This window comes from Mesoplodon bidens (genome assembly GCF_964165515.1).
Source record: "Mesoplodon bidens genome assembly, chromosome: 8".
NCBI classification, from domain to species: domain Eukaryota; kingdom Metazoa; phylum Chordata; class Mammalia; order Artiodactyla; family Ziphiidae; genus Mesoplodon; species Mesoplodon bidens.
This window is the reverse complement of record NC_138165.1, coordinates 59,644,469-59,788,647: the sequence shown is the minus strand read 5'-3', so window position 1 is coordinate 59,788,647 and position 144,179 is coordinate 59,644,469.

Here is a 144,179-nt window from a genome sequence, read left to right as displayed (position 1 = left end):
TGTCTCTGCCGGAAGACTCATGCCAAGTTATTTTCCAAAATGATTTGTGCTAAAAGTTCAGTTCAACCAAAGTTGCATGGGCATGCTCGTTAAATACACGTTCATTAATAACCTTTTATTGTGTAAAACCTCCAGACACCATGGGGATGTTGACATAGAAGACAGGTGAGGCAGTTTTGTACACAGGAAGCAGCTGGAGTCAGGGATTAACCGAGATGCTGCGCTGTGAGGGTCAGCTTCTGCACGGTGTGGAAAGGATTGGTGAAAGTTGGAGCACGCATGCATTTCCCTGGAGGAGGTGACTTCAGGTGGAGGTTGCAGGATGATGTTGCTTATCTGCTCTTGAGCATCCCTGCCGATAGGGCCAAAGGTCAAAAAGGAAGCCTTCACTCGACCCTCAACGTCATTCCAGCTAACTCTTTAGCTTTTTCCTAAATCTTTCCACTGCCAACCAGTAGCCAAATGGTAGGGTTTTGAAATGTACTTCGTTTTCCGGATCTTTGGTGGAATATTGAGTCGGTGTAAAGAGATCAAAGGGGCGGCAGGAAAGGAGAACTTAGACATGCCAGAGGAACTCAAGGTTATTTACATTTTCAGAGAATGCGGGTCTTTCAGCTACTCAGAGTGTGTGCTTCTCCCAAGCCACACAACAACCGTTGAGGACAGTGAGGTCCACTCTAAAGATCTATCCATGGGTCCAGTTACTAAATATACTTAACCGGACAGTCTTCCCTCTGGGTCATTTTCCTTTACATTCCATGAGTTGGAGAAGGGAAGGGACTAGTGTAGTAGTTGGATGAATGGCTGGAATGAAATGAGGGTTAATGGCTCTATGCGCAGCTGAGATTCTGACTGTAAAAAAACTTGGTCAAAATTGTGAAGAAGATTTTCATTTTTGTCTCACCTCTCCTAGGATTTCCATCTTCATTTTCATTTCCATCTTCCATTCTCCACCAGTATTGTCATGGTCATCCACATCATGTCCTCTACAAAATGGGTCCTATTAGGCAGTCTCTCATGTTCTTTATTTTCCTCTTCTCATTTTCTTACCCCTACTGATATGTGTTCTACTGTCTTATTCTATATTTTCTGGAGCCTAAGTCTGCCTTCTCTCCATCCCTCCATCTCTCCTTCTATCCGTTTATACTTTTATCCACTCATCTCTCCCATCCTCCAACCAACCACCATCCAACCAACCAACTGACCATTCGGGCAAGTTAATTTAAACTACAGTGCTAATGGCTTTAAAAGTCTTAACATTAAGCCTTCCCCTGTTGAAGGGATTTCTGGCATGATAACAGGAGAATGGGGTAAATATTTGGGGAGGAACATATGGTGAATTTAGCTGTCCTATTCTCTGCTTAATCATAGAGCTAGTTAGCTTAAATCTGTCCTGTCAGGATTTTGCTTAGTCCAAAGTCATCTCTGCCTAATTGCTGTCATTATAGAATGTGAAATCACCTTGTAGCCGAGGCCACAAAGGCCTTACTGCTGGGAAGGCCCAGGTTTGTAGCAGGTGAGGAGGCCTCTGCAAGCACCTGCCCTGGGTCCTGCTGCTGACCTCCTTGGAGGGTTTCAGTGGTGAGGCTCTTTCTGTGGTCAGGGTACTCAGATTGTGGGTATGATCTGTCCTGTCAGCACTTTCATTCTGATTAGCTTCACTCGCAAGAACTTCTGACAGCTTTTCACAAACACAGGTCAGCGTGGGAAAACCAGTTCCACTGTATGGGACTGATTTAATCTCTCTGTATAGAGGCTGATCTTGGGAAAGAAATGCACTCCTTCTCACGTCAAACACATATGACAGACATGTCAGCCCACAGCTTCTCCAGAGGCATCTTGGGACAGCCAGCTAAGAGGTGTTTGGCTGCCTTGGGCCCTGATGCATCAGTCACCACTGGGCTTAGTGCCACTTGGCTCTGGGTGTAATCAAACAGCCTGTAGATTAGTGGAACATCCTGCTTGCTTTGGGTGACTCAGCTCCCCAGCAGCTGGTTGAAGTTTTGTTTATAACAGTGCCGCCTGCTCACTCCATACCCCCAAGTTCCTATAAGCCACTCCACAGGTGGCCCGACTTTTGGGGCAAATAAAAGTTTGTCAACTGTTGCTTTCTTTCTCGTGTGTGTGTGTGTGTGTGTGTGTGTGTGTGCGCGCGCGTGCACTTAAACTTATCTAAAAAGAATGAAGCTGTGAGGAGTCCATTAATAAAAGGTTTCTATTACAAAATTATTGGCACTCTGCAAGGCACTTTGGAGGGAAGCAGGAAGATCGATAGTACCTAGAATAAAATAGCAGGGCAGACATTACTCAGGGGAAAAGGCTCTTAAGTATGAGAAGGAATATAGGTTACCACCCGTGCAGTCAATGTTTGAATATGATGAAACAGCGTGTTAGAATCCAAGATCTGGCAATTATTTGAAAAGTCTTGGGGAGACTCTAAATGTGCTTTAAAAAAAAAAAGAAAAACAACCCACTCCCCCCAAAATACCCTCACCTAAAGCTTCTCAGAAATAAAGAGCAGTTATTTCCACAGAAGACTGGAAACCCAGAGGCAGAGCCTTTGATGAATTTGTAGAGCTATCAAAGGCCACAGAAGTGGGGAGCCCACTGGATTTGCTTGAGGATGGGGGAGGGGACAGGGGGCCCAGGCCATCTTCTAGAACAGGGAGGCTAATGAGAAACCATTCCTCATCTTTAAAACCTGTGCCTTCACCTGTCTCTTGGAAGCTTTTTGAAAACAGGTGGGGAGCACAGTGGATTGTTACCCAGAGAGGATCAATTTAATGGGGTGCAGTTTACTCTCCATCTCTGTCATGTGAGCCAATTAACCTGGGGGCTGGTGAAATGGAGCTGGCAGCTAATAGGGCCATTGTTGGAGCAGTGCCCACCCTTGGTACCATTTCCAAATTGCTGAGATAGTGATCTCTGGATGGCTCCGGGGATGAGGGGAAGCTGGGTCAGCTACAGCTATGGTGGGACATCAACTCAGGCCCAAGGAATGGCTGTGCATTGTCAGGGAAGGTGGGCAAGGAAAAGAGGGAAATGAAAGGGAACTCCCAGTTTAAAAAAGGGGAAGGAGGGTAAGGAAGGAGAGAGGAAAGGAGGGAATGAGAGAGAGAAGGAGGGAGGGAGAGAATGAGGAAAGGGAAGGAGGGAGGGAGAGACTACAGCTTTTCCTCAGTATGGGGGTGGGGGACTGGTTCCAGGACCCGCTCAGATACCAAAATCCTTGGATGCTCAAGTCCCTTATATAAAATGGCACAGTATTTGCATATAACCTACACACATCCTCCCATATAACTTAAATCATCTTATAATACCAAAAACAATGTGAAGCTATGTCAATAGTTGCCTGCATTCAAGTTTTTCATTTTTGGAACTTTGGAATTTTGTTTTTTAAAAAAATATTTTCCATCTGTGGTTGGTTGAATCTAGGGATGCGAAACCTGCAGATACGGAGGGCTGACTGTGTAATACTTGTGTGTGCTGCCTTTAATCTTAAACAAAAAATAGTTGGAGGGATCATGCACCCAGGCCAGCTTTCCCCAAAGTGTATTCAGAGGAGGACTCATGTCCCATATGGTATTAATTGGTGTTTTATGTGGCATTTTTTTTTAATGGACGAGAGATGTACTATGGCCTCACCCATTTGAGAAATGTTTGGTTCAACAGGTTTCTTTAGCATGTTCCATCTTAGAGCTTTCAACAAGTGCATTATAGGGCTCCATTACCAGCCCATGGTGTGTAGCCCCTCCTCAAATTATTTCATTGGGGAATTATTTATTCAAGGATGATATCCTGGGACAAGCATTCTGAGAAATGGGGTTTTGGAGATAATGATCCAGGCCTTTGCTCTGCTTGCAGCCAACACTGAGCCACTTTCATGCTGGTTCTGTCTTTAAGCTGGACAACCCCCCGTCATCATCCTGTGGTTGGAGCCCAAAAGCTTCCTGCCGGGGCATGTTCCAGCGTTGTCCCTATGACACCAGCCCTCCGTTCATTTACTCATTGATGTGCTCATTCATTCAAACTCCATCCTTGTTTGCTCTTGTGCTACTGGTTCTGAATGAGCAGTTACTCTGTCTTCAGACTTAGACCCCCAGGCCCAGCTTGCATCCCTCCAGAGATGGAAACACCCCGATCCTTCTGGCATTTTGACATCCAGTAGTGCCGTGTAGTCTTGGATATGTTCTTTGGCTTTGCCTTCTCCTCTGAGTTTATTGTCTCTAATTGTCTTCAAGGTCAAGACCATGGGCCAGGGCAGCCCCTGGCCTTGTATAACCCTCTTGCTCAGTTTTCTCAGCCAGGAGAAGCTGAAACTCTCCTCTCCTCCTCTTGAGAGCATGGATTTGAGTACCATTCATCCTCTGAGCCTTGCCCGGTTTTTCCTGTAGTGACATAAATGTTTCTTGCAATTGATGAGTGAGTTACTTCCTCTTGTTTTTCCACAAGAGCAGTGGAGAATGAAGGGACATCAACATTGGCATGTTAGTGCTAAGGGCTTGCCAACTCTGCTTTCCTGTTCCTGGAAAGGAACAGCTCCCACCCCAGTGCAGCCCCTCAGAAGCCCTCAGAGGACCTCCACTGGGGCTGGAAAGGAGCCAGCAAAATCCTTTCTGGCCCTATCCTCACCTCCCCCCGCCCATGGTGTCATTTAAATGTTGACAACCCTCAGAACCCCCATCCCAGAGAGAGCTCCTGTTAGAGACATGACATCACAGGCATGTGACCAGTAGAGACAGTCCTACTGTGCAGGTCTGTGAGATGCGGTCCCAAATGTCTTACTTTTGTGTTGACTCATTTCTTCCTTTAGAGGCTCACAGGGTCCAGCTCTCCCTGGTGAAGGTATTTACACCACCTGTTTTTTAATAACATGGCAGGAAAATTATTCCTACCCAGAAGCTCAGGGTAAACAAATAAAGGAACTGAAGAACTCGAGATTTCCTCATACCCCATCCGTGAAGTCTGGGAGGGATTAGACAGAGTCATTAACCACTATTAGCTGCTGCTTAGATCCATTTTCTTTCAATTTCTGCAAATGACATTCTTTACCCTACCAACCAGTGGGACCAATCAGGAGCATGCGGTGTGGGGAACACATGCATCTTTCTGTCTCCAAAATTAATAGGAAAATAGGCAGTGGGGAAGGGAAGAAATTATGTTTTTAGACAGTTAATTTACCCAAAGTGCAATTGCTATCTGTTTATTACAGACATTTTGGAACACACAGAAAAGTAGAAAAAAGGAAACTTGTCTGTAAAGATAAATGGCAAAGATAAATGGCTGCCCCCAGTGTCAGCAACCAAAATGGTTGTATGTTTTTTGAGCGACTGCCTGGTTTTACCCACAAACTTAGTAGATCTCATACCTAATCATATCTCTAAACTTTGCACCAGTTTATAGAAAACTCTGCCCTGTTCATTCATGGAATAGCAAATTAGTCATTGAACACTGTTTATGAAATGCCTGTCATGTGCCAGGAACTCTGCTAGGCCTTGAGGATACGTAAGTGAACAAACCAGATGTGGGGCTGCCCGTACACACACACCATTCCTAGGCAGTGTGGTCTGATGGATGTCGACAGGTATTAATGTGACTCACTGAGTGTGTAGCTAGCTCTGTGTTAGCAGTTTGCATATGTGTCAGGAAAATTTAATTCTTTTGATATTGTACGTGTATTCTCAGAATTTTCCTTCTCCCCACTCCAAGGGTGCTGGCCCACACTGATGTTCTCTTGCCTGAGGGTGAGGTTCATGTTGCCTGGGAACACCTCTCCTCATCTTTCGTGGAGGCCTCTAGGCATAATCTCAGAGGAGATCTGGCTGGGGTCCAAGGGGAGGAGGGGATGGAGCAGTGTGGTTGGAGGAGACAGAGGTGGGAACTAAGAAAGCCAACAGCTTCTGCAGAACTGGAAAGGGGACTGACAGGGCTGGCTGAGGGCAGTGGAGATCTGCATTCTTTTCCCTGGGGGTGTCGGAGGGAAAGGCTTGCAGCACATCCAGGAGGAGGAGGACTCCAGGTACCTGTGCTTGAAGCAACAGACAAGGTCATCAAACCTACTTGTGCAACAGAGCACTGAACCACCTGTCTCAGGGGCCCATGAGCACCTTGAGAGTGGCACCTGCTTGCTGACCCGTGTGGAGGGATGATTGTAGGGTCCCTGATGTTTCAGGATCCATGTGGTCTTTAGAGCCTTTGTAGAGCTGATCTAAGCTACTTTGATCACACACCAGTCTTAAATTCTTTTTGCAACATAACAGTTGTTAGCATAAACTCACTACTAGATTAGAAGCAAATCAAATTCAGGTCAAATGTTGCCACACAGCCATCATTGAACTAGCATTTATTATTATTATTATTTTTTAACACCTTTATTGGAGTATAATTGCTTTACAATGGTGTGTTAGTTTCTGCTTTACAACAAAGTGAATCAGTTATACATATGTCCCCATATCTCTTCCCTCTTGCTTTATTATTATTGTTAATCATTATTTTTAACTTTTGGAAGAAAGTGTTATTAATTTAAGCACTGAAAAATAGAATCTTATAACTTTGGAAGGGATATAAGGATCCCTTATCTTTAGGAAAGTGATACTTTAATCGGCCAGAAAGAAAAAGTGTGCTGTTTTAAAAGACTTCCACCAAAGGAGTTTCCACAACATCCTTGATGTATCATTAAGGAATTCTTTCTTACATCTCACTTAAAATCCACTTGCTGTGACAAACTGTTTATATTCCTTACCATTAAGAAGTACTTACATAGCCTGCTTGCTTGTACACGAAACACTGGAGGACCAAGTCTTTATGTTTAGCATATGGTCCAACATATTAAGGGTTGGTCTGCAATACTCAGAAGATAAATGTTAAAGAAACACAGGTAGTAAGAATAAGTGAATTTCAGAGATGTGGAGTGTAGAGTAGCTTGAACTAGCGTTTAGCAGTGAGCAGTCAACACACTCTTCCTACCACATGCTCTTGTACACTTGGTGAAGCCCCGGTTCTCTGTCCTATTAGGTTCTTTGAACACTTCCTTATGTGCACTAGTCACTTGATACAAATGTAATAGTACACCAGAGGCAAGGTTCTAGTCCCTTTGTAGTTGACATCAGGCATCCAGACCAATAGCTCAACATGGGATTGTTTGTAGATTAAGTCTGTGCATCATCCCTACACGTCCAGGCTACAGGCCTTGATGGGTTCTTATGCTAGTTCATGTAGAGATGGGGAGTATCTCTCAACTATTTTTTTTTTTACGTATACATAAGTATTCTTTTTCAGATTCTGTGCCATTATAGGTTATTACAAGATAATGAATATAGTTCCCTGTGCGATACAGTAGGTCCTTGTTGTTTACCTATTTTATATATAGTAGCGTATATGTGTTAATCCCAAACTCCTAATTTATCTCCCCACCCCCCCATCCCCTTTGGTAACCATAAGATTGTCATCTACATCTGTGAGTCTGTTTCTGGTTTGTAAATGTTCATTTGTATCATTTTTTTAGATTCCACAGATAAGTGATATCATATGATATTTGTTTTTGCCCGATTTACTTCACTTAGTATGATAATCTCTAGGTCCATCCATGTTCCTACAAATGGTATTATTTCACTCTTTTTTTATGGATGAGTAACACTCCATTGTATATATACCACATCTTCTTTAGCCATTCAACTGTTGATGGATACTTAGGTTGCTTTGATGTCTTGGTTATTGTAAATAGTGTTTCAATGAACATTGGGTTGGGTGTATCTTTCTGAATTAGAGTTTTCTTCAGATATACGACCAGGAGTGGGATTGTAGGACCATTTTTAAGGAACCTCCATACTGTTTTCCATAGTGGCTGCACAAATTTACATTCCCATCAACAGGGTAGGAGGGTTTCCTTTTCTCCACATCCTCTCCAGCATTTATTATTTGTAGTCTTTTTGGTTATGGCCACTTGGACTGGTGTGATGTGATACCTCATTGTAGTTTTGACTTGCATTTCTCTAATAATTAGTGATGTTGAGCATCTTTTCATGTGCCTGTTGGCTGTCTGTATGTCTTCTTTGGAGAAATGTCTATTTAGGTCTTCTGCCCATTTTTTGATTGGGTTGTTTGTTTTCTTGATATTAAGCTGTATGAGCTGTTTGTATATTTTGGAAATTAATCCCTTGTTGGTAGCATCGTGTCTCTCAACTATTTTAGTCAGTCCTCATAGTTGACCAATGAGAGCCTCTTTCTAGCATCTTTATGTAGTTTAGCACACTATTAGTGTTATCAATGTATTAGTTTACTGTGAAAGCTGTAAGAAATTACCACAAATGTGGTTTCCTAAAACAACAGAAGTTTATCCTCATATGTTTCTGGAGGCCAGAAGTGTGAAATCAAGGTGTGTCAGGACTGCACTCCCTCTGGAGGCTTTAGGGGACCATCTGTTCCTTGCCTCTTCCAGCTTCTTGTGGTTGCTGGCATTCCTTGGCTTGTGGTCACATCACTCCAATATTTGCCTCTATCTTGACACTGACTCCTTCGCTTCTGTCTGTATAATCTCCCTCTGTAAGGACACTTGGCATTGGATTTAGGGTCCAACTGAATAATCTAAAATAATCTCCTTATCTTAAGATCTCTAACTTAATTATATCTGCAAAGACCATTTTTCCAAATAAACTCACTTTCACAGGTTCTGATGATTCAGACATGGACATATTTTTGCAGTCACAATTCAACCCACTGCGCAATGAAACCCCTTTCTGCTATTTAGGATGCTATATAGTAAGTCTGCTAATGATCACAATGTAGATAACAGATGAAAGAGCAGTAGCTACCTCTGGAGGGTAGCCTTCCTGATATATACTAGTTGACCACCTGTAGAGTGGGACTTTAGGAAAGAGCATGTGACAGTCCCTGGAGCACAGCTTAGAGAAACTAATGAACACATATTTATATCACACCATGAAACAGGAGAGAACTCTAATAATGCTTGTGATGGAATTTGCTACTAACTTTTAGGATGGGGATTCAGAGTTAGATTTACTTTTATCTTTAGTAAATATTTCTTGCATCCAAGGTTGTGCTGGAAAATTCCTGCCTTATACACATTAGCATGGTTAATTCCCACAGCAATGCCAAGGTAAAAATGATTATATACATTTTGTAGGTAAGGAAACTGAAGCTAAGAAATACTAAAATGATCACACTGATAGGGTGGGGCTAAGACTTGACCACGTTTCTGCCTGACTCTAAAGTTAGATTGCCTTACTATAGAGCTAGACTGCCTTCTCTAAGGGGGTCTAACCCACCTAGAAATATCTGCCCCTGCCCAGTTTCTGGTGGTACTTGCAGTTCTACCTGCTTTGGATAAATACCTCATGAGAGAGGTAACATTAATGAAGAGGAAGACAGAGGCAGAGGAGTGTAAAGATAAGAAAGAGGGCAGGAGAGAGGTGGGGCTTCAGAAGAAATCCTTTTCTGTTTCAGTTTTTAAAGAAGAAAGTTGAGGGCACGGACTGATGTCTTAGTCAGTTTGGGCTGCTATAACAAAGTATCCATACCATAGACTGTGCGGGTGGTTTACAAACGAAAGAAATTTATTTCTCACAGTTCTGGAGGCTGGAAGTCTGAGATTAGGATGCTAGCACAGGGTTCTGGTGAGAGCCCTGTTCTGTGTTGCAGACGGCTCGTTGTATTCTCATGTGGCAGACAGCAGAGGGAGGATGAAAACTCTCCCATGACTCTTATAAAGGCACTAATCCTCTTCCTGTGGGTTCCACCCCATAACCTCATCTGATTTCAATGACCACCTAAAGGCTCCATCTCCTAATACCATCACATTGGGGGATAGGGTTTCAACATATGGATTTTGGGGGAATATAAACATTCAGTACATAGTGAGTGACAGAATTTTTCCAGAGCCTCCACCAGCCACCAGGATGGCAGACCATACAGGCCATCAGAAGAGTCAGGCCAGGCAGAACGGGTGTGTCCTGACTACCCCTAACCCTGGGGTGATGTTACCCCATTGGTCCCATGATTCTTCCCTGGCTCTCTATCACCTTGTGTCCTACTTGAGTTGTTGCAAACTCTTGATGCCTATGCTGGTTGGCCTATCATCTATGTGGTAGATTGCATTATTGGCCTCAGTTCTTCACTCTTCACCCATTGCTATGTGAGTTTGCAGTTTCCCTCCCTTGCAGGAGTTTGCAGAATATCTCATCCCGCTGATACTGGGCTTGGCCATGTGACTTGCTTTGGCCAATGGAATGTTATCAGATGTGATGTGAGCCAAGGCCTGAAATGTACCTTGAAATAGAGTTTATGTTCCTGTACTTCTACCATTAGCACAAGAAGAACATAATCTAGCTGCTCCATTGCTCCAAGGTGGGTTAGAGAGACATGGAGATTATACCTTGAAGCAGTTTGAAACCCAGCAGAGCTGAACCCAACCTAGGTCAGCCAATCCCTAGCTAACCAATAGGTGCTTAAGTAAGAATAACTGATTACTGTTTTAAGCTACTTTATTTGGGGATGGCTTGTCATACAGCATTACTGTGGCAAGGGCTGACTGATACATTCTGTCTCTGTAATTGTCATACCCACCCCTTCCCACCACTATCTCTACCATCACTGCCTCATTACTGTTTTGGGGTGCCAGCAATACTGGCAGGAGTATAGCCCCAGGTACTAAGGCAGATTCTCACCATAGAGCTAGACCCCTGAGGGGGCACCATGCAGAGCCACGCCCTTCATAGCACATCCAGACGCTGGAAGGGAAGGTGTTGGGTCCTTTTCCTACCTTGCACAACACTGTAACCACTCCCTTCTTCAATCTCTACAGGGGGGTCCCAGCCTCTGCCTGAAGCCAGGTTTTCGAAGGTGCCCTTGCACATCTAGAAAGCCCCCTCACTCCATCTGTAGATTCAGCATCTGCCCAGCTTGTTACAGACATGGGTGTTTGCATCTTGAATTGAACCAGCCATTTTAAGTTGACCTCCATCCTTTCTACCTTTCTGATTACCCACATCCAAGCCTTTGCTTCCAGCTTTCTTGAGGGGAATGGCATCATGGCAGAGAAGCTTTTTGGAGACAGAAAAGAGGACCATTAATCCAAATCCCTACAACTTCAATAATGAGTGGCCAGCCAGGCTGGATACCAATGGTTTTCTCTGATGATGGGGCTATGGAGGTTTTTTAAAAACCTACTCATTCTCCTCTGTGTTTTCGAAATCTTCCAAATGGGGTATTTTTTGAATCTGAAAAACAATAGCCTCTAATAAAAGAAACAACGAAACAAGCCCCACCACTTTGAGTGAAACCCTGTGGGTGGGGTGAGGTGGGTGGGCACAGTGGCTATGACAGCAGCTACGACAGTAGCCAGGGGTCAGTGCCCAGTGCTTTCGGCAGCAGCAGCCCTGGATTGTGGAGTTCAGTCCAGCCTGTCACTTGGCGCTGGCTCCCACTGGGGGTCGGGGCTTCTAACCTTAACTGGGCAGCTTGCAAAGAACGCTGGTTAAGGAGGTGTGGGGGGACCCTAGGACCTGGTGAGGGACTATGGCTGGCTCAGCCGAAATCTTCGGGTTTTCAAAAAATTGAAGTTCTAAATTCCAAAACCATTTTACATGTGCTAGGGGAGTTTCCTGAATAAAAAGCTCCTATTGTGAAGCCCTGGGTAAAGTGAATAATCCTTCTCCATTTTATCATTGGCATAAATCTGGATTTTCACTTAGGGTGTTTTGGGTTTCCATGAGAAAACAGATGACAGGTGCTCTGGAAAAGCATATCCTGGCACTTCTACTGAGGGTTAATGGGCGGTGGCATGGTCTCTAATTGGAAGGACAGCCTGGCCCTGGTTTAAGTCCTAGTACTGGTGCTAATGTGTCCTTTGCAGGCCCTGCTACTCCTGCCTGGAACACTCTCCCTCTAAAAGTGCAAATGGCTCCCTCATTCCTGTCCTTTGAGTTTGTGCTCAAATGCCACTCATCTTCTTAGAGAGGCCTTCCTCATCATCCTACTTAAAATCTCTCCTTTACCTGCTTGATTTTTCTCCACGGTACTTATCACCACTTGTTATACTGTATATTTTCCTGATTTTGTTTACTGTCTGTGTCTCTCACTGGATGTCAACCCTACAGAACCAGAACTGTGGGTTGTTGTGTTCACTGCTGTGTCCTTGGTGCCTGGAATAGTACCTGGCACAGAGTCCGTGCCTCGATAAATATTTTTTGAATTAGTTGAATTAATGACATTGGGCATGTTACTTAAATTTTCTGCAAGTCTAAAACTTAAATGAGTGAAGTGGTAACTGCCTGTTGGCCTGAGAATTGGGGAGACAGTAGTGGTTGGTGGGGCCTGGGGCAAACTTCCCTGAGCAGCTCTTCTTCATCTGAGGGGCAGCCACTCCGCAGCTCCAACTCTTGTCACAGGGGTGCTGGCTCAGTATTGCCAGACTTTCAAGTTTTTCTTTTAAGAAAGGCCAGAAAGTGAAATTTTTATTAAAAAAAAGTGAAATCACTTGATTTTTAAATGTTGGTAATGAAGTCTTATTTTTACAAAAACCTTATTTTACAAAAATCTTATTTTACAAAAAATAGGTTTTTGTAAAACATATCCATGAGTCAGGTCTGAGAGGTGAGCACCAGGATGGGATGTCTGGACTAGACACTCTCCCTCTAAAATTCTATTTTATTCTATCCTATTCTATTCTAAAATTCTATACTTCTATTAAATTGTTTTTATCTTTCCCACTGCAGTGGGAACATACAGACTAATTAAACTCAAACCAAATTATTTGACTGAAATGGGAAAGATTAGGCCACCATATTTGTCTTCCCAACCTGACAGGGGAAAGTTTGTTCTGTAGAGAACCAATGGCTGCCTCTCGAATGACACAGAGAAAATCAACACACAACATGGCAAGACTGGTTCAAGTAGCAAGGCAACGGGACTCCCATCACATTATTTTTCAGATTTATAGGATGTGGAGGATTTCCTCCATGCAAGATAGTCACCCCACGGGGCCTTAGCTACGGGTCACTTGGAGGGAAAAAATATCACCCCTTTTCCACTCTGTCACTCCAAAATTGCATTTTATGCAATGCATTTTATTCTCACATAATGATTTCTGCTCCTTGGCTGCTATTAACCATCCTTAATGCATGTATTTGATAACTTGTGAAATGTCCCAGTGAGTCCACCAGGATCTGTAAAGGAGTGTGATGAAGGCACGGCTGAAGCAAACAGGAAAATGTCCAACAAATGGAATTGCTCTGATGACCTCCAATCCCACGACCATTGTGATGAATGACTCTCTTTTGCCAATTATATGGGTGGTAATTGGACCCCTTCCTGCCTCAGAACAAGTTATTTTATGACTGTGATATGCTGTATGATATGGGAATATGAGTCTTGGGACTAATAGGTGTAAGTTGCTGGACAGGATCAGACAATATGAGATGAGAGAGAGAAGGCAGGAAATGTTAGAATGTGCTAATGGAGAGGTAAAATGGGTGTTGGGGGGAAGAGGAGGTGAAAGGGATTGGAGGCAAGAAAAAGCAGTCATCATGGTGGACAAGAATGGCCATGGAGGAGCACAAAGAGCCTGGTTTCAGACCCACAAAGACCTGGGTTTGAGTATCAGCTCCGTCTCTGACCAGCTATTTGTGCCTATGGGCAAGTTACTCAACCTCTTTGAGCCTCAGTTCCATCATCTATAAAATGGGGCTAGTAAAGCCTTCCTCCCAGGGTTGAAATGAAAACCAAATGAAATAATAGGCGTGCTAGAAAGTGCAGCATAAGGGCTCAATACCATGAATGCCAGCCAAGATTCTAGGCCACAGAATCTTCAATTATAAATTGGCAGCTGGTATTGAACTAGACCAAGGGTGCAAACTCAAATGCTTACAGAGTTGAGACAGATAATGTAAATGAGTGATAGCAGACAGGTATAAAAACTGCTGCAGACTGAAAAATGGGGCACTGGCTGAGTAGAGCCTATTAGCTCCACTGTGTCTTCTCAGATCTTTAGCATTTTCAAGAGAAGCCCCACTCTGGTCTTAAGGTGAAACCTCCTGATTCATAAATGTGGGCACCTAACTCCTCTCCTGTCTTTTTAGAATGTATTGTTTGGCCACCAGTATGTATACAGGTCAAATAAAACTTGGGTCATTTCTAGCCTGTGGGCCACCATTTTGCAGCCTCTAAATGAAGGATTTAGAAGAATTGTAAAAGGATTGTTTATCAGAGCCCGAGTAAATAATTCTGGGGTCAGAGGACCACAGAGAGTACTTTTGACTTGGAACCCAAGCTGTGCCTTGAACTCAACAGAAAAGTCAGAAAACTTTGATGCTCTAAGGTCTGGCATGGAGAGAGGGTATATCCTCTGTGGATTAGGGGCAGAACTAAAAAAGCTGGACATACACCAAATAAATGATTTTCCAACCTCAAACAGTTGCATCAGAATCTCCAGGGACTGAGCCTTCTCTGGGAGATACAATAATGCAGCCAGGTTGAGAACCACTGTAACAAAGTTTTCCAAAGGTAATCTGTGATTAAATAGAATAATAATTCTAATCTATCTAGAAACATAAATTTTGTGAAAAAACAAGCAAATTTGTTTTCTAAGAACTTTTTATTTTTATTTATTTTTATTTTTTTGCTGTACGTGGGCCTCTCACTGTTGTGGCCTCTCCCGTTGCGGAGCACAGGCTCTGGACACACAGGCTCAGCAGCCATGGCTCACGGGCCCAGCCACTCGGCGGCATGTGGGATCTTCCCGGACCGGGGCACGAACCCATGTCCCCTGCATCGGCAGGTGGACTCTCAACCACTGCGCCACCAGGGAAGCCCTCTAAGAACTTTTTATTTCATTTTGTAGTCTTACCTCTCAGATTGGAAAATAATAAATCTACCTGCCCTCCATTCCTACCTAATTTTTTGGTCAACATCTTTACCTGAATAAACACAGTAACATATATGTAGCTCTGAGACCAATGTGCACAACTAAAAAACATTTGTGTTGTTGTTAGAGAATTGCTTTTACATTTCTGATAATTTTAAACTATGGGGACTGCAAGTACTCTGGGTGATAGGTTAAACTTGGCCAGAAATTAATGAAAGCTCCTTTCATCAGGAGGTGGAGCTTATTCCACACTTCCTGAAACTGGACTTGTCTTGTGACTTGCTCTGACTGATAGAATGCTGGAAACTTATGGGTGACTTCCATGCTCAGGCCTCAGGGGCTTGGAGAACTTCTATTCTTACCCTTTTGGACCCAGCTGCCGTGTGCAGAAGCTGAGCTGCCTGCTTGAGAGCCATGGAGGAGAAATGAGTTATTCTCACTGACAGGTCAACTGTCAGACATGTAAGCAAGACCATCCCAGACCAGCCAGCCTCCAGCTGACCTGCCAATGTTTCCCTCAAGACTTCAAGACATAGATATTTCATAGCTATTTGCCTTTTTATGAAGTGCTTATTCTGAAATTACTCTCGCTGTAGCACAGAAACATTTGCTGATGTGGTAAATGGCATTAAGAGTTTGAAGAACTGGATCAGGAAACTTACACAAGCCTCTTAGATAGCCTCATTCACCAGAGGGCAGACAGCAGAAGCAGGAAGAACTACAAGCATGAAGCCTGTGGAACAAAAATCACATTCACAGAAAGCGAGACAAGATGAAAAGGCAGAGGACTATGTACCAGCTGAAGGAACAAGATAAAACCCCAGAAAAACAACTAAATGAAGTGGAAATAGGCAACCTTCCAGAAAAAGAATTCAGGATACTGATAGTGAAGATGATCCAGGACCTCGGAAAAGGAATGGAGGCAAAGATCGAGAAGATGCAAGAAATGTTTAACAAAGATCTAGAAGAATTAAGGAACAAACAAACAGAGATGAACAACATAATAACTGAAATGAAAACTACACTAGAAGGAATCAATAGCAGAATAACTGAGGCAGAAGAACGGATAAGTGACCTGGAAGACAGAATGGTGGAATTCACTGGTGCGGAACAGAATAAAGAAGAAAGAATGAAAAGAAATGAAGACAGCCTAAGAGACCTCTGGGAAAACATTAAACACAACAACATTCGCATTATAGGGGTACCAGAAGGAGAAGAGAGAGAGTAAGGACCTGAGAAAATATTTGAAGAGATTATAGTCGAAAACTTCCCTAACATGGGAAAGGAAATAGAAACCCAAGTTCAGGAAGCGCAGTGAGTCCCATACAGGATAAACCCAAGGAGAAACACTCCGAGACACATAGTAATCAAATTGGCAAAAATTAAAGACAAAGAAACATTATTGAAAGCAGCAAGGGAAAAACGACAAATAACGTACAAGGGAACTCCCATAAGGTTAACAGCTGATTTCTCAGCAGAAACTCTACAAGCCAGAAGGGAGTGGCATGATATATTTAAAGTGATGAAAGGGAAGAACCTACAACCAAGATTACTCTACCCGGCAAGGATCTCATTCAGATTTGATGGAGAAATCAAAAGCTTTACAGACAAGCAAAAGCTAAGAGAATTCAGCACCACCAAACCAGCTCTACAACAAATGCTAAAGGAACTTCTCTAAGTGGGAAACACTAGAGAAGAAAAGGACCTACAAAAACAAACCACAAACAATTAAGAAAATGATTATAGGAACATACATACTGATAATTACCTTAAATGTGAATGGATTAAATGCTCCAACCAAAAGACACAGGCTTGCTGAATGGATACAAAAACAAGACCCATATATATGCTGTCTACAAGAGACCCACTTCAGACCTAGGGACACATTCAGACTGAAAGTGAGGGGATGGAAAAAGTTATTCCATGCAAATGGAAATCAAAAGAAAGCTGGAGTAGCAATACTCATATCAGACAAAATAGACTTTCAAATAAAGAATGTTACAAGAGACAAGGAAGGACACTACGTAATGATCAAGGGATCAATCCAAGAAGAAGATATAACAATTATAAATATATAGGCACCCAACATAGGAGCACCTCAATACATAAGGCAACTGCTACCAGCTATAAAAGAGGAAATCGACAGTAACACAATGATAGTGGGGAGCTTTAACTCCTCACTTACACCAATGGACAGATCATCCAGACAGAAAATTAATAAGGAAACACAAGCTTTAAATGACACAATAGACCAGATAGATTAAATAGATATTTATAGGACATTCCATGCAAAAACAGCAGATTACACTTCCTTCTCAAGTGCACATGGAACATTCTCCAGGATAGATCACATCTTGGGTCACAAATCAAGTCTCAGTAAGTTTAAGAAAATTGAAATCATATCAAGCATCTTTTCTGACCACAACACTATGAGATTAGAAATCAATTACGGGGGAGAAATATGTAAAAAACAGAAACACATGGAGGCTAAACAATACGTTACTAAATAACCAAGAGATCACTGAAGAAATCAAAGAGGAAATCAAAAAATACCTAGAGACAAATGACAATGAAAACACGACAATCCAGCAACTATTGGATGCAGCAAAAGCAGTTCTAAGAGGGAAGTTTATAGCTATACAAGCTAACCTCAAGAAACAAGAAAAATCTCAAACAATCTAACCTTACACCTTAAAGGAACTAGAGAAAGAAGAACAAAAAACCCCAAAGTTAGCAGAAGGAAAGAAATCATAAAGATCAGAGCAGAAATAAATGAAATAGAAACAACAGAAACAATAGCAAAGATCAATAAAACTAAAGGCTGGTTCTTTGAGAACATAAACAAAATTGATAAACCATTAGCCAGACTCATCAAGAAAAAGAGGGAGAGGACTCAAATAATAAAATTAGAAATGCAAAAGGAGACGTTACAACCGACACCGCAGAAATAAAAAGCATCCTAAGAGACTACTACAAGCAACTCTATGCCAATAAAATGGACAACCTGGAAGAAATGGACAAATTCTTAGAAAGGTATAACCTTCCAAGACTGAACCAGGAAGAAATAGAAAATATGAACAGACCAATCACAAGTAATGAAATTGATAATGTGATTAAAAGACTTCCAACAAACAAAAGTCCAGGACCAGATGGCTTCACAGGTGAATTCTGTCAAACATTTAGAGAAGAGCTAACACCCATCCTACTCAAACTCTTCCAAAAAATTGCAGAGGAAGGAACACTCCCAACCTCACTCTATGAGGCCACCATCACCCTGATAACAAAACCAGACAAAGATACTACAAAAAAAAAAAAAGAAAATTACAGACCAATATCACTGATGAATATAGATGCAAAAATCCTCAACAAAATACTAGCAGACAGAATCCAACAACACATTAAAAGGGTCATACACCATAATCAAGTGGGATTTATCCCAGGGATGCAAAGATTCTTCAGTATATGCAAATCAATCAATGTGATACACCATATTAACAAATTGAAGGAGAAAAACCATATGATCATCTCAATAGATGCAGAACGAGGTTTTGACAAAATTCAACACACTTTTATGATAAAAACTCTCCAGAAAGTGGGCATAGAGGGAACCTACCTCAACATAATAAAGGCCATATATGACAAACCCACAGCAAACGTCATTCTCAATGGTGAAAAACTGAAAACATTTCCTCTAAGACCAGGAACAAGACAAGGATGTCCACTCTTGACACTCTTATTCAACATAGTTTTGGAAGTCCTAGCCATGGCAATCAGAGAAGAAAAAGAAATAAAAGGAATACAAATTGGAAAAGAAGAAGTAAAACTGCCACTGTTTGCAGATGACATGATACTATACAAAGAGAATCCTAAAGATGCTACCAGAAAACTACTAGAGCTAATCAATGAATTTGGTAAAGTTGCAGGATACAAAATTAATGCACAGAAATCTTTTGCATTCCTATACAGTAATGATGAAAAATCTGAAAGTGAAATTGAGGAAACACTCCCATTTCCCATTGCAGCAAAAAGAATAAGATACTTAGGAATAAACCTACCTAAGGAGACAAAAGACCTGTAAGCAGAAAACTATAAGACACTGTTGAAAGAAGTTAAGGATGACACCAACAGATGGAGAGATATGCCATGTTCTTGGATTGGAAGAATCAACATTGTGAAAATGACTATACTACCCAAAGCAATCTACAGATTCAATGCAATCCATATCAAATTACCAATAGCATTTTTTACAGAAGTAGAACAAAAAAATCTTAAAATTTGTACGGAGACACAAAAGACCCTGAATAGCCAAAGCAGTCTTGAGGGAAAAAAATGGAGCTGGGGGAATCAGACTCCCTGACTTCAGACTATACTGCAAAGCTACAGTAATCAAGACAATATGGTACTGGCACAAAAACAGAAATACAGATAAATGGAACAGGATAGAAATCCCAGAGATAAACCCACACACCTATGGTCAACTAATCTATGACAAAGGAGGCAAGGATATACAATGGAGAAAAGACATTCTCTTCAATAAGTGGTGCTGGGAAAACTGGACAGGGACATGTAAAAGTATGAGATTAGAACACTCCCTAACACCATACACAAAAATAAACTCAAAATGGATTCGAGACCTAAATGTAAGACCGGACACTATAAAACTCTTATAGGAAAACTTAGGAAGAACATTCTTTTACATAAATTACGGCAAGATCTTTTTTGATTCACCTCCTTGAGTAATGGAAATAAAAACAAAAATAAACAAATGGGACCTAATGAAACTTAAAAACTTTTGCAAAGCAAAGGAAGCTACAAACAAGACAAAAAGACAACCCTCAGAATGGGAGCAAATATTTGCAAACGAATCAACGGAGAAAGGATTAATCTCCAAAATATATAAACAGCTCATGCAGCTCAATATTAAAAAAACAAACAAGTCAATCCAAAAAGGGGCAGAAGACCTAAATAGACATTTCTCCAAAGCAGACCTACAGATGGCCAAGAAGCACATGGAAAACTGCTCAAGATCACTAATTATTAGAGAAACGCAAATCAAAACTACAATGAGGTATCACCTCACAGCAGTTAGAATGGGCATCATCAAACAATCTACAAACAACAAATGCTGGAGAGGGTTTAGAGGAAAGGGAACCCTCTTGCACTGTTGGTGGGAATGTAAATTGGTACAGCCACTGTGGAGAACAGTATGGAGGTTCCTTAAAAAACTAAAAATAGAATTACCATATGACCCAGCAATCCTAATACTGGATATATACCTAGAGAAAACCATAACTCAAAAAGACACATGCACCCCAATGTTCATTGCAGCACTATTTATGATATCCTGGTCATGGAAGCAACCTAAATGCCCATTGACAGACGAATGGATAAAGAAGATGTGGTACATATACACAATGGAATATTACTCAGCCATAAAAAAGGAACGAAATTGGGTCATTTGTAGAGACGTGGATGGATCTAGAGACTGTCATACAGAGTGAAGTAAGTCAGAAAGAGCAAAACAAATATCGCGAATTAACGCATACATGTGGAACCTAGAAAAATGGTACAGATCAACTGGTTTTCAGGGCAGAAATTGAGACACAGATATAGAGAACAAACGTATGGACACCAAGGCAGGAAAGCAGTGGCGGGTGGGGGTGGTGGTGTGATGAATTGGGAGATTGGGATTGACATGTATACACTGATGTGTATAAAATGGATGACTGATAAGAACCTGCTGTATAAAAAATAAATAAAATTAAATTTAAAAAAAAGAGTTTGAAGAACTGGCTGACCACATTAGCAGACTGTGGAGTCATGTCACAGCCTGAAGTATAGACTTCCTCTTAATCCTTTGTGTCTTTGTAACAGAGGCAGTCAGAGGTGAGCCTTCTATGTGAGATACTTTGGGAGGTTGTGTCAAAACCAAGATGGTGTCTTCAGCGATCTCTAGACCTTGAACTATGTTAGAGAGGAAGGTAATTTTCCACATCTTTTGAAACAACCTCCTGCTTCAGGTTGCCTGGTGATGGAGTTGAGATTGGGTTTGGACCCTGAGGGAGACATATAATTGTTGCCTTCCTCATTTCTGTCAAACCAGCTTTAGGCCACCAGGGTGGCAGTGCTCCTTCCAGACTGGCTTGAGACCTGACCTCTTCAAACCAAGACCTTTTACTTGCATCAGACTAATTTTCTTGTTATTTTTAAAAGCAAGTTGGCAAAGTTTCACAAATCACCTGTTAAATTTGACCAGTTACATTTCACACCTTTGGCACTTTGTTTACTTTTTTCTTCCCTCTTACTTTTTAATCCCTTCAGTTTACAGAATTTTCTCTGTGGATTCTTTCTCCACAGCTTTGTACATGACAGAATACCTGGAATCATCATAATGGCCTCCTCAGACAGTGTGCAGTTAAGGATCGGAAAATTCAGTCCTGGGGGATATTAACAGCTAACTGAGATCTGCCTGGGAACAGTAAATGTAACCAGCTTGGACATTCTATGGCCAACCCAGTAGTCTGCCTTAAAAGAGTTCTTTCTTCTTCTTAAAATTTAAGGGATATGGACTAGTCAGAAAATAAAATAAAAATAATTTATAATTGTAGTTCTCAGAGATAACTGTCCTTTCTATTTTGGACAGATAGAAAGGACAGATAACTGTCCTTTCTATTTTGATGACTATCCTTTCAATCTTTTCGGGGGGAGAATATTTCATATATATTTACAAAATTGGAATCACAACAGACATAACTGTTCCATACGTTTTTTAAAATAATCTCTCATGAACATATTCCAATTTTTTCTTTTTTTTAACATCTTTATTGGAGTATAATTGCTTTACAGTGGTGTGTTAGTTTCTGCTTTATCACAAAGTGAATCAGCTATACATATACATATATCCCCATATCTCCTCCCTGTTGCGTCTCCCTCCTGCCCTCCCTATCCCACCCCTCCAGGTGGTCACAAAGCATTGAGCTGATCTCCCTGTGCTATGCGGCTGCTCATGAACATTTTTCTCATGAACATTTAACTATTCTTTAACCAGATTTTTACAATGATCATGCCATAATATATTTAATTAATCTTTTATTTTGAGACATTTCCATTGTTTCCATTTTTTTTCCTATTATAAGCAATGTTATTCTGAATAGCATGTAGGGCTAAATATTTGATCACTAAACATTGGTGGTCATATTTTTAGATTAAATTCCCAGCAATGAAGTTAGTGGTTCTCCAACAAACTGCTGCCTGGTACTGGCTTAGAAGTGCAGTGAAGCAGTGGGTGGAATGTGGCCAAGGGCTTATCGTGAGGGGCATTAGGTGTGGAGGATACATAGGGGGTACTGGGCATGAGAAGGCTGCCTGGAATCCTCCAGTGAGGTCAGTTTGAAATAGTCAAAACTCAGTGAACAGGGACTATGAATGTTTTTAAAGTAAATTCTGCTAGATTAGTTTCTGTTTAGTGACAAATACTTGCTTGGTCTTGGCTTTGTACTGTGCTGAATAGCAGAACAAAAGTCATATTGTGGAGTCAAATATAGATTTTTTTTGCCTGATAGCCTCATGCATATGGTTGGAAAGAAGAAAAAGAAAGAAGAAAGAGGAAGCAGGGGAAGCCATCTGTTCTAGGAGCAAGAGTGGGAAGATTTAATGCTTGGAAGCATTCGATGACTTGGTCAAATTTTTGACCACAAGTCTAGCCTCTGTTGTGCGATTTTAGGTTCCTAATCTAGGGCCCATGAATCTAAAACGTCAGTAATTTAATCAAATAAAATAGAAGCTCAGCCAAAGTGGTGGTGAATTCTGCTCCTAATTGTTTACCTTGTTGAAATACTTTTCTTTGGCATTTTCCCCACTGGAACCACTGTTTGCATTTCTATGCCCTTTTTTGCTCTGCTATGTGTTGTAATGTAATATATAATTTAGTAAGAGATTTGCTGGTCTGCGCCTTGGGAATTTAATAGAAATGGATAAATTAACAATTAGTCTAGGTCTCTGACTGGGAGCTTTTAAACCTACAGAGGGATGAGTGTGGGAGTTAATGGTAACTTTTAAATTTCTCTTCATACCTTTCAAAGCATATAAATATGTATTTTTTTGGAGTGAACTTTCTCCTCTCCCTCTCAGTTTTTTGAGCTCCCAGGAGGATGTGAGGGGCGTGGTGTAATGTCAGGCACAGGTAATGTGCAGCCACACATGCCCAGCTGTGCATCCTGCTTTGCCCTCTCCTGGCTGTGGAGACCTTGGGGCATTTACTTCCTTTCAGCCTCAGCTTCTAACCTGTAAAATAAATGTTTCATTAACTTTGTGTTGTAATAAATGAAACCCACTCTGATTAACTTAATCCAGAAAAAGATCTACAGGTAGGCTATTAGGTAGCTCATGAAACGGGAGAAAGAGCTAAACCACCAAGTCTTGGGAAACGCTGGCTAGGGATTCAGCCTGGGGAAAGCAGGTGGCACCTGCCCTTGGCCCTAACCTCTCTTCGCTCAAGTCAGGCTCCCAGGAGGAGGAACCTGATTGGCTGGGATTGAGTCACATGTTCTCCTCTGACTCCATCTCTCCACGTGGGTGGTACTGGGCCGTTTGATTGGCAGTTCCACCTGAGTCACATGAAATGGGGGAAGGGCACTCTCAACAAAGGAAGGGATGCTGGGTGCACATGTGCGAACCCAGAATACCACCCCCCTGCTCTTAGGAAGACTCCACTTTCCCTAAGGTCCTGGAATATGGTATGTGCTCAATAAACAATAACTGTTGTGGTTATTCTTGATGTCAGAGGGCCAAGATTACTCATTGTTTTAGTAGAAGAGCAAAAATAAGATATGAGGGTTTTTTTTTTCTGTTGAGTCCAATGCATTCTCTTTACACCACATGTGATTAAATGCAGATTTCCTGAGTCCCTTCTCAGACTGACTGGATCAGAATCCCGAGGCGGGGTGTGTGTGGGGTTCCCTGACCTCCTCCTCTTTAACAAGCATCCCAGATGTCTCTTGTACACACTAAATCTTGAGATCCAAAGCCCTTAGTGATTAGGTGGGAGGATTTGATGCTGCTGAGGACGGGTTTTGGAAGGAGAGATTTTCCTCTACCACTGCAACTGTGGAAGAAGTCTGTTTTGCTAAAAGTGTAAAGCAACCTAGTCAGCCAATTTGGTAAGGAAGCTGTGCCTCTTAACCCTGACCGTACACTGGGATCACCTGAGGAGTACTGACAGCATGCAGGACCCATGCCGAGAGCTCAGGCGGGATGCTTCCCACCAGCAACCAGATGCTTTCCATGTACACCCAGGCTGGGACTAGAGAGACATCCTTGGACCTCCACTCCGGAAGCCCAGTGGCCTCACCCTTCTGGAAGACGGCTAAGGGTGTGTAGAACTTCGGGGTTTCAGAGCATGTTCTCCTTAATTACCACGTTTGATCCTATGGCAACTCAGATCCTAAAGCAGATGGGAATGGGTCATAATCTGCTCCTGATTTTGGAGATGAAGGAACCAACCACTCGGAAAGATTCATTGACCGGTGATTCCACCAAAGTTGCCCAGTCAGAAAAGGCAGAGCCAGAACTCAGGTTTGTCCCTCTGGCTCCAGGCTCATGGCTCCATCCACGTCCCTCTCGGAGACCGGCACACTCAGATCTTCCAAGCTTTCTTTCTGTTACAGTTCCAAGGAAACCTAAAGGTGAGCTCAGAGTCCTTTCCAAGAGAGCTTTTGGCTTTCAGCCACTTTCTGGGAGGTCTTTTAAGTCCTTTCTGTCCCTCGTGCTTTGATTTTAGCTACCAGTTCTGAGTATTGTGCCTTCTGGGGGTTTGAGGAGTGAGGGCTGTGATTACAATGGCAGCGCCCCTGCCGGCAACCTGTGGGGTGGGCTCATCTTCTGAGGAATATTCTCAAATGAGCTGTCAACTCGGCTGCAGCAGGAGCCTGCCTTAGATTGTTTTTCCCCTCCACGCAGCACCGAGCAGAGAACTAAACCCAGTAAATGCTTGATTAGACAGCGACACAGAATGGATTTTCTCACGCTTCTGACTTCCCCAGCATCTGCTGCCTCTTGACTACCTTTTTAAGCTTACGTTTTCATTCTAAAACTAATGTATGGTCACCGAAGGACATAAAGAATGACAAAGGTGGAGAAGGGAAAACACCACTTGTAAGAGTAGTAAGTGTTTGTTATAAACACTGGGTATCTAATAAACTTTGTTTTATTTAATCTGCACGACAGTCCATCTACACATGAGGACTTTCAGAACCTGAACACTTACCCACCATCCACCTGCCCGTGCTCAACTGCCAGGAAAACACACAGCCCTCCTGAATGCTGCGGCATTTTCGTCCGCTCTGTCCTTTGTTTCCACCTATGAGAATATTTGCCACCCCCTGAAGGAGACAAGTGTTTAATATCTCTGGGTCTTTGCTCTGCTGGGCTTGACATCAAGAATAGTTGCCTGTTCTGCCCATCTGGCTGTTTTTGGCTCTGCTATTGTGGCACAGCCAAAGGCAGCCTCTCTGTTATGGGCTGAATTGTGTCTCCCCCAAATCCCTATGTTGAAGCTCTAAACACCATTACCTTAGAATGTCACTGTATTTGGAGATAAGATCTTTAAAGAGGTGATTAATTTAAAATGAGGTCTTAGGGTGGGCCCTAACCCAATCTGACTGGTGTCCTTGTAAGTAGAGAAAATTTGGGTGTACATAGAGATACCAGGGATGCGTACACGCAAGGAAGGACCACTTGCAGGGCAGGGAGAGAAGCCTTAGGAGAAACCAACATTGCTGACACCTTGATCTTGGGCTTCTAGCCTCCAGAATGGTAAGGAAATACATTTGTGGTGTTTAAGACCCACATTCTGTGCTATTTTGTTATGGCAGCCCTAGCAAACCAGTACACTCCCTAAAGCCATCCCTGACACCCAGCCCCACCCCCAGGAAGAACTAACACTCTTTCCTTGGTGCTCTCACCAGGTCGCCTTTATTGAGCTGTTTTCCTGTTTGTGATGACCCCTGGGCCACACGTTCCTGAGGGCCACACCTGGCTCATGCCTGCGTTTCTGGCATCTAGCACAGTGCTGGCCGCATCCTGAACTTGGGAAAAGGTAGGTGAATGAATGAATGAATGAGTGAATGAACAAGGGGTCTGATAACTGCTTGTGGGTAGTTTGACTCTTCGTGGAAGTTCTGGAAGGATTGAGGGATCCAGAGATGGAGAGGGATCAGGGAGAGGGGCAGGACCCAGGAGTGGTGGTCACCTAGATCCGCACCCACTGCACCGCCTCCTGCTGGTTCACAGGCCTTGGAACTGTCTTGTGCTTTGCAGCCTCCTGGCTTGGCCTTTGGCTCTCAGCCCTCCCTTCAGCCTGTCGGCCACTTCATCACACGCAGAAGATGTAAATTCCCCAAGGCCCCCTTTGTGTGGTCCTCTCCTCAAAATTCTGTCTCCCCACCCCAATTTCTGGAAGTCCCTTTAAAGGGTCTGACAGCCAGTCTCCCTTTCTCACCCATCCAGCTGGACAGGCTCAGGGAGCAGAAGGAGTTTTCTGGAAACAGACTGGGGAGGAGAGGCCAGGAAAATTGACAAAGGCACAAGTTTGAGCTTCCTGTGTCCTGTGCCCGCTGCCCACGCAGGGTTCTGAGCTGCCTCCAGAACAGCCCGCTGGTAACAGGGGAAGCAAAAGAGATTTGCTAACAGCGGAGCATTTACTCGTAAGCTGGCCCACCCTGGGATTCAGCCCTGATGGTGGACAGCCTCTCTGCATAAGGAAACCCTCTGGAGGGAGCTGTTTTAAGTGAGAAACAGACCAGGCAGACAAGCCTGGCCTAGGATCAAAGCTCTGGGCCTCTCAGGGTGGGCTGAGTCAAGGATGAGCTGGATCTAATTTCTGGGTCAGTGCCATGAGCAGGGCAGCGGGGAGCAGGGCAGGCATGGCATGACATGGTGGGAGGGCAGCACCCCTCCCCCTCCTTGTTCACTCTCAGGCCCTGGCCCTTTGGGCACCTGCAGAGGAGGTGTGTGGTGGCTACAGGGTTGGTGGTGCTCCAGGGGGTGGGAGACGGCCTGGGAGGCGGGGCCCGTTTCTCCTGCAGGCTCAGTGCCTGGGGCCCAGGACACTTGTTGGAGACACGATAATGTTTTGCTTTCTTTCAAAATCAGAAGGAGGGAATTCCCTGGCGGTCCAGTGGTTAAGACTTCTCACCTGGCTGAGGGCCAGGGTTTGATCCCTGGTTGGGAAACTAAGATCCCACAAGCTGTGTGGCCAAAAGTAATAATGATAATAATAGTAAAATGGATACCAGAGGGAAAAAAAATGAACCTTTAAGACATGAAGGGTCACATGTTGCATGATTCCATTTATATGAAGTGTCCAGAGGAGGCAGATCCTAAGAGACAGAAAGTAGATTAGAGGTTGCCAGGGTCTGGGGAGAAGCGGGGAGTGAGGGGTGACTGCTGATAGATTTAGGGGTGGCTTGTTGGGGTGATTAAAAATGTCCTGAAATTAGATAGTGGTGAAGGTTGTACAACCTGGGGAATATACTAAAAATCACTGAATTGTACATGTTAAAATGGTTTATTTTATGGCATGTGGATTATATCTCAGTAAAGCGGTTATTATTTTTTTTAAGGCAAGGGAGTCAGGGACAGAAGAAAAAAAAGAAGAAAATCAAGAACATGAGTATAGTATGTAATCTTTAGCCAAATAAACAAGAAACGTGTTAAAACAAAAAAAATGACATGAGGTTAGACAAAACTAAAATTGGAAAAGTTTCATCTGGTCTGTTGAATCTGTTGTGGCTTTTTGGAATGGTGAGCTAAAGAGAATTTTAAGGTTGCATTTAGACTCAAAAAGAGTGAGCACTGTGATCAATTAATGATGTCTACTCTGGGCACAGGAGGCGACGAAGGAGGTGCAGGGGGCAAGTATTTGCCATCCCCAACTGCAACTTATCTCTGTGGCCCCTCCCAGCTTTCACACTCCCTGACCTGAGACACTCAGTGTGGAATGGGGAGGGGAAATGTGGGCTGCAGGGATCTGGGTTAGAAGAAGAGGGAGGTGGGATCAAGGCAGTTGAGCATCCAGTGTAGACCCTGCTGCATCCACGTCTGCCAGGCTTGCTGCATCTTCCCCACACCAGCTTCATTCCTGTGATAGCGGCCTCCCCTGAGAACATGCTGCCCCCCCCCAATAAGTAGCAGTTCTCAAGGACAGCTCTTAACCAGCTCTGTGCAGCTCAGCAGACACAACCACCTCTTTTCTAATCGCCCTCCTGCTCCCCATTTTCTCCACAAGACAGAGAACTCTCCTTGGAGAACAGGCAGTTGAGCAAAGGGTTTAGATCGACCCTTCCTGGCAGTGCAGACCCTCTCATTAAAATATGTGCGTTGTTAGCACTCTTCTCTTTTTCCAGTGGGGCTTAGCTATTAACATCCCCCCCTTGCGAGTGTGTCAAGAGACGTGTTCTCTGGGCAGCAAAGAAAAATACATTTGTCATCGGAATGACAGCCACAGCCTTCAAAGCCATTTTTATCTGGTGGCGGTGGAGCTGGCCTTATCCCTTCTGGGAAAAATAATGAATATTAGAGGTTCTGTTTACAAATATGCACCTTTCGCTGATTTCTCTCACCACCCAGCAATTTTTCAACAGGACAGCTTTCTTGGAAACTGTCCCCGGCCAAAAGATGATAAAATGCGGTATCCAGAGAGACGCCTGGGGCTCTGTTTGTTTAACTGGGTAATTGGGCATAGATTCTGAAAGGCCATCTTCCTGTATCCAAGTCGCCCCAGGCGCTGGTCTGGAAGGAGTCTCCCTGATTAAATAATCCGGTCTAAAAGCGCTCCTCCCCCATTTCACCTGTTTCCCAAAGGACCACCCTCTAGGTCGGGCTTACAAACCTGCTACTGACCTTTATGCAAGCATATCTTGAACTCAACTGATTCGCATGAACCTTTCTGGAAAGTCAAGTGTGTGAGGCTTGTTTCCCCCATCCCTCTGCTATTTGGAGGGAAACCCACCTTCCCCCACCCCCCGACTCACTAATACACTTAAGCCCTGGAACTGCTAATGAGATCAGAAAGTGATTAGCTGTCAGTCTACAAGTGAAATTGATCTGTGGTGGTTTCAGGTTGAGGAAGGAAAATGCCCCCAGTGACAGTCCACAGATTTTTCTGATCCTGTTTGTGCTCCTGTTTATCATCTCCGATGTTTTTTTTTTTTTTTTTTTGCGGTACACGGGCCTCTCACTGTTGTGGCCTCTCCCGTTGCGGAGCACAGGCTCCAGACGCGCAGGCTCAGCAGCTATGGCTCACGGGCCCAGCCACTCCGCGGCACGTGGGATCCTCCCGGACCGGGGCACGAACCCATGATCCCTGCATTGGCAGGCGGACTCTGAACCACTGCGCCACCAGGGAAGCCCATCTCCGACTGTTTTTATGGCCTACTGTCTCTACAAGATTGCCTACAGAGCCTCATGGCAGGTCCTGCCCCCACGTAAGTGCATGCACGCTTTAGAAAGCCCACGGTGACTATTATCAGAAACTGAGCTCCGGGTGAAGGCACAAGCTTCAGGGTTTGCTACAGCTGAGATGCTTTTGTGTAAGAACCAAATACCCCTTTGCAGGAGGCCACATGTTACGATGGGAAAAGCCAGACACACAAACTCCGGTGTGATTCCTCGGCTCTTCCACACTGTGTGACTTTGGTAAACCACTTAGCTTCTCTAAGCAGCCTCGCTTCCCACATCTGTAAAATAGGGAGCCCTCCTTTGTAGGCAGAATATCTAGCAGTGTCCAGATGAATAAAGAAAAGAGGCCAGGGCTTCCCTGGTGGTGCAGTGGTTGAGAGTCCGCCTGCCGATGCAGGGGACACGGGTTCGTGCCCCGGTCCGGGAGGATCCCACATGCCGTGGAGTGGCTGGGCCCGTGAGCCATGGCCGCTGAGCCTGCGTGTCCAGAGCCTGTGCTCCACAACGGGAGAGGCCACAGCAGTGAGAGGCCTGCGTACCGCAAAAAAAAAAAAAAGAAAGGAGGCTGAATACAAAATTAGTCATTATTACTGATTTCGTTTCTAAATGCCACCCCAGCCTGATGTTAAAATAAGGGCACTTTGGATTCAATAACTCACATTTCTAAAGCCTGTGATGCTGATGGGTCTGCCCCAAGGGACGAACTCCCAGTAGGACAGTCTGCCTCCACCCCCAGCAGGGCTTCAGAAGGCTTTTGTGGGCCTCCCTTTCCATTAAAAAATATATACTAAAAATGATACTTTATGACTCTGTTGGTAAAGATTAATATAATCTAGGCTGGGTTAAAAAAAAGCACTTTCTTCAACTCTAATTTTTTTTAATTGAGGTGAATTCACATGACTTAAAATTAACCATTTTAAAGAGTATAATTTAGTGCATTTAGTATATCCACAAAATTGTGTAACCACCATCTCTCTCTAATTACAAAGCATTTTCATCACTCCCAAAGGAGACCTGGTACCCATGAAAGAGTCCCCATTCCTTCTTTCACTTCCCGTAATGTCTTCAAGATTCATCCGTGTTGTAGCATGTATCAGTATCTCGTTCCTTTTTATGGCTGGGTAATATTACATCATATGGATATACCACATTTCGTTTATCCATTCATTGGTTGATTGATTGGTTGTTTCCACTTTTTGGCTCTTACGAATAATGCCGTTATGAACATTCATGTACAAGTTTTTGTCTGAAGTATGTTTTCATTTCTCTTGGGTTTATACCTGGGAGTGAAATTGCTCAGTCTTATGGTGACTCTCAGTTCAATTTTTTGAGGAACCGCCAAAGTGGTTTTTTTCCAAAGCACTGCACCATTTGACATTCCCACCAGCAGTGTACGAGGGTTTTGATTTCTCCATATCCTCGCCAACACATGTTATCATCTGTCTTTTTATTATGGCATCATAGTGGGTGTGAAGTGGCATCCATCTCATTTTAAGGATGAATAAGCTGAGGACCAGAGAGGAGATATGACCTGTACAGCCTCATATGTTGCAGAGTTAGGCTCTGGACAGCAAATCTCTTTAATGCCCCACTTGATGCTTATTCCCATCAGACCAAATGTCCTTTGTCTTCGACATTAAGAGAAAAGCAGAGTCAGACTGGTAGAGTGATGCTAAAATAGAGCCAGGCACCCCTCACTACCTGTTATAATTAACTCCAGTGGCTCGCAAGGAGTGGAGAATAGCAGCCGTGGGCTTCAGGGGGGAAGGGAGGTCTTCCCACCCAGCCAGCAGTCTAGCTGGTATTTGCTAGGCCCTTGCAGGACTAACTTTACTTTCTGGACTTTCCTTTGATGGGAGAGAGCTTTAGCAATGACATACGTCTGCTTCACCTACACATTTATTGAGAACCTATTAGATGCTAGTCATGTTTTTACACGTTGGAGGTACAAAGATAAATGAGATGCAGCTTGAACCTAACATATTCACATATTACCCTCTTATGATTCTGTTGCATATTAACGATACAGGTAGATACAAGACATGAGGGGAGTGCAGGTAAGGGCCACCAACTGATCTGGAAAAGGGGATCAAGAGCTGGGTGTCAGAAGGCTCAGAGTGGTGGTGGGAAGCTCGCCAGGCCTGCCGTGCACACAGAGGTAGGTGAAGTGTGCAAGCAACTTCTCTGGATGGGTGAGAACAGCTTGAAAGCCACATAGAACATTCAGAAAGGTTGAAGCCTCTTGGAGCATTTTGACAGAGCTACGCACAGGTGAGAAACCATTCTCGAGGGCAGGCCAATCAGGTTCTTGGGCAACGCGGCCTGTATAATCCAAGCTGAGGATTTTTGCCACGTGGTCAGAGGTGCAGTGAGAAAGGCAACTATCGACTAGTTGAGCAATAATGTTCACAGTCACAGATCAAGTTCTGACCTGGAGTGTGTACAGTACACAAAGTGCTGGGGCAGCAGGCTGGCTGTGTGGGTCACACCTCCCACACACACAGTGTGAGTACTGTTCTCATTAGGTCCCCAAACAACCATACAAATAAAGAAAAAAACCCTGCAATGATTCATCTTTTCCATCTTGGTTTGTATAAAGTACTTCTTTTTTACATTAGGCTTTGGCTGTGTGGTTTCTGCCCAGGCGGGCCTCTGCAAAGTTGTGTAACAGATGAGGTTTCTTCCTTAGGCCCATCTGAAGCCACTGCAAATTCCCCTGCTAATGGTCTAGACTGGACAGTGATGCATGACATGCAGTGTGCCACAGGCACTGTTGACTATAAAGTTGAATGCATTCTTGATTTTAAATCTTGGTTTGGAAATTCTTCACTCTTCAATGCTGTGTTTCCACTGCTTTGGGCTGGTTGAAATATCTGCCATGTTTGAGGTTTTTTGTTTGTTTGCTTGTTTATGAAAAGCTCAAAGGTCGGGGGGCCAGTTGTAATGGCAAATAAATGTGAATATAGTTTGAAGCAAATGTCAGCTGATATTTATAATTAGTGATCCCTATGGTAAGAATCCTGGCAAGCTCTAGACTTTACACCTAGGAGCATGTAGAAACAGTAGTCTTACTGAGCAGTAAGAGGGTGGGAGAGTAGGGACCCGTTTGAAGCTTAAAAAAAAAACTTAGGGCTTCCCTGGTGGTGCAGTGGTTGAGAGTCCACCTGCCGATGCAGGGGACACGGGTTTGTGCCCCAGTCCGGGAGGATCCTGCATGCCACGGAGCAGCTTGGCCCGTGAGCCATGGCCACTGAGCCTGCGCGTCCGGAGCCTGTGCTCCGCAACGGGAGAGGCCACAGCAGTGAGAGGCCTGCATACCGCCAAAAAAAAAAAAAAAAAAGAACTTAGATTATATAATACTGATCAATGAAGAAATGACCTTTTTCCTAAAAGACAGTCACATTTTAAATAAAAACAACGAGATGGCAATTGTCCATGTCACAGAACGTTATCATTAAAAAAAACTGGGATTTCTAGGTGGGTGCCAGAGGCCTTTAAAAAAGCATCACTGTCATAGAAGAAGAAATACTCTCTTTTCTTCAGAGAACAAGTGTGACCTTCTGTTTGGAAGGAGGGTTAGTCTCCAGTGCATTAGAATAGAGACACACCTGTATGAACCTGGTCTCCCTCTCTTTTCCTCCAGAGGAAAGGAATTTTCCTTTCCAGAGTGGAAGGGCTCTGGAAGGGCACCAACATCTTAGTTTCTTTCTCTCAGCAGTGCTGGGTTATGGCCAGAAGTAGGTGGAAGACTAGAGGGAGCGGGGCGGGGAGGAGACTGCAGGAATGTGGTCCATCAGGGAGGAGATGGGCAGGGCTGTGTCTCGGGGGCTTCTGAAGTGGGAATGGGGCTGAGGGGGGCTCCTGGGGTGAACATCAGAGTGAGGTTGAGTAGTAGTCCTGGAAGTAAGCTGAGAAGTGAGGGTGAGGGATGAGGAAGGTCTGGAGTTTGGTGTTTTTCCCTCCCTCCCTCTCTCCATCCATTCCTTCCCTGAACGGTTTTTACTGAGCACCTACTACGCGTCAGAGACTTGTAACGTACTGGTGTGTGAGAGAGATGTGTGAGCCAGGGCTTCCGTACTGTGCAGCAGGTCAAGCCGGGGATGTCCCAGAGGGGTGTCTGGTCTGGGGAGAGGGTATGTAGAGTGCAAGTCTTACCTATTGCTTTTGGGCCACGTGGGGCAGCTTATAGGGGATTGTGTTCGCAAGAGCCCCGCATTGGCTCACACCTCTCTTTTCCTGGAATTTAGTTTGCTCCACAAATACCTGCCGGTTTTCCCCAAATCAGCTGGCACATCACTTCACGGGGAATATTTCCTGCCAGTAGACATAGATCACAGCACTCATAATTCCCTGTTTCTGTCACTGCCTCCTGCGTCTAGATGGTGAAGTCCCGCAGTCCGAGACCATGCCTTGCAGATTCATCTGGTGTACCTGCTGTCCAGTGCAAAGATGGCACTCAGCTGTTGTTCTCAAGTGAATGAGTGAATAAACCTCAGGTCTTGGAATCTGCTTCTCAAGCACCAGTTGTTAAGGTCATTTTTTCCCTGGTCTGCAGCTTCCTTGAGTCACCACCCAGCCATCTAGTTTAGCCAGGGTCACCCAAGGAGAGGACTTGAAAACCTTCTGGCTATACAAGTATTTGTCCTATTAGTTTTCCATTGCTGTGGTTACCACAGACTTAAAATGGGCACCCCAAGCTGTAACGGACTGTCAGAGACTATGAAATCCCAGGAGAGTTTTTGGTGACATGCTCAGAGCCAGGGTGATGGACTATACAGTTAAGGAAAGACATAAGAAGAAAAAAAAAAGTGAAATGGAATCAGAGGCTGGAAAAAAAAAGTTACCATAACTTAGCGGCTTAAATCAACACAGATTTATTATCTGGCAATTTTGGAGGTCAAAGGTCTGATACAGGTCTCAGTGGGCTCAAATCCAGGTGTCAGCAGGGCTGTCTTCCTTTGGAGACTCCGGGGAGAGTGCGTTTCCTCACTTTGGAAGCTTCTTGAGGCCACCCACGTTGCTCACTTGCGGCTGCTGCTTCTTGCAGTAGCTTCTTCCAGCATCAGTTGGTCCAGCCCTTCTCACGATACCATCTCCCAGGTTTTCTCTCTTCTGCCTCCCTCTTCCACTTACAAAGACCCTTGTGATGACATTGGGCCCACCCCAAATACGGGATCATCTCCCCATGTCAAGGTCAGCTGGTTCGCAGACTTAATGCCATCTGCAACCTTAATTCCTCTCCACCAGGTAACCTATCATACTCACAGGTTCTGGGGAGTAGGATGTGGGTAGCGTCGGGGGCTCATTATTCTGCCTCCCACAGCCTGTGATACATTTCAAATCCTCAATAGGGAATCTTTTGGTTACTTACCTGTCTTAGTCCATTTGGGCTGCTGTAACAAAATACTGTAGCCTGGGTGGCTTATAAACAGCAGAAATTCATTTCTCAAAGTTCTGGAGGCTGGAAGTCCAAGGTCAAGGCACCAGCAGATGTGGTGTCTGGTGAGGACCCTCTTCCTGGTTCACAGATGGCATCTTCTTGCTGTGTCCTTCCATGCAGGAAGGGGTGAGGGAGCTCTCTGGGGTCTTTTTTATAAGGGCACTAATCCTGTTCATGAGGGCTCTGCCCTCATGATCCAGTTACCTCCCAAAGACCCCCACCTCCTAATACCGTCATATTGAGGATTAGTTTTTAGCATATGTATTTTGGGGGGACATAAACATTCAGTCTATAGCACTACCACCAGCTCTTTTCCATCCCTTTGAGTAACTGAGAGTTAACTGTTGAAGGACTTGCCATCCAAGCCAAAGCCCAATATTTGATCCAGAAAGAACCAGGTAAGGTGCTGTGTGTGGGTCATCACCTTCCTCCACAAATGCAGGCGTGGCTGAGACATGCCAGGCTCTGGCTTCTCTCTGGTTCTCAGTCACCACCACAGGATGCACTTGACCACAGATGAGCCATTCCTGGGGTCCAGATGACTGTTGATAATGATAGCCATGCTCTTTTGCGTATATCATCTCAATTACTGCCATCACTGAGGAGTAGGTGTTACTGTCTCCAAGTTCAAATGAGAAAAAATAGGGGTTGGGTCAAACTGCATAACTTGCCCCAGGTCATATGGTAAGTGGCAGAGCTGGCTTTAGAACCCTGGGCTTATCTGATTTCACTCCATTTATGGTCAGCCCCGAGGAAGCCATTTCTCTCAGAAGTCCTCCCAAATTATTGCTTTTAGTCCTTAACGGAGAGGCTACACATTAGAATTGCCTGGTGGGCTATTAAATAATACCAATGGCCTGCTTCAAACCAATTGCCTGCTTCAAAGCAATTGCATCAGAATTGCTGGGAGCGGCACTTGGTCATCTGTGTTTTATTTTTTTTTAATTTAAATTAAATTAAAGTTTTATTTTACTTTTATTTTATTTTTTGGTTCCCTGGTTATTATAATGTGTGATTAGGGTTAAGAATCATTGCCTTGGGCATGTTGTGTGTGCTCCCAGAACCCAGCTTTGCATCACTCTATGCCCTTAACCTGTGCCTAGAGCTGCCCCCCTCACGTTCTGTTGCTAAAGAGGAAGAGTTGGGCAGGTGGGCTTTCTCTAGTTCCCTTGGGGCTGTGTGGCCCCTCCTTGCTGTTGGCAGCCTCCTTGCTGAAGGTCCCTGTTTTAGTGGGAGCTTCTCTAAGTGAACCTTTGCCCTGTCTTGACTTGGCAGCCGCTGGTGGATGCCTTTGCCTGGGTATCTGTGATCACGCAGCTGAGCAGGGAAGTAGGGACAGCCCCACAGAGCACAGGAGTAATACTCTGCACTTCAGAGGAGTAAAGGTACTTATTTTCACTCCCTTACTCTCCTTTCCCTCATTGATTTTATGGTGGAATAAGTCCTCAGGACTAGCAGCAAATAGTGATTTGCAAAGGCAGTGATTTAAGTTTCTCCCCTGATCTCTTGTTGGTGTAGTAAATCCACATAACACTTTAGAGTGGAAAGAACTTGAACGCTTGTCCAGCATGGCAGACACATGCTGTTCCAGAAAGAGCAGGCAACTGCAGTGGAGTGTAGCTGGGTTTCAGCGCCGTTTCTGTCACAAGTTTGCTCTCTAACTTTGAGAAGGTGATTAACATTCTGTTTTCACCACAGAAGTGCTGACCCTGGGAAGGTAGGAGGATGCATTTGGGGATCCCTCAACTTTCTAAGCAAGATGGTATGTTAATATGTAATAAAACTTTTCTTATTTGTGAAACACTTCAAAAAAATACAGAAGGGCTTCCCTGGTGGCGCAGTGGTTGAGAGTCCGCCTGCCGATGCAGGGGACACGGGTTCGTGCCCCGGTCCGGGAAGATCCCACATGCCACGGAGTGGCTGGGCCCGTGACCATGGCCGCTGAGCCTGCGCGTCCGGAGCCTGTGCTCCGCAACAGGAGAGGGCACAACAGTGAGAGGCCCACGTACCGCAAAAAAAAAAAAAAAAAAACCCCAAAAAACAGAAGACTAGAGGAAATAATATGATATTCCCTTATGTATCCATCACAAAATTTAAATGATGGTTATTATTTTGCCACCTTTGCTTTAGAGTTCTTAAAGAAGAGGAAGATAAGTTAATACCCACACAGCTATTGCCCACCAGTATTGTCTTTTTCTCCTTTCTCCCTCCGTCCCCAGAGGTAACTATTCGCTTGAACTTGATGTACGGTATTCTCATGAACGTCTTTCTATTTTAACTACAGGGTGTGTATTCACAAATGATCATATTATGATTGCTTTGTGTTTTTAAATTGACTGTATATTTCTTTTTCCTTTGTTTTTTTCTTTTTTGTGACTTGTGAAATCCTTTCCTATCCCAAATTCATTAAAGGTATTTTCCTATGTTTATTTTACAGGTTTTACAGTTTTGCTTTTTCGTATTTGTATCTTTAATCTGTTTAGAATTTCTTTTGGGGGAATTATGAAGGAGGAACCTAATTTTATTTTTTTCATCATTTCTTCAAGAGTTCATCCTTTCCCTATATAATGTCACCTGTGTCATACGCCTGGCTTGTGTGTATGTAGATCCCTTTTATGCTCTGTATTCAGTTCTATTGGTCAAGATGTCTACTTCTATACTAAAACCACATTATTTTAATTGCTATAACCCCATAAATTATTATTATATTTATTGAGATATATGTACCGTAAAATTTGCCTTATTAAATATAAAATTTGGTATATTCACAAAGTTGTGCAACTACTATCACTATCTAATTCCGGAACACATTTATCGCCACAAAAAGAAACTGTATTCACATTAGTAGTCTCTTCCCTTTAAACCCTAGCTCCTGGCAACCACTGATTTACTTTCTATCTCTATAGATTTGCCCATTCTGGGCATTTCATATAAATGGAATTATACAATATGTGATCTTTTGTCTTTGGCTTCTTTCACTTAGCATTTTTCAAGTTTCATCCATGTTGTTCCATGTATCAGTCCTTCATTCTTTCTGTGGCTGAATAATATTCTGTTGCAAGGATATGTCACATTTTGTTTATCCATTCTTTAGCTGATGAACATTTGGGTTGTTTCCACTTTTCTTGGCTATGATAAATAATGCCACTTTGAACATTCATGTGCATGTTTTTGTGGGGACATGTTTTCATTTCTCTTGGATAGAAACGTAGGAGTGGTATTGCTGGCTCAAATGACAACTCTATGTTTGGCATTTTGAGGAACCACCAAAGTGGCTGTACCATTTTACTTTCTCACTAGTAACATATGAGGGCTCCAATTTCTCTCCATCCTCATCAACACTTGTTGTTGTCTCTGTTTTTGATTATAGTCATCCTCATAGGTATAAAGTCACAATCTCCTTGTGGTTTTGATTTGCATTTTCCTAATGTCAAGTGATGCTGAGCTTACTTTCATGTGCTTTTTGGCCATTTGCATATGTTCTTTGGAGAAATGTTTGTTCAAATCCTTTGTCTCATCATGTGTTTTGATATACAGTAAATGGTACTGTCCTTTTACTTCTTCAAAATTGTGTTGCTATTCCTGGCCCTTCACTCTTTTATATGAATTTTATGATGAGCTTATCCTATATAAAAATTCATTGGGATTTATAATGGAACTTGAATTTATAGGTTAATGTGGGAAAATTGATTTCTGCAAATATCTATAAATATGGCAAATAACATTAGTTGCCCCAGTTTCCATACCAGCTCTGGAATGCCTACCTCCAAATTATTACAGAGAGAAAGAGAAAGAGGCTAATAGTTTAAACCATTATTATTTCAAAATCTCTGTTATACCCAGTCAAATCCATGTCCCAAATAACAAAATGGTGTATCTCTCCATTTATTTAGTTTCTCTAAATGTACTCTTAAATTTTTAAAGCATATTTTGTTCATAAATGTTTTCACATCATTTGTTAGATGTATTTCTATGTTCTTCATAGCTTTTGTTGCTGTTGTTACATACAACTTTTTCAAAATCACATCTTCTATTTGTTGCAAGTGTGTGAGAACATTATTGACTTTGTATATTGTTTGTGTGCCAGCATCTTTACTGAATGTTCTTATTAGTTCTGTGAGTTTGTCTATAGATGTTGTTGACTTTTTCTGTGTTGATCAACATTATCTGGGAATTGTGACTCTTTTTTCGAATTCTTACATTTTAAAACTTCATTTTCTTACCTTACTGCACTGATTAACATTGACAGTACAAGTTTGCACAGAAGCAGTAATAGCTGACATCTTTATATTTTTCCTCGTTTTAAAGGGGAAGCTCTAATTTTTCACTATTGCTTTGTTGATGATTTGTTTTTGATAGATTTTCTTTTTCTAAAAGAAATCACTTTTATTTCTACTAAGAATTTTCCCCCCAGAATGGGAATTTAATTTTATCATATGCTTTTTTATGTTTTTATAACATTTCTTTTTCTTATTTACTTTTTATTGGGTGGATTATACAAATAGATTTCCTAACATTAAACCTTCCTGAGATGAAACCTACCATCAAGATTTTTTTGTTACATCTCTGAATTTAGTTTGATAATAGTTTATAAAAATTTTCTGCATGCTCACGTTTGTGAGATTGACCTATGGTTTTCGATTCTCACACTGCCCTGTCTGGTTTGGTATCAAGGATATGCCTCTCTCATAAAATGAGTGGGGGGCATTTCCTCTTTTTCTGCTTTGTGAAACAATTTGAATAAGATTGAAAATATCTGTTGCTTCAGTGTTTGGTAGAACTTACTCATGGAATCGTTTGAGGTTGGGATTTTTGTGGGTATATTTAAGCATGTATGTGCCTGTGTGCATGTGTGCTTATGTGTGAATAAATTTTAAACTATTGATTCATTTTCTTTACTGATTATAGATCGATTCGAATTTTATACATATCACTGAACAGTTTTTGGTGAATTATATTTTTCTAAAATATTGTATCTTGAATCTAAATATTCTAATGTTGTTCATAGTTTTGTTGTTCATAGTATTTTCTTGTGATTTCTGACAATCTCCACTGTATGTGTAACTAGCTTCCTATTTTTTTTTTATTGGTAGCATATGTGTATGGGTGTAATTTTTAACTCAATCACTGTTTTCTTAATCAGTCTTGTCAGAGGTTTGTTTATTTTACTTAGTCATTTTTCAAATAAAAACTTTCAGTTTTATTGATTTTTCTATTGTTTCTCTTTTTTATTAATTTCCCTACTGATCTTTAGAATTTCCTTTATTATCCAGTTTTTGATGGGAGGTTACTCTGTTACTCTTTTCCCAGCTTTTTGAGTTGGATGCTTAGCTCAGTAATTCTAAGTCTTTATTAAGTCCTATTATATGCATTATAAAAAATATCCTTTAAGTACTACATAGCTGCAATCCCCACATCTTGATATATAGTATTTTCATTTACTTTCAGTGCAAAATATTTTCTGATATTTATTAAAATACTTTCATTGATCCATGAATTATTTCCAAACAATAATTTGTTTGGAAATAATTTTGAAGTTTGAAGGTTTACCATTATTAGGTATAGATTTGGACCTAAAAATGTTTATTAGCTCACGCTTACTTTCACACTCTTTAGAACTTCTACAGGTTGCCTGTTATTCAACTTTTCTAAAGGTTTCTTTTTTTTAAACTTAGATATTTAATTAAATAATATTTAATTATTTTAAATACTACATGGTGTTTTTAAAAATTCTTTTTCAGACTTTAATTCCATTACTTCAAGTTCTTGAGAGTCTAGTCTTGTATTTATTGCAGGTGCTGCCTTTTCTGTATGGTAGATTTCTCCCCGTAGATTTTGAAATTTTTAATTGATTAGCCTATTTTTCTTCCCTGAATTTCTTGTGGCATTAATGATTTTGCTTTTCATGACCCTGAGAGTTATCACAGGTATATGATCAATTTTTATGCTAATTTCTCAACTGAGGAGTTCCTAGAAAATGTGGGCAAATTTGAGCCCCAGTTCTGTCTAAGATTTCTAATTCCCCAAGGAGACATTTTTTCTCATCTAGAATTCAAAGACAGACAAGACTTCTTGTTTATCTGTGCTGATAGATTTTGCTCTAGTCTATCTTTTCAGAGGATATCACTTTTCCAGTGTTCCAGTTTGAGGGTTCTCAATTCCAACTCTCCAATCTTGCATTGGGTCCAGCATCTTATCTCTTACAGTTTTAAAACTCAAGCCATTGTATTATTTACCCTGTGGTAACCACAGCATTACTAGCTTCTAAGCTGCTACTCTGGTTTCATGCTCCTTTTTGGCACCTGAAAATTTCCACTTATTTTTTTCTTGGGAGTCTAACAATATAGTTTAAAAATATTTTAAAAATTATATTTTATCAGCAATTCTTGGTTTTTGAAGCAAGTGGTTTTGTTGTGGTTATTGATTGTTATTTTAATCTCCCATATTTCCAGAACTGGAATCATCCTTAGAATCTGGTTGTTGTGAAAGATGGCAGTTTTAGGACTCCACAAGACAAGTGTCTATTCGTTTTCTATTGAATTTAACATTCCAACAATATTTAGATGGGCCCTTCATTGCTGTCGGCGTGAAGGAGCCAGCATCACTGTTGGTGTTGTCCATGTGGAAAATCTTGATGGGGGCCAGCAGCCTATAGTGGGACCACTGGAGGGAATCTCTAGATAGTGGTTCTCACAGATGGAGGAGATGTTTTATCTTTTTCTTAAAACACCTCTCCTTGGGCTGATGGTGAAATTTACTTGAACTGCTTTCCTGGTGAAGTTCCCTTTGATTTCTGCCCACGGGGAGACACTCTTATAAGATTTTTCTTTACTTATTCTAGAAAGAAAGGACTCTCCCTGATTAAAAGTGATTTCCAAATGAAGGGTCTTCAGGAGAGAATTTTCCTGTTACTCATTCTCTCTATTCAAATACACAGATATCTTATGGGGAAATGTACAGAGGCCTTTATAGGCATTCCTTGCTTAAGAAAAATGATCACATTGATTAAAAATCTCTTTTCCTGTAAATAGGAATAATTATTACACAGCAGATGCCAGGAAGCTCAAGGGCTCTCCCATAACAACCAGAAATAATAATGTAACCATAAGAACTATAATTTCAGTGTCTCATAAGTGCTAAGCATTGTCTTGATGCTAGGAATACAGAATGGCAGAAGGTGGCCTTTGCCCTCAAGGAATTCACTGACTAGAAGAGTTGAATAGACAATTACTAGAGAATTAAATAATAAAATCAATTTTTTAAAAAATTGATGAATTAGTGTTCATCACCAAAATTAAAAAGTTTTGGTCTTCAAAAGACAACATTAAGAGAATAAAAATACAAACCACAGATTGGGAGAAACTATTTGTAAATCATATATTTGATAAAGGATAAGATATATGGATGGCAAAAAAAGCACATGAAAAGATACTCAACATCACTAGTCATTAGGGAAATGCAAGTTAAAACCACAGTAAAATACCGTGACAGACCTATTAGAATGGCTAAAATGAAAAAGACTGACCATGTCAAGTGTTGCCTACGATGTGGAGAAACTGGAACTCTCATACAGTGCTGGTGGGAATGTAAAATGGTACAACCACTTTGCTAAACATTTTGGCAGTTTCTAAAAAAATTCTACTTACACTTACTGTATATCTGTTTCATTCCCAGGTATTACCCAAGAGAAAAGGAAATAATGTCTATAAAAAGATTTGTACACAGTGTTCATATAAACTTTATTTGTAATAGCCCCGAACTGGAAACAACCCAAATATCTACCAACAGGTGAATGGATATGCCAACTGCAGTATATCCATACAATGCAATACTCCTCAGCAATAAAAAGGAATGAGCTATTGACATACATGAGATGGATGAATCTCAAAATAATTATGCTGAGTATGAGAGAGGACAGGCAAAAAAGAGTATATGAGTCCATTAAATAACACTCTAGAAAATGCAAACTAGTCTATCTATAGTGATAAAAAACAGATCAGAGTTGGCCTGTGGATGGAGTTGGAGGAGGTAAGGGAGAGAAATTATAAAGGATGATACAGAAACTTTTAGCGGTGGTGGATTTGTTTATTATCCTGACTGTTGTGATACTTTCATGGGTGTATACCTATGTCAAAATGTATCAAGTTGTTCACTTTATTTTAATTTACTTTTATTTTTTTAGTTCCCCGTGCTATACAGTAGGTCCTTGTTGGTTATATGTTTTATACTTAGTAGTGTGTGTATGTTAATCCCAAACTCCTAATTTATCCCCCCTGCTTCCCCTTTGGTAACCATAAGTTTGTTTTCTTTGTCTGTGATTCCATTTCTGTTCTGTAAATAAGTTCATTTGTGTCATTTTTTAAAGATATCATATGATATTGCTTATATGTGGAATTTAAATTATTCGCTTTAAATATGTGCAGTATACTGTAGATCAATTATACCTCAATAAGATTCCTTAAAAATAGAGTGAATGCCTTGGAAGAGGCGAGTTCAGAATTGTATCAGTAGACAGTACATGGGAGAGTCCCTTAACTGAAACTACCTAGCGGTCAAGTGGTCAACGAAGAGGGGATACCTGATCTGAGATTTGGAATTTGAGTGTCTGTTATTCAGGGGTAGGGGGTGAAGATGGGCAGGAGGGGTGGGGAGCTCTCCACGTGGAGGCTACACCAAATGCAAAAGTTCCAAAGCACATAAGCATGTGGTGTATTAAGAGATCTGCATGTGGGTTGGCACAACTAAAACATAGGATGCTCATGGAGATGAGGCGATATGAGAGGAGAGCCAGGCAATGGCTCTCGGATTCCTTTCCAGCTCGAGGGAGATTAGAAATTCTTATGAAATTCTCACTATAATATGTCACTCACCCACATGACCAGCTTGTCCAGGCATCCCCATCCCTGACACAAAATGGGGTCACCCCTCCATTAATGTGCAAATTACAGTGGTACCACTTTCGAAACCCCTGCCTGGGGGATAAAGTATCCCCCAGTTATCTGGGGGAGTCTCCAGATGGGCTTTCATATATATGCTCTCAGAACAGTCTGCTGTGTTCTTCCTTTCCTTCCCCAGACACTTTTGACATCTACTGCCCAGCAAGCTGACCTGAAAAGCTGCATCCATTTTTCTGTTCTTGTTTTGGAGTTTTGCCCACTGGAAGAACTCCAGAGTTCACGCCAAACTTACTGAAACGCTGGGTATGCCCAAAGCTACCAGTCTCAGTGCCAGAGCAGGGAGAAAATCTTGTTGTGCATTTGCATTCTGTCACCTTAGCTCAGCAAGAGTGACCTTTCACAGAATCCCCCTTTCTTTATAGGATCAAGTTAGCACTGCTCACAGGAGATATTTTGCCTGAGATTTAGAAGGCAGGAGGGAAGCAGCAGTCATTTTTTCCCCCTTGGATGGTCAGCTTGAGCACCGTGGCAGCTCCCCGCCATGCATCACTGATCAGCTCTCTGGCTGGGGCAGCTCCCTCCAGATCCTTCGCTTCTGAGCATCCCTCGCCAAGGTGCATCAGCTGCTTGGGAGCGAAGGTGGCCGGCGTATCCTGTACATCACTCAGGGCATGGAGGCTGCAGGTGGTGGGAGATGGATGCAAGTCCCAGTTAGTTCTCACAGGTTCCAGTTTGTCCTTGCTCTTGTCCACATCCAGCTTTCCTTCTTGACTGACAGTCTAGCTGATGTATAGTAACTTCAAGTTTAGCACCAGACACAGAAGCAACATCCTGCGTAAAACAACCTGCTGCCTCCCATAGTTGGGTGAAGTCTGACCCCTGTAATAAATGCCTTATTCCATATCACTCACAGTGACTGCTTCTCTGACTGGACCCTGACTCAGACAGGTCTCCCACACAACTTGGGGTTACCTGGGCCCAGGAGCAGTTCTGCTTCGCTAAAACCGTTATAAAAGCCTCTCGTGAAAGCGGTGTCCAATGTCTGACCATCACCTTCACAGCCAGAGACTCAAACAGCAGGGCTGATGGCAGGAGAGGTGCCAAGACAAACTGTTCATTTTCCTCTCTTCTCCCAGTCTCCCCCCGCAGCCGAATGCCTTCCTCCCCCGCCTCCCCCCCTCCCCGCCCCAAGTTAATCGCAGCGAAAGCTCCCTGCACATTCATGGGCGTGAACAGATGTTCTGTGTGGGCGTGAGTGCCGGTAGAGGGCTGCTCTGCTCTCCGCACCAGCTGCCCCCAGCGTCCTCCCAGCCGCGAGCAGCTCCTCCCCGAGGCTTTGATTCTCCTGTTCAAAGAGCCCCAGCAACTGGACCCTTTTCTCATATGTCTTTATTTGCACTCATTTCCTTTCCATGCTGCTGTGCCAGAATTCTGGGATGGATTACAAGGCCTCCAGGAAGATGGAGCGGAGTGGAGGAGTGCACTAATTTCCTGGCTTTGGAAAGCCATGCAACGGTGTGTCTGGTAAACTTGAGTCTATGGCACCCACGGCAAATGAGAAAATCCTAAGGATAGAGGTGGATGGACTAGAAATGGATAATTAGAGGACCTGTAGACGTACATTATTTCCTTCCCACTGGCCCCGTAGGACACTGTGAATATGACAGAGAACGTGCTCTGAGGCCTGAAAAGCTGTGTTACCTGGTGCAGCCGTTTCTAAACCTGACTGGTCATTGCGCCCGCTTAGTTGGGTAGCTGTTCCTACATATGTGTTAGAAACCAACACAGCTTTCTGGCTCTCCCTCCTTCTTCCCAAGATTTTAACTCAGCAGGCTGGACTGGGACATTGAATCTGTACCTGAAAAACAAAACCAAGGAACAAAACTCTGCAGGTTATTCTGAGGATAAGCCAAGTTTGGAAACAACTGATCCAGTGAACTAATCCAGTGAAGGCAAGGGTCTTACAAAGTTTGGGGGTTCTGTCGCCAAGGTGAAAGAAAATGGAAGCAACTGTCCAGATAATTCCAGCACAAAAACACATTTTTATTAGAATTATGTGAACATCAAGTAACTCTTTTTGAGACATTTGGGTGGAAAGTGTACTGGCGAAGCAAAAACCTCACCTATTTCAGCTCAGACCAGGCCTCTGGAAAAGGTGACAGTGGTGGGAGGTTGAGCAGAGAAGGAAGAATTACATTTTCTGAGCAGTTTTGCTCTCAGTGTGGCTGCCATACATTCTGGATGTTCTGGAAGTTTCTTCCTTTCATATGTGCTTTTGTTAAAAAAGCACATATCTCACCACGAATCCCCATTTTTGACATGCAGAATGATGCCTGTTACTTAGAATACACCATGATTTGGCTAACCACGAGAGAATAGATTTGGGGACACCTTTCCATTTGCGTAGGATGTACAAATCTTAATGCATCTTTCATTGTGCAAATTCACCATCAGTTGCCTTGTAACTAAGATGGCTACGGGTCCCAGATGCTTTGGGGGGTCCACTGGCCCCATGTTTCCTAATTTGAGTGTGGGAAATTGTGGCTCTGTCTTTAGAGACTGAAAAGAATGCAGCTCTGCTTTGGGTCTCTGTTCCAGGCTTTGCATTTGCTGGGTGGGGAATGTCTTCAATGCCAGGTTTCCTGGGAGGAAAAGCTGTAGCCTATTTTGGTTCCATCACATATATTAGTCGGTGGCTTATTGTCCTGCTCTGGGTAGTCAGCCCCCCAGAGGAAGGTGGGTCTGTGGATCCAACATGACATTTCCTGACCGAGCCCTGCCATCACGTGCCTGGGGCTGGGCAAGCTCTAAAGGCTACTGGAGACTTTAGAGCAACCTTCCAAAAAGGAACCAGACGTTCAGCATGCATGTTCTCTACCTGCTCAGCAGTAAAAACTGACCGTGAAATCCTACAACTGTCCATCTCTGCTTTTCCATTTCCTGAATGAAGAAAGCAACTGTTGTATTGTTAAGGTCTCACCTGTGCTTTTAAAGAGAAAGGAATTCATTCTTGTTTGGGTTTTGGTTATTTTGGGGATCAGGCCATATTTTGAGCCAAGGTTTCAAAAGTTTAGGGGGAAGGCCTTAAAAATAAGTCTCGTAGCCAAGACCTGAAAGAGAGGCTGGAAGTGGAGACAGGTGAGTCCTACCTCTGGGGCAGAGGTTCTCAAAGTGTGGTCCCCACACCAGCACCGCAGCAGCGTCTGTATCGGGAAACTTGTTATCATGTATACTCTGGGCCCCCAGCCCAGACCTGCTGAATCAGAAACTCTGGGGTGAAGCCTAGAAATCTGCATTTTCAGATGATTTGGAAGCAGGTCAAGTTAGAGCATCACTGTGTTGGGGAATAGAAGCCATCATTGGACAGAGGTGAAGGAGATGACATTCAGCATCCGTGTGGTTTTCCATTATACTCATCCCTCTCCCGGTGCTGTTGAATCAATGAGCAACACATATTTATTGAGTGGCTACCAATGGGTGATGTGGATACAGGGTTGATCTGAACAAAGGCCCGAGAATTTGCCTTTGTAACGTTTTCCCAGGTGATGGAGATGCTGCTGGTCTGGGGATCACATTTGGGGAGCCCTGGTTTAGAGAAAAGAGCAGCAGACCCAGAAGCCTTTGTAGTTTTCAGCCGGAGGGTGCACTTCAGCCCTTTCGGGATCCCTGTGGCAGGCGGGGAGACCTGCTTCTTGACCCTTCCTGCCTCCTGGCACGGGCACTCAGGAGACGTGTTTATCTGAACTGAACTCCAGTCCATTATAAAGAGATTAAAATAACATGCTGTGATTTCATCACCCAAAGTTTAGGCAACTCAAAAACCAAAGCACACAGGCAATTATTGAAAGGCCTTAGAGGAAATTGTCAAGAGTCGCAGAAATATTGGCGGTGCGTTAAAAGACAGGCTTCCTGCTCTGTGTTGTCTCAGCCTGATCGATAGCGCATGCGTGTAGCACATCATCTTGTTTAATTTGCCTTTTTTTGAGGTACGCGGGCCTCTCACTGCTGTGGCCTCTCCTGTTGCGGAGCACAGGCTCCGGACGCGCAGGCTCAGTGGCCATGGCTCACGGGCCCAGCCGCTCCGCGGCATGTGGGATCTTCGCGGACCGGGGCACGAACCTGTGTCCCCTGCATCGGCAGGCAGACTCTTAACCATTGCGCCACCAGGGAAGCCCTAATTTGCCATTTTTAAGTTTGGTCGGTCCAACGAATCTACCCAATCCTAATACAAAGACTAAATAAGAGGAGCAGCAATTATACAGTAAGAAATCTCAGAGCTGGGAGCAGAACTCATTGCAGATTAGAATGCAAACGTCTGCTTGTGTGTCATATGCAGTCTCTACTATATGCCGACTGTAAACAGCACTCCTGATTGATCTTCTTGCTGGCATTGTCTGGGAAGGTAAGAGTTGGGTTTTGCTTTGCAAAAGCTTGTGTTATAGAGAGAGTGGTTGGGGCAGCTTAGCATGGTGGCCAATACTCCAAGCCTTGAGGTCAGGCAAAGCTGGCTTCCAAATCCTTTGTACCTTGTGGGAAGTTATTTGATCTCTCTAGATCTCATTTTCTTCACCTGTAAATTTGGAACATTATGGCCTACTTATGGAGTAGTTTTAAGGGTTAAATGGAAAAAGGTAGGCAGATACATAGCAGGGACTCAGTATATAGGAGCTATTCCTACGCTCTCGGTTTCAGAGGGCTGGACAGGAAGAGGCAAGGAAGAAAGCAACTACACTCACAGCCTTTGTGCTCTGGCCTTCCTCTCCCTCTTAAGGTTGCTGTGTGTTAAAAGGTGAGTACAGGAGCCCCGGGTGGAGGGCACCCCCAGGGCTGTAAGAGCTCTGTTACTCCCAGGACTGCAGAAATGCTGGCTTCCAGCAGCAGCATCAGATGGTCACACTGGAGACCCAAACACAAGACTTTACTACAAAACTGACAGAATTGGCCCCTGTAGATTTGGCTGAAATAAGATGCACTTGGATTGTAAAGAGATGCCCCATAGGTGTGGTAGGCATGTGCTAGTAACAGGAGCTGGGTTGTTGGAGACATTGCTTCTGGAAAACTCGCTAAGGTCAAGTGTGGTGGTGAAGCAACTGGAAGGGAAGAGGGAAGGCATGGGTGAAGGCCTCTGTGGAGGCATCAAGGGTCCAAGCTTTGATGTGGATGGGAGAACAAGAAACAAGTCGTGTCTGGAAAAATGGTGGAGACTGGATGTGGAAGTTTTCTGAAGAAAGACTCCGCTGGGTGAATCCTACTGTCAAACACTTTTCATGAATCATGGTCACTTTTCCTACAGTGTAGCCCCATTGCTTAGGGAGTTTATAACTGAATGAGTGAGAAGCTGGGGGAGGGAAAAATCATCTCGGTAGCTGTGTGATGAATATGTCAGGGAAAGAGTTTAGGCCATGGGGTCAGATGTGGTCCTGAGTTAGAATCCAGATCTTCAAGCTGAGTGACTTTGGGCTGGTGACGTAACTAATCTGTGACTCTAGTCTTACTGTAAAGCGGGATTAATAATAGACCTATCTCACAGGGCGGTTGTGAGGATTCACAGGGATAAAGCAAGGAAGCATTTAGCAGATTGCCTAGTTGATGGTGAGCACTGCATTGTAACTCGTGTTATGATGCTGAGCTTTTCTCTTTCAGTCTCCTTGTATGGGTTTTTAGCTATGTGACCTTCAAGAGGTCACCTATGCTTTCTGAGACTGAGTTGCTTCAGCTCTTTTAAAAACAGAAATAGCCCCAGGGATGTGCAGGTGGAGGTACAGGTCAGACGACTGTACTGTATGGTTCTGGGTGTGTGCAGACAAAGCCATTCATGACCAGGCTGGGTTGGAGGCGGGATGCTTGAATTGGGGCATCTGGGGAGGGCTGGGAGGGGGTCTAATGCTCATCAGGAGAAGTTTGTTTGGAAACTTCCCTGTGTCTTCTGTTTTGACCAAGGGGAAATGGGGAGGGGATGCGGTGTAGCAGCCAGAGGCAGGGGCTGCTGATGAAATTCCGAGGTTGTGTTTCTCAAACTGCCGGCACAGGTCCAGATTTGCAGGCCAGGCTGCATTTGCACCTGTCACTACTGTCCTCACTTGACTTGGGGATAAGCTGCTGAGGCAGCCACAGCAACTGGGGCCTGGAAAGTAGCCTTGCCATTTACATAGGGACCCACTTTCCAAATTTTGCTGATTTTCATTTATTAATTGCACATTTATTAAACAATATATTTTCGGTTTTGAGGGGATTCAGCAGTGAACAAACAGGTGCAAGTCTTGCTCTCAAAGACCTTTCAGTCTGGTAGGGGATAAAGGCAACAGACAAATAATAGCCTACATGGATGTATAATTAAGCGTTATTTTCCATGAAGTAAAAGTTCAGAATGGTATGAGACTGTACTGTAGGGTAAAACCTAACTTAGATTTGGGGTTTAGCAGCAAAAAGAAATGAAATGGGAGTGAGTTCAGATGAGAGAGAGACATTGAACTGAAATGGAGACAGTTTGTTTTTTGTTTTTGTTTTTTAAACACAAACCCTGTTTCATGGACAGGGAAGGACCATGGGAAAGGCAGTTCCCCTGTTTCCTGGTAGTTTTGTACTCTGAATACACACACTCTGTGCTTCCGTCTCGATTCGTTTACCTCCCTTCTCAGTTACTCCTGACTCACATGTTAGTCTCGCTTGTGTACAACCTTCTGCACTCTTCTGCTCCCTGAGCTCTCTTGTCCTCTAGACATTTCTCAAGGTGCCTGGACTGCTCTTTCCACCCTGATTCCACTTAGTGATATGGCATGTTGTCTTGTTAATCCCGTGTGACACGTGTGTCTGTTCATCTGTGTGCAGTACACCTATGCAAATGTATATGTAGCATCTGCTCAGCAAGAATATCGATGGGCTGTAGAATAAGCCGGCTCCATCTAAATGAGCCATTATAGATCTTATCCTCCAAACTGCTCATTCTGAATAAGTTAAAGCTGAAACCCACAGAAGTTTAAGGACCCCACTAGTCCCTGGATGGGAATCTAGGACTTTGATCATGCCTTATTATTAAATCTTTTGTATTTATCAGGATGCTTCTTCTAAAGTCAGAATCCAGCACATATTTTCTCATTGATTACTTATTCCTCTAGTTGGACCATATGTGTGCTATCCCTCATCCTTCCTTTACTCATTTCAAGCAGTGGATATGGCATGTGGTGCACTTGGCCACTCTGGGTGACTTGGTTACCTTATTTGTCAAATGGGTGTTTTATTTCAAATGAACGTTTGTTCAATACTGACTGTATGTCGAGAACTTTGCAAAGCTTTGAAGATAGAAAGCTGTAAGATAAATCTAGTCCCTGCCTTAGGGGAGCACTTAGTGGTAGAACTTGGTAAAGGAGCAGTTACAACACAGCAAAAATATCTATCGTAAAGGGGTATACAACATATGGGAATACAGAACAAACCAACTGATTTTGCTTGGGAGAATTGGAAAAGTTCATGAATACCCTCTCGACGCACCTCAACTTTGTATTATGAGATGTCAGTGTGATAATGCACTGAAAATATGTTGAAAAAGAGAAAGGATTATGTATGAGCACACTGCCCAATGGTTGATATTGTGATTTGGGAGGCTTCAGAGAGAAGTCAGAGAGGAAAACGATGGCTGAGAAAAGAAGGGGAACAGTCACCCATTCTAATGGACCGGTAAACTTTGCATAGAGGAGATTCAGGTCCACGGCCATAGAGCATTGGAGCTACAGCCACCCAGCTTGTAAACCGAGATCTTTGTCACAGGAATGACCAAACCTATTCATTCTCTTAACGCAGCTGAAAGCTCTCTGTGACCCAGGGTGTTAGCCATCATTATCTTCCCATTGGAAGAAGATGGCTGGGAAGACCCGTAATAGAAGAGCAGATAGAGTATTGATGGGGATCAGACCTTTGGGATGGAAAACCCATAGCAGTGACTGTCATGTCAGAGCCATGAGCCCTGATTTGGCTGGTGAGAGGGTCACTTCTCTTTTCCCAGCATCCTGGAGTCATGGAGATTTGAATAGTGTGTTGTTTTGAAATAAGTGGTTTGCAAACATAAGCAGCTGTCGTAATGAAAGCACGATGTTCAGAGAATTATTCCTCAGTTAGGGTACACAATAGCGTGGGTCAAAGGACATTGCCAAAAGCAAAATATTTATGTATGGTGAGAGTCTGACATCATCCCAAGAGGCAGTCTTAAGAAAACAAAACCCAGAAAACCCTAAATATTAATTTGTGTGATGCACTTGACACTTGGCTCTGTCCAAACTCAGGAGGGACGCCAACCTAGAGCTGAGGAAGAGGAAAATCTGACCACAGGGTACCCTCTGGTGGTCAGGCTGACCCACTGCAGTTCATGGCTGGAGTCTGTGCCCCGGGAAGGAAACCTGTGCATCTCAGGTTTTTAGTGTCCCAGATGTGGAGGGAAATCTTCTGTCGGGAGAGTGTTCCATGGGTCTTCTTGCTGGGCTGTGTGGCAATAAAACAGGCAAGCACCGTGGACTCTTCCATAAATGATTCATTATTGGAGTGAAAATGATGCAGGAACAGCCCCACTGTAAATCACTGTGGCAAATTACTAAAACAGAACTAGGGGCCCTCTGCCTTATACAGGTGTCTCTCCTTCCTTCTTTGCTTCCTCCACTTTGCCGACATGAACCAGCAAGGGGTACTCTTTCGTTGAAGCTGAATCTGAATTATAGTGCTGTGGAAACAGCAGTAATTGTGGTACCCCGCCCCTCCCCAAACCATTATGGTTCTCCTCTTGGTGGCTCTGTGAGCCTTCAGGAAGTACAGATGGAAAGAGAAAGGCTGGAAAGGGGATAATTCAAATGATCCCTTGTCCTCTCACCCTGGGAGGGATGCCTTTGATACTGATCGATACACAGATGTTACATCACTGTTGGCATAAGTCCCTTGAGTGACAAAGGGCCTGTGATCTCTGGGATCATGACTGGAGTCGTCCTCAGCTCAATATCACGGTGGTGCTGCATGTTACCTTAACGGCAGCGCCTTAAAAATAAGGAGACATCATATAAACAATGGTGCCTCAGTGCTACCAGATTTTATCTGACTTTGGCTAAAGCCGATTGAGATACCCAAGGCCAGCTGGAGACGACCACATTTGCAGCTCAACAGGACCGATTTTCTCAGCCTGTGCTCAGATGTCCTTGGTTAGCTGTACCATCCTTTCAGGCTGATCATCTGTGGGTCGGGACACAACAGCAAAACCAGGTCAGAAAGCATAGTATCTGGCAACATCCACTTTGTGTAACTGGGGCAGACCTGCTCTCATAGCAGCAGAAGTTTGAGACAACAAGTACTGGGTGGGAGGCGGCATGGCTCTGTGACGGGAGGTTTGACCTGCCTGTGCTTTCTTTTTCACCTAGTGAGTCCCTCAAAATCATTCTTTGGGGATGGCAAAGAAAGCACAGTGGCCGCTGGTGGATTTATCCTCACGCCAGCTTTGTGGCCACCACCCCTTGATCTTCCAAACAGCCCTGGGTGAGGCAGGGAGGAGGACAGGGAGGGAAAGGATGGAACTCTTCCTGATGATGGGGTGTCCTGCAGCAGACACGTGTCCAGGCAGACCCTGGGCCCCAGAGGACTCCGTGGCTGGTTCCACCTCTCTCGAAACATAGCATACGATGTACGTCTCTTCACATACAGCCTGCAAGGCTTGACACCTGAAGAGCATCTCTTCTTGAAAGCCCATTTTGCTCAGGGCCAGTGACTCTTTTTGGAAACTGGTGCTGGGGTGGGTCTTATGGACAGATGGCGATCCCCAGTTGGGAGGATACCCCAGAGGGAATCAATTAAACCAGAATTTTTCACTCTTACTTTCTTTTCTTTTCATTCTTTTCTTTCTCTCTTTCTATCTTTCCTCCTCTCTTTCTTCCCCTCTCCCTCCCTCCTTTCCTTCCTTCCTTCCTTCCTTCCTTCCTTCCTTCCTTCCTTCTTTTTCTTTCAACTGATCCAATCCAAATACTCTAAACATTTAAGTAATTTGCACAGTGTACACTTTTAACTAAAACATGCAAACCCAATGTCAGTAGTTACCACATGATTGCAAAAACATTTTGATAACCAATTAAACTAGAAATTTCTAATATTTTAATATTCAGGCAGCTCCTGCCCAGTATATACTGTAAATCACTACATCATAACACTTTTTTCTAACTTAAAACCTTCTTGGAATCATCAAGGGAAACTTAAGAAAATGACCTGCCAGGAATGTTCTGGTCCTTAAGGGGATTTTCCCACTGTGTGTTTGAAGAAAATTACATCACCATCAAAAATTCTTTCCCTGGAAATCCTCAGGAAAGTCACTTATTGTGAAAGTTCCTTGATCAATGCCCGTGGCTGGGTGGGGGACTTGGGCAGAGTAGTTGAGTGCGCTGGCCTGTGCTGTAATCTGTTGTAGACATTTGATTATCTCTAGGCATCAGACCATCAGGTCAAATGGCTAGACAGCTCCAGATAACTATTTCCTTTGACTCTCCTGAGCAGATCCCACTGTGGGTACATTACTCATGTTGATGGCTCTGAATGCCGCTGTTCAGGCGGGCACCTGGTGCACACCCAGAGCAAGTATGGGACTTACTCTGTGGGATACGGTGAAACTCTGGGACTTGATCAGCAAGAAGAGATGCTCTTCAGGTGTCAAAATTTCAAGTTGACAGGTGTTCCAAAATGCTGTTCAAGGCTTGTAAGAGGCTAGGCCCAGACTGAGAGTCCAGGGATGATCACATAGGCAGTCCCACACGTTTCCACCTAAGATAGTCCAGGGTTTCAACTTTGAGGGGTGAAGCACAGGTTTCATACTTAACTGGTTGCTCATGACATGATTGCTCTTACTGGGGACAGTTCATTGATTCATTCAACAAATAATTATTAAACACCTACTAAGTGTGAGTGAGTGGGGATGTGAGAGTGAATAATAGTTTAAATTTATTTTCTCAGATTTTTTTGTTTTAAATGTTTACCATAGTACAGAAGAGTTTGTAGTGGCAAGCAGCAGCCTTTTGCCTGGTCATTACCTGTCCCCAGCCCCTGCTATGATCTATTTATGATTTAATTCTTCTGGTGGTTATTGCCTTATAATATGCTATACCTCTATTTCTTGAATTATGAGTGTTAGATAATATTTTAAAATTCCCACCATGAAAAATGAGGATTTATCTTATATATCCCATGCCCACCTATTCTCATCTCTCCTCCTTCCTCTCAATAGTTGATAATTATTATTATCATCAACTTATTATTAACAATAATAATTCTTATTATTATCTGTTTCCTTCTCACCTCAAGTCAAGGGAGAAGTGTCTTTAACATGACCACTCAGAAAAAGTGGGAGTCTCTGCCGGTGAAAGAGACTGGGAAATGTTTTCTCGTTTAGGTACCCCACTTCTCTGAGTGTCCTTTGTATGACAGTTGCTTGTGGCAACTCTCTGAGGTCTTGGATTCTAGATTTCTGGCTCCCAGTTGACCTTTCTTTTGGAAACTGATGACTGGTTTAAACTCCTTGCCTGAGGGTCTGCACATTGATTTAAGTTCTTGCCAATAATATGGAACCACAGCTTCCCCTGACTTGTATCACATCTACTGAAAACTATTTTTTTCCCCTTTTCTTCATAAGTTTAGGTAGGTTGCACCAGGTTTTTTGGGATGGGGGGCACAGGACTTCTCCTCAACTCCAAGAACTCAAGCTCTCAAACTCTTTACCAAACAAAAGGGTTTCCTCTTCACCTCTTTACTCCCTCACCCTTGCTGAGTCATGTTCTCTAGTTCCTCAGTTGTTGACTCTTCTCCCAGTCCAAGCATGGCCAAGAGATTTGTATCTCTGGTGCCAATTTGATCAGTAGCTAGTCGTGGGTGCCGTGATACTATGGAGAATTAGATTTCCATAGTGGATATGATGATTGATTCCCCAATATCCATTCCAATGCAGATGGATAAGTCTAAGGCAGATAAGATTGTCTTCTCTGGGCCAGTAAATGATTTCGAAAGGACAAGCAACCCAACTCTGAATACGGACTTGTGAGAAAAAGCTTGCTTGTGGTTTCTGGGACAGGTGACTTTTCTCCTGCAAGTAGGGCATGATGATCTCTCTGTATCCTCTGGGCCTTGTTCTCCTGGATATGATTTCTGCTGCAGCCATCTTGCAGCCAGGATGACTATAAAGCCAACTTTGAGGATGGCAGAAGAGACAGATGGTGAGAAACTAAGTCCTTGGCAACTTCACTGAGCCACCAAATCAACCAACCCTCAAGCCCACCCCCACTCTGGCCCCCTAGACTTCCTGTTACGTGAGGTAATACATTTCCATATTGTTGAAGCCAGTTTGAATCACAGTTTCTGAAGTCAAACTAACTGATATGATTTTTGAAGTCATTTCTGGACTCAGCCTGAAAGGGAGCTGGGGTCGATTAGCTATGTCTATCACATGGAGGTGTGAATATCTGCCAGCCCATGCCCCTTAGCTCCTCTCTAGCATCTTGTATAGGGTTCCTCTGTTGTGTCTGTTTTGCTTTCACTACTTCCCAGAATTGTACTTTGAAGATGCACATGGTAATTATCGCTTAAAACGAGTCCCCTGCTTTTATGTCTCATTCTGTGCTTTACTTCCTGAACTGCCTAACCCAATCTACACCTCCCTTCTTCTGCTCCTTTTAACTCTCCTGGGTACTGACCTTTTGCTTATTCCATTCTTATGACTTTCTCTCTTCACCAATGTTGGGATTTAAAAATCCACCCAGGAGATTGGACTGGGATGCAGAACACTGCAGCCTATCGGAAGCACCAGATGGGTGGTGCTAACAAGATCACACATGAGGTCCATTTGGCTGCTGCCTGTGTGACTCCATCAATGGCTAGGGCTAAGCTGGCTGATCCAAGAGGCTAGGCTGGTGACCCTTCCTCCACAGTGATTTGTGGGCAGCCCTCTGGGGGCTGTATGCTTGGTCAAAAAGGATGCCATTCCCAGAGAGGAAGAGCTGTCCTTTGGTCAAGGGTACACAGACACTGTCCTGATGACCCAAAGAAACACAGCTTTTGGGCTCCTCTACTGACATTGTACTATGAGCCTTTCTTAATTTCTGGAGTCCTCAATGCATTTTCTAGGTCTATAGACAAAAGAGGAGAGGTGGAGTGGAAACAACAGGGCTGCCATTTTTCAGCTCTCTTATTTTTTTGTTTTTAATTTTATTGACATATAGTTGATTTATAAGGTTGTGTTAATTTCTTCTGTACCGCAAAGTGACTCAGTTATTCTTTTTCATATTCTTTTCCATTATGGTTTGTCACAGGGTATTGAATATAGTTCCCTGTGCTGTACAGTAGGACCTTGTTGTTTATCCATTCTCTATATAATAGTTTGCATCTGCTAATCCCAAACTCAATCCATCTTTCCCCTACCCACCCTCCCCCTTGGCAACTACAATTCTGTTCTCTATATCTGTGTCAGCTCTCTTATTTTTGATTTAACTTGGAAACAAGTTGCACGGGTTCAAACTGTGTTGCTTGTAAACTCAACTGAGAATCAACATGGACCATGCACATAGGTGTGGCTGGTGGGAGAGTTCATGGTGCTCCTCAGCAGTAGACTCGCACTTTCCCCCCATTTGCTAATTGATTAAAAAATATGTATGTATTGCAAAGTTTATTTATTGATCGAGAGGAGAGTGAAAAGGATATAGCTTCTCTAATTAAAACCGATTGGAGCTGTGAAAGTTTAATTAACTGGATGCATGTCACTTCATTTCCATCTTAGGTTGTGCACAGTGCTCTGTTTTCATAATTAACGTGTTGTGTCAGTGTGGCGGGTGTCTCTCTAATTAACAGTCTGAGGGAAAAATGATGTATGGGCCAGCGGAGCAGGCAGAGTGGATGGAAAGAGAAATCTCAGCCAGAATCCACAGTTTCTGTTCCCTGTTGTCTGTTTCTGGCCATTTTGTCATCCTTTGTTCAGTTAATGAGGTTGTGGTGGATCTTCCCGGAGACTGCTTTTTGTTTGATTATTTCCCAGGTGTTTTTCCATCAGAGGACAGGGAGACTGGATGACACTTCCAGAGATGGCAGGTGGGGGAGAGTCCCTCTGTCCCCTCTCTGCCCTCTGAACTCCCCCAACAATCATTGCATTTGTTCCTCGCAGGGTAACCAATACTTGCCCACTGAGCCAAGACAAACTTTTACTGACTGTCCGCTCTGTGCAATGGCTGGTGATGGGTGGGTGGCTTTGAATCCAGACTGTAGCTTCTTACTAGACCCGTGACCTTGGGGAAATTCCCTAACTTCTCTGTGCCTCAGTTTATAAAATGGGAATGCCTAGTAAAGGGGTTGTGAGGATTAAATGAAATCGTGTAAGTGGCATCCTTAGCGCACAGTAGTATCAGCCTAGATTTATTGAACAATCTTCTCCTTTTCCTAGATGGCATCTTTTAAAAATATTTTTATTTGAATGGTCCTATTGTATTGATAGATTATAACTCCTGACTGACTTCACTCATCCGTCTTCCTCCTCAAATCCATAGTCTGCTTTGGCAACAGAATTCTTTTTTCTAAAATGGAAAGTTGATTTGATGCTTTGCTAAGACCCTTAAAGGCACCCTCTTGCCCAAATGATGTTTCAACTCTGAAGTATAAGAATTCTAACCCCTATACAAGCCAGCCCTCCCAGAACTGCATGCCCACTCCAGCCCCAAATCTCCCTCACACCTGACCACAACATGCTCTTTGCTCTTCTGCCCAGAAGGTTCCTTTTCTTGGAAAAGTAAATATCCTACCAGTTTTTTCACATTCAGCTCAAATGCTTTTTTTTTCTGATGACTTTTTTTTTTGGAGTCTCTCTTCCCAACTAGAGGGGAAGTTCCTACACGCTGGGCCTATGTCTTGGTCATCTTTGAGTCATGGTGCCTAGTAAGAGTGTAGTAGGAAGCAGGCTTTTCATAAATGATTCCTGCATGATGGATAGAAAGAGCAAAGTTTTCTCCATGTGGAATTACTATTTAATACCTGCTCTCCCACGACACTGTTGGCTTCATTTGGGCAGGGGACATTTTTGTTTTGTTCTACATTGTTCCTTGTTGCCTGGTACAGGGTAGGTGGTCAAAACAAGTAAATAAGCTTGGCCTGGTCTAGATACCTCATAGGTTTGTTGCATGGGTGGATTGATGATGAATATAAAAGTTCTTCAAGTTTAAAAATGATTGGAGGGCTTCCCTGGTGGCGCAGTGGTTGGGAGTCCGCCTGCCGATGCAGGGGACACGGGTTCGTGCCCCGGTCCGGGGGGATCCCACATGCCGCGGAGCGGCTGGGCCCGTGAGCCATGGCCGCTGGGCCTGCGCGTCCGGAGCCTATGCTCCGCAACGGGAGAGGCCACAACAGTGAGAGGCCCGCATACCACAAAAAAAAAAAAAAAGATTGGAAAATATAGCAAAATTATTTATAATAGAACAATAGTTGCTATTGACATTATTACCTGAAGCTTTTTATTAGTACTGGAAGGGGGGTTCTTTCCTTTTTTTTTTTTTTTTTTGTGGTACGCGGGCCTCTCACTGTTGTGGCCTCTCGCGTTGCAGAGCACAGGCTCCGGACGCGCAGGCCCAACGGCCATGGCTCACGGGCCCAGCCGCTCCGCGGCATGTGGGATCTTCCCGGACTGGGGCACGAACCTGTGTCCCCTGCATCGGCAGGTGGACTCTCAACCACTGCGCCACCAGGGAAGCCCGGGGTTCTTTCCTTTTAGGAGTAGATTTCCTGAATAGCAGTAGCCTCTGGGTCCTTCTGGACATTGTCATTGTAACTGGGGTGACAGCATGCATAGACCTAGGGACTGCCCACATAACCCTCGGAGAGGAGACCTGAAGCCTTTGCTCAGAGATACTGCATCTGAACTGCTTGCAAATCTCATAAAAAATCCTTTAACCCTCTGCTTTTCCTAATATGCTATTCTTCTACCTCAGTGACATGTACAGTAAATAATGCATTCTGGTAACTTTAGAAAATCATTTTATTTCCAGGCACCTGTATAGCATGTATTCAATATTTATACTTATTCAAGGGGTTTTCTTTTTTCTTTTTCATTAAGAGAGGTTTTCTATTTTTCTTCTTATGAATGTTTGACCTTGTATGAAATAGCAAGTCTTTTTTCTAGTGTAAAACCCAAAAAACAAAACCCAGCCATGCGGATTGTCACTGCACCCCTTCTCACTAGTTAGGCAGTGCTTACAAGAAATCAGGCCCAATCACGTTTTCCAGTTTTATAGCTCTTCGTGTTTGAGTAGAGTTCAGAGAACTGGATCATAGACTAGGTCTGCTATCTCCATCTCAATGCAGTGCCATTCTATCAGCAATATTCACAGTGCTGGGTGCTGGAGATTACGAAGACCCAATGTGATTAAAAATAGCTTAGGGATTGAAATGACTTACTTTTCCCAGAGGCCCTCTTCCTCCTCACCAAACTATAATATTAATTTAAAAAAATGCAGGCCCTGGACTATTTCCCCAGCTATATCTTGAATCTGATAGAAAAGCAATGAGTACTGGCCATGGGGACTTCACCTGGGGTGTGATGCATGGAGGGGGTGGTGAAGGCTCTGGGGGTCTGAAGGTCTAGGTTCTAGGCTGGTTCTGCCCCTGGTTGGCCATGTGACATGGAAAAGTCACTCAACTTTTGGGGGCTTCAGTTTCCTGGTCAGTTGAGGAAAACTGAGGTTTGGAGAAGTTTGTAAACTTGTCACAATTAACAAGGGCTGGCTGATTATTCTGGGTGAGTTTGCAGGCAGGCCGTTCACAGGAATAGTTATTGCATTTCTCCCTTGTACCAGTACTGGGCTAGGTTCTGGGGAAACAGCCATGGAGGAGACTTTCTGGCTAACACGATGAAGCAAGACTTGGGTGTGCTCGGCCCTCAGTCCCAAAGCATAGCCTCTGTGCCCATGTTACTGGCTCAGGCCAAAGCTATCTTTTCCTGTGACCCTTTAGACCTGTGCGTGTATTGAGGCCAGGTCACCAGTTCAGGCTCCCACCCCACATGGAATCGGTTTCCCTCTGCCTGGTTCCCTTTCCTGCTGGCTGACTTCACCCCAATGTAGAACAGAGGAGAACTTCTAAAAAGTGTTGACTCAGAAGAAGAGGAAGTGGGCAGTGCTCAGCTCTCTCTCTTCCCTGAGGCGCCCTAACACCACTATTCTGCCAGGGACGGTGTTGGGTTCCCAGGGCCTACACGGGAAGGAAGTTGAAACCAGTTCCACAAAAGCCCTTTTCAGGGCGATGGATGCCTTCTTCCTTAAGTTACAGAATGAGGAGGACCCCTCCAACATTCAAGGGAGAGCTGAACAAAACCTACTGAGGGTTATGTGTTCTGCCCACCAAGAAAGTAGAACTTTCTTCATACTAAAAAAAGTTCCTATTTGCTCACAAGGTGAAAAGACTAGAAATTAGGAAGGCTTCAAGACACATTAGAGGCAAAAAGAAAAAAAGACACATGAGAGGCATGGAAACAAGGCCAGGGGAGGAGGAGCAGGGGCTGGATGGTGCATACACGGTATGTGTGTGTGTGTGCATGTGCAGGCGTCCACATTTAGACATCTTCTGTTGTTCTAAGACAGTGGGTCTCAAACTCTAGTGAGTACGAGAATCACCTGCAGGACTTGTTCAAATGACTTCATTGTTCCTGATTCAGTAGCTCTGGGTGGAGCCTGAGAGCTTGCTTTTTTAACAAGTTTCCAGGGGATGCTGATTCTGCTTTTCACACCACTGTGCTAAGGAGAGTGGCTTAAAGGGAGAAAGATCTTAATGAGTGCAATATTGGCTCAAATAGCCTCTTCCTTGGAATATTAATAAGCCAAGACAAGAGCCCTGGATGTATTGAACACAGCAGAAAGCTCTGTAGAAATGAGACTTCAGATCCCCAGTGATTTGTTGGCACATTGTAGATTGAGAAGCATTGCTCTAGGCATTTCTCAGATGTGTCTTCAGGGTGGGTATCATTGGGGGTGGTGTGGGGAGGTGGGATATGCCATCTCTGTAATCGAGAAGTGCTGCACCCTAGCTCAGCCTAAGTACTGGGGTGGGGACTTTGCAGAGTCAACAGCTCAAGCCTTCACAGAGGATACATTCCTAGAAACAAAGCCTACAGAAGGTAGGGTGGTTTCAGTGTGTCATCTGTGAGTTTTGACAGTGTCTTTTTGAAGATCAGTATGCAATGTCTTCTTCAGCTTCTGTGTGGCAGACAAAGTATGGAAGGCTTGGGAATAGTTCATAGCTGCAAGGGAGAAGCCAGGAGGGGAAGAAGTGGGCTCAGATTACGCTCCTGAAACATGTAGCCCAGCCACAGTTATGTTTCTTAGGGTGTAGGGGGTGAGTGAAATGAGAAAATGTGGTAGGGTCTTCTTTCCTGCCCAGCATCACTAATGGTATCTCTTCCAAAGGCATACAACAGTTTTTTAATGGCTTTATTAAGATATAATTCAGGGCAGAGTAGAAGTACGTGTGCTCACTCCCTCTTGCAGGAGCACCGGAATCACAACTAACTGCTGAACAATGATCAACAGGAAGACACTGGAACTCACCAAAAAAGATACCCCACATCTAAAGACAAAGGAGAAGCTGCAATTAGATGGTAGGAGGGGCACAATCTCAATAAAATCAAATCCCATAACTGCTGGGTGGGTGACTCACAAACTGGAGAACACTTATACCACAGAAGTCCACCCACTGGAGTGAAGGTTCTGATCCCCACGTCAGGCTTCCCAACCTGGGGTTCCGGCAACGGGAGGAGGAATTCCTAGAGAATCAGACTTTGAAGGCTACGGGGATTTGATTGCAGGACTTCGACAGGACTGGGGGAAACAGAGACTCCACTCTTGGAGGGCACACACAAAGTAGTGTGTGCATCGGGACCCAGGGTAAGGAGCAGTGACCCCATAGGAGGCTGAACCAGACCTACCTGCTAGTGTTGGAGGGTCCCCTGCAGAGGCGGAGGGTGGCTGTGTGTCACCATGAGGACAAGGACACTGGCAGCAGAAGTTCTGGGAAGTACTCCTTGGTGTGAGCACCCCCCCCCAGAGTCTGCCATTAGCCCAACCAAAGAGCCAGGTAGGCTCCAGTGCTGGGTCGCCTCAGGCCAAACAACCAACAGGGAGGGAACCCAGCCCCACCCATCAGCAGACAAGCAGATTAAAGTTTTACTTAGCTCTGCCCACCAGAGCAACAACCAGCTCTACCCACCACCAGTCCCTCCCATCAGGAAGCTTGCACAAGCCTCTTTGATAGCCTCATTCACCAGAGGGCAGACAGCAGAAGCAAGAAGAACTACAGTTCTGCAGCCTGCGGAAGGAAAGCCACATTCACAGAGAGACAGACAAAATGAAAAGGCAACGGACTTTATACCAGATGAAGGAACAAGATAAAACCCCAGAAAAACAACTAAATGAGGTGGGGATAGGCGACCTTCCAAAAGAAGAATTCAGAATAATGATAGTGAAGATGATCCAGGACCTCAGAAAAAAGAATGGAGGCAAAGATCAAGAAGATGCTAGAAATGTTTAACAAAGATGTAGAAGAATTAAAGAACAAACACCTAGAAGAATTAAAGAACAAACAAACAGAGAAGAACAATACAATAACTGAAGTGAAAACTGCACTAGAAGGAATCAATAGCAGAATAACTGAGGCAGAAGAACGGATAAGTGACCTGAAAGACAGAATGGTGGAATTCACTGCTGCAGAACATAATAAAGAAGAAAGAATGAAAAGAAATGAAGACAGCCTAAGAGACCTCTGGCACAACATTAAATGCAACAACATTCTCATTATATGGGTCGCAGAAGAGAAAAGAGAGAGAAAAGTCCTGAGAAAATATTTGAAGAGATTATAGTCGAAAACTTCCCTAACATGGGAAAGTAAATAGCCACCCAAGTCCAGGAAATGCAGAGAGTCCAAGGCATGATAAACCTAAGGAGAAACATGCCAAGACACATAGTAATCAAACTGCAAAAATTAAAGACAAAAATTATTGAAAGAAAGAAGGGGAAAATGACAAATAACATACGTGGGAACTCCCATAAGGTTAACAGCTGATTTCTCAGCAGGAACTCTACAAGCCAGAAGAGAGTGGCATGACATATTTAAAGTGATGAAAGGAAGAACCTACAACCAAGGTTACTCTACCCAGCAAGGATCTCATTCAGATTTGATGGAGAAATCAAAAGCTTTACAGACAAGCAAAAGCTAAGAGAATTCAGCACCACCAAACCAGCTCTACAACAAATGTTAAAGGAACTTCTCTAAGTGGGGAACCCAAGAGAAGAAAAGGACCGACAAAAACAAAAACATAACAATTAAGAAAATGGTAATAGGAACATACATATAGATAATTACCTTAAACATGATGAATGGATTAAATGCTCCAACCAAAAGATACAGGCTCGCTGAATGGATATCAAAACAAGACCCATATGTATATGCTGTCTACAAGAGACCCACTTCAGACCTAGGAACACATAGAGACTGAAAGTGAGGGGATGGAAAAAGATATTCCATGCAAATGGAAATCAAAAGAAAGCTGGAGGGCTTCCCTGGTGGCGCAGTGGTTAGGAGTCTGACACGGGTTCGAGCCCTGGTCTGGGAGGATCCCACGTGCTGTGGAGCGGCTAGGCCCGTGAGCCACAACTGCTGAGCCTGCGCGTCTGGAGCCTGTGCTCCGCAACGGGTGAGGACGCAATAGTGAGAGGCCCGCGCACTACGATGAAGAGTGGCTCCTGCTTGCCACAACTAGAGAAAGCCCTCGCACAGAAATGAAGACCCAGTACAGCAAAAATAAATAAATTAATTAATAAAAACTCCTACCCCCAACATCTAAAAAAAAAAAAAAAGATGGAACAAATAGCTAGAAAAGTTAATTCCAGCCTTGGTTTAAAAAAAAAAAAAAAGAAAGCTGGAGTAGCTATACTCATATCAGATAAAACAGACTTTAAAATAAAGAATGTTACAAGAGACAAGGAAGGACACTACATAATGATCAAGGGATCAATCCAAGAAGAAGATATAACAATTATAAATATATATGCACCCAACATAGGAGCACCTCAATACATAAGGCAAATGCTAACAGCTATAAAAGAGGAAATTGACAGTAACACAGTAATAGTGGTGGACTTTAACATGTCACTTACACCAATGGACAGAACATCCAGACAGAAAATTAATAAGGAAACAGAAGCTTTAAATGACACAATAGACCAGATAGATTTAATTGATATTTATAGAACATTCCATCCAAAAACAGCAGATTACACTTTCTTCTCAAGTGCACATGGAACATTCTCCAGGATAGATCACATCTTGGGTCACAAATCAAGCCTCGGTAAATTTAAGAAATTTGAAATCATATCAAGCATCTTTTCCAACCACGGTTCTATGAGATTAGAAATCAATTACAGGGAAAAAAATGTAAAAAACACAAACACTTGGAGGCTATACAATATGTTACTAAATAACCAAGAGATCACTGAGGAAATCAAAGAGGACATCACAAAATACCTAGAGAGAAATTACAACGAAAACACAACAATCCAAAATGTATGGGATGCAGCAAAAGCAGTTCTAAGAGGGAAGTTTATAGCAATACAAGCCTACCTCAAGAAACAAGAAAAATCTCAAATAAACAATCTAACCTTACACCTAAAGCAACTAGGGAAAGAACAAACAAAACCCAAAGTTAGTAGAAGGAAAGAAATCATAAAGATCAGAGCAGAAATGAATGAAATAGAAACAAAGAAAACAATAGCAAAGATCAATAAAACTAGAAGCTGGTTCTTTAAGAAGCTAAACAAAATTGATAAACCTTTAGCTAGACTTATCAAGAAAAAGAGGGAGAGGACTCATATCACTAAAATTAGAAATGAAAAAGGAGAAGTTACAATGAACACTGCTGAAATACGAAGTATCCTAAGAGACTACTACAAGCAACTCTATGCCAATAAAATGGACAACCTGGAAGAAATGGACAAATTCTTAGAAAGGTATAACCTTCCAAAACTGAACCAGGAAGAAATAGAAAATATGAACAGACGAATTACAAGTAATGAAATTGATACTGTGATTAAAAATCTTCCAACAAACAGAAGTCCAGGACCAGATGGCTTCACAGATGAATTCTATCAAACATTTAGAGAACACCTAACACCCATCCTTCTCAAACTCTTCCAAAAAATTGCAGAGGAAGGAACACTCCCAAACTCATTCTGTGAGGTCACCATCAATCACCCTCATACCAAAGCCAGACAAAGGTACTACAAAAGAAAAGAAAATTACAGACCAATATCACTGATGAATATAGATGCAAAAATCCTCAACCAAATACTAGCAAACAGAATCCAACAACCCATTAAAAGGATGGTACACCATACTCAAGTGGGATTTATCCCAGGGATGCAAGGATTCTTCAGTATACACAAATCAATCAATGTGATTCACCATATTAACAAACTGAAGAATAAAAACCATATGATCATCTCAGTAGATGCTGAAAAGGCTTTTGACAAAAGTCAACACCGATTTATGATAAAAACTCTCCAGAAAGTGGGCATAGAGGGAACCTACCTCAACGTAATAAAGGCCATATATGACAAACCCACAGCAAACATTCTCAATGGCGAAAAACTGAAACCACTTTCTCTAAGATCAGGAGCAAGACAAGGATGTCTATTCTTGCCACTCTTATTCAACATAGTTTTGGAAATCCTAGCCATGGCAATCAGAGAAGAAAAAGAAAAGGAATACAAATTGGAAAAGAAGTAAAACTGTCACTGTTTGCAGATGATGATATTATATGTAGAAAATACTAAAGATACCACCAGAAGACTATTGGGGCTAATCAATGAATTTGGTAAAGTTGCAGGATACAAAATTAATGCACAGAAATCTCTTGCATTCCTATACACTAAAAACGAAAGATCAGAAAGAGAAATTAAGGAAACAATCCTATGCACCATTGCAACAAAAATAATAAAACACCTAGGAATAAACCAACCTAAGGAGGTAAAAGACCTGTACTCAGAAAACTACAAGGCACTAATGAAAGAAATCAAAGGTGATACAAACAGATGGAGAGATATACCATGTTCTTGGATTGGAAGAATCAATATTGTGAAAATGACTATACTATCCAAAGCAATCTACAGATTCAATGCAATCCCTGTCAAATTACCAATGGCATTTTTTTTACAGAAGTAGAACAAAAATCTTAAAATTTGTATGGAGACACAAAAGTCTCCGAATACCCAAAGAAGTCTTGAGGGAAAAAAAAAGAAGCTGGAGGAATCAGACTCCCTGACTTCAGACTATACTACAAAGCTACAGTAATCAAAACAATATGGTACTGGCACAAAAACAGAAATATAGATGAATGGAACAGGATAGAAATCCCAGAGATAAACCCACACACCTATGGTCAACTAATCTATGACAAAGAAGGCAAGGAGAAAAGACAGTCTCTTCAATAAGTGGTGCTGCGAAAACTGGACAGCTACATGTAAAAGGATGAGATTAGAACACTCCCTAACACCATATGCAGAAATAAACTCAAAATGAATTTGAGACCTAAATGTAAGACCGGACACTATAAAACTTTTATAGGAAAACTTAGGAAGAACACTCTTTTACATAAATTACGGCAAGATCTTTTTTGATTCACCTCCTTGAGTAATGGAAATAAAAACAAAAATAAACAAATGGGACCTAATGAAACTTAAAAACTTTTGCAAAGCAAAGGAAGCTACAAACGACAAAAAGACAACCCTCAGAATGGGAGCAAATATTTGCAAACGAATCAACGGAGAAAGGATTAATCTCCAAAATATATAAACAGCTCATGCAGCTCAATATTAAAAAAAAAAACAAGTCAATCCAAAAAGGGGCAGAAGACCTAAATAGACATTTCTCCAAAGCAGACCTACAGATGGCCAAGAAGCACATGGAAAACTACTCAAGATCACTAATTATTAGAGAAACGCAAATCAAAACTACAATGAGGTATCACCTCACAGCAGTTAGAATGGGCATCATCAAACAATGTACAAACAGCAAATGCTGGAGAGGGTTTGGAGGAAAGGGAACCCTCTTGCACTGTTGGTGGGAATGTAAATTGATACAGCCACTATGCAGAACAGTATGGAGGTTCCTTAAAAAACTAAAAATAGAATACCATATGACTCAGCAATCCTACTACTGGGTATATACCCAGAGAAAACCATAATTCAAAAAGGCACATGCACCCCAATGTTCATTGCAGCACTATTTACAATAACCCAGTCATGGAAGCAGCCTAAATGCCCATTGACAGACGAATGGATAAAGAAGATGTGGTACATATACACAATGGAATATTAGCCATAAAAAAGGAACGAAATTGGGTCATTTGTAGAGACATGGATGGATCTAGAGACTGTCATACAGAGTGAAGTAAGTCAGAAAGAGAAAAACAAATATTATATATTAATGCATATCTGTGGAACCTAGAAAAATGGTACAGATGAACCAGTTTGCAGGGCAGACATACAGACACAGATGTAGAGAACAAACGTATGGACACCAAGGGGGGAAAATGCCGGGTGGGGGCATCGTGGTTGTGGGATGAATTGGGAGATTGGGATTGACATTTATACACTAATATGTATAAAATAGGTACCTAATAAGAACCTGCTGTATAAAAAAATAAAATTCAAAAAGAAAAAGATATAATTCACATACCATTTACTCATTTAAAGTGTACAATTCAATTATATTTAGTATATTCATAAAGTTATGCAACTCTCACCATAATCTAGGTTTAGAACACTTTTATCACCCCAGGGAAACCCCATACACACAAGCAGTCACTCCCCATCACTCTTCTCCTCCCACTAGCGCTAGGCAATTACTAATCTGTTTTCTGTCTCCACACATTTGCCTATTCTGGACATTTGATAGAAGTGAAATCACATACTATGTGGTCTTTTGTAACTGGCTTCTTTCACTTAACATATGTTTTCAAGGTCATCCATGTTGTAGCGTGTATCAGTGCTTTATTTCTTTTTATTGACAAATTGTATTCCGTTGTATGAGTGTGCCACATTTTGTTTATCTATTCAGCAGGAGATGGACGTTTGAGTTGTTTCCACTGTTTAGCTATTGTGATAAAGCTGCTATAAATATTCATGTGCAAGTTTTTATATGGACCTATGTTTTCATTTCTCTTGGCTGTATACCTAGGAATGGAATTGCTAGGTCGTATCGTAAATGCCAGACTATTTTCCAAAGTGGCTGCAACATTTACATTCTCAGTAGCAGTGTGCTGGGGTTCCAGTTCCTCCACATCCTCACCACCACTTGTTATCATCCCTCTTTTGATCATCGTCATCCTAGTGGGCGTGGGTATCTCACTGTTGTTTTGATTTGCATTTTCCTGATATACAAATATCTTTTCATGTGCTTATTGGCCATTTGTATATGTTCTTTGGAAAAAATAACTATTCACATCCTTGCTCATTTTAAAGTGGTTTTTTTTTGGTCTTTTTATTATTGAGTTATAAGAATTCTTTGTATACTCTAGATACAAGTCCCTTATCAGATAATATATAATTTGCAGATATTTTCTCCATTGTGTGGGTTGCTTTTTCACTTTCTTGGTGGTGTCCTTTGAAACACAAAAACTTTTAATTTTGATGAAGTCCCATTTACCTGTTTTTCTTTCTGTCCCCTATGCTTTTGGTGTCATACTTAAGAAGGCTTTGCCTAACCCAAGGTCATGAAGATTTACTATCTTTTCTTCAAAGAGTTTTTCTAGTGTAGCTCTTACATGTAGGTCTATGATCCATTTTGAGTTATTTTTTGTGTGTTTGGAGTGAGGAATGGATTCAACTTCATTCTTTTTCATGTGGATATCCAGTTGGAAAAGACACCGCATATTTGGTGTCAAGAAAAAAGCCCTCAGGTGGATCCCTAGGCAGCTATTAGCAGAAACAGGGTTCCTGGAGGCTGGGAATCAAAAAGCACATGCCCACTGCATTCTTCCTCCCTGGGTGGTTTCAGATCTGTCTCTCCTTAACAGACTGATGAATCTCACAGGCATCACACTGATAGGACACCACCCTCTTTCCAGTCCTGGGTGCAACAGTTCAGCTAGGAAGTGGTTTTGGAGTTTGATATAGAGAGTAAAAGTTAAAATCTACAGTTGGCTGGGGTGTGTAAATGGATATAATTCTTCTTGCAAACAGTTTGGCACTTTGTATTGCCTTAAAAATATACATATCCTTTGACCTAGTAATCTTAAGATTGGGGAATTTTTTCCTAGAGGATTGATCTGGTACATGGGTCCATCTTTAGGTAAAACATTATCTATTAAACATTATTTATATTAGTAAAAACTGACTACCAAAAAAAAGTCCAACATTGTGGGATTGATTAAATAAATTTCATCATATCTTTTGAATGGGATATTATGTAACCACTAAACATTATAAGGAATTTGAGTCCATGGTCAAATAATTTATTTGCTTACATTAATATATGATTAATAATATATTAATATATCATTATATAATATATTAATGATATATTAATATCATTAATATATAATATTTATGTTATATATTAATATGTTACTGATATTATTAATATATTATTTACATGTATTAATAGTATATTAATGCTATTCATTTAGTATATCATATCATCCAAATTATATCAACCAGGCTTTTATAAAAAGATCAGAAACACATATACCAATAGAACAGTGTTACCCTGGTGGTAGGATAATTGGTGTTTGAATTCTTTTTCTTATATTTCATCCTATATTTTTGGATATTTTTATAAGTAAGGCTGCTGTCATTGTGTCTAATCTCCAGGGTAAGACCCAGAAGGGCAAGAAATAGAGTTCTTTTATAATCAGGAAAAATGTTAATGAAACAATTCCTCAGCAGTGCTTTCCACATCAGTTGAATTAGACTCTGGTCCTTGTAGCTGCAGGGAGAGTCAAGGGGATGAGAATTTATGGGCTGCATTGATTTTGCACTCCTTTTTTTCTTGTTACCTGGAACCCACTGAGGGACCATTCTGACATTGTAGTGAGCCGTCTTAGGAAGTACCAGTGGGAGGTACAAATTAAAGCCTGGGACAGTTGGACAAGACCTCCTGCTTTGTGCAGGAGGGCATTGGAACCAGCAGTTCCCCCGGGAGAGTTCCGTGGGAATTCACTTCTGTGGGAGTGAAGAGTGCCAGGGGTCTCTCAAATCTGGGAGGTGTAAACTTTTACCAGTTGGGCACTTGAACTTAAATTACTGCTGAGGACAGTGAGGCCTGAGAGAATTTTCTGAGGTCAAGTATGTGCATCCTCCAGCTTCTTTGGAAGGCCTGACTCATCTAAGACCAGGCCTAGTACTGGGTGAGCTTGGGGAAAGGTCCCTTGGTCTCCTTCCCCTGCCCCTCTTGGTGACTGCTCAGTGCTTCCGTCTCTGAGATCCCCCTGGACTCCCTCTCCCTGTTACTCCTCTCTTTCTTTGGGTCTGACAGGCTTCAATGGTACCCACAGGCCCTGTGTCTGTACCTCCTGTCACACTTACTTGTCCAGGGTCCTATACCTTCTGTAGTTCTGATTTCTGCCAGTCTGGCAAACTTCACTGCAGTTCTGAGAAAACCGGCACACACACTGTACCCCTTCCCGGATAGTGCTTGAACTTGCATTGAAGTTGTGACCCTATGGCCAATGACAGGCAGGGACCCCAAGAGCCCTAGAGCCCTTTTCTAGGTTTTGCACAGCCAGCCCTGACTGTCCCTGTGTTGCTCAGCCTATTGTAAGGACAGCGTGCTCACTTCCATAAGAAACCGGTCCCATCTATGGGATTCCGGGCTCTTCTCCTGGACAATCCGTCTTTCATCATTTGGGAGAACTATTTATTTGTCTATCTTTTTTTGCCCTTTAACTTTTTAAAGTAGGCAATACTTTTGAGTAGGTCCAACTTCAAAAATTTATGAAAGCATGGAGAGCAAACTGTCCCACCTCTGTTCCCCATCTGCCAAATTCACTCTCTCCTCATCAAAGGGGATGGAGGGCTAGAGCCAGCTTTTGCAGATGGCAGTCCAGTGGTCTCAACTCCATTTATTGGATGCCCCATTTTCCTCCACTGATTAGAGAGACGATCATAATGTCCCATAATGTATTTGGATCTATTTCTGGACTTTGTATTCTGTTCTGCTGCCTATTTATATGCCAACATCACTGAGAACTTAGGGTGGAAGCAGCTGTGTAAGCCTTCCTCTTCCTCACCCCACTCAAAACTTCTCCTCCTTTCACATTTCACTGTGATGTTACCTGAAAACTGGGTTTGCCTCTTGGTGGGTGTCGAGCCAACAGACACAACCAAGCCAAAGACTGGGAGAAGGAAGGATATATTATTACTTGTAGCAAGTAAGGAGAACACCAGGGATCTTTCCCAAAGCAGTGTCACCCTGAACAGCTAAGTTGAGGAAGTTTTAAGCTAAGGGTACATACATATTCATGAAGGGGCTTGAGCAGAGGAGAATTCAGCATAGAATTGGGGCAAAGGTCGACAGAGTCCAAGCTTTAATTGATTGAAGTCAGGAGGGTCAACATCATCATTCCATCCTCCACTTGGATGGGAGCCTTAGTTCCCGAAGAACTCAAAGATATTATTATGTATATCCCTTGAGGAACCAGGACCCTGCCCCAAGGCTGCACTATTGTTTCTTACTGCTCCTCCCTTGTTTCTGCATTCCCTCCCTTAAGATCATTAATTACTGAGACCTGTTCAAGGGCAAGCATTGTGGCAAGGCTTAGATCACAAAATGGCTTAGGCCAAAATTGGTTCTTTCATGTCAAGCAAGCCATTCCTGGTTCTCTTTCTCCGGGGACCCCCTACCCTATCTGCTTACACTGATACGAATAATATTCCTCACAGTGATGTCTGTGGTACCTGCTATTATCCCCATTTTATGGATTAAGAAAACGAGGAACAGAGAAGTTGAAGTAACTCACCCAAGGCCACACCAGCTGTCGTGTGGAAAAGCAATAGGAGTCCTGAGACAGATATCTAGCTACCATGTCATCTATATTCTTTTTCAGAATATGAAGAGAATGAATACTAGTAACTACATTTTATTGAGTATCTGCTAGGCATTGTGTTGAGCGCTTCAAGTACTTGGCATATAGCATCTCATTTAACTTACTCTCCATAATAACCCTATAAGTAGATATGATTATCAGATTTGTCCACATGGGAAAATGAGGCTCAGAGGGGGTTATCTAAATTGCTAAAGGCCAAGGAAGGCCTGTGTTGCTCCAAAGGCCATGCTGTTTACAATTATGCTTTACTGATCCTTCATTTTCACAATCATGATCAAATATTCTTTCTTATTCCTTTGATCTCACCTCCTTGTCAGCCACCAGACATCAAGCAGTTTCCAGAGGTGCAGAGGCAGGGATGCACAGGTGTGTAAGTCTCCTACGACTGTCTCTTCTCAACTCCTGAGGCAGTCCCACTCTCCTCACACCTTCTGACACTTTTTTGCTTTCTTAGGTTATGAAATTCTCTTGAACTACATGTAAACTCTCACTGCAGGGTCTTTGTCTTCTAAGGCAATCCATAAATGTGTTGATGTCAAGAAAGCTGATAGGGAGGTCCGTGGTAGGTAAAGGAAGGAAAGCGAGGAGTGAATCAGCTAAGGGAGAACCTTAAAACCCAAACAGGGAAACTCAGACCTGATGGACAGACAGTGGGGAACCTCAAAAGATTCTTGAGTTGGTAATAAGACACAAAAATGGTGTTTAAGGAAAAGTAGTTATGGCCGATCTGCGCTCTGTGTAATCCCTGCAAAGGAAGGAAAGAACCAGGACAACAACTAAACCCAATGAACCTTGTCTGTAAAGGCTTTGATCTTCAGGGCACTTTACTTTGTCCATCTGATTCAAACATTGTATCATCTGATTGACCTAATACCCCACTATTTTTCTCTGTGGATTAAAAGTCCTGAGAGTCTAGGAGGACAGAGAAAGGCTTCCTCCTTTGAATAGATCTCTTTATTCCAAAGACTGGGAGGAACCTTAGGCAGACTTCAGAGCCCTTAACTCAGATGATAATGTGCTTCATCATCTGACTCCTGCCTGATCTCTCTGGCCATCACCTTCTGGCTTTCTCTGCTGTGCCTCCATCCAAACTGAGCACTTTCAGTTCCCACATGTGCTGTGTTCCATTTTGCCCCTGGGCAGGTTTCTGGAATAGTTTTTGCCTCTTCTTGTCTAATTCCTTCTCCTTAAGGAGGCCTCCCTCCTCCCTCTAAGGCGGGTTGGGTGCTTTTACTATGGCTCGTCAGCATCCTGCCATCTCCCGGTCATTTCTGCTGGCTCTGTGATGGTCTGATAGCTCGCTTGTTCCCTGGACTCTGAGCTCCTGATGGGAAAGGGCCATGCCTCACTTGTCTCCAGGCTGGCTCACAACAGCTGTCCGGAAAGCACTGGCACATGGATAATGAAGGAACATTGCCATCGACTGGCTGTCCCCATCTGTTGCACCAACTGACTAGTTGGTGGCTCTTGGCTCCTTGAATTTCCTTGTTAACTCAACAGGAAAACCTTTGCTCCCAACTCAAAGGCAAAGGAACACCTTCCTTCCCCAAAAGAAGACCTTTCTTTCTGGATCCCTGACCTCCTGCCCTTCTGGATCCTGGCTCTCTCCCCAGCCCTGCCAGTAGCACCCCTCACAGCCTCCTTTCCTTGGGCCAGTAAATCAAAAAGCACTACTTCCACTGGCTGTGTCACCTTCTAAAGCTACCGGGCCACTCTGACAAAGACTCTCTCTCTTCTTTTTTTTTCGGCCACACTGTGCAGCTTGTGGGATCTTAGATCCCTGACCAGGGATCAAACCCAGGCCTACAGCAGTGAAAGCACCGAGTTTTAACCACCGGACCGCCAGGGAATTCCCAAAGACTATGTCTTTGACCATACCTGAGTCAGTTTCCTCTGAGTCCTCCTCTTGTCTAATCCTTGACCTTGGGCTCTGTCCTTGACCTGCTTAGTCCATTCTCAGCGAGAATCCTGCTGAGTCAGTTTAGCAAAAAACTCCTCACCCTTGGTGGCTGATCACCCTGGATATCTGATCAATGTCCTCATCCTCCACCTTTGGTATCGTCACTCTGGCCTGTCTTCAGCAAGAATCTCTCCCCTACTGCAGAACCCCCATTGCAGTGGTCCCTCTTAAATACAGGTTTCATTACCATCTTTAACAAGTGTCATGAGTCATTTTTCTTTAATAGCATCACCCCTGCCCCAACTCTGTATACCTTGTCCTGAGCCTCAGGCCCACTTTTCCATCATTTCCATCATTTTCCCATCACTTACTTCTCATCCCCCTCCTCCTAGAAGCACTTCAGACTTCATTCTCTCTCTCAGCTAATTACATGCTTCCTTTAACTTCTGTGCTCTCTCAGCACTTGATTTCCTCCTCTTCTATTTTCTCCCCAAGGTGGTACTTGTCCACCTACTTCTTAAATCTAGATTTTTCCAAGTTCATGTTTTTAACCCTCTGCTCCTCTTGTTCTGAGCACACTGCCTCTCCAGCGAGTGAACCCCCCCAAGGGCCTCAAAATGTATATTGCTGAACCATCAGCATGGTTGAAGCCTCTTAAGAAATGCTCACAGGTTATCTGGGAGTCCAAACACAGGAGGTGTTAGCAGGCATCAGCACAGCCTGTGCCCCCTACCCCAGATCAGAATCCCTCCTGCCTGGGGTGATAGGCTGGCCCTCAGGTGTCTCTCAGAGGGTGTCTGAATGAATGGAGGGTATCTGTCGACATGGCCCCCAGTACTACTATGAGCCCATCTACCACTTGCCCCACTCCCTGGACATCCATGGGAGCAGCCACTTGCAGGGACCACCACTGCCCATTGAGGACAAGGGCCCAGGGAGCAGTGGAAGGGGTTAGTGTTCCAGGTGCCCGGGGACCAAGGTATGTCATCCAAGGTGTGGGTCAGTCAGGGTGTCCTGGTGGACACCACTCCTACAGTCTTCACGTACACTGATTAATTATTTTTACAGCTTCTATACTTTTCAGTGGCATCCAAACCAGCTGTTGGCTGATTGTTGTAATAATTTATGTACATTTTGCAGATCTCCTTGTCATCATTATTTTGAAAAAGTTGATTGAATTTGAAATCGGTTTACATTATCACAAAAATGTCAATATTACTGATTTGTCAGTAAAGAAAAAGAGTTATTAGATTATTCCAGTATAATTCCAATGTAGACTTTTGAATGATTGTAAAAATCATTTAAAATTTTGTCTTACCTCTTTGTGTGAACAAAGTTTCTTGTTGATGGAGATCACCAAGAATGTGAAGAATTGTCATTAAAGCATTGTTCCTGAGTTACATGTAACCATTTCCAACCTGTGTCCCCCGCCGAGAGAATGGGGAGAGTTTATAAAAAGTATGTTCACGGACACGAATTCAAGTATATCACTTAAATACTTGAAAACATTTCACTTGGAAATTTTCTGTAAATTCAATATTTAATACCTTTCTGCAACCTTAGTATTTTATTTTTCTTCTAGTGATATAAATAAAATATAATGCTTTTTTCCCTACTAAACTAAATTTTCTTCTGTTTACCCCAGGACATGATGCAAATGCTCTCATTTTCTCTGTGTGCTATGACATAAAAAATATTGGGAATTTTTAAAAACAACTTTATTGAGGTATAATTTACATACTATACGGTTCACCGTTCTAAGTGTACAAGTCAGTGACTTGGAGTCATGCAACCGTCACCATCCATTTTTAGAATGTGTTCCTCATCCCAATAAGATGGGAAGTTAGTTTTGAAGGAGAATAAAAGGGACCAGAAGGTATTCCTGGTGAGGGCAGACCTTTGGGTCCTGAGCAGCCAGAGGGCGAGTATAAAGGTGCCGAATTCCAAGGAGCGGTGCCCCAAAGGGACAAGGTAGGCCAAGGAAAGGGCTGCTGATTAGGGGAGGGTTTGTGGCTCAGCTCAAATGCCAGCTCCTCCAGGAAGGCGTTTCCAGCTCGCATGCAGCCTGCTGCTTCCTCTCCTGGGCTCCAGTGCCCACTCTCACGGTATAATTACAGGTCTAGTTTTGGTTTGTGGCTCTACTCTTGCTGCTAGACTTGAGTCCCCTCTTCGTGTCCCCAGAATTTAGTTCCATATGTGGCACCCAGCAGGGCCTCCATAATCAGTTGGCACAATGGATGAATGATCTCCAGCCCTTTGCCCTCTTCTCCAAGGCCACGGGAGTTAACCAGAGGCGTGCAGGGCAATTCCCCACAGTGACTGGAGAAGAATCGAGTGTCTCCATGAGTGGGGCCCCCGTACGGGCTGGATGCGGAGCCCCGGGTTCTTGGCTGGCCCTGCTTCTGACCATTTGTCCCTCTCTGCTGTCACTGCACCTTTCACCTGTTCCACTGCCTCCAAAATGAGAGTGTGAGATCATGCATTGACTGGGTTGCCTTCCAGCTGTAAATCCCCATGATTCTGATGGTGCATCTCCCAGCATCTAGTGGAGCTGCCTGCATTTGAAAGGACAATTTCCAGGGAGCAAGGGAGGCAATTGTAAAGTTTTCTAGCCCCTGGCTCTGCCTGGGGACTTGGTGTCATGGCGTTTGCCCAGACTACTGTAGCCATCCCCAGACACCAGTGAAGGTGACAAGCAGACAGATTGCCTTCGCCACCTCAAGAAGCAGGTGTATTGGCAAGGTGGCTTCTTTGGGTGCCGGAAAAATGAAGAGGTTGAAAGCAGGCACATCATGCTGTTTTTGAGTGCACTTAGCAGCCGCCCAGACCTGCAACCCTGTTTTTAAAAGCAGAGTTACTTCCCTAATAGTAGAGCTCCATTATGCTTTATCACTAGACTCTCAGCTCTGCTCTGTATTTCCCCTCAGTGTTCCCCTGCTCCACTAACTCATTTATCCTCTCTTATAAACGTACAATTAAAGCCGACATAACATACAGCCGTGACGCCACAGGAAAGCTTTCTGGTGATGCCTCGAGTTGGCAGAGCACCTGTGGCCATGACAGGGAGGCCTCCCCACACTGTTTGTGGTTCCCAGGTGCCTCAAGTAGGTTTCTGGGGTTGGAGTGAGAGCTGCTTCTTGGTGTCCAGTGGAAGGGACTTTAGGACTTCAGTGCTGACCCCTTGGTGTTAGGGCAGGAGGGGCAGCCCGAGGGGAGGCGGTGGCCCGCCCCCCACCACATACCCCCAACTCCCTGGGCATCACAGGACCAGGCTGGGTGCCCAGGACACATCACACCTGACTCTGGTTTTCCTGTCTTAACCTGTTGTTTAATTAACATAACAAATCTTCACAGCTGGTGGCTGCCCTCTGCTTCTTATCCCCCCTCCTCCTCCCTTCTGTATACTAATTAGTGCAAAAGCAGGGAGCAAATCTTCAAGCAGTGATTTGCCTTTGTAGTAATGATTATTCTGGGAACAACCCGATCTTCTCCAAACAGATTAACACCCACACCCTGAGTTTGAACCACATGCTTCCTTCCTCATAGATTTTGGGCTTTGCTAAGGCCAGGATTAAGAACCCAATTATTATTATTATTATTTTGTTTTGCGGTACGCGGGCCTCTCACTGTTGTGGCCTCTCCCGTTACGGAGCACAGGCTCTGGACGCGCAGGCTCAGCGGCCATGGCTCACAGGCCCAGCCGCTCCGCGGCATGTGGGATCTTCCCGGACCGGGGCATGAACCCGTGTCCCCTGCATCGGCAGGGGGACCCTCAACCACTGCGCCACCAGGGAAGCCCTCGAGTGTCCTTTTTATATCTCCCCTTTCTGCCCACTCAAAATTCTTATACGGTTCAATCTAATACTATTTCAAGGCACCTGATTTCTTAGTCATTTTGGAAGTGACCTCTGGGAAAGGGATATTCTTGGTGTTATTACATTTTTTAACCTGGAAGAGACCTTTGAGATTCTCTTAGGACAGAAGTCTCTAAAATAGAGTGCTTGTACCCTACAGGATGCACAAGGTTATCCATTGGGATTGGGGAAGAGAAAAATACAAGTATAAAACCAAAGAAATTAAAGGCCGTGGTGATCTTCCTGTTGTTAAGTCCACCGGGCCCCTCCTAGACATTATAGTGACTCCTCGGCTGGTCCCTGCCGAACACCCCCTTCCTGAACCATTCATCTCCCTTAACTGAGTGAGGTCACTCCTGTAACTTTTATTCTGTCTCTCTCTCTTGACTGCTCCTTCTCAGTATCCCAGTCCCTGTATTTAAAAGAATTAAAAAAAAATAGTATATGGATTGACACAGTATCTTCACTTGCTCTAGGGGTCACGTATAGTTGGTCCTGTGTCCGAGTCAAAGGTGGAGGGTCTATAGTATGGACAAATCTGCCTTCCTTGTTTCATTTCCTTTTGGCATGTTTATGCATGCTGTTATGGGTTGAATCGTTCCCACAAAAAGGTGTGTTGAAGTCCTAACCCCCCAGTACCACTGAATGGGATTTATTTGGAAATGGAGTTGGTTGTAGAAGTAATGAGACCATATTGAATTAGGGTGGGACACCTAATGTGGCTGGTGTCATTATAGGAAGAGGAGAAGAGACACAGAGGTAGAGACAGAGAGAGAAGACAGCCACATGAGATGGGGCATATATTGGAAGGAAGAATCAATAAGGCAAGGAATGCCCAGGATTGCCAGCAAACACCAGCAGCTAGAAGAGGTAAGGAAAGATTCTCTTCTTCAGGTTTTAGAGGGAGTCTGACCCTGCTGACACCCTGATTTCAGACTTTTAGCTTCCAGAACTGTGAAGCAATACATTTCTGTTGTTTTAAGCCCCCTTAGTTTGTGGAACTTTGTTATGGCAGCCACAGGAAACTAATAACACGCACCTATGTAGGTAGATTCAAGAATTATATTTCTGTTTAAATGAAACTATCCCTCACCAAATGGGCACTCTTCAAAGACAGCCCCATTTGAAGATTACGTCTCTGATGCAAGGTCAAGTGGACCACAGGGACGTGGCAGCACTGCCCCTCTCTCCATTGACCACTATCGTGAGGAAAAAATTATGAAAATTACGACAATTATGACAAAAATTATGACAAAAAATTATGACAGCTCCATCAAACCTGGTAGGAAGTCAGCCGAAATGTCTTGAGATTACCAAGATATTTGATCTATTGATTATCATGTACTATTATTATGATAAATCAATCTTACCTCAGTTCATATTAGGCCTTGAGGTATTAGCTGATGATGGTATCAAGCCATCACAATCAACAGGACATTTAATATTCCTTGTTTCATCTTTCTCTCATCCTATTAAATATTTTATTTTTATGCCCTTTAATAATACATGCAATATTTCTTCATTAAAGCACCTTATAAATGAAAGGATAAATAAATGCATATGTATCAGTAGTATGTACTCATTTTTTTTTTTTATTGATGGGACACATGATCAAGTCAACACACACCCCCCTTTTATGCATGAGGAAGCAGGTCTTGGATGGTTATGTGAATTCGTTACCCAAGGTCACAATTTGAATTTGGTTCTTCTGACTCTAGGCTGGGGTCAAGCTTCTACACCACTCTCTCTCCTTCAAAGACGTAGTGAGATGCACACTTTGCCTGGTTTTAGCATCAGGAGACCTTGGGCAGTTTTTTTTTTTTTTTTGCCGGTATGCGGGCCTCTCACTGTTGTGGCCTCTCCCGTTGCGGAGCACAGGCTCCGGACGCACAGGCTCAGCGGCCATGGCTCACGGGCCCAGCCGCTCCGCGGCATGTGGGATCCTCCCAGACCGGGGCATGAACCCGTGTCCCCCGCATCGGCAGGCGGACTCCCAACCACTGCGCCACCAGGGAAGCCCTTGGGCAGTTTTGAGTAAGCTGCTCCTGTTAACAAGCCTTGTGGGGAGCAGAGGTGTTGCAGCAGGGGCAGGCGAATGTGGACTTGAATTCTGACCCTACTTCTCACTAGTTGTGTGACCTGGGGTAAGTACTTTGACTTCTCTGGTCCTCACTTTCTTTAATTATAAGATGCAAATAGTTGTGTTTTTGGCATAGGATTTTTTTTTATTGGAGTCTAATTGCTTTACAATGGTGTGTTAGTTTCTGCTTTATAACAAAGTGAATCGGTTAGACATATAGATATGTTTCCACATCTCTTCCCTCTTGCGTCTCCCTCCCTCCCACCCTCCCTATCCCACCCCTCTAGGTGGTTACAAAGCACCGAGCTGATCTCCCTGTGCTATGCGGCTGCTTCCCACTAGCTATCTACCTTAAGGCATAGGATTATTTTTAAAGAATAAATTATATAATGTTGTCAAAGTGTAAACTACATGATAGTAGTAAAGTCTAGTAGTAAGAGTTGATGTTACTGTTGAGATTATGAAGGTATAGGAGATATAGTTCCGTCTTATATATGGAGGGGTTCCTGCAGACCAGTGGATAAGACCCATGTCCAAATGTGAATATGATTCACCTGGCTAGGCATGTGGCACAGAGGTAGTGTGGTGCTGCAAGTGGCTCCCCAGCCCAGGGAGCCCAGTGATGGCTTCTGTGGGCTGAAATTGGCTGGATGGGAGAGCTGTAATTCCTACTACCTTTCCTTGAGTCCTGGTCATATTCTTGGTACTAAGAAATCTGCATGGCTGAATGGGCGTCACTTAATGCTCTTGGTCGCAGGCAAATGTCTTGATGGGGAGTCCTCTCTCTCACCTCTATCCACTCCTCAATCCGCTTTTGTCCATCAACTGCCTGGAAGCTGCCCAACCAAGGGCCATAGTGGCCTCCTTGTTGTCAGGTCTAGTGGATACCTCTTGAGAGTTACCATGCCACCTTGGCTGTTTTGGTCACTGTTTGGGAGCATTTGACCCCTTCCTTCTTCTGGAAGCATTCTCTCTTAATTGAGGAACACCACACTCTCTTGAATTTCCTCCTTTCTGTGCACGCCCTTTCTCACTCTCTGGCTCACATTCTTCTACTTTATATTTATATCCTGGGATTTCTCCCAGTTCTGCCTCAGGCCTCTGTTCTTCCTGGACAATCCCATCTATGGGCTTGGCTTCCAGTGCCCTTGGCATCACTGATTCTCAAACAGAGGGAGGACTGTCAAAAATGTCGGGCGATGCACCAGCTGTCAGCAACATTCACTGTCATACTGGTCCTTTTTGGGGATGGTGGTTCCTCAGTTGTATACGTGTGTGTATGTAATGTGTGTATCTGTTGAGAAACTCTTATTTGATGCTGACAGATCCCAATCCATCACCTGTACATGTAGGTGCTACTACACATATCTACTTGGATGTCCACTAAGCACGTCACACTCAGTCTAACCCAAGTGACACTAAGCTCTCCCATAACCTTGCTCCTTTCCTTGCATCTCCACTTTCAGTGAGTGACACCACCATGCAAACAGTCGCTCAGGCCAAAACTTGGCTGTCATCCTTGCTTGTATTGTTCCGTTACCCCTGATCCAATGCCCACAATCAATTACCAAGCCCTTGTGAATCTACCTTCTGAAAGTCATTTGCCTCAGATCATTTCTCCTCTTTCCATGGATGCTACCCTCCTCACTTCCACCCTCCAGTCCATTGGCCACATGGAGCCTTCTCAATGCAATCTCATCATGGCACTCCCCTGCTTGAGTGCTTTTGTGGTTTCTTGTTGCCCTCCAGATTCAGCTGGGCTCTGCCTACCTCTTCAGCCTCATTTCTTGCTTCTTCTCACCATACTCTGCACATTTTGGTCATACTTAGGGAGATCTATAATTGATTTTCCAGACAAAATATATTTGAGAATGGAAGAGGGTGCTGTTAATAATTATTCTGGGACAGTAAGAGAGAACTAGAACTCTCCCAAGGAAAGCGGGAGGTACAGTCAACACAAATCACACTGAACCTTTAGTTCCTCACACATGATTAGTTTACTTTCATCCATAGACCTTGGGTTTGATGTCCCCTCTTTGCCTTTCTGAGACCTCTGCCCCCTCTGTGTGTTCTCCTAGTATCCTGTACCTCACCCATTTAGCATGTAAAACACTCCATTTTAACTGTCTTTTTTTCCCCCATCCTCATCTAAGAGAAAAAGAAGAAGTCAGTTTGGATCTCCAGTTACTTTCATGCTTTTACCACTCCCTAAACTGCTTTCTCCAGCACAACCCTGCTCTCTTCTTAAATAAGAGAGAGTAGGTTTCAGGCTTAGATTCATCATGTAAGTGACAGACTCTAGCCAGAAATTTTAAATGTCATCTTGTTTTCATTTTATTTACTGATGATTATCTTCTCTTTATAACACGTAATGCTGATTTTCTATTTGTGCTAATGACATAGCGTTTTCTTTCAAAATGAACTAACTAAAAGAAAAGGAGTCAACTGATATAAAAACAATAAATTAATACTAGCCCTGTTGATACATGAATATAGACAGATTTCATGACAGCTGGTACATCTTCTAAGAATAAGGACATTTTCCCATGAGACAATAAATACCATTATCACCTAAGAAAATTAGCATAGCAAAGTCTGTAACTTTTGATATATTCTAAATATTGACATTTAAAAATAAATCTCCTACATTATTCTCTTAAATTTATCCAGTGGAATCTAAAAACCAAAGGACTTTGATACTCATCACTATCTATTTTTAAATATTTAAACAAGCTCCTTTTTAGCATTTGAGCATTTTACATCTTTATTTTCTATCTATTCTGCTTCCTCCACAAAATCTTATCCTAATGAATAGTTGTTTATGCTTGAAAGTTTTTATTGATCATTGTGGCATGTTCTTCTAAAACAAACAAAAGAAATGCACAGATTAAAATTGAATGCTTCCTTTATATCCTACGATCATAAAACTCCAAGTATTAAAAAATTCTTCCTGATTGAGTTATCATTATAATTATTATCAGTAGTACACAGATACACTATTAGTACGCTATTGACTACAATGTCATAATAACATACCAATTTCAATATTAGTCAGAAAGTATAAAAAAAGGTCTTGGAAAGATATCTCCTAAATGACATGATTGGGGTTCTAACGAGTTCCTGTATTCATGGATGAGTATGACTTATTGCTGGGAAGAGGCTGGGTGCAGCACCAATTCTATTCCTATTTTTTATAGATGCAAATAAAAAATTTCACATATAAAATAAGCAGTTATGGAAGAAGATTTATGATACCAGTTTGAATTCCTTCGTGGTTATATGACAACAATCACATAGTGATATATCACAGAATTTATTTTAATAATGATATATCATTTGCCAGCTCAGTTAGGTCCTCTTCCAATTTTATTAAAAGCAAAGAATTGGAAACAGCCTGAACTGCAGAAGATTTGTTATCCAGCTCTTAGACTTATTTGCTCTCTTGATTTCTTGGAAATATACTGAAAAGTATTTATTAATCTTTATCAAATTATTATTAACAATACTTATTTTTTCACCTAAAGTTATCATCTTTAACCTGCTATACTTATAAATGAGAAAATAAAAATATTGGGCATTGCAATACACTTTTGCCAATGTGATGTCTACATATATTTTTAAATCAAATACAAAGGCTTCAAATGTATTTGTATGAAACTGTGGAGTTATAGATTTTAATTTATGGAAAATGTCCACCATGGTCAAGCTCATTAGCCAAATCTACTTGCTTCCTGCCAGAAAACATCTGACTTCATTTTCCAATTCAAGTAGACATTTCTGTGTCACCTCTCTCACTTCTGATCTAATTCTAAGAAAGAGAGAAAGAGAGATGAGTGGGACCTGGAGCCTTGGAGCCTGCTGCCTGGTGACATAAGGCCTGTGGTGACTCTTCGCTTTGTTTCCGGCCTCAGGAGCCTTGCTGTCTTTGATGCATGTTGGGGACGAAGAGGAGAGGATGTTAAGCAGAAATTTTGAATATCTGAATTCAGAACTTCCTTATATGGCCCAAATACCTTGTATCTAAGGCCCCAGTTTGCCCTTAACAGAATGTGTATAACCAGGAGAGACCAGCAGCCCTGCCCAGTGCCTCGCTCTGACATCTGACCCTCTCCCTTTATTTAGGGCCTGAGCCAAGGACCACCTGGGTCAAGTCCCATGGGAAGACTCAGGCCAGGTGAGAGGGCTGAGGTCTGTAGTGAGCCTTGGGTGCCCAGAGGCAGGGAGGTGGCAGAGGGGGACCAACAGGTTGGCAAGAAGCTTCTACTGTGGACCGTGGCCATAGTGGAGATGTGAGTGGGAAATCTGGAATTGGATTGCCTTCAAATTATTGATGGTTGTGGTTACCCTGGGGAGGTTTCTAGTCCCTCCGGGGTGCATGTACCCCCCCATGGAGCCTGCTGGGCTAGCCAACTAGCTTTGCTGGAGTCTGGGTTGAGGATGAAGTGGGGGAAAGGGGGATAGGAACAGAGGGGGACCAGTGAATGTCCCTGCTGGTCCTGGGTGCCCTGGGCTGTGGTCTCCTGACTCAGCTCTGAATGACTCAGGGAAGCCCTAGGATCCCACCCTCCACTTGAGAACTTCCACGTAGCTGGTAGGAGCCTCTGTCCAGGCTGATCTGGCTGGTTCTTCCCTGGTTATTGAGAAAGACTTCGTCCACTTAGGAAAAGCTTTTGACTCTTCTACTTTCTTGGGAAGCTGTCAACATTTTTTAAACATTTTTTTCCCTGTTCTGTTGAGATATAATTGACACACAGCACTGTTTAAGGTATGATTTGACTTACATATCTTGTGAAATGATTGCAACAATAAGTTTAGGTAACACCCATCATCTCATATACATACAAAAAAAAAAAAGAAAAAGAAAAAAAAAATTTTTTTCCCTGTGCTGGGAACTCTTAGGATTGTCTATAACAGCTTTCACATGTAACATTCAGCAGTGTTAATTACAGTCATCATGTTGTATATTACATCCTTAATACTTATTTACCTATAACTAGAAGTTTGTAACTTTTGACCACCTTCATCTGATTCCCCCATCCCCCAATCCCTCACCTCTGGTAACCACAAATCTGATCTCTTTTTCTAGAAGTTCATGGTTTTGTTTTTTAAAAAATAAGATGCCACATACAAGTAAGATCATACAGTATTTGTCTTTCTCTTATTTATTTTACTTAGCATTATGCCCTCAAGGTCCATGTTGTCACAAATGGCAAGATTTCCTTCCTTTATGGCTGAGTTATTATATATATATATGTATATATATATATACATGTATACACATATATAATAACTTCTGTTGTGAATAATGTTGCTATGAACATGGGGGTGCAGATATATCTCTTTGACATAGTGGTTTCATTTCCTTTGGATATATTTTCAGAAGTGGAATAGCTGGATCATATGGTAGCTCTATTTTTAGTTTTTTGGGGAACCTCCATATTATTTTCCATAGTGGCTGCACCAATTCACATTCTCACCAACAGTGCACAAAGGTTCCCTTTTCTCCACATCCTCTCTAACACTTGTTATCTGTTATCTTTTGGATGATAGTCATTCTGACAGGCGTGAAGTGATATCTCATTGTGGTTTTGATTTGCATTTCCCTGATGATTAATGATATTGGGTATCTTTTCATGAACCTGTTGGCCATTTGCGTGTCTTTGGAAAAATGTCTGTTCATGTGCTTTGCCCACTTTTAATTGGATTATTTGTTTTTGCTTTTTGTTTTTTTTGATGTTGAATTATGTGTTTTTTTATATTTTGGATATTAACCTCTTATCAGACATATGGTTTGCAGATATTTTTTTCCCATTCCATAGGTTGTCTTTTCATTTTATTGATTATTTCTTTTGCTGTGCAGAAGCTTTTCAGTTCAATGTAGTCCCACTTATTTATTTTTCATTTTGTTGCTTGTGCTTTAGGTGTCATATCTAAAAAAATCATTGCTAAGACTCATGTCAAGGGTTATTGTCTATGTTTTCTTCTAGGAGTATCATGGTTTCAGATCTTATATGTCTTTAATCAAACCATTAACCTTTAATCAAGACTCAGCCAAGGCCATGGAGACAGAGTGGTTTTCACAAAATGCATATTGAGGAACCTTTTGAGTTTCTTCCTTCTGAGAAGGAGACTTTCTAATATATTTGGGGAACTTCTGGTGTGCAACAATCTATTCTGAACCTCCTTGAACCAGTTCTTCAATTAATCTCTTGGTTTCTTAGACTAGGTGAAACCCAGCTGTCTGTTCCTCTCTCTCAGATCTGCAGTGACACACAGAGCAAAAGGAGGAAGTCTTCTGATGTGCCCCTTCTCCCCTTCCCCTCCATTCCTGTCACTTTCCAGTTTGGGTCAAGGAGAGGTCCCAAACCGGTATAATTTGAACAGTTTGCTCAGTTTGAACAGTACACTCAATATTCAATTAAGTTTTTTTCCTCATCTGTAAAAATCAGTAGATTTTACTTTTCATCCCCAAATTCCAATTTCAGGTTTTTCTTAAAAAATCAAAATAAAAACATCATTGTCACATGGCAGTGATTGGCTTGTGCTAAGTAATGCTGTCCTTTTTAGGTGGTAGCATGAGATTTCAGGTTTGCCATAGTCCCTAGCTGACCCTTGACATTTCCTGCCTGCTTCCTGTAGAAATTTGGATTTGTGATCTCTAGATGAAGGTTTATTGTGGTAGTTTGCTCATTTTGCCAGTAAATATTAATTGAATACCTATGACGGCTATCCAAACTCACAAAATCCCTGACTGCATGGAGCTTACATTCTAGTGTGGGAAGACAGACCATAAGCAAATAAGTAAATTATAGAAATATGTTGGAAGGTGATCTATGAAGAAAATACAACGGAAAAGTGGATAGCAAGTGTGGATGGGTGCAATTTTAAAATAGAATAGGCAGGGCAGGGCTCAGCAAGACACTTAAATCAAGACTTGAAGGAGGTGAAGGAATACTCCATGCAAGTATGGTTTGGGAACAGCATTCCAGGCAGAGGGAACAGTAAGTGCAAAGGCCCTGAGGCAGTGGGATGTTGTAGAAAGAGCCATGGCTGGGGACATGGACACTGCTCTGTGCTCTAGGTGATCACTAGCCCCCTCTGAGCATCACTTCTTCACACAAAAATGAAGGTTTGAGTGAGGAGATTTCCAGGGGCGCAATCAGCTCTAACATTTGATGATTTTACAACAAAGCCCTTCCCTTAGGAAAAACAGGAGGCCGTTTGCCAATGTGGATGCGCTTATGGAAATAAACAGTCTTTTATTGATTCTCTGAGGGGAATGGAGTTTGAGCAAGGTGGCTTTCACTCTGGACTTCTCTCACAGGGGAAAGAAAGGTCATGCTGGGGTTTGATGGCTGAAACATGCACATTCTTGCTCTCTGAGGGCTGAATTTCCAGCATACATGGGGCACAGATGGGTTGGAAATGAATGGAATTGGCAGAGTTGATCACTATCTTTTTTATTACTGTTCAGTGTTTGACTTCTGCGGTAGCCCAGGCAGATGACAACAGATTGCTGAGCATGACCAAGAGTAGATTATTTCTTATCTGATCATTGTTTGTGTGTATTTGGGGTGACCAAAGGTTTTTAATATTGGAAAGTCAAACAGCATGGACCGTTTCAGCCACCATCAGCTGAGCCTATTATTTACAGTCCTATTCCCTTAACTTTCCAGTTCTTAAAAAAGAAAAAAAAAATCAGGCATTGGCAGCTCAGCTTGATAATGTTGGAGGATGAAAGCTGGAGAGAAATACACATCCTTCACAGCTCTTGGGTCCCTTCTGGGAAACTTTGGGTTTAACACACAGTTGCTTTCTTGTGACTTATGTGGTTGAATCCCACAGGAAATGTCCATCATTATGGTTAACTATTCTTTAACCGTGTTATACCGAGGGTTTGGCCACAGCAGGGAGCTAAGTGCCTGGAGGGATTATTTCTGCAACTAGAAAGTTCTTAAAAATACACAGAGAATTATTCTGAGATTTCTATGATTTGGTTAAAAGTGTTAAAATATTTATATTTTCTGGGGGATGATTGGAAGCTGAGGACCCCATGTTTACATTTGGGAGGTAGGTTAGGGAAGGTAGGTGGGGAGGTGATGAAGAGGAAAGGAAAGTTAAGAAGGGTCTGGGATTTTACTCTACTTGCAAGCCAATCAGTTAGCCCACCACAGTTTTGTGGATGCTGATGGACTCCTGGTTCAGAGACAAAGAACCTTATTACTTCCTACAGTAGCAGTAGCCAGAGTATCAGCATTTGGGGCAGTGCCCTGACCCCATTCCCACAGGGTGATATGAAGCAAGTCAGGTGACACCTAGACATGTAGCGGGTTGTGTTACAGGAGGGGCACCCTGAGCTTAAGGAACTGGAATCTTTTATAATGGGCAATAAGCATGCCTGCTCTTAGCTCCAGAGGAAGACGTCGCTATTATATGGGCAGACTGGCCCTTTGCTCTGGAGAGAGATAGTCTCTCTACCTTCCAAGACTGTTCTCTATACATCATCCTGAAGCTCGTAGTTTTCACTTTCTAATTTCTAAGGAAATTCAGGCAGATGGATTTCTGCCTGAGCTTAAGGCACAATTCAAGCCTCTTCCTGGGGGTAAAGGCTGAGAAGAATTTTAAAAGTCTTATTCACATTATGACCAGTGTCTCTCTTTTGCCTTGGTGCTCTTGGCAGGGCTGTGGACACTCCAACTAGTGGAAAAGTTAATTTCTCATCATCTTTGAACTAGATGGGACTGTGGGTTGTTATCTAGGCCAGTCTTCCTTGATTGAGGCAGGTTTTACATTTGAGGCAACTAAGATCCTAAAGAATCAACTCTCTTGTTCAAAGTCACTCAGTAAAGATGTGTGGGAATCAGGATTCCAAGTCAGGTCTATGGAAATAAAGTTTCCTGTAGTTTTCCTCGTAACCAGAGTTTAGACTAGGGGATCTTTTCAGACAGGCTTGACCAAGGAAGAAAGATGAATGGGGGTCCTCAGCAGCTTCAGCAATTCTCAAGAAAGCAGGATGGGACTTCCCTGGCGGTCCAGTGGTTAAGACTCTGCACTTCCACTGCAGGGGGCACAGTTTCCATCCCTCGTTGGGGAACTAAGATCCCACATGCCATGTAGCACAGTGCCCCTGAAAAAAAATTAAATTAAAAAATATTTTTTTTAATAAAAAAAAGAAAGCAGAGTGTGAAAGAGATTACTACTTGACTACTCACTATCCATCCTCTCCTTTTTTTTTTTGCGGTACATGGGCCTCTCACTGCTGTGGCCTCTCCTGTTGCGGAGCACAGGCTCCAGACGCGCCGGCTCAGCAGCCATGGCTCACGGGCCCAGCCGCTCCGCAGCATGTGGGATCTTCCCAGACTGGGGCACGAACCCGCGTCCCCTGCATCGGCAGGTGGACTCTGAACCACTGCGCCACCAGGGAAGCCCCATCCTCTGCTTTTTAAGGATAGAGTTCTATAAATTTGAGAGTGGCAATTTGCCCAATTAAAAAAAACAAACCATTTGGTAGCTTTCCTTGAGGTTGGGGCAGTCAATGAGGTGTGGGTAGAAGTTACTTCCAGCAGTTCTTTCAAGGGGACTCACTCAGCTGGCAGGAGACTCTTACCTTTTTCCTGTATCTCCTTCCTGCCCGGAACATGGCTGGGATGACTAGAGCCACAGTGATCGTCTATTAAGGAAACCTTGTAGATGGAAGCATGAGTTAAAGATGTTGGAGAAGAAACAGAGAAGCCTGGCCCAATGTGAACATCATGGAGCCACCACACCAGCCCTGGAGCACCTACCTCTGCGCTTCAGTGTGAAAGAAAAAGAATTCCCCCACCTTTTCTTGTCATTGTATTTCCGCATAGCAGAGGCATGTAACTCTTTGCAGATTTTAGGTGCTTGTTGATACCTAATTTTGATCCTTGAAAGTTCATTGTTGAACCCACTGGTTGGGGTTTTTTTGTTTGTTTGTTTTTTGTTTTTGCGGTATGCGGGCCTCTCACTGTTGTGGCCTCTCCCGTTGCGGAGCACAGGCTACAGACGCGCAGGCTCAGCGGCCATGGCTCACGGGCGCAGCCGCTCTGCGGCATGTGGGATCTTCCCGGACCAGGGCACGAACCCATTTCCGCTGCATCGGCAGGCGGACTCTCAACCACTGCGCCACCAGGGAAGCCCGTGGTTGGGGTTTTTTTTAATTGCAAACAACAGAAGCATTGGCTAATTTTAGAATAAAGGGACTAAGTATCCTTTGAGAACTTTATGGGGTTGTTCATAAGCTTCAAGTGAGGGCTGAAGACCTAGGCCTGGAGCAGATGGGCACCAGGTTGCCCTGGAAGGTCCTGGTAAGCAGGCTCTGCTCATTGATCTTATCAGTGAACCCAAATTTCTTGCCACCTTCCTTGTGTCCTTCTGTCAAGATTCAACATCTAAGAGAAGCAAGAATTTGATTGGCTGAGCCAAGGTCACATGACTGCTCTAAGCTAAGGTAACATGGCCGACCTGTACCAAGTTGGTAGGAGGAAGGACAGAGCAGAAGGAGTTTCCTGGGAGCACTCCAGCTCCCTCTCTGGGAGGGCAGGCACCTGGATTTATTGTACTATAAGGATGGCTTCCCAGTGGGGGTCAAAGGCAAGTTCCCACAAGGAAATCAGAGTGCTGTGCGGAAGGGATACTGCACTGAGTGCCCTACCTCAAAACAAACAAGACAAAACAAAACTGTTCAGGATAGCAGAGGATTTAGACCTTTCTTTGATGAAGTGAATTGGTCAAGATAAAAGGCAGAGATTGTTAGGCCACGAAGGCTTCAGGGATGAGCAGTTCCTGACAAGTCCACCCACCTTGGGAACAAAGGCTTATAAAAATGGCATCATGTAGAAGAGCTCTTTTATCTTATGAGTTTATGTAGATGTAAGTGATAGCTCATGGTAAAAATACTAACACTTCTATTTCTTTGGCTGGCTCTTCTTCCCTTAACGGGTTGCAGTTTCTAATTCCCACTCATTTGCCCACCGTAGCAATTATGGGTCTTGCCTAAGTGCGGGCAAGTCATCTTGTCCTACACAGTGAAGAGTCAGAACTCCAGAAAAATCAAATATTATTCCCAGGGCTTTGAGGTGTGATGGTAGCATAGGGAGGTAAAAGCAAATTATAGAGTCTGCAGTTAAGGTGGACTGTAGGTCATCAGTTAAGTAATGGCTGCCAAGAAGAGCCGGCCTCAGTGTCAACACTCTTATGAGTAGAGAAATGGATGTGATGCTCTAGCCTCAGACATTCTAAGTGTGCACATATTATTAGTGAAACATGGCTAAGAGTACAGAAACTCTGAGACTTGGACCTTCAGGGTCCCCACCAGACTTTGGTTTCTTGTTGTGACCATATTTAATATACATCACTGAAGAAGACTATCAGTAGGAAAGCAAAAGCTCAAGACTCTCCCTTTCTGGTAACTCTTTAGTGACATCCCGGGGGCAGGAGAATACAATCCAGCCTCCTCATTCCAGCCAATGAGATCTTTTATGATCTGATCTTGCCTTCCTGCACGCTCTCTTTTCCTCTGACTCCACATGTTGCTTCAGCCACTTTGGTCTTCTTTCAGTTTCTGGAGGCTGGTTCCTGCCCATTTGCATTTGCTGCCTGGGAATGCTCGTCCCAGAACTATGCTTGCCTGGCTTCTCCTCTGGTCTCAGCTCAGATGTTGCCAGCCCTTAGCGGGGTCTCCAGAGCCCAACTGCCTGGCTTCAGGTCTTGGCTCTATCACGTGCTGGCTGTGTAATATTCAGCAAGCTCTGTGCCTCATTTTGCTCAGCTGTAAGTGGGGATTATGATAATCCTTATATCATAAGGTTGTTTGTGCAGTTTATAGAATTTAGTGTAAGTAAAGCCCTTAGGACAGTGCCTAGGCGCAGTCAGTGCCTCATAAGTTATAGCAGCCCCCCACTCCAAGTCACAAACCCTGCTCTGTTTGCTTTACAGCAGTAATCACTGTTTGAAGTTACTTTATTTGCTTCTTTACTCTCTGTCTTCCAGGCTATATGCAGGTTGAGTAACTGGAACTACACAGAACTCAAAGTTTCTTCCTTAGGGGAGGATGGAGCAAAACTTCCTCAATAGCATCCTCATGTGTCCCATCCCCCCCATCCCTCCCCCCCACCTCCACCGACCCAGGGCCCTGGTTTCCTACCCTGTGTGGTGAAGGGCTGGGACCACATCTGTGGTTCTGTTGTGTATCCAAGTCACCCAGGGAGCCTGTGAAAACTAGAGGTGCCCTGTAGAAATCCCATATGATCCCCAAATCTCACTTCTAGGTTTGTATCAAAAAGAATTGAAAGCAGGGTCTTGAAAAGATACTTGCACACTCATGTCAACAGCAGCATTATTCATAATAGCCAAAAGGTGGAAGCAACCTAAATGTCCACAGGACAGATGAATGGATAAACAAAATGTAGTCTACCCATATGTGAGTCAGTCTTAAAAGGGAAGAAAATCCTGTCAAATGCTACAGTGTGGGTGAGCCTTGAGGACATTATGCTAAGTGAAATAAGCCGGTCATGATAGGAAAAATACTACATTGATTCCATTTATGTGAGGTATCTAAAGTTTACTTCACAGGAACAGAAAGAATAGTGATTACCAGGGGCTGGTTGGGGAGAATGAGGAATTGTTGTTTAGAGTACAGTTTTAGTTTCACAAGATAAAAAAGTTCTGGAGATCTGTTTCATAACAGTGTGGACATATTTAAGAGTACAGAACTGTATACTTAAATATGGTTAAGGTGGTAATTTTATGTTATGTTTTTTGCCCACAATAAGAATGAACAAACCATTGCCGGACCCAGATTCCAAGTAAATAGACAGCAGCGGGCAGGGCATTTACATTTTAGAACTCTCCCTGGGAGATTCTGACACCCACCAAACTTTAAGAAACACTAGACCGTTTTTTAAGGATGCATCTGTGGTTTGCACTTAGAGCATTTAAACCTTGCACCATCCCTCATATAAAGGCTTAATTAAATGGAGGAAAAAATGACCCCTAAACCCTCCTCATGGGTTCTCTTTCATTTTGCCACGTTAATCTGCTTCTCATTTGTATTTCCATCTCTCTGCCCTCTCTGTTCCAGTGGAGAGGAATAATCTGCGGGCAGAGGGCCCTGGGAGCCCGCCCGCCAGGGTGTTTTCCTCGAAGTGTCCACAAGGTGGCAGGCCAGGCACTTGGATTTGGGCCGCCAAGGGTGCGCGCAGCCCACAGCCCGGAGCGCCCAGCAGTTCGCCGAAGGGGTGAGGGACCCCAGGACTCTGCACGGTTTGGGGGTGCCTGGAGGAGGTTGTGGGGTTCCCGCTGATGCCCAGGCTAGAACTGAAGCCGGCAGGTCAGTTTCCCGGAAGCAGGCGTGGATTCGCTGTCAGGGGAAGGCGAGCGCTCCCAGTACCCCTCCCCGCAGTGAGCGCCGCGCCGCAGCCACCTGCCGGCGGGGGGGTGGGGGGGTGGGGTCGGAGCGTCTCTCCGGGCTTTCGAGTGGGTGCACGTGCGGAGGAGGAATAATGTTCACAAGCTACTCTGCTTCTTCGGAGGGAGAGCAATGTTTTGCTGATATTTTCCTTCCAATAATTAAAAGGCCGGAGGCGGAATAGATGCTCTGTGTTGTTTGAAAACTCTTATGTGATGGGGGAGGGTGACGCCCGTTAACACGCACCAGCTGTTGGATATTTAATAGGCATCTTAAAAATAAAAAAAATACTGATTTGCTGACCCACTTCAGGCCTTGACCCAGCAAGGGGTCACAGCCCACAGCAGTAAATAACTCGGTGAGTGATTTGGTGACACGTTGAGCTGAAAAGTGGAGGACTTTTGACATGATTTTAATGTGCTGTTTGTCTCTCAAGCCAAGACTATGGCTTTCAGTAGGTACAGAATGTTGGCACGTGAGGAGAAAAATGACATGGAGGAAGGGGTGGGTGCAGCCCAAAGAGCACAGGTTTGGGTTTGGGCAGATGTGGTGGGAACTGGCGTTCTGGGCAAGTCCTTCGTCCCATCTAAGGCTCAGTTTCCTCATCTGTGTGATGGAGATAAGAACACCAGCATCATGGGCTGGTGAGGAGGAGTAACTGAAATGTGGATTCATTCATTCATCCACTCTTGCAACAAACATACATACATTCAAGACCTATATGCCAGGCACAAGCTGGGCACTGAGGGTGCCCAGACAATGAGCCCTGGTCCCTTGCAGTCAGGTGGGGAGACCAATGTCCATGGAAGTTTTCCGTGCAGTAGGAGAAGCACCCCTACCAGAAGTTCACTTGGGGTGCCCTGGGGACCAGGGGACTGGCTAAGGGGTATTTGGGGAAGGAGTAGAGAGAGATTGACATACAAACAGAGGCAGCAGATTTCAATCCAGAGGGTTCCAGCCCAAACACACCTGTAGTTTGGAATGTACAGTGTTTGCCACGATGTTTTTTCTCAAAATGGAATTCTTTACCATCATTTAAAAATGGAGAGATTGCACTCACTTGAATTCTAGGTTCCCAGATCCTCTGACAAAAATAGATTTGGCTACATGAAGCCAATATTTCTACAGGAAACTGTGGTCTGACACTAAGACGTGGCTGCCTTGAGACAGAGTGTGCACCCCAGTCCCACCATGCCCACATGCTCGCCCAACTCAACTTGCTTCCCGTGTTCTGACCCTATGGACATTGGAGGTGCAACCTCCACTATAAGTGTCTAGAACAGTGGCACTCAATGGGTTCTTCATACCTGCTATTTCCTTTCCCTTTTGAGGGCTGAGAGGGCCTCAGAGCCTGCTTCCCCAACAATGACAGACATCTATGAAGGGCTTAATTAAAGAAGAATGAAGGAAAGAGAACACTCTTTAGATGGAGCCACAGGTGTAAAGTCAGGATTCAGTCCTCTGAGTTTTCTGTTTCATTTTGGGGGTCCTCTCACATTCTGGCCATAGCCAGGGGTCTGGTGAATGTCTGGAGGCTGGCTGGAGTTATGGTTGTGTGGAGGCCTTTGATCGTCAGCCAGGCTTGGCTCATTTTAGAAAACCACATGCAAATCCTTCTCCAAAGTACCATTCCCCCACAAATAATAGTGAACTATTGTAGGGAGGATGGTGAGCCTAGGGTTCTATAATAACAGCATTTTCATGAAAGAAAAATCACATGCCCACCGTGAGCACAGCTGAGAACATGAAACCTACTATTGAGACATTCTGGTTAAAAGAGAGCATTATCCCATCAGATGGGCCTGTCCGTGGGGGTCTGTGGGAAGCCAGGTGAGAGGGCTTTGCAGGTCCTGCTGGAAATGAGTGGGTAAAAAGCATCCATCCATCCAAGTATGATTAATCTCAGTCATGGGGCTGTTAGGAAGCCCTGGCCTTCCCTTCCTGGCAGGAGGCGAAAGTGGATAATTCACTGTCACAGAAGGAGCCCAGGGAGTGTGGGATGGGGGGTGGCTAAATGGAAGAGGCAGGGGGGCAGGAGGCTGCATCATGAGGTCCAGACTCCACACTCAGGTTTCTTCCTTTTTGGGGCTTGAGGGTGGAGCCATCTATAGGTGACAGTGGGTTTCTGTGGTGGCACCATGTTCTGCATGTTCCCACCCTGCTTCAAGAACCAAGAGGTGGGAAGTCAGCTGCAGGTGGAAGGGGGCTGGGATTAAAGAACAGACAGAGGGGGCTTCCCTGGTGGCGCAGTGGTTGAGAGTCCACCTGCCGATGCAGGGGACACGGGTTTGTGTCCCGGTCCGGGAAGATCCCACATGCCGCGGAGCGGCTGGGCCCGTGAGCCATGGCCACTGAGCCTGTGCGTCCGTAGCCTGTGGAGAGGCCACAACAGTGAGAGGCCCGCGTAGGGACCAGCAAGTCCTCTATCCTCAGATAAGGGAGAGCAGGCCTGCCCCTTGCCCTTCCTCATATGCTTAACTACCTTCTGTTCTCACTGCATTATCAAACTAAACAAACAAACAAACCCACCAAAAACCAAAAAACCCACTTTTGCTCTGCAAATAATCACACATACACGGAAGTATAGAGAATAGCATAAACTGAATGGTTCCTGCATATTAGAATCACTTGGGGATCTTTGAAAAATCCCAATGCCGAGGTAACCTCCCAGACCATTTAACTCACCATCTCTGGGGTTGGAACAGAGGCATCAGTATTTTTGAAGCTCTCTGGCTGGTTTCCATGTACAGACATGTCTGTGACCTCGTCATCCAGCTTCTACAATTATCAGTAAGTGGCCAGTCTTGCTGATCTTGTAGCTCTTGTGTCCTAGATTCCCAATTTTCCATTGCCCCCCAGATTATTTTAAAGTGAACAGCAGACTTATTTCCTCCTTAAATGCTTCAGAATACATTGAGAACCTGAAAACAAAACATAAGCACAATAACACTGTCACTCCAAAAAAATTGTGATTCCCTAGTATCATCTAATATCCTATCTTTGGTACACACTTTAGCTTTTGAGACATTCCTGTCTCTCCTTTATCTTTGATTTTAATTTGATTCCAAAGGGATGAATAATGTCCCCTTCTCCCCATTTTGGAGGTAGTAGAGTTGGTGAAAAGGGCATAAAGTTGACTCACCCCTGGTTACTTGCCCCTTTTCCTCAGTGTGACTCTGTGTTCTCATTCTTTTTGGGGACAGCCCTGCCCACGTCTGTGGGCAAGAGGACAGCCAGAGGGGCAGAGATGCCCATATATTCAATGACTGTTGATCGGGGGCTCCTGTTTTTCCAGGCACCGTGTTAGGTGCTGGATCACTGGGCCTGTCTTTGTCACCATAATATTCTGTGTAGCACAGAGTCTGGCATATGGTGGGGACTCAAGAAATGTTTAGCTCAGGGATGAAAGTGTGTGTTTTTGTTACCAGTACAGTCAGATGCCCATTGCTGATGGGTTGGGTCTGATTATGCAATATCCCTCTATAAATCACATAGGTGTGAAACTTACACATTGTCCTTCTTTACTTGAGGATCTGAGAACTTTGTTTTCTTTTAAGTAATTTTCATGAGAACATAATATGGATTCCCCAAATGAGATGAAACATCTTGGCAGAGTGAAATCTGAGTAGCAGGGAGCAACGGCAGCCTGAACAGTTGAAATGCAAACCTGCTGGCTAAGCCTCATTTCAGCTGTGAGGTTTCAGCCTTCTCTTTCCAGCGAATCCTTTTTAAGGGGCACAGACATGCCACAGAAATTGACTGATTAGAAGTTGACCCTCTTTTATTTTCTTTGCCCAGCCTCTAAGTGAAATGCTTAGGAACAGAACAATAAAATGTTCAGAAGGCAACTAGTGTCGCCAAGGACGACAGTGAGATCTCACTGACCCACACGTTTTTTAAAGAAGATTTTTCTGCTTATCACACTTTTATTGTAGAAAATTTGAAAAATATAGGGTAAAAGTATGAAGAAATGAAAATCACCTGTATCTTACCATCTAGAAATAACTGCCATTATCTACTGGAGATAACTGACCATTTTGGTGTATTTCCTTCTTGTCTTTTTTTTTTCTTCCTATGCCTAAATATAGACTATTTTCTTATTTAATTAGAATTATTGTTAATTTCTTTAATTTAAATGTACATAGGACTTTATGCTTTTATAAGCCATAAAAAAACCTGTTTCCTCCTTTGTTGCTCATTATAATTCAATAAAGGATGTAGGAAGGATCTTATTCTCATATTACGAGGGAGAAATCAAGGTCCAGAAGGTTAAGTGATTTTTCTCGAGGTCACACAAGTGGTCCAGGAGTCTCATTTGTCATCAAGGGGTCTTTCTGTTTGATCCCAGTCCTCACTGTGTATAGAGGCCTGTCCCATCAGTGGGATAGCCCTAGGGTTATTTATGGCCCCAAGACTGACTGATATTTCTTTCCCCATCTCCAGAAGGTTTGATTCAGAGGGTAAGGACCCACACACCTCTCGGTACAGTCTAATTATAGATGCTGAGAGGGAAGGTGTGGAAGATAAAGTACCATCATTTATGGGGTAATCCAGCCTGCATTCCAGATGACGTACTGTGTTAAGCACTTGTGGACTCTACCTGTCTTACGAGCTCTGACCTCCAAATCCTTACCCACCCATCCCCTCTTCCAAGGGAAGCTGCCCAGCCATCGCCTCTGCTGCCTCACCTGCCAGGCTTAGTGCCAAGGTGCCCTGGGCCTTAGCCTCATCTTATCGGTGTCCCAGGGCTGGATTATGATGACAATCTGGTATAAAAAGATGTTTGAGGACAATCAGATGTTCTTCCTCAGGAACTACTAAACATGGGGAAGATATACCAGTGATTTACTGAGGCAGAGGGTTAGGACAGGGTCACAGCCAAAGCCAAGTGTAAAATGAGATTATGATGGAGCAGGAACTTTGAATATGTTGGCAGAGAGAAAAGAACTGTGTGAATCACAGAGAGAATTAGAACCATGGAGGGAGAGATCAAGAGACCAACCCCACGTTGCTTGTTCCTGGGGTTTCCAGGTTCATGTCCAGCCCCTGTGTATCTGACAATAACTGTCTTCACCCACCACCTCCCTGGAGGTAACTTGCTCGTCTTTGCAACCAAGCAAGGCAGATTGCCTGAATGGTCACAAATCCACAGCCCTATAGACTGGAAGAGACCTTCCAGAAGGCCTTGCTTGCCCTCCCAGTTTTGCAGATGAGAGAGCTTAGGCTGCAGAGGGGAGAGGACTTGCCCACGGTCAGCAGGTCTCCTAAGTTTAATCCAGGTTCCCTACTGTCTCCAGGCCATGTGCTTTCTTGATTTCTTGCATCTCAGCCTCGGCTTCCTGCCATGTCGTTAAACTTGATGGTTGGGCTCATGCTTTCTACATCCATTTCTTCCACTTCCTTTTGCTGTGTATATTGCTAAACACTGAGTAGGTGCTCAATAAGTACTTGTTAACTTGAAGGGGAAGATGCTTTCAGTCAGAGGCAGTGATGGAGGTGGCCATTGATGAAAGCTCCCTTGACTGATGGACAGGCTGGCATTTTGGGTGAGTGTGAGACAGGACCCCTTGGCTCCTGTACAGTCACTAGTCTTTGAGGTTGGAGGTGACTCTTCATACTGTGGATGTGCCACAGCAAAACTGAACAAAGAGGATGGTTTTTGCTGTGTCTGACAAGGCAGAATCTATCACCAGCAGTGTAGAGCCAAGAGAAAGGAGGTTCAGAAAATGTGTGCACATCTGATTAGACTGTATATCTCCTGGGCAAAATTGAATATGGTGCATCATATTTATTGGTTGTTCGGATTCTCCAAATCTTTTTTTAAACAATATAGCCAGAATTTAGCTTGACCAGAGTAAGAGGGAGGGAAAAAGTAGTTCAGAAATGGTATTTTAGACTGATGTTATCTAAGTCTTCATTCTTTCTTTATTTTCTAACAAATATTTATTGAGTGCCAATTCTACACCATGCATCATTTTAGACACTGGGAATACAGCAGTGATCCAGGCTTTGAAAAATTCATGCCTCCCTGGAGCTTGCATTCTATTGGGGTTGCAAAGGTAATTAAAGGAAATGTGACATGTACTAGTTTGCTAGGGCTGCAAAAATAAAGTATCACAGGCTGGCTTAAACAACAGAGATTTACTGTCTCAAAGTCCTGGAAGCTAGAAGTCTGAGATTGTTGGCAGATTTGGTTCCTTCTGGGGCCTCTCTCCTTGGCTTGTGGATGGCCATCTTCTCCCTATGTCTTCACATTGTCTCCCCTCTGTCTGTGTCTGTGTCTGACTTTCCTCTTCTTAGAAGGACACTAATTATGTTGGATTAGGGCCTACCCCACTTTAAACTTAATTAGCTCTTAAAGACCCTATCAGTGGTTAGGACTCTGCACTTCCATTGCAGGGGGGCCTGGGTTCGATCCCAGATCGGGGAACTAAGATCCTGCAAGCTGTGTGGCGTGGCCAAAAAAAAAAAAAGACCCTATCTCCAAATGCAGTCACATTCTGAGGTACTGGGCATTAGGGCTTCAACATATGAATTTTAGGAAGGATACAATTCAGCCCATAGTATGGCATAAACAAAAAAGTGATATTGATGCATGATGACTCAGCAATTTAAAGCATAAAGGTTTTGATGCTTTTCCAAACTGGAGAAGGATCGCTTGTCTACCCATGATGCCTATGGTCAGTGCTGGCTTAGAGCGAAGGCTGACCTCGGGCAGCAAAGTGATCTGGAGTGATGCATTGAGTTATCCTCAGTGAAACTAAGCAGGCCATGTGAGAATTAAACCACTGATCTGGACTTAATTAATACGAAAGTCTAAACAACTGAGAAAGAGGTCCAGACCCCTTATCCCCACACACATATATTCAACGTATCTTGCTGGAAATAAGTAAATTTATTTTCATAAACAATGACTCAGGGAGAAACTGCAACCATTCCACATGGAAGCATTAAAGCTGTTTGTTTTTTCCCTTTAATTACCTCCTATTTTCCTAATGGGATTGGCGTGTGTGTGGTTCCTGCTGCTTTATGTACTTTGTTGTCGTGTGGCTCATCGGTTTCTCTTTTCTTTTATGCTTTTGTGGTTTTACTAAACAAATGACCTTCTGTGTCACAATGAGCTCCTGGATCTCCACATGCTGATGAGCATAAATCCACCCAATCTGGAACTCTTTGCTATGGAAGATTCAGTTTGGCTTTTGAAATAAGATAAAAGTGCTGAAATAGTTGGTCAAACACATAGGAGAAGGGCTCATGGTCCTCCTGGGGCTTCGATGCAACAGATGCCTGCTTCAGCAGTGGAGTGTGGGTTTGGTCAGTCTGTCAAATTGGAAAACCCATCCATCTGCTAGTCTGAGAACAGAGACTTCTCTCATGGGCACTCTGGGACTAATTCGTTAGTAAAGAGCTCTGCAGGCCACTGAATCCCAGGGAGAGTTGGTGAAGCAATAAGAAGGGCACAAAAGCTGTGTTAATTTTTTCCCAGAGCGACCAGTTGAAAAAGGAAGGATTTAGATAAACAGGGGAAACAGTTGGGTTGACTAGAGGCCTGATTAGGAAGAGAGGGTTTTCTTTGTGATTTCTTTGCTCTTCTTTTTTATTGCCTTAAAAAATCTTGGTAGGAACTTCTATGTCCATTGACTGATTCCCTTGTTTCTGTATTTGTTAATTTACTGAATACCCATTAGGTAACAGGGCCTGGGATAACATATGATACTTTCCTTCAAAAAGCCCGTGGTAGGGAGGTGAGTCAACAAGATGGCAGAGTAGAAGACCCCAGCCAACATCCCTCAAAAAGATAAATAATTAGACAGTTATCCAAGAACAAAAACAGCTTGGGAGAGCTCTGGAGTCCACGTAAGAAACTCCAGCAATATAGTAGAGCAAAAATCCCAGAGAATAACCACAGAAAAAGTGAAGGAACAATAGTTTCATTTTGCCTGCATCATCCCATCCCCCAGGCTGGCCCTGCTCCCCATCTAGAAAGAGTTCCCCTTGCCAGGAAAGGGAGAGTGGGATGAGTGACCAGATTTCAGGATACTACACAAAGGGCAGACCTCGATTTCACTCCACCCAGAAACTGGCAAAGCTGAGATGTATAAAGATGGCTGGGGGCAAGGAAGAAGAACCGCGGCTGCCAATATCAGCCACACAGCAGGAGTGACTGTGGTTCCCAGTGACCTTCTCTGCAGAGGACCCCGACGGCTTTCGCCACTGAAGAAGCCAGCAGGCCCCCTGCAGATGTCACTGGTTTTCACCCCACAGGTATTGGCATTCACTAGCCTGAGTCCCCCGCTATTCATTACCTCTGCCCTATCCCCTGGCCGCCTCTGGTGCCTGGGACCTGCACTGGCAGCTAGTCCCAGCCTCTGTGTTGCACACATGCGAGACAGCAGCCTGGGTCCCCATGGCTGACCTCACTGACGTGTGTGTGCTCAGTGCTGGCTTCTCCAGTGTGTGCTTGCACACCACTGGCCTGACTCCCATCGCTGGCCTCCACTGCTGTGTGCATCTGTGGCGAGAACCTGCAGCCACGAAAGTGCACATTGACAGCCAAGGCTCCCACAGCTGCTGTGGGCCAAGATCCAGCCCTGTCTCCTGTCACTGGCCTGCACCACGGGGTTCACCTGCCGCTAGCCCCATCAACTGTGCACGTGTACCCTGCTGGCCTGACTCTCATTAGCAGCCTCCACTGCTGTGCTCGTGCCTGTGGTGAGACCCTGCAGCCACAGAAGTGCACACTGACAGTCAGGGCCCCTGCAGCTGCTAGTGCACATGCAGTTGGCCCTGATCCTTGCTGCTGGCCGAGGCCCTTGCCACTGTGTGTGTGTGCATCAGCTTCTGACATTACACTGGCACCTGCAGCTGGGTCCTGCAGCTGAGGGTGTGCACACCACCTGCTCTAGCCACTACTGCTGCCGGCACTGGTCCCCAGCTGCTTGACCTGGAGGTGCTGCTGAGGACCCCAACAGCCCTTGAAGCCACTGTGGACCACCACAGAGCTCACCAGACACCACACAATTGTAAATGTTGTGGACCTCAGTGACTGAACCACTGAGACATCATGCCCTTCTGTATCTGGAGATGCCACGTGGCCCACGACTTGATGCCCTGCACCACTTGACCTAGGATCACAGCACACTCCGGTGTGTCCCCATCTGCACATGAAGTGCTTTCCTTACTGAAGTCAGTCCATAAAGGCTGGAATTTTTCTGGATCACTTCAGATGTGCAGACACCTACACCAGGCTATGAAGAATCAGGGAAACACATCTCGACCAAAGGAATATAGCAAACCTCCAGTAATTGGCCTCAAAGAATGGAGATCCAGGAATTGCCCAACAAAGTTGTCAAAATAATTGTTCCAAAGATGCTCTTTGAGAACACAGGTGAACAATTTAATGAAATCAGGAAAACAATGCAAGGACAAAATGAGACGTTCAACAAAGAGATAGAAAACAAAAAAGAACCAAACAGAAATCTGGAGCTGAAGAATACAATGATAGTTCAATAGAATTGAACTAATCTATTGAAGAATTCAGTAGAAATCTTTAACAGAAGACTGGACCAAGCAGAGGAAAAACATCAGTGAACTTGAAGACAGAGCATTTGAAATTATCCAGTCAGAGGAGCTAAAAGAAAAAAGAGTGAAAAAAAGAAGGGTACAGAATTTATGAGATGCCATTAAGAGAAACAATCTAAGCGTCTTTGGAGTCCCAAAGGGGAAGAGAGTGAGAAAGGGGCAAAAAGCTTACTTAAAGAAATAATGGCTGAGAACATAGCAAACTTGGGAAGAGATATGTACATCCAAGTTCATAAAGCTAATATGTCATCCCAGAATTTCAATCCAAAATGATTTTTCTCTAAGACACGTTATAGTAAAACTGTCTAAAATCAAAGACAAAAAGGGAATTTTAAAATCAGCAATAGAAAAAATATTTCTCTCATACAAAGGAAACCCCATAAAGATATCAGTGAATTTCCCAGCGGAAACCTTGCAGACTAGGAGAGAGTGGGATGATATATTCAAAGTACTGAAATAAGAAAACTGCCAACTGGAATACTTTATCCAGCAAAGTTGTCTATCAGAAATGAAGGCAAGATAAAGACTTTGCCAAACAACAAAAACTGAGGAAGTACATCACCATTATATAATACCTCACAAGAAATGCTGAAAAGAGTTCTTCAAACTGAAACAAAAATATGCTAATTAGTAACATAAAAACTTATGAAAATATACAACATACTGGTAAATATAAATATATGGTCAGATTTAAAGTACTCTAAAGTGATAAATATATAGTCAGTTTTAAAATACTCTAATACTGTCATAAGGTGGTGGTGTGTTACCACTTAACTCTTGTATAAGCTTAAAGCACAAAATTATTAAAAATAGCTATAGCTACGAAATTGTTCATGGATACACAATATAAAAAGATGTAAACTGTGACAACAAAAACAAAATGTGTTGGGGGTTAGTGAAAGGGTAAGGTTTTATTTTTATTATAATTGAAGTTAAGTTTTATCAGCTTAAAATAGACTGTAATATCTATAAAATGTTTCAAATAAGCCTCAGGGTAACCACAAAAGAAAAACCTGTAGTAGATACACACAAAATAAAGACAAGGGAATCAAAGTATGCCACTATGGAAAATCATCAATTCATAAAGAAAGAAAGCAAAAGAGGAAGAAGGGAAGAAAGGAGCTATAAAACAGCCAGAACATAATTAACAAGATGGCAATAGTAAGTACTTGCCTATCAATAATTACTTTAAAAGTAAATGGATTAAATTCTCTAATAAAAAGGAATAGAGTGGCTGAATGGATAAAAATCAGGACTCAACTATATGCTGCTTACAGGACACTCACTTTAGCTTCAAGGACACACATAGGCTGAAAGTGAAGGGGTGGAAAAAGATATTCCATGCAAATAGAAACCAAAAAGGAGCAAGAGGTGGCTATATTTATATCAGACAAAATAGACTTTAGATCAAAAGCTGTAACAAGGAAAGAAGATGGTAATTATGTAAAGGTAAAGGAAGGGGTCAATTCATCAAGAGGCTCCAGCCTCAGCGAGCCGCAGCTCCTAGTCAGCCATGCGATCACAAGGGTAAACACCTGTTATACTTACAACCATTCTGTACCCATACAATCATTCTGTTTTCATTGTCAGTACAGTATTCAATAAAGTACATGAGATATTCAACAGTGTATTATAAATTAGGCTTTGTGTTAGATGATTTTGCCCAAGTGTAGGCTAATGTAAGTGTTCTGAGTGTGTTTAATGTAGGCTAGACTAAGCTATGATGTTTGGTAGGGCAGGTGTTTTAAATGCATTTTAGACTTATGATATTTTCAGTTTATGATGGGTTTATCAAGATGTAACCCCATCATAGCTTGAGGAATATCTGTATCTTATAAGGGGTCAATATAAAATATATAAAGAAACTCTTGCAACTCAATAGCAAAAAACCAAATAACCCAGTAAAAAATGGGCAGAGGACCTGAACAGACATTTTTCCAGAGAAGACCTCCAAATGGCCAACAGCTACATGAAAAGGTGCTCAACATCACTAATTATCAGGGATACACAAATCAAAACCACAATGTGAAATCACCGCACACCTGTTAGAATGGCTGTTATCAAAAAGGTAGGAGATAAATGCTGGCAAGTATTTTTGAGAAAAGAACCCTGGTGCACTGTTGGTGAGAATATAAATTGGTGGAACCACTATCGAAAACAGTATGGAGGGTCCTCAAAAAATTAAAAATAGAACTGCCACAGGATCCATTGATCCCACTTCTGGGTATTTATCCAAAGGAAATGAAATTAATACCTTGAAGAGATACCTGCTTTCCCAGGTTCATTGCATTATTCACAATAGCCAACACATGGAAATCACCCATGTGTGTGTTGACACATGAATGGATAAAGGAAAAGAAAACAGGGCTTCCCTGGTGGTGCAGTGGTTGAGAGTCCGCCTGCTGATGCAGGGGACATGGGTTCGTGCCCTGGTCCAGGAAGATCCCACATGCCGTGGAGCGGCTGGGCCCGTGAGCCATGGCCGCTGAGCTTGCGCGTCCGGAGCCTGTGCTCCGCAACGGGAGAGGCCACAACAGTGAGAGGCCCGCGTACCGCAAAAAAAAAAAAAAAAAAAAAAGGAAAACATATGTGTATATAACTTGCCTGCATGGTTATAGTAGCTTTACCTCTAATAACTTGCCTTTTCAGTTTGCCTCCACAACCAGGCTTATCTTTCCGAACTATAGGTAAGAGCATGCTTCTACCCTCTTAGAGTCTTATCAGTGACTCCCCATTGGCTAGAGTTTGGATTCCTCAGCTTGGCAATTCCATCATTCCCCCAGCTGGCCCTGCCCCGTCTTCCATCAGACTCTGCTGTCATCAGCTAGAGCATGTGTACCCTTTCACATCTCTATGCCTTGGCTTGTATGATTTCTTCATCTTGAAAATCTTTTCCCTGCCTCATCTGTCTCTTGAAATATTTTTTTATTCTTTAAGCCTCAGTTCAAGTTCCACCATCTTTATGAAATCTTTTTTGATATCTAGTCAGAATTAACTGTTCTTCCTTACTGTAATTTATAGCTCTTCTTTAGGTTCTGCTATAGAGTTGGTGCTTATATTCTAACTCTCTCCAGATTGCAAGCTTTTGAGTTCAGCAGGTATCGTATCTTATTTTTCTCTGTATGTAGCCTAGTGATTAGCATGTATTAGTATGTAATTCTACACACAAATTATGTGTTCAGTAAGGGCTTACTGGGTGAACAACTGTCATCAGCCTATTGGATTGTTCCCCTGGGAGGTCCCTTCATCAACCTTAAGCTCCTCATGTCCAAATCTGAGATCATGAGTTCTGGCCACCCCCAAATTGGCTCTCCTTCGCAACTTTCCTAGTTCTGTCAGTTGTTACTTAGTATCTGGCACCCAAAAACTCAGCCATCCTTGATTTTTCTCTCCATTCTCCCATAATACCTGTTAATCTCTAGGCCTTGCAGATTTTACACAAGATATGATAAATATCTGTGCTTTTCTCTCTGATAAACCTGGCCCTTCTCACTTCATGCTCAGTTTATCTTAGTAGAATTTTAGCTGGTCTCTCTTGGGTTCCATCTTCATAGAAATGGTTGAGCGTAGCTGTGTGCTGAGCCAGCCATAGAACAAAAAACATAGACAAAGCTCTTTAAGGACCATGAAACATGTCTACATTTCAGTGATCACAGTCAGGGCTTCACTATCAAAAAGTAGTTTTTATAAAGTTTTTGTCTTCTTACAAAAGCAATACAAAAGCACTGTAGAAAAATTTTAAAATATCAACAGGGAAAAAGGAAGAAAAAAATGGCATAAAATCCTACCATTGTACATTTTGATGTATCTCCCACTATTTGTTTTTGGCGTGCATGTATGTGTTGTGGGTACATGTGTGCCTGTGTATGTGCTTGTCCTTCAGGTTAGGGTTACATTTGGCTTTAAGTGTACAGAAAACCCAACTGAAAATGTCTTAAACAAATAGACATTTATTTGTCTCTCGCCAGAGATCTATAGAGAGCAGGTATTTGGCAGGTTCTGGGGCTCATGATGTAGTGCTGGATTCTCTGCAATTCCCTTGGCCATTTGCTCACGAGTTGAAGATGGTGGCCGCAGTTGTAGCCATGTCAGCTGCATTTACTGCAGGAGTGAGGCAGAAGGGGAAAGGCAGCACTTGCAGACATTTGAATGTGTTTCATGGGTCAGAACTCTGTCACGTGACCACTCCAAGCTCCAAGTCAGGCTGTGAAAATGAACACTTGGCTTTTTTACCTTCCCTGTACAGCAGGCAAGAGTGAGAGGCCTAATGTTGGTGTTGGGTGGATTGAACCGCGGTATCTACCACATAGACAATGATGCATTTGGTATCGAATATTTGTGTCTAGTTAGGATTGCTTTCTTAGCATAATTTCTAGATATGAAATTTATGGCTCCAAAGGTATATCACCTAAAGAAAGCTTTGTAGAATTAAAGCTTTGTTGCCCTGTCGATAGCAGCAATGACACATGGCTTTTATTACATGTGGAACAAACCTGACTTTGGGATATAATCCAATGTAGCTTTATTTTGATCTCTCATTGCCCCTTTAAGTTTTATTGGGTGGGCAGAGGGATGAAGTTCCCTTGCCTGTGATAAAAATTTGGGCAGGTCCATGGCTCTTCTGTTCTCTCTTAGGCAGCAGACCATCCAATGGTTATGTTAGTTGCAAACAAATTTCAGAAATTAGAATATCCAGACCCCAACAATAATCAAATCTCTGAATTTAATTAATGTGATTGTGGGCCTCCTGCAGCTGGACCCTCACTGTGGCTGACCCCTTGGTAGAGCAGATGCATATCCTCCTGTCTGCCCCTATAATTGCTATTACTGACCACTGGGTGGAGGGGGTGGGGGGAAGGAGGGACAGGAGAGCTCTTCCTTGAACTGCCATTTGCTCCACACTCCCAGGCCTTGCAGATATTTTTAGCTGACTCTTTCTTTGATGTGCTGGTGGGCTGCTTGGGAATGCCTCTGCCTGGGAATCCCCCTGCAGCTCTCTAGGTGCAGACTGTGCAATTCCCCGGTTCCTTGATGCTCTCATCCTGGTTTTCTGATATTCTCCACACACTGTCTCACTGTTGGAGACCTCACGCCCCACCCCCCAGGAGGACTTTTGGCAGGTTTTAAAATGGACCCAGGCTGGCTTTCTTTCATCGTCTGCATCTCATTCCTGTAAACCCTGGGGGTGCAGGCCCATCCCAGCTGTACGCCCTTCTCCTGCTGCCATGTGCTGACTAGATTTCTCTACAGTGTACAATGTCCCCTAAGTATGGGGACCATCTTCATACTCCTTCAATGGCCCAATGGCAGCCCCCTCCCTAGGCTTGAGGTGACAGAAAGCACATCCTTCCCCTTACATGGCAGTGTAGGGTGGGACTCACAGCATCTCAAAAATTCTGTTCAAAGCAATTGATTCACAAATTCCCCCTTCATCCACTCTCTTAAAATTTTATATTCCCAAAGCAGATAAAGGCCTCTGGGTGAGGGACTCAAAAGAGTTAGGAAACTAGTTCCTAACCATTTCCTATAAATTCTGCATTGGAGGTTTGTCTTAGTCTGGGCTGCTATCACAGAATGCCATTGATTGGGTGGCATGTAAACAACACAGATTTATATCTCACACTTATGATGGATGGGAAGTCCCACAATCAAGGTGCTGACAGATTTGGTGTCTGGTGAGGACCTGCCTTCTGGTTTACAGATGGTTGTCCTCTCTCTGTGTCCTCACATGGCAGAGGGAGATGGGAACTCTCTGGGGTCTCTAAGGGTACTAATCCCATTTGTGAGGTCTCTGCCTTCATGACCTAATCACCTCCCAAAGACCCCACCTTCAAACACCATCATGTTGTGGGTTAGGATTTCAACATACATGAATTTGAGGGGACTTAAACATTCAGTCCTTAGCAAGCCTGTTCTGTGCTCACACTGCTATCTGATATCTGTGGTATTGGCATCTCAGTTGGAGCAGACAGAATTGCAGGCTTGCCTCTCTTCCAGGTGAATGCAAGAGCCATATATCTGGTGAACCTCCCCTCAAAACTTCTCTAAAGTCTAGACAAAGATGATTCCTGCTCTCTCTGGAGCTGAAAAAATAAAAAAACAGCAATTGTCCTAGTAGAAATAAGTACGTGTAATGATTTATGTAATCCAAATGGCTGTGAGGGCTGAAAATTGGCTTGTATAAAAGGTTAGGCAAATTCTTGCTAAGAAGTCTAATGCTGCAAACTGTCGCTCTCTATTTAAACTTCACAGGGAGTGCCTTATGGAGGGGCAGCTGGACTTGCTCTGTTTTTCAGAGAACAGAGCCTGATGGCTTCTCACACTTAGGGCTGTCCAAAAGCAAATGCAGGGGCTGCTCGTGATAGCCAAGTGTCGGACGATGTGCTAAAAGCCCAGTAGCTGGTCTCTGCATCCCAAAGAAAGATGTGATTTGGTTACAAGATCAATGGCCCTGCCTTATGGCAACTCCTGCAAAGTTTCCACTGTTGAGTTTGGGGAACTTCCTCCACACTGGACAAAATGCTGCCTCTAGGACCCAGTGGCTGGCTTCCTGCCAGGGACATGGCGGGGGGTGGGGTGGGGTGGGTGGGTGGGTGGGGGGAAGACAGCCCTTGTGGTGGAGGGCTGAAATTGTATGTGTGTATGTTAGCTCATATCCTGTTCCCTTTCCAGAAATCCTGCCTTATTCTCCCTCCATCCATGCAGCTTAACCATCTTCAGAGCCTTAGCTCAAATGCCCCTCTTCCACGAAGCCTGGAAGCCATCTCTCCTTGAGGTCGTGCAGCAGTGCTGCTATTTCCTTGCTTGCAATCCTGTTGTGGTTCCTGTGTGGTGACATCTCTGCTGTTACCTTATATGCCTTTTGGGAAGAGCTGATGATGCCCACATGAAAGAGAAGAGCCCCAGAGAATTCTAATGAGAGACAAGCCATAAGAAGCTACATGGGGCCAAGACTCTCTGCTGTAGAATTCATCTTTGTTGAATAATTGAGCCCTGTCCATCTGAGATTACTGATTATTCCTTTCATTTCTTTACTTTCAACACAGGTTAACTGAGCACTGACAGTGTGTCAGGCCCATGCCTAGGCCCCAGGGCACTTTAGGAAGGGCTATGGTCCTTGTCCCTCCAAGAACCCAGTCTCGGGGGAAGCCTGGCCCGTGTGCATGTAATAAGGTGGAGAATGCCATTCATTCAGGTCTAGGGGGAGCCTTCTGGCAAGATGAGCACTCAGAAGCTCAAGATGGGCAGCCCTTCCCCAGGGGATGGGTGTGGCAAGGACGCTCTCCCATCATAAGCAAGGGTGCTGAAGCAGAGGAGGCTGGTGTGCAGGGGAATTGATAATACAGCAGGGAGGGCGGTGAGAGGAGAGATTTTTGGCAACTGCTATGAGTGGGAAGCTTTGAGGAGACGGACAGATGTCTAAACAGGATTTTTTTCTGTGGATTGTGCCATGTAATCCTCACCTCCCGCCAGCAGTGTCCTTTAAGGAAAATATGGCAGATTTGGGGAATGACAAGTACTCTTCACAGTGGCGAAGGGAGGTGAGGTTGACCAGATGGCCTGACAGCTCACCTATGTTTTGACGTCCATACCACAACCCTTATTTCTCCTTTTACCCTTTGGTTAGAATATGCTTTTAGCAAAATTTATGCATTCTAAGTAATTTTTATTTAACTATTTAATCTCTTTAGTATGTTCCATTAGCTAATATTACTTACTTTTGTCCTTTTAAAAAGTAATATTTATTGTATCATCTGCTTTTTATGATGTAATCTTACTGTTTATCTTGGCCACCTTTTCTAGTTCTGATGTTTTACATGTGCACTGTTCAACTTATCACATTTATATTCCAGCATTTTTTGATTTTGCTGGTATTCATTCCAGCATGTTTTAAGCTAATGTTTACTTATTTTTTTACTTTTCCAAAACTGTTTAAGATAAATAAGCTAAAAGCTTATTGTACCTTATTACTGTCACAGGTAGCTGTGCTGATGTCTGGCCTCCTGTTCTACCTGCCTTTTCTCCCTCCCACAGTCCCTGGCAGAGTGGGTGGCCTTAAATCTTTACCAGAATGATTGAACGCATGATTCACTCATGTCAGGTCAATCACTGGGTCCTGGCCATTTTACTTCCTGAACATTTAAAATCCATCCCTTCATCCCCTCTGCTACTCTGTTGTACAGGCCACCACCATCTCTCAGCTGGGTCCCCACACAACCTCCTCCTGTCTTTTCTCTTCTTCTCTCCAATTTACTCTCCATCCTGTAGCACAGTGATATTTTTAAAATGTAGAAAAAGAATATACAAACATGCTCCCATTTATTTTTGGCTAATGAGTTAGGATATATAGCCTTTTTTTAAATTGCAAGAATTAAATATACATGCTTCCGATGTTTAAAAATAATTCATGTTAGTTTTTAAAAAGTATTTCTACCATGGAAAATTTCAAACCCAGATGAAAGTAGAGTGAGTAGTATAATGAACCTCCACGTACCCATCACCTACCGTCAAGAGTTATTAACACTTTCCATTATCAACAGTTCACCATTTTCTCATCAATCCCTCTTTTTGTTTTTATTTGTTTTTATATTTCACTTGAGTAGCAAATGTTTATATTTTGTAATTCCCAAACATCATGTCATTTCAGTGTGATCATTCTTTTTTTTTTTTTTTTTTTTTTTTTTTTTTTGTTTGTTTTGCGGTACGCGGGCCTTTCACTGCTGTGGCCTCTCTCATGGCGGAGCACAGGCTCCGGACGCGCAGGCCCAGCGGCCATGGCCCACGGGCCCAGCCGCCCCGAGGCATGTGGGATCCCCCCGGACCGGGGCACGAACCCGCGTCCCCAGCATCGGCAGGCGGACTCCCAACCACTGCCCCACCAGGGAAGCCCAGTGTGATCATTCTTGAACACAAACCTGGACTTGTCACTGGCCTTCCAAAACCTTTCAGTGTCACTCCAAAGCCAGAGGATTGGGTGCAAACACTACAGTCAGCACCCACCAGCCTTGGCTTATCAGCAGCCTTGTCTGCTTCTCCACATCTCCTCATCCCTCTCATGCCCAGTGCCATAGAACCCCTTGCTTTTCCTCATCCTGTCTCTCTGCCTGCAGGTCTTTGTACTTTCTAACATCTTTGTCTGGGGGTCCAGTCCCTCCCACCCTACCCCATACCCTGTACACCTCTTATTTTCTTCGTATATTTTAGATCTGGTTTCAAGGTCCCAAACTCTGGTCCTGACTCCCCTTCTTTGACTCCTCTTCCTACTGCCTTTCCCACCTATAACACACCATACTCTCTTGCCATAGAATTAATTACATTCTTCTGTAATTGCCTTGTTTACATATTTATTTTCCTCCTAGACTCTGAGTTCCTTGCAGATAGGATATTTATGCCCCCCCCATTCCTTTTAATTATTGCACATATTGAATGAATAGGTAGTTGACCTCATCCTTGGGGACGTTCTGGCTGCTGGGAATTGGGATGCTTCTGACACCCCTCTCTCACCCATTCTTTGGGCATGTCACCATTCATTGTCCCTTCACATGTCACCATTTACAGCACTCAGCCTGGGACAATTTTGGTGAGAAGTGAGGGCAAGCCAGAGCATCCATGGATTTACCCTCCCTGCTTTTCTGTTGAGCTAGGGACTTTCTGAGGCACGAGAAGCCTGTGGGGTCCCCACGGTGTGGGCTGCTCTGTGCCAGTGCCCCATCCTTGTCCTAGGACCTGGGGACTGGGGAGCACAGGCTGGGTCTGCAGGTGGAGAACGTGACAGGCAGAGTCACAGGCTGGCTCCTCACATGAATGTCCAAGGCTGCCCTCTGCAAGTCAGTCAGCAAGTCTGACAAACAGCTCATCAGTCTCCATGGAACTGCTTTTTGTTAGAGGCATAAACATACCGTTTGCCGCATTGGCCTTTGTGTAAGAACAGAGTGTGTTCTTCAGTAGGGCTGTATCTTATTCATTTGCCTTGCACACATTCATATTGGGATGGATTAGCCCAGTAAATGGTCTCTCTGCTTCTCCAAGGTAGGGCAGACATTTTCCACCCACACGTAATCTCTTTTCTGAGAATATTGTCCAAAAACTAGGTTATCTATTGTAAAGGAAATTAGGCAGTAATTAAATTTAACTGGAAGTTACAGTATTGGTGTTTCATTTTAGAGGGAGTGTGTCTCCCTAATGACTTTATTGCTACAGTTATGTGGGCTATTTTTTTTTTTTGACAAGGTGTAGTGGAAAAGGTTGTATTTAATAAGTTAGATGATAGTTTCTGGACTTGAATTAAAAAAAAATTTTTATTGAAGTATAGTTGATCTACAATGTTGTGTTAATTTTCTGCTGTACAGCAAAGTGATTCAGTTATACATATATATACATTCTTTTTTATATTATTTTCCATTATGGTTTATCACAGGATATTGAATATAGTTCTGTGTGCTCTACAGAAGGACCTTGTTGTTTATCCATGTTATTTTATTTTATTTATTTATTTTTTTGCGGTATGTGGGCCTCTCACTGTTGTGGCCTTTCCCGTTGTGGAGCACAGGCTCCGGACGCACAGGCTCAGCAGCCATGGCTCACGGGCCCAGCCGCTCCGCGGCATGTGGGATCTTCCCGGACCGGGCCACGAACCCTTGTCCCCTGCATCGGCAGGCGGACTCTCAACCACTGCACCACCAGGGAAGCCCCTGTTTATCCATTTTATACACAATAGTTTACATCTGCTGATCCCAAACTCCCAGTCCTTCCCTCCCCCAACTCCCCCCCGCCCCGCGCCAGCAACCACAAGTCTGTCCTCTATGTCTCTGAGTCTGTTTCTGTTTTGTAGATATGTTGATTTGTGTCATAGTTGAGATTCCACTTATAGGTGATATCATATGGTATTTGTCTTTCTCTTTCTGGACTTGAATTTTTAATGGGCAGAGTCTCACCTTCAAAGGTGAGTTCTGTTTCTTTGTCCCCTTTTCAGGTTGACCTGACAGAAGCCAACTCAGTTCCCCTGCATGGTCGTTTGGTTCAGCTGCTTCAGGATGGGTTATCTTTTGGCAAATGAGCCATGTAGACGGATGACACCAGGCTAAGAAAAAACAGCTGTTTTGCGTGGGTTCTTTTCACGTATGCAGTCAATTGTCACAGCTGGCTGGGGTAGTAGTGACCTCCTACTATCTCCCCTCATTATTTTCCAATTGGAAAGGGCTCAGAGAGGTGAGTCCTGCAGAAGGCCAGCCCGCTAGGCGGGTGGCAGAGCTGGTGGGAGGACCCAGGTTCTGCTACTCTATGTTCAAGTATTTGCCACCTTCCCATGGTGGGGCCTGAGGTCAGGGCAGCCGGGGAGGGTTGAGCACCATCATGCCCATAGGAAATGCTGAGTGAGTGATTGCTGAGTGAAAGGGCCACCTTGGAACAGCCTGGCTGCATCCTCCACATGTGGATTATTTGGCCTCCTCACACTTCCTTTAGACCTAAGGTCCACTTAGATCATCCATAATGACCATCCATTAGCTCATCCATTAGGTCATCCGTTACATCGCCTGGGCAGCAGTCCCAGAGTGCTTGGGGCTCACAACTTGCTTTCCACCCTGTCCTTCCTCCAGAATTCTTTGATCCCAGGCCTCCTCTTCTAGCTTCCTCTGCTCAAACACTCTAGACAAATCAACCAAGTAAAGACCACTGGGTACCCAAAGGTGCCCAATCCCATTTTCCTGCAGTTTCTTCACTGGAGGCCATTATCATTAGTGTTTGTGAGGAAAACCGATCATTAAAAACTTACTATGCTCCTTAAAAAAGTAATTTATTTCTTCTGAAGGCACACAAACATGGTGCAACTTTTCTTGCTGACTACTGCTTCTTCAACTAGACAGTACAGGGGACTGGGCAGCCCACCCAGTGAGTTTTCTGTGTCTTTGTGTGGAAATTGCCAGCTTCACATGGGGACCTCGCTGAGAAGGATGACACAGGGATTGTGTCTCAGAGCCCCATCTTGCTCTGTACACATGAGGTTCTGGTAGAGCTGGACAATTTTCATAAACAAGGGGAAAACCATAAGTAACAAAGTAATACCTCAGCTCCAGAGATTCCTTAAAGAGCAAAGAAGGATCCCACTGAGCACATTTTAGCTGGTTAATAAGGAAGCCAAGTACAATGGATCCGTATATAACCTGCTTCTACGTTCTGTCAATATATAATTACCACATATTTTCCAATCTGCCCCTGGGGGACATGCTAAGTAAAATAGATTGAGAAGAAAATAATGGTGCTTGCTGTACAATATATTAGGTTGATACCTGTTAATACTTGAACAGGCTCCTTGCAGGATGATTGGAAGGCGCCGGATGCTCTCAGTACAGACAAAGCAAAGTGACTGTTTAAGCTCTTTGTTCTTTTAAATACATACAGGCCTGTGCAGTGTGCAGACCATGTAAATCTATTAAGACTCCCTGTCTTAGGGGTTGGAGGTCTTGCTAGACTTGACCAGGGGAAGCCCTAGTTATGTGGAAAAATTGTTTGTCTCCATCTGCCCCCAATGCCAGGGGCAACAACTGACGATTTTTCTCCCATGTTGAGTTTGGCAGGGGCCTTGGGAGGGGCCCTGTGGTGCTGGAGTTAGTGTCATGCAGGTTACACCAGCCTAAACTGTCTCCAAACTCTGTTTTCCCCTCTTTCTTCTTCCTTATTGGGAAAAAAAAAGAATATTTGGAAAATGGAAATAGAATACAAATATAGTCACCTAGAATCCCACTATTTTACTTTTTTTTTCTTTTCACTTTTTGCATATTATCTTTTAGTTTTGTTCTCATAAAAAATAATATACATATGTTTTTATAGTTACAATGTGTCCATATACTTTTTGGAATTCTGATCTTTTTTTCCCCACATAATCACATTTCCCCCATGTTTTACCCAGATTTCACACTAGTCATCATAAAGTTAGGCTGCCTGTCATTTCGTCATGATGGTATATCAGAATTTAAGTAAGCACGGATATGTCTATGAGGTGCCCAGCACAATGACTCTTGTTTATGTATTAATTAATTTGTTTGTTAATTCATTCATTGAACAACACTTATCAAAAATCTATTGCATGCCAGCATTGGAGAGAAGGAGATAAATAAGACATAGTCATTGCCTTTAAGGAATTCCCGGCAGGTGACATGGAAACTAAGGATGACCATTAAAAGAGAAACAGTATTTTCTACTCATAATACTTCTGACACCAAATGTATGGGAGGTTTTCCTACACCAACCAATTTCCAACTCTTTGGACACCAACTGGGTTTCCTACAACTCAATTTTGACACTACCTGGAGTTAGCAGAGACCCCACAAGTTCAGGGCTCAGTCCCACAAGATTCCTCCCACTTTGGATGCAAATCACAAGAACAGGCCTCCCACACTTCTCACTGACCTACTATAAACTGGGGGTTCTCATAAGCCCCTCCTCAGGCTTGATAGTTTGCTATAATGGCTCACAGAACTCAGGGGAACACTTACGATTATGAGTTGATTATAAACAATACAACTCAGGAATGTTATCAAACTCAGGTTTGGCAGCTTGTTGCTCAGAAGCCAATATTTGAGAGGCAAATGTTAGTAGAAAGGAAAGTTGCTTTAATCAGAAAAGCTGGTAATCTGGGGAGAAGGTGGACTCATGTCCTGAGACCCACTCTGAAGATTCTGCTCAGCCATGACGATTTTTAAAGGGAACAAAGGGAAAGAATCTCAGTGAATCATCAAGGCAGGAGGTCACACTCTTTGTCATTCTCCATTGCTTTCAGGCTGGCTGATTCCTCATGATCTCTCTTCAGATGTTATCTTGTCTCTTTGTGGTCTGCCTGCAGGATTGCTAAGGGGGCTGCTGGGGGTAGAGAGCTAGCCATTCTTTAACTACTTAATTCTTCATTCTTCTTTTAATCTAGGAGAAGGATCAAGGTATGGTGTATATTCAGGAGAGAATAAATCAGGAGTTAGGTTAAATTGCCTAGTGATCTCATTCCCATAATTATGTTCTTTTAAGGTTAGAGGGGAACAGAAATGAGCAAACAGGGAAAGGGCAAAAGGGCTGCTTCCGGGAACAGCCAGATGGAAGAGGTGCGTAGGGCAAGGTATGTGGGAAGGACCCAGGAGCTTCTATGTCCTCGCCGGGCCATCACCTTCCCAGCACCTCTAGGCACTCACCAACCAGGAAGCTCTTGGAACCTTGTGGTTTAAAGTTTTTATGGAGTTCCATTACATAGGCAGGATCGATTAAATCATTGACCACTGGCTCAATCTCTGGCCTTTCTCCCCTCCCTAGGGGTTGGTGGTGGGGCTGACAGTTCTAACCCTCTAATCCCATGCATGGTTGGTTCCATGGCAACCAGCCTCCATCCTCCAAGAGTCACCTCATTAGCAGAAACTCAGGTGGGGTTGAAAGGGGCTTAGTATAAATAGCAAAAGATACTGCTATCACTAAGGAAATTGCAAGGGTTTTAGGAGTTTTGTGCCAGGAACTCGGGACAGCAACCAAATATACTGCTCCTTATTATATCACGATATCAAAGCCACCCAGGCAGATACACTTGAGGACACCACTATGTGCTGCCTGTGACTGTGGGTCCATGGTTTAAAGGGTGGAGGAATTCTCTCACCTGGAATCATCGGAGAAGGCCTAGGGGGTGCTTGAGCTGGGCCTTGGCAGACAAGTGGCGGTTCAGCACATGTAAGTGGGAGCAGCATGCGAAGAGTGGGCACAGCTCACTCTGACTTGGATGACTTCATACTTTGTTGCCAAACTGGGACACGCATGAGAGTGAAGGAAGACTTCACTCTGTTAAGATTTACAAGGGATGCCGCGTAATTGGTCATTCTCAGTGGAATCCTCTTATCAGAACCACAGGGGCGTTAGAGCTGGGGGTAGGGTGGGGGGTACTTGTTAAAGTACAGCTCCAAGGCCACTGCCTTCCTGCCAACAGGTCAAAGAGGCCTTGGGATCTGCATTTTAACAAGCACCAGGCAATTCTGATGCAGAGATTTCACGGACTGTATTTTTAAAAAATAGGAGCCCATTTAAATTTATTTTTAAAACTTTTTACTATGGAAATCTTTGAAAATACATAAAAAAGAGCAGAATAAAGCATCCCAAGCATCCCACATATAGTCATTCAGTTCCAACAATTAGCAACATGTTTCCCTAATGTTGTTTTATCTACCTATCCCTCTTTTTTTTTTTTTTTTTTAGGCTGGAGTATTTTAAAGCAATTTTGAGACATTATTTCACCCACCTGTAACATGGACTTTTAAAAAATGTAACCACGATACCATTATCACACCTAAAAATATTAGTGGTAATCTTTAACATCCTCTATTACTCTATCATTGTTCAAATTTCCCTAATTGTCTCAAAAATGTCTCTTTAGAGTTGTTTTTTTAGGAGCCATACTGTTTTTGGTCATTTTATTTCTTAAATCTGAGACCTTGTTTTTTTAAAAAAAACCCTGTCTATATATTTATTGAAGAATATATATTGAAGAATATTTATTGAAGAATATATATATATATATATATATATATATATATATAAGATATTGAAGAATATCGTGTCCTGCACGATTTCCCGGATCACATCTTGAATGACACTGATCTAGTCTTTCTTATTGAAGTTATTAACCATCTTTCTTTTTAGAGAATTCTACTCTGGACTTGGTTAGCCCCAGGACAGACTCACAGCCATCAATTTTCCCATACTTGGGTTCGGCTGCTCACTGCTCAAAAGCCAATACTCAAGAGACAGGTGTTGGTTGTAAAGGAAAGGTTGCTTTATTCAGGAGGCTGGCAACCTGGAGAGAAGGCAGACTCATGTCCAAAAGCCAACTTGCAACTGCCAGTCAGGGGACAACAGCTTTTAAAGGGTGGTTTCAGGGGTGTATAGGCGGAAGGAGGGGGTGCTGTGTGCAGAACAGCAATGTCAGCTCCCACAGTCATCTTGAAGTTAGTCATGTGGTGGTCTGGTCAGCATCGTCTTGATTGTTTTAAGTACAGTTCATCTTCAGTTCCAGGGTTGGTTTGTTCCCCTTTCCTTGAGGCCAGTTCTCAGAACTGTGTAAGATGGAGAAGCTTATGTCATAGCTACAATCTGTTCATCATGTGGTTAACTTCTTCCACCTTATGGGGGTTTTGGTATCTACAAAACAGCTCAAAGGATATGGCTCAGAATATCGTCTATAGCCTTTGAGGAAGGACTAAAAGTCCTCAACTTTAATGACTAAACTTATTATTTTGTCCTGTTTGACTGCTTTTCTTTGCTTCTGCATCTTTTCCATTTCTCTGATTAACTTTATTCTTTGGCTAAAGTTTTTCTACAAACAAGAGGCAGGCTGAGGACATGGGGGGTTTTGTCCTGGGAAGGCCCCATGGGGTCCTGCTTGTTATATCACAGGTGAGGATATTGGCCATGTGGTGAACAAAATTCCTAGGGACACTTTGTTCACTCACATTCATTCCATTGTTTATTCATTTTTTTTCAATAAACTGGCATTAATATGTGGCAGTCTGGGGCTTCCCTGGTGGCGCAGTGGTTGAGAGTCCGCCTGCTGATGCAGGGGACATGGGTTCGTGCACTGGTCCAGGAAGATCCCACATGCCGTGGAGCGGCTGGGCCCGTGAGCCATGGCTGCTGGGCCTGCATGATCAGAGCCTGTGCTCCGCAACGGGAGAGGCCACAACAGTGAGAGGCCCGCATACCACACACACACACACACACACACACACTATATATATATATATATGGCAGTCACCATCAGACTCAATGATGTGAAAGAAAGTTCCTGTCTTCAAGGAGTGTAAACATGACATCTAACCGGGCCAGTGGGAGTGCAGTGAATTCTGGATGCTGGGTCCACATAGCTGTGGAGGGAGAAGTATGTGGAATTAGATACCATTTTCCCCATCTTTTTATGTTTGTTATGTTTGGACTTTATCATGACTGTTAAGACCATGGTAAATCATTATGGTTAAGTAAAACAATACAGAGCTGAATAATAATACAGGGTTGACAATTTCCCTACTACCTCCTTATAATGTCAACTTTGGAAATAGTCAACATCAATAATTTGGCGTGTGCCCTCCATGCCCTCGAGCCAAATCCTCTGAGCTGACAGGCCTTCTCTAGGAGCCTGAGGCGGACGGGAGAGGTTTCTTGCTGCAGGGGACTCCCCTGGTCCTGGTGCTGTGGGAGCCCTGCAGGACTTTGAGCTGGACAGTGGCATACTCACTCACTGTGCTGGGACTTGTGTGGCCACGGTGTGGCCCAGGGGAGATGAGGGGCACCTGAGCTAGGCCACTAGCTGTGGGACTGGAGAGAGGGACACATGTGACAAAGGGAGTGGTGAGTGTCCTTTTCTCACTGGGGGATTCTTGTCCCCACTACTAGAAAAGTGGTGCTTGCTGGCCATCACCTCCACTTGCCACATTGTAGTAACCAGAGGCTGCCACTTGGTATGCTCACGCTACCCTCGGGTAGGCTGGCAGCAGCTGCTCTCAGGCACCCTCTCAGCATGGTGTCAGAGTCCAGGCCCAGGAGGACCCACAATCATTAATTAGTGGCAAGTGGGCCTGGGAGGGGAGTGGCAGCGTGCGTGCATTTCCTGGCGCAGCTGCCTTGGAGGGTGGTGGCAGTGAGCTTCCAGGCAGCTTGGGATACTGCAAGAGCCGAGGCAGCAGCATCAGAGATAAAAGCATAAGCTTTGGAGTCGGGAATAGCCGGGTTCAAACTCTGGCTTTACCACCTGTGTGATCTTGGACTAGTGACTAAACTGTTCTGACCCTGGTTTCTGCGTGTGTGAAGTGGGGTGGATGATACCTGCCTTATCCACCCCCTGGGCTAATGAAATATACCCAGAGCACCTAACACAGTGCCTGGCACATGGTCAGGTGGTTCTTGTTATATCATGACATCATCTCATGGGTCCATCCCAAGGCTGTGAAGCAGGATGGTTTTGAGACCCCATGGCCCTTGGGGAGAAGGCTGCTGAATTGTTGCAGGCTTGGCAGCCAGTGGGCAGCTGGGAATGGTTCCTGGCTAATGTCAACTCCCCTCCTCTCTTCCTCTCTTATCTCCCAGGCTGGCTATTGCTCTGTATTTTACTTTTCACCCCTGCCATGGGATCTTTGATGTGCGTTTTAATGAGATCTCACCCAGGGTAAGGCCTGGCTTCAAGGCTTGCATTTCATATTTATCTGTGTGTCAATCCATCAGGCTTGACAGTGATGGGCACCCACTATGTGCCCGATGTAGCCCTTGGCTTGTTATGATCCATAGCTTGGTGCCCAAAGGGACACTGTATTTATAGCATCATGTCTGTTTGTCTCCTGCTTTAACCTTGAAATAGTGGCTTTATTTTGTTAACCTTGCCTGGGGAACAGCCAGCTGATTCTTTGCCTCCTTTTCCAACCATGTTCCATTTCTCTGCAAATGATACCTTTTTGCCTCCAGGGAAGAACTCTACCATCTCCACTCGCTCACACCCTGATTGGAATGCAGGGGTGGCAGGCTATCTGGGAGTAGAATATGCCAGGGGTTCTTGGTCTCTTTTACCTGAGCAATTATTTGTGCGTGGAACTGGGGACAGGAGGAACTACTAAATAGCCATCTTTTTCCTTGGGAAGGAGAGATGTCGGCCTTATTAATATTAAATCATTTGCTGCAGCTTCTTGCTCAGTGTTTTCTGGAGTTCACCACCTCTTTCTGGTTCCTGAATTCTGGGTTATTATTGATAAATCAGGCTTGCTGTTAGACTTGCCCACTTATATGCTAGGGACAATGTGTTGTGGCCCAGATGTAGCTGAGGGGGGGAGGTAGACAGCACATTCTCTAGTTGCCTCTTTCCTATATATATATATATATATATATTTTTTTTTTTTTTTTTTTTGCGGTATGCAGGCCTCTCACTGTTGTGGCCTCTCCCGTTGCAGAGCACAGGCTCTGGACGCGCAGGCTCAGCGGCCATGGCTCACGGGCCTAGCTGCTCTGCGGCATGTGGGATCTTCCCGGACCGGGGCACGAACCCGTGTCCCCTGCATCAGCAGGCGGACTCTCAACCACTGTGCCACCAGGGAAGCCCTGGATCTCTTTTTAAATTATTCTTCCTGGAATGTAATTATGTTCACCTCTGTAAGCTTGGCAGATAGTAGGCACCCATTAATAGCCAGTAAATAAATGAATGAATAAACCATTCCAACTTGAAGTCTCAGTTTCTACTCAGTTTAGGTTTAGTTTCTACTCAGTTCTTTTTTATCGTATGATATCACTCATATGTGGAATCCAAAAATGCTACAAATGAACATATCCACAAAACAGAAACAGACCCACAGTCACAGAAAACAAACCCACGGCCACCAAAGGGGATGAGGGGGGAGAGATAAATCAGGAGCCCAGAACTAATATATACACACTATCATATACAAAACAGATAAACAGCGAAGTCCTACTGTATAGCACAGGGAACGATACTTAACATCCTGCAACAATCCATAATGGAAGAGTCTGAAAAATAATATATAATATATATATTCAACTGAGTCACTCTGCTGCACACCTAAAACCAACACAACACTGCAAACCAACCACATTCCAACAAAAAAAAATTAGTAACTTTCCAATAACCCTTTGAGGAACAAGTGGGTAACTTGAGAGGACTGGGAAAAAAAGACTGGAAATTTTTGTTAAAAGAGAGAAAAAGAGAGCAAGAGGAAGATTTTAATATTTTCTTTTCTTTCCTAGCTGACTGGTTGCTCCAAATTTTTAAGTATTTACCTCCTCACTTCAATCCTGTTCCATAACCTCAATCAGAGGGTAAAAAAAGACTACCAAGGTACGTGATGGAAAATTGGAAAAGTTCACTTGGAGCTAATGTAATAAAAGGAGATAAAGATCATTCCAGATGTAGGAGTGGGCATAATGTATTCTCAACTCATTCAATCATAAAAATAAAATTTTACTTTGTTTCAGGACTAAACTGGATAAAAGGGCAGACTTGTTGCTATGAAACATACTTCCAGGTTTTCAAGCTTCACAAAAACTCTTCTTTAGGGACACAAAGTTGTGTTCCCCAGTTGTCTGCTCAGATTTCAGAACTATTTGTTTTTCCTTCCATCTTAACAAAACACCTGGTTCTAGCTCTGACACTTTGTTCATTAAATAACACTTACCCACATTTACCAGGTCCTACTACCTATCTGGCACTTCCCAGGGTGTGGTCATAATAGCCCTTCCCTCAGCTTTCTATCTCCCTCTGACTGTAGATAATCAAAGGGTCTCTAGAAAGTTTGTTGTTAAAATTCTTCCTAACTGTTGGCTCACAAACTGGCCGCCATACACAGACGGCAAGGAGAGACCAGAGAAAGAGGCAGCCACTCCAAATTGGTACATGGCAGGTTTAATAACAAAGGAACTTCCTTAGAGGCTGGTGTTGGGTGCTGCAAGACAAGTAGATCTCCACACCCACCTGCCAGGATCTTAAAAGTTTATAAAGAGACTCTATCAGAGTGACTCTATCAGAGTTCAGTCATATATTCAGTCCAGATGGTCTCAACAACACCTACTCTCTCAAGGCTGCGTCCTTGAAGCTATGGGGATGGTGGGCAGACAAGGGAGGGGGTGAGGAGCCTCCAATTCCCTGGTTCCAGGTCAGGGGTCAACCAGTGGTTACATCCTCTCGATGACCTCCTCCAACCCTCTTTAGACCTCTTTTCCTCTATATTGGTTTTCCAAGCCTCTCCACTCAGACTTATGTGACACATCTGAAGCAAGGTCCTGGAGCGATACTCCACTGTATGTGGCTGACGGCGGGCAGGACATGGTGGCAGTCTTCCTCTTTTGTTTTTGATATTCCTTCTCTTTCAGCTATTCTGTTTTCTTTCTAATTATCTGTTACAATTCTTTTCTTTTTGTCTTTGATTTGATTTTATAAATGCATTTCTGTTATTTACTGTCTCTGTTGTGGGTTTAAATTCTGCTATTACATTCTAGCGTCCTTGACATCTTTACTCAAGTTCCCAGTTTCATCTGACTCTACTATTCTTACATCTTGATCTTTCTTCTTGTGGTTTTCTGTCCTGTTCCACAAAGGCTATGTCTCTAGACCTTCTAACGAGGATGCCCACTGCAGTCATTTTCATCTGGTTTTAGTAGTAAATCATTTTCAGAAGTACCTATTTTCCCCTCAAGTCTTTAGTATGATTTTCTCTTGTTGTGTAGTGATTTTTCATAAATCTCATTGTTTACCCTTCTGTTTTCTCCTCCTCAAACAAAGAGGATCTAAATAGAGTCGGGATTTGTCTACAAAGAGGTCGGAACTTGACCCCATAGTCTGTCCACTTTGGTCGTGATCACAACTTCTTCTCAGGGGTCATTGTATGCACACTGCCCTAACCCCAAATCTGGTGTTATTAGGGTTTCCTCTATGGCACTTCCCCTGGGCTGGGTTGAGATGCTCTTCTTCCTTCTCCGCCTGACCCAGTAGTCACCTGGTGTACTTACATTGAGTTTCTACTTTTTTCTATCATCTCCTTGATATTTCAGTTGAGGTACTTTCATCTCTCAGAATTTAATATACTAATGCTATGTTCTTCACTCCAAATTCCTCTATCTTCTCCCTAGCTGATATTTAGGAGTTACAGCCTTCAATTGTGTGTATAAAATGACCAGTAACTTAATTTATACACCCATGTACATAGCAGCATTATTCACATAATAGCCTAGAGTTGGAAGCCAAGTGTTCATTGATGGTTGAGTGGATAAACAACATGTAGTATATCCATACAATGAAATATGATACAGCTTTAAAAAGGAAGGAAATTCTGACAAAAGCTACAATATGATTAAGCCTTGTAGACATTATGCTAAGTGAAATAATCCAGTTACTAAAGAACCAATACTGTATGATTCACTTATATGAGGCACCTAGAGTAGTCACATTCATAGACAGAAAGTAGAATGGTGGTTGCCAGTGGCTGGGGGTGAGGAGAAAGGAGTGTTGTTTTCTAATGGATACAGAATTTTAGTTTGGAAAGATAAAAAAAGTTCTGGAGATGGATGGTGATGATGGTTGCACAACTATGTAAATATACTTAACGCCACTGAACTGGACACCTAAAAATGGCTAACACTGTAAATTTCATGTTACGTATATTTTACCACAATTTTAAAAAAATGATCACTAATTTTTTAAATGTGCAATGGCAAACTCAGAAAGTGGTACCCACGTTTCAAAGATCTGGTTGGCACAGACCTTGTGTTGGTAACTAGGGAGCAGATAGTGCAGGAGGAGGAAAATGATCTTCCAGCTTTCTCAACTCCTCCTCTATCTGCTATCAGTGGGCCGCGTTGGGTCTTCGCTGCCGCATGCAGGCTTCCTCTAGATGCGGCGAGCGGGGGGCCACACCCTGCTGCGGTGCGCGGGCCTCTCACTGCGGTGTCCTCTCCCGCTGCAGAGCACAGGCCCCAGGCGCACGGGCCCCAGCAGCCGAGGCACGCGGGCCCAGCAGCTGCAGCGCCCGGGCCCAGCCGCTCTGCGGCACGTGGGATCCTCCCGGACCAGGCCCGAACCTGTGTCCCCTGCACCAGCAGGCGGACTCCCAACCACTGTGCCACCAGGGAAGCCCTGAGTCACTCATTTTTATGGCAATATCTTCACTATTAGTTTGGGTTTTAGTGTAGAGAGTCTTATCTTTTCTTGGAGTGTGTCTTCAGAGTTATTTCCATGAAAATACGGGGGAGGCCATTTTCATTAGAAGCTCTTTTTTTTTTTTTTTTTTTTGCGGTACTTGACCCTCTCACTGTTGTGGCCTCTCCCCTTGCGGATGGCTATGGCTCACGGGCTCAGCCGCTCCGCGGCATGTGGGATCTTCCTGGACCGGGGCACGAACCCGTGTCCCCTGCATCGGCAGGTGAACTCTCAACCACTGCGCCACCAGGGAAGCCCCTGTATTTAATTATTTATGTGTCTGTTTCTCCACACAGATTAGGAACTCCTTAAGAGCACGGACTGTCTGATGGATTTCCATGTCTGTACTATCCTGCACAATACCTGATCACAGCAGGCACTCAGCATTTGTTGAGTTAAATTGAGCCCTGGCCATTACATTGACTTAGTGTTCTCGGCCTTCTCCCCTTTTGCCTGATGATAAAGAGGATTATCGCTATTCTATACAAAGCTAAAACCTTGAGTATGAATCAAATGCTTCAGGCAGTCTTGGGGGTGCTGAAATGTTTTTTCATGAGCTGGGAGTGCTACTTAGAATGTTTCAAAAATCACTCAGGTTGATGACATCATTTTCTTTTTGGTCTCAGATGCTCCAGAAGAGCTACTGAGTATATGGATTCATCTTGTCTCCAAAAGATCACATTTTGGATCTGCAGCATCATGATGTTGGCATTGTCTGTCTGCATTATGACTTTTCAGTAATGAAACCCCACAGGATCAAGTGCAGGCCAGAAGCACCTAATCCTCAGTTCTGCCCTCTTGTTAACAGTTTTATGGTGAGATTCTCGAGTCTTAACACTGAGGGAGATTCAAGATGGTTTGATTCCCTCTTTTCTAGTTGCTGTCCTCACAGAATAGAAGGGGATTTTGACAAGGATGAGTATGAACTCATGTTTGGTAACAGAATTATGAGGACTGATTTCTAAGTGACTGGACTGAGATGGGCTGAGATTAGATCTGTTTTTAGCAAAACAAAAAAAACCCAAAAAAACAAACCAAAAAAAAAACTGTAAAAAGTCATCAATAATAAGGCAATTTTTCCACTGCTTTCTTTCAACATGAAGCAAATATTAAATCCACTAAGTAGAGCAAAAACAATCGAATAAAAAAACAAAACCAGAAAACCTCCAGTGATCCATGTTTTGAATGCACAAAAGTACAACATAATAGAAGTCAGTGTCAGCTAAGAAATAATTTGTTTTGTCAACACCTGAAGTAAGAAGGGCTAGCAAAATAGAATCCAACTTTGTAGTGTCTAGTAAATGTGTTAGAGGAATTTACTACTAAATTGTAGGTAGGAACTCCCGTAAATCCAGCCTCCCAGCCTTTTTTTTTTTTGAATTGCAAAATTTTCTTTATGAATTAAACATTTGAGTCATTTACATTTTATATTTCAGGAAATATAGTCTTTATCCAAATTTAGAGAATTGTTATTAATTATACTTGTTACTTTTCAGTTTAAAGCCATCATGTTTAACTTCAGAAAGAATTGAGAAAGAGCATAATATTGTGAACCTTAGTATACTTTGCAGTTGCATTACTTTCTGATAAAATACCTTTATTTAATCACAAGCTTTGAATATACTTTCATCAAAACTCTGGAGCTACAGATTTTGCTATTCAGGTTATGAGAATTCTCTGCCATATAACTTAGTTAGGAAGGCTGACCCTTATTTTCTACCTATCAGTCATATAAAATCTATTTTCCATCAGAAAAAGTCTGATTCTGTTTTTCAATTGCAATAAGCATATTATTATGTATTTCAGGGAATATGTTTTTTTAATAGATACAGAATAATAGACTACATCTTGCAAAATATATTATTAAAATTATTCAGGATTAAACTATTATAGAGCTAATGTAATTAATACATCCATTCTCTAACAAGTTTTTTTTTTTTTTAGTTTCTGCTTTATAACAAATTTAATCAGTTATACATATACATATGTTCCCATATCCCCTCCCTTTTGCGTCTCCCTCCCACCCTCCCTATCCCACCCCTCCAGGCGGTCACAAAGCACCGAGCTGATCTCCCTGTGCTATGCGGCTGCTTCCCACTAGCTATCTACCTTACGTTTGGTAGTGTATATATGTCCATGCCGCTCTTTCGCTTTGTCACAGCTTACCCTTCCCCCTCCCCATATCCTAAAGTCCATTCTCTAGTAGGTCTGTGTCTTTATTCCTGTCTTACCCCTATGTTCTTCATGACATTTTTTTTTCTTAAATTCCATATATATGTGTCAGCATACAGTATTTGTCTTTCTCTTTCTGACTTACTTCACTCTGTATGACAGACTCTAGGTCCATCCACCTCATTACAAATAGCTCAATTTCGTTTCTTTTTATGGCTGAGTAATATTCCATTGTATATATGTGCCACATCTTCTTTTTTTTTTTTTTTTTTTTTTGGCAATAAAACCACATCTTCTTTATCCATTCATCTGATGATGGACACTTAGGTTGTTTCCATCTCCGGGCTATTGTAAATAGGGCTGCTATGAACATTTTGGTACATGACTCTTTTTGAATTATGGTTTTCTCAGGGTATATGCCCAGTAGTGGGATTGCTGGGTCATGTGGTAGTTCTATTTGTAGTTTTTTAAGGAACCTCCATACCATTCTCCATAGTGGCTGTACCAATTCACATTCCCACCAGCAGTACAAGAGTGTTCCCTTTTTTCCACACCCTCTCCAGCATTTATTGTCTCTAGATTTTTTGATGATGGCCATTCTGACTGTCCCAGCCTTTTTGACCCCATATTGACTAAATAGACTCAACTCAGAGAAGTGAGTCAGTTGCTTCTGAGAATGCAATTTAGGGAGGGAGCCAGTACAATCCTAGAGACAAGGATTATGTATTGCATGCCATTGTACATGCAATGAAATCACAATTGATCAGGGAGTTGGTGCGGGGGCGGGGGGGGAATTCTATCAACAACTTAAATAAAGATGCAGGAAAGGGTAAAGATCAGACAGCAAGAGGAAATAATCCTTCGCTGCCAGAGAACACTGGGATTTAATAAATGACAAAATGAAAACTCCAGACCATTGTCATGTAGATGGCATAGGGTGAACAGTGAGGTATCCCCAGAGCTCTGTGACACAAGCTAGAAAAATCAGTCCTATGTGGTGAGATCAGATATCTGCAAAGGCATCTTCTAAACCAGACCCCAAACCACGGCTATAGACAGAAAGATAGATTAACAGGGCCAAGGAAAGACTGCTCTTCAGAGAAGGGGCTGTTGTCATGGGTTTAAAGGAAAAGGGATCCAAGGATTCAGAATTTGGTTGGTTTAGCCATGCTGTACAGGGGATAAAGCTGGATCATTTGGGAGCCTTTAGCTGTTCATCCTCCTTGGAAAAGTCTGCTCTCTCAGGGGAAAGGCTTCATGGGGCCACAGCATGACCTGGTGGGTGTTTCAAGGAAATGGTGTGTTCTGTGATGGCTGGCCACCAGAGACATCCATGTCTGAGACCTCATTCCTTACCCTGTCAATCATCCAACCAGGATTTACTAGTCATTTCCCATGCATCATTAGCTAGGATTATAACATCCCTCCCTGAATCCTGACTGTTGTTTTCAATGTAAGCTTTAAGACGTTAGGCACATTTAAAAATTGTTTGGGTTTCTTCAATGCAGTTTCTTCTAAGAGCTCTCCAAGAAGTTCTCCTCCATGAACCTTAGTTACCTTTGCCAAAAAATAATAATACATGATTCATTTGCTTATTCTTTCATCAGACATATATTGAGCTGCTATTGTGTAGCCAGGCTGTGTTGGAGAATAGGAATACAGAAGTAAAAGACAGGGGAGGTCATGATCCAGTGTGGGAGATAGACAATGATAGTAGAGTTTGAGGAATACTCTGATGGAAGATAGTAGACGATACAGAGAGGAGGGGAGTTCAACTCTCAGGGGAGTTCTGAGATTCTCAGAAGCGGTGTTCTTGGAGCTGGATTTGAGAGGCAATAGGAGTTAGGTGAAGATGGGAGAGAAGGGTGTGCAGAGAGAGCAACTCACATTAATTGAACCCGAGATCACTGAGCACCTGGTACATACAAGCCATTGTTCCAAGCTCTGGAGATATAGTAGCTGCTTTCATGAAGCTTACATTCTAGTTGAGAGGTGGGGTCAGAGAAACAGCCAACAAATATTTAAATCAATAGCTGATATGATTTTAGAGAAAGGTACTACGGAGAGGATAAAAATGGGACAGGATAGAGAATGACTAGGTGTGGTCACAGGGGATGGGTGCTGGTGCTTTAGCTAGAAAGGCTGGGAAGGGTCTCTCTGAGATGACTTCGATGATGCAAAGATGGCCCATAGGAAGAGTATTCTACGTAAGCAGGCAGCAGTGGCATATTTGGAGGGGGTGGGAGAAAGCCAGTGGGCTGGAGTACAGTGGACTGTGGAGCGGGGTGTGGATATAAGGAGATGAGGTCAAAAACAGGGTCTGCCTAGGACAGGCCTTGGGGACCATGGTCAGACATAGGATTTTATCCTAAAGTCAATGGGAAGCTTTGGAAGGTTTAGTCAGGAAGGTGATTGATGGTTTTTGAAGATTGCTTTGGTTGTCACATGGAGAAACAGGTGTTGGGAGTGACCAACTAGAAGGCCACACTGGGATCCCGGCCAGATGTGATGGTGGCTTGATCTGAACTGGAACAGTGGGGGAAGAGGAGAATGAACCAGGCTTGTGATGTATTTTGGAGGCAGTGCCAGCAAGACCTGGTGACTGAGTGGGGAGTAAATAAAGACAGGAACTGGAAATGATCCTTGAGTTTTGGCAAAAGTACAAAGACAGGCAAAAGCAGGGAGCATTAGGGACCAGTGAGTAGTCAGTTTAGGGTATTAAATAAGATATTCACTTTGGAATCAGAAAAACCTATTTGAATCCTGACTTTGCCACTTCCCAGCTGTGTGATCTTGGACAAGGGATTTACCCTCTCTGGGAGCTGGTGTCCTCAAGGAGATGGTATTTATGTCCTCTCAGGATTACTGTAGGGGTTCAGTAGGCTAATATATGTCAACTTTAGTGGTATCTGGCATGTAGTAAGTACTTAATAAACAGTAGCTCTTATTATCGCAGGTTTAAAACTGCCCTGTGTTTTGTCCTCACCAAGGCTTGTACATTAAAATACAAATATGCACATATTACACCCAGGTTTTCCCAAGTCTTTGCATGTATTGATATAAGTGTTTTGGTTAGCGTGTGCTCTAAGGAAGAAGGAGAAATCAGCTCTCTAGAACTGCTGGTCATTTACTACAGACATTCTTCCTGTTTGTATAATTGAATATTCCCCCTCATTCTTCCTTCTCTTGCTCACATTTATTTCTTTGATTGCTAATGATTGACCTTATCTGGAATTAAAATGCTCCTTGTGCATCGAACACTCATAGGTGTGTTCCTTTTATCAGCTGGGGGTGGGAAGCCTGACCTGAAGACATCTCAGATCTCCTGGGGCTAAGGTTAATCCACAAAGGAGAAATAGTCCTTTTTTCTATTTTTTGTCCATGGTTAAGAAGCAGCTTATAAAGGCAGTACAGTGAGGAGGGAGGAGACGATTAAGTGATTAAAGCAGAGTCGGGGAGGGGCTGCTACTGGGCAGTTGGCAGGCTCTGAAACGTTGCTTTCCAGAAGATTGAACTCAACCTAGACCGAGGGCTACTGCGCACGCACTGCGTGAGGGGGCAGTGCAAAGTTGAAACGTCAGATTTTAGACCTGGAAGAAGTTTGCCAGGGCAGGTGTGGGTTCTGGGTGGGGCAGAGACTGACATGTAAAGGGCAAAATACAAGGGAGACAACTCCAGTTGCCCAGACAACTGGGCAACAAAAGGGATGGGCATACGGACAAGAGGGCAATTCATCCCAACCTGGTGATCCTAGAAGTTTCCCGAAGGATGGGGCACTTGAGCTGGATAAACAGGACGATGGTGCTTTGGGCTTTGGGTCTGGACTGAGCACAGGCATGAGATTCTTTTTGCTCTTCTGCAGCATCCATCATAGTGCCTGACACACATCAGGCTTTCAAAAAACCCTCACTGGCTAAATTGCTATGGAAGGCTTGTGTACACAAGTACGTGTAATTCAGAGCAGCTGGTGGGGGAAGGGAGATACTTTACTGTCTGGAACTCTGTATTTTGATTTCACTTTCTTTTTTTATTGTAGTAAAATATATAGAACATGAAACTTGTGATTTTAACCATTAGTAAGTGTACAATTCAGTGACATTAATGACATTTATAATGTGTACAACCATCACCACTGTTTTCATCACCCCAAACTGAAACTCAATAACCATTAAGCCATAACTCCCCATCTCCCCTCCCCTCAGCACTTGGTAATCTCTAAGCTACTTTCTGTCTTAGTGAATTTTCCTATTCTAGATATTTCATGTAAAGGGAGTGTTACAGTATTTGTTCTTTACCCCTCCTCCTCTTTTATTTGCAACCTGGAAATACAAGAAGGTGCTCAGACATCTTCTGCTGTAGTGTGGCTTCAGGCTTTTTCCAAGTCAAGCTGAGTTGTACTATCTTGTTACTGTTCATAAAGTAAAATCACTTATAAAAAGTTCAGCTCCACTTCCTCTAGCAGAGTTATGGCTGTGCATGTCTGGTATCTCTTCTAGACTGTAAGCCCTCGGCAGGTGGATGCTTCACTTTCACATGTCTGGACAAGTCTGTGTGCTCATGCGTGTTTGCTGTATAGAAACTTAAGTCAACACAGGAAACAAAAGAGGCGGACACAGTTCTACTTTTTGTTAAGGTTTAATGGCGGGGACCCAGAGGGGATGGTACTCAGACCAAAGGTATTTAATAGTCTTGGGTGATAAAGCAGAGAAAGCACACAGCAAAATATGCAGAGCTCAGAACGACACTGAACTCCTCTAAACAATGAAATAATGAAGCAATAAGAAGAGCCTTTAGTGATATCTTGCAAGGCAGGTCATTGACAGGAGGGGTGGGTGAAGACAATTGTTAATGATGTTACTGATTAGAATAATAGCTGCCCTTCCATGAGATCTGCTATTGGCTGGAAGCTTCCATACGGTATCTCTTTTTGTTGTGGCAACCTTGTGATAAGTCTTTGAAGTGATCAAGTTGAATCTTAGGGAGAATGAGTTGCCCACTCTAACTCATCATCCCAGAAAGTGTCTGCACTGCGATTTGAGTCAAAGCACATCTAGCTCTAAAGCCCAGTTTTCTCCACTCTGAGAAAAGCTGTTGGTCTCATTTGGAGTATGGAATGGGGCAGAGATAGATTAAATGACAGCCCAAGAATGGAATTAATAAAGCAGCATAGACACATTTCCTGAAAAAATTCGTCTAAGGTGCCCCAGAAGGGCCAAGGAAATATTGTATACCATAGTGAAGGGTATTAGGAAAAATAAAACAAAAAAGAAAATATCACTCTGCCCACAGCGAGGCTTGAAGAGGAACGATTATGAACACAGTGCTAGTATAAACACTCACGGGGTGAGGACTTGTAACAGCACCGGCTCCTGAGCGTTCCTTGTCATCAGGTAGTACAGAGGCAATATGGCTTATTCAAAATTGTTCTGAAGCCCGTGGAGGTTCAGATACTTATTTTCCTTTTGGGCCACTCAGGCTAACACAATAGCAAAAGAAAACTTGTCAGTTTGTTACAAAATGCACAACAGGCATTCACCCTGTGATGTTTTTAAAAAACAGAGGTATCTGTACTTAGAGGCTATTGGTTGCTATAGAGTAACATCTGTGAGGGTTGCTTTTTCCATCAAGGGAATCAAATTTCTTATTGTGCTATCAACCTCCTGCCACATCATTTTTAAAGGCGAGCCATAAAATGTTTCTCTCTATTGTGGCAGCAAGGAGGAAAACTTTATAAGGGGAAAAGTAATGCAGTTTGAAAGAGTCCTGTAAACCAAAATCTGTTTAGGGAACTTAATTCTGGGTTTTACAAGGCGACCACATCTTTCTTTGCAAATAAACACTGAGCTCTCCAATTCACGTGCCTGGCAGAAACAACGTTCATGTGGTTGGACTGTACTGGTTTCAGAGTGCGGTTGAAAATTTGGGGAAGGAAGGGTGATAGTAAAGTCCACCTCCTTCCTGCTATGACCCATAAAGGTACAGGACTGAGAACTGGGAACATGAGTGAGATGCATCTGATAAGGATGTTCATTTGCTGCTCACCATGTGTGGCTGGAGCAGACATTGAAGCTGAGTGCGTCTGAGTATAAGCATGTCTTAATACCTCTTTCTTGCCTATTCCCTATCCTCATTTTAAATTAGTAACAATTAACCGGGTGATTTCCAACTGATTAGTGATTTTGACTTTTTCTTTTCCTCACCCCCAAAAACAACCACAAAAATTCCCCAAAGCATGATAAAAGCAATACACATACATTCATCATAGAAAACTTGGGAAATACAGAAAAGCAGAGGGAAGGTGAAAACAATTACCATCTTAGAAAAAGTAACCGTGTTGGTTTTCTTTGTGTGTTTAGGGGTGCATACTTAAAAAAAATAATTATGATCATATTATATATAAAAAATGTATGTACTGATTTAAACATCTATATTTGTGGGTATGAAAGTGATACATATGCTTTGCAGAAAACTTGAATAATATAAAAGTATAAGGAAAAAATAATTACACAGAATTTCACCATCCAGAGATAAATGCTAATATTCCATTTTATTGTATGTGTTTCAAAATGTGTTCATTTCAAAGTTTAAAATATAGTTGATGCAGGGACATTTGTAACTCTTAGGTGGAAGATGATAAAAGAGGGATTGAAGAAGATAATATCTGCTATAAACTAGTTGTTTTTTTTTTTTTTTTGTGGTACGCAGGCCTCTCACTGTTGTGGCCTCTCCCGTTGCGGAGCACAGGCTCCGGACGCGCAGGCCTAGTGGCCATGGCTCACGGGCCCAGCCGCTCCGCGGCATGCGGGATCCTCCGGGACCAGGGCACGAACCCACGTCCCCTGCATCGGCAGGTGGACTCTCAACCACTGCGCCACCAGGGAAGCCCTCTGTGTATGATTTTAAGGCTTATTTTTAATTTAATTTAATTTTTAAATATGTAGAATATTTACATAGTTCAAAAATCAAAATTATATATGAGTATAGAGAAGTTCCTATCTCTTTCTTCTCCACCCTATTATTACCACCCTCTATAGAAATTAGCTAGTTTTTATGTTTCTTTGAAAAATAAGCAAATTATCTGTGTATATTCATTTCTCTTTCTCACACAAAAGACGTCAAACTGTATAATATTTTGTGCTTTGCTTTTTTAACCAAGCAATATTTTCTAGAAGTCACTTCATATTAATTCAGAGAGATCTTGACTTTGATACATGGTTCTCCACTGTGTATTATGGGCTATTCACACAGCCCCCTACTGAGGGACATTTGGGTTTCCAGTCTTTTGCTATTGGAAATGCCTCAGCCATAAATACCCTTGTGCGTAGGTTGTTTCATATTTGTGCAGGTTTTTTTTGTTTTTTTTTTACGGTACGCGGGCCTCCCACTGTTGTGGCCTCTCCCGTTGCGGAGCACAGGCTCCGGATGCACAGGCTCAGCGGCCATGGCTCACGGGCCCAGCCGCTCCGCGGCATGTGGGGTCTTCCCGGACCGGGGCACGAACCCATGTCCTCTGCATCAGCAGGCGGACTCTCAACCACTGCGCCACCAGGGAAGCCCTGGAGGTTTGTCTTAAGGGTCTTTGACATTGTATTTTTGTTTAGTTGGTATCTGTCCTGGGGAGAAGCTCATGGTTAGGTTTTCTCAGTTCAGTTTTATTTGTTAAAGTACAAGTAAATTCCTTCTGGATACTGGTATTAGGTTGATATCAGTTTACACTTTAATATTTTTGCCTCTTTCTTTTGGTCCTAAGTACAGGCAGTTCTCTCCTTTCACCTATAATACATTCTTGAAAATTTGTACAAGAGTTGCATGTGGGAAAGCCGGACAATAGACCTATTTGATATAAAGGAGGTAGGAGTTCCATTCCCAGAGAGCTAAAAAAAATAAGATCCCTAATTATTTACACCTGTTTTTTTTTTTTTTTTTTTTTTGGCGGTACACGGGCCTCTCACTGTTGTGGCCTCTCCCGTTGCAGAGCACAGGCTCCGGACGTGCAGGCTCAGTGGCCACGGCTCACGGGCCCAGCTGCTCCGTGGCATGTGGGATCTTCCCAGACCGGGGCACAAACCCGTGTCCTCTGCAGCGGCAGGCAGACTCTCAACCACTGCGCCACCAGGGAAGCCCCTACACCTCAGTTTTTTAAACACAATTATTTATGATTTATTGCCAACATTTGGTACATGTTCTTTAACTGTGTTCATTTCCTTTCTAATTAATTGAACACACAATTGACCTGCCTAAGTCCAATGAGAATCAGATTAAGGTGAAAGATTCTCTGTCTTCTGGCTGCTTAATGATTTTCATCTTTGTCTCGAAGTATTGTTTACATGAAGTATACTTCTTATCACTTTTATCAGCACTTTCCTTTTTCTGTTTTCTATTCATTTTTATAAAATAATAGGACAAAATATAATAAACATCCAAGTAATGGCACAAACATCTCTGGACTGAAACAGAACAATTGACTCTTGGGTAACACCAGCATGTGATAGCTTGAATTGATCATTCCTTAACTATTGAATGAAAGTGTTGAATGAAAGCGTGGGAAAAGAGGTTTGGTGTGACAATATATGATGTGTGAATGTACAGACTGTTTGGAAGTTGAGCATGAAAGTTGAGCCATCTCTGTGTTTTGTGAGAAGTAGGGAGAGGCTGCACGGGAAGCTGCTAGGTCAATGCCATTTAACAGTGAATGATAAAAATGCAGAGAAGAATGTGTGGGCAGTCTTCAGATTATGATCTGAGGTGCATGCTAATTGCAGTACAAAGTTGGTCTTCCATGTCCTACTCATAGAGTTTTTATGAGGCATGTGATTTTGCCTCTGCATCTTGGGTGTTAATCATGGCCTATGAGTGGCATTGAAATATACAGAAATATCTCTGGATGGTACTTGAAGGGATAATTCTACTGGCTTCAGAAAGCCTAGATGGGATGGCAGGAAACATCTGTTGACTTTGTGGGGAAGTAATGTGTGGTCTGGAGCAGGTGACTCAGGACTAGCAGGAGAGCTTCAGAGGGTACCCAAAATGAAACCACAAGCCGGCGTCAAGATCAGGAATCTGAGACTGAAAAACATCAAATGAGATCAAAAGGAAAGTTCTGGAACAGACCAAAGGTGAACCCTGGGAGTAGAGGTAGAATGAAAACTGGAGGCTGAGGAAGAAAGGAAGACACCTGACCACACGTTTAAAACAGGGGACAGAAGCCAGATTGAACTGTCTTTATCAGGAGAATGCTCCAGAGGCTGTGGCTCAGAGACTGGGAGTTAACCATGAAACCCACATGCCTATTTTTCTTTTTTTTTTTTTTTTTTTTGGTTCTATGTGGGCCTCTCACCGTTGTGGCCTCTCCCGTTGCAGAGCACAGGCTCCGGACGCGCAGGCTCAGCGGCCATGGCTCACGGGCCCAGCCGCTCTGCGGCATGTGGGATCATCCCGGACCGGGGCACGAACCTGTGTCCCCTGCATCTCAACCACTGCGCCACCAGGGAAGCCCCCACATGCCTATTTTTGTACATCTTTTCCAAAGGACACTCATGTAATGCAAGGGTTGGTTAAATAAGAAAATAAAGGAGAGGACAAGTAGATATATGGATCTCAACCACTGCGCCACCAGGGAAGCCCCCACATGCCTATTTTTGACATCTTTTCCAAAGGACACTCATGTAATGCAAGGGTTGGTTAAATAAGAAAAGAAAGGAGAGGAAAAGTGGATATACGGGTTGGGATGCAGGTCCAGGGAATGAAAGCATTAGAATCCTGACTATGATGGATGATTTAGAAGAAGCGTTGCCAACCCTGTTCCGTAGAGCTGCATGGTGCTCCCTGGCCACTGAGAGTGTGCCTTCAGTGTCCCAGGTCCTTGGGAGAGTAGGAAGGGAGAGGGTGGGGGGGAGAGATGGCCTGTGATGGAAGGCTGGTGCTCCCCACCCATGTTCAACAGCAGCTCTCCTATGACCTGTTTTATGTGGTGCTGGGGGTGCTGTGTAAGCTGTCATTTGAAGGAAGCTTCTGCCCTGTGTTTGTTTGCTGTGGCTCCTGTAACAAATCGCCACACTTGGTGACTTAAGAAAAGACAGAAATGTGTTCTCTTATAGTTCTGGAGGCCAGAAGCCTGAAATCAAGGTGTTGGCAGGACCACACTCCCTTTAGAGGATCTAGGAGAGAGTCATTCCTTATCTTCTCTAGTTTCTGGTGGCTGTTGGCATTCCTTGGCTTGTGGCTGCATCTCTCTGCTCCATCTTCCTATCACCTTCTCTTCTATAGATGTGTCTGATCTCCCTCTGACAACTCTCTTATAAGGATACTTGTGATGGCATTTAGGGTTTACAGGAATAATCTTGGATAATCTCTTCATCCCAAGACATTTAATTTAATTACATCTGCAAGGAATTTTTTTTTTTAATTTTATTTTTTTTACTAGTTTCTGCTTTATAACAAAGTGAATCAGTCATACATATACATCTGTTCCTACATCCCTTCCCTCATGCATCTCCCTCCCTCCCACCCTCCCCATCCCACCCCTCCAGGCGGTCACAAAGCACCGAGCTGATCTCCCTGTGCTCTGCGGCTGCTTCCCACTATCTATCTACCTTACATTTGGTAGTGTATATATGTCCATGCCTCTCTTTCGCTTTGTCACAGCTTACCCTTCCCCCTCCCCATATCCACAAGTCCATTCTCAAGTAGGTCTGTGTCTTTATTCCCGTTTTACCCCTAGGTTCTTCATGACATTTTTTTTTTAAATTCCGTATATATGTGTTAGCATATGGTATTTGTCTTTCTCTTTCTGACTTACTTCACTCTGTATGACAGACTCTAGGTCTATCCACCTCATTACAAATAGCTCAGTTTCGTTTCTTTTTATGGCTGAGTAATATTCCATTGTATATATGTGCCACATCTTCTTTATCCATTCATCCGATGATGGACACTTAGGTTGTTTCCAGCTTCGGGCTATTGTGAATAGACCTGCAATGAACATTTTGGTACATGTCTCTTTTGGAATTATGGTTTTCTCAGGGTATATGCCTAGTAGTGGGATTGCTGGGTCATATGGTAGTTCTATTTGTAGTTTTTTAAGGAACCTCCATACTGTTCTCCACAGTGGCTGTACCAATTCACATTCCCACCAGCAGTGCAAGAGTGTTCCCTTTTCTCCACACCCTCTCCAGCATTTATTGTTTCTAGATTTCTTGATGATGGCCATTCTGACTGGTGTGAGATGATATCTCATTGTAGTTTTGATTTGCATTTCTCTAATGATTAATGATGTTGAGCATTCTTTCATGTGTTTGTTGGCAGTCTGTATATCTTCTTTGGAGAAATGCCTATTTAAGTCTTCTGCCCATTTTTGGATTGGGTTGTTTGTTTTTTTGCTATTGAGCTGCATGAGCTGTTTATAAATTTTGGAGATTAATCCTTTGTCAGTTGCTTCATTTGCAAATATTTTCTCCCATTCTGAGGGTTGTCTTTTGGTCTTATTTATGGTTTCCTTTGCTGTGCAAAAGCTTTGAAGTTTCATTAGGTCCCATTTGTTTATCTTTGTTTTTATTTCCATTTCTCTAGGAGGTGGGTCCAAAAGGATCTTGCTGTGATTTATGTCATAGAGTGTTCTACCTATGTTTTCCTCTAAGAGTTTGATAGTTTCTGGCCTTACATTTAAGTCTTTAATCCATTTTGAGCTTATTTTTGTGTATGGTGTTAGGGAATGATCTAATCTCAAACTTTTACATGTCCCTGTCCAGTTTTCCCAGCACCACTTATTGAAGAGGCTGTCCTTTATCCACTGTACATTCCTGCCTCCTTTATCAAAGATAAGTTGGCCATATGTGCGTGGGTTTATCTCTGGGCTTTCTATCCTGATCCACTGATCTATCTTTCTGTTTTTATGCCAGTACCACACTGTCTTGATTACTGTAGCTTTGTAGTATAGTCTGAAGTCAGGGAGCCTGATTCCTCCAGCTCCGTTTTTCGTTCTCAAGATTGCTTTGGCTATTCGGGGTCTTTTGTTTTTCCAAACAAATTTTGAAATTTTTTGTTCTAGTTCTGTGAAAAATGCCAGTGGTAGTTTGATAGGGATTGCATTGAATCTGTAGATTGCTTTGGGTAGTACAGTCATTTTCACAATATTGATTCTTCCAATCCAGGAGCATGGTATATCTCTCCATCTATTTGTATCATCTTTAATTTCTTTCATCAGTGTCTTATAATTTTCTGCATACAGGTCTTTTGTCTCCTTAGGTAGGTTTATTCCTAGATATTTTATTCTTTTTGTTGCAATGGTAAATGGGAGTGTTTTCTTGATTTCATTTTCAGATTTTTCATCATTAGTGTACAGGAATGCCAGAGATTTCTGTACATTAATTTTGTATCCTGCTACTTTACCAAATTCATTGATTAGCTCTAGTAGTTTTTCGGTAGCATCTTTAGGATTCTCTATGTATAGTATCATGTCATCTGCAAACAGTGACAGCTTTACTTCTTCTTTTCCAATTCGGATTCCTTTTATTTCCTTTTCTTCTCTGATTGCTGTGGCTAAAACTTCCAAAACTATGTTGAATAAGAGTGGTGAGAGTGGGCAGCCTTGTCTTGTTCCTGATCTTAGTGGAAATAGTTTCAGTTTTTCACCATTGAGGACAATGTTGGCTGTGGGTTTGTCATATATGGCCTTTATGATGTTGAGGAAAGTTCCCTCTATGCCTACTTTCTGCAGGGTTTTTATCATAAATGGGTGTTGAATTTTGTCGAAAGCTTTCTCTGCATCTATTGAGATGATCATATGGTTTTTCTCCTTCAACTTGTTAATATGGTGTATCACATTGATTGATTTGCGTATATTGAAGAATCCTTGCATTCCTGGAATAAACCCTACTTGATCATGGTGTATGATCCTTTTAATGTGCTGTTGGATTCTGTTTGCTAGTATTTTGTTGAGGATTTTTGCATCTATGTTCATCAGTGATATTGGCCTGTAGTTTTCTTTCTTTGTGACATCCTTGCCTGGTTTTGGTATCAAGGTGATGGTGGCCTCGTAGAATGAGTTTGGGAGTGTTCCTTCCTCTGATATTGTTTGGAAGAGTTTGAGAAGGATGGGTGTTAGCTCTTCTCTAAATGTTTGATAGAATTCGCCTGTGAAGCCATCTGGTCCTGAGCTTTTGTTTGATGGAAGATTTTTTATCACAGTTTCAATTTCAGTGCTTATGATTGGTCTATTCATATTTTCTATTTCTTCCTGATTCAGTCTTGGCAGGTTGTGCATTTCTAAGAATTTGTCCATCTCTTCCAGGTTGTCCATTTTATGGGCATAGAGTTGCTTATAGTAATCTCTCATGATCTTCTGTATTTCTGCAGTGTCAGTTGTTACTTCTCCTTTTTCATTTCTAATTCTATTGATTTGAGTCTTCTCCCTTCTTTTCTTGATGGGTCTGGCTAATGGTTTATCAATTTTGTTTATCTTCTCAAAGAACCAGCTTTTAGTTTTATTGATCTTTGCTATCGTTTCCTTCATTTCTTTTTCATTTATTTCCGATCTGACTTTTATGATTTCTTTCCTTCTGCTAACTTTGGGATGTTTTTGTTCTTCTTTCTCTAATTGCTTTAGGTGCAAGGTTAGGTTGTTTATTCGAGATGTTTCCTGTTTCTTAAGGTGGGATTGTATTGCTATAAACTTCCCTCTTAGAACTGCTTTTGCTGCATCCCATAGGTTTTGGGTCGTCGTGTCTCCATTGTCATTTGTTTCTAAGTATTTTTTAATTTCCTCTTTGATTTCTTCAGTTATCACTTCGTTATTAAGTAGTGTATTGTTTAGCCTCCATGTGTTTGTATTTTTTACAGCTCTTTTCCTGTAATTGATATCTAGTCTCATAGCATTGTGGTCAGAAAAGATACTTGATACAATTTCAATTTTCTTAAATTTACCAAGGCTTGATTTGTGACCGAAGATATGATCTATCCTGGAGAATGTTCCATGAGCACTTGAGAAAAATGTGTATTCTGTTGTTTTTGGATGGAATGTCCTATAAATATCAATTAAGTCCATCTTGTTTAATGTATCATTTAAAGCTTGTGTTTCCTTATTTATTTTCATTTTGGAAGATCTGTCCATTGGTGAAAGTGGGGTGTTAAAGTCCCCTACTATGATTGTGTTACTGTCGATTTCTCCTTTTATGGCTGTTAGTATTTGCCTTATGTATTGAGGTGCTCCTATGTTTGGTGCATAAATATTTACAATTGTTATATCTTCTTCTTGGATTGATCCCTTGATCATTATGTAGTGTCCTTCTTTGTCTCTTCTAGTAGTCTTTATTTTAAAGTCTATTTTGTCTGATATGAGAATTGCTACTCCAGCTTTCTTTTGGTTTCCATTTGCATGGAATATCTTTTTCCATCCCCTTACTTTCAGTCTGTATGTGTCTCTAGGTCTGAAGTGGGTCTCTTGTAGACAGCATATATATGGGTCTTGTTTTTGTATCCATTCAGCCAATCTGTATCTTTTGGTGGGAGCATTTAGTCCATTTACATTTAAGGTAATTATCGATATGTATGTTCCTATTCCCATTTTCTTAATTGTTTTGGGTTCGTTATTGTAGGTCTTTTCCTTCGTTGTGTTTCTTGCCTAGAGAATTTCCTTTAGCATTTGTTGTAAAGCTGGTTTGGTGGTGCTGAACTCTCTCAGCTTTTGCTTGTCTGTAAACGTTTTAATTTCTCCATCAAATCTGAATGAGATCCTTGCTGGGTAGAGTAATCTTGGTTGCAGGTTTTTCTCTTTCATCACTTTAATTATGTCCTGCCACTCCCTTCTGGCTTGTAGAGTTTCTGCTGATAGATCAGCTGTTATCCTGATGGGGATTCCCTTGTGTGTTATTTGTTGTTTTTGCCTTGCTGCTTTTAATATGATTTCTTTGTGTTTAATTTTTGACAGTTTGATTAATATGTGTCTTGGTGTATTTCTCCTTGGATTTATTCTGTATGGGACTCTCTGTGCTTCCTGGACTTGATTAACTATTTCCTTTCCCATATTAGGGAAGTTTTCAACTATAATCCCTTCAAATATTTTCTCAGTCCCTTTCTTTTTCTCTTCTTCTTCTGGAACCCCTATAATTTGAATGTTGGTGCGTTTAATGTTGTCCCAGAGGTCTCTGAGACTGTCCTCAGTTCTTTTCATTCGTTTTTCTTTATTCTGCTCTGGAGCAGTTATTTCCACTATTTTATCTTCCACCTCACTTATCCGTTCTTCTGCCTCAGTTATTCTGCTATTGATCCCATCTAGAGTATTTTTTATTTCATTTATTGTGTTTTTAATCGATGCTTGATTCATCTTTAGTTCTTCTAGGTCCTTGTTAACTGTTTCTTGCATTTTGTCTATTCTATTTCCAAGATTTTGGATCTGGGAAATAGAATCTTGGATCATCTTTACCATCATTATTCTGAATTCTTTTTCAGGTAGACTGCCTATTACCTCTTCATTTGTTAGGTCTGGTGGGTTTTTATCTTGCTCCTTCTCCTGCTGTGTGTTTTTCTGTCTTCTCATTTTGCTTATGTTACTGTGTTTGGGGTCTCCTTTTTGCAGGCTGCAGGTTCGTAGTTCCCGTTGTTTTTGGTGTCTGTCCCCAGTGGCTAAGGTTGGTTTAGTGGGTTGTGTAGGCTTCCTGGTGGAGGGTA